This window comes from Oreochromis aureus, linkage group 17 (assembly GCF_013358895.1).
Source record: "Oreochromis aureus strain Israel breed Guangdong linkage group 17, ZZ_aureus, whole genome shotgun sequence".
Lineage (NCBI taxonomy): Eukaryota > Metazoa > Chordata > Actinopteri > Cichliformes > Cichlidae > Oreochromis > Oreochromis aureus.
In genome coordinates, this window is record NC_052958.1 from 6,503,464 (window position 1) to 6,646,197 (window position 142,734).

Sequence of the window (142,734 nt, forward strand, 5' to 3'; positions counted from 1 at the left end):
GCTTGCTGTTAAGGGATCGTTTGATTGATGGTTTTCTGTGTATTATTTTAGGGTCTTTACCTTACAATATAGAGCACCTTGAAGAGACTACTGTTGTGATTTGATGCTATGTGACTAAAACTGAATTGAACTGAATCCCTGTCAGCCAGAGGCTCAGGCAGAGTGCTCTTAACACTTGGTTTCAGTTTTCTTTGTTGGCCAGCCCTCTGTGTCAGTTTAAGCAGATATCCACAATAAGCCCCACCCACCCGCTATTTAACCTTCTGTTTACAGGGGCAGCCAATCAAAAAACTGGGTTTCAAAAGTGGATGAACTAGTAAGGTCAAATAAAGGGGGTTCCAAACGGCTAGCCCCTAAAAATAATTTTCCCACAGCTCCCTAAACACTGTTTCACAGTTCAAACATTGAGTTCAAGCACTACGCGAATTTCAAAGCATGCATCAGTCAGATGTGTTTAAAACTCACTCCCCTTATTTTTTGCCAACTTGTGCATAATTCTTCCCATGGAACTGAGGACAGCCTGCTCTTCACAGCACACATTCTGATTTGCCACAATAGGAAATGTCGAAGTGTGTTGATGACAGCTGCACTTGAAGGTTGTCCTGCTTTAGCGAATGATACTCTTTTCCTATCCTCTAAGTTTACTATGTAGCCTACTTAATTAAATTATTTTTTTGGCAATTATAAAAGAAAATACCTCAAATGCACACTACATGATTAAATATGCAACTATTTTGCTGGTAATACCTGAAATGAGTAAAGAAAATCAACAGCGTATTTATGCAAGATAATTCATAATTTTATTGGGGGGGTTATATTGGTTGGGTCTGATTATTGGGGGGGTTACAACCCCCCTAACCCCCCTGGAAATTACGCCCCTGGCACACTATGAAAAATTTTTGCGTTGACTGTCACATCCATTTTATTTAGGGCCTACACAGAAGCTGGCCCACAGTGCTTTAGAGACAGGCACCTTTTACATTCCCGGTTTAAACAACAACAACAACAAAAAAACAGTTTTAAAATACATGAAGAGCAGAAATACATTTTATTTGAGGGCGCCTTTCTAAAACCCAAGGTCACCTTACAAAGAGAAGAAAGATATAAAACAGTAGATTAAAATACAAAAAACAAACAATTTTTTTTTGAAAAAGTAATTTTTCTGTATTAAAGCGAGCAAGCCAGTTTAAACAAGTATGCTTTGAGCTGTGACTTAAATAAGGGAGGGGAATCTGTATTTCTTATGACTGGAGGAAGTGAGTTCCAGAGTCGAGGAGCAGAGCGACTGAAAGCTCTGTTCCCCATAGTGACAAGACGAGCAGAAGGAACAAGATGAATGGCAGATGAAGATCTGAGAGAGTGGGAAGCAGTGGTAATATGAAGCAGATCACACAGATAAGGAGGGCCAAGGTTATGGATGCATTTAAATATGAGAACTAAAATTTTAAAGCTTATACTAGCTTCTATGGGCAACCAGTGAAACTGCTGAAGAATTGGGGTTATTGGTATCTTAAGGGAGTACGAGTATCAGCACTGGTAGCGGCAAAATTGGCCCCATATGTACGTTGTATTGGCGCTATAACAAAATTTATAATATAGTACAGCACTAGGTTACCATAAAGGCTTGCTGAGACACTTAATGGGACAGGGATCATTAATTCCATCTGTGCTTTAACACCCCATCCCCGTGAAAAATAAGAATGTCTAAGCAGAACATTAATTATAACAAGATTTGGAAACAGATATACACAAATGCACGTGATGCAAGCTTTGGAAAAAATACTTTATTTCAAGAAATTGTAACATTTATATCCACACAAGTATTTGAATTTTCTTGAAAACATGCGAAGGGGTTTTATTCCGTCACTTCTTTTTCTGAACGATGAAAAGTGAGGCTTTTATGTCGATCCGGTTGGCTCCCTCGTTGCAAGTCACCAGCGCCGGCAAGGCAGTAGATTGCGCAGTCATCTCCACAAGGGGTAATATGACAACCCGACCAACAGCACAAACTACTACCTCAGCCAGAACTTGGCACCAGGGATGCTTAATCGCGCTTTTCTTGGGAAAATCTCTTGGTTCTAGATTTAATCAGACTATCAGTTTTATTGGCGTCCCCGTGCGTAAAAGCGCACGGAAAATGGCGCACGCCTAAAACGGGGCCGCAATAAAGCGAGACAAAACCCCACCCATGGTAGGAAAGGAGGGGGAAAAAAACACCTCCCGTACATTTCCCATATCTCCTGCACACACCGCTCTCCTCGGTTGACCTCGGTGGGAAGAAAAAGAGCAAAGAGAGGGAAAAAAATGTGGCAGGTAAGGGCGGCGAGGCGCGTGGAGTGGCACGGTGCCATTCATGTAAAAAAAAAAAAAAGAGAGAGAGAGAGAGAGAGAGAGAGAAACACGGAATCCTGCTTTTAATGCTTTTAAATCTTGTTGTAATTAGAACAATATTGATGATTGCACTCTACATAAAACATATTCAGGCACAAATCACCACAAACCACGATACTAACCATTTTTTACACAAAAAAATATTTTTAGCTCTGAAAGCAACACATTTTTTTTGGGGGGGGGGGGTTGTTAGTTGAAACAAAAAGATTACTTAAAAGTGAAAACACTTCCTGTAATTCTGTTTAAATTGTTACCTTGCCGGACTCGTTGGATCTGAGAAAACGCAAACGATCCACGGGCTGTTCACGCGGTCCTTCACCTTGCAGCTGAACTGCATCAGGCTGCTTCAGAGCCTATTGTTGTCTGCTTCGGTCTCCGCGCCGTGAGCACAAAGTTGTCCAGCCATCACATCCGTGCGGTTTAAAGGGCAGAAAGGCGTACGAATCCAAACAGGAGACCCGCTTTGCTCTAACCTTTCTGCCTCCGACAGCACGTCAGGTAGTGTGTGCGCCCCCTCCCCCCAACTAAAAAAAATCAAATAAAATGAGTGGATGTGGCGGAGCGCCGTGGATAAAATTCGCGGGGAACGTCAGGACGGGTGTAGCCACGACCAGATATTGGAGAAAACGCAGAGGTCCACCTCTGACTGCTTTCCCAAACACCAGCAGGAGAGGGAACGCTGGCAGAGGGCGCCACCAGCTGGTAAAACACAGACGAAGGTGTTTTTAAAGATGTGCCAGACTGTAGCCGTCGTCTGTTAAAAATTGTGAAGTGCCAGAACAATGAAACCTTTATGCTCATGAGAGAGATTTCAGACCATCCATCCCTGTCATTCATAGCCTCCTTATAATGTCAGCGCGTTCTAACGTCCAATCTTAACAGGCAAAGCACGTTTCTCTATGGGTTTCAGTTTTCTCTGACGGAGTGAGGCGCTTTGCGCACAGCCGATCCTCGTTTTCCTCTCTCCTATTGGTCAGAAGGACGAGCCTCTTCTCGGTGGAACCGCCTTGACTGTAAGCGGCCGGATAACCCGGAGGAACCGGGGAGAGAACACCGTGTTCCTGCTCACAAATCATGCTGGGAGATGGAGAGCAGAGGATAAAACAAAGGAAAGCATGACAGCCTTCCTTTATATGGCTCATAGCGATGTTCACCTTTTTTAGGGAATGCCAGTGATATCACTTACTGCTGGGATGAACTGAGCATGCTTTCCTGACCATAGATGTTAAAGGCGACCTGTTGTGCTAATATTCAGATTCATATTTTTATTCTACCAGAGCAGCTTTGAATGCTGTACATTTTTAAAATGACATTTTTTATCCAACGGGTAGCAGCATTGCATTAATTATAATTTCAAAATGTATTTATAGAGAGCCCAAAGTAGGAAAAAGCGATGTGTTTAGAGGAATTGGATCGTGTTTCTGATACACATTTACATAGAGATGTAAATATCTATAAAAATGTAAATTCTAAACAGAATGTGTACCAATCATAGTATTAAATAAATAAACCTGTTATTTCATATATTTCAGCCCAGAATCTGAAGTATCTGGTAATTTGACAACTATGTTACGCAAAGGACACAAACAGATTTATATTTTATCATTTCTCTTATTTATAAAAAAATAATAATAATACAGTCAAAGATGTGGGACAGCTATGGAAGTTTGTCAAGAAAATGAACCACCAGGCAGAAGCACAGGAAGCTTTACACAACTTTATTGAAGATTGTGTATAAATACACATGCACATTTCAAATGTAAACCCAAGTGAACTCAAGTGCAGCCAAACCTGGTAACTCCCCACCCCCCACCCCATACATCATCATGCAAGGATGTCTGGATTATCTTTACAAAAAAAGTCCCAAAACAGAATCATCCTTTGTTAAAAAATATTCCCTCCCTGACGAGAGCACAGGCAAGACTCTGCAAACTAGTGTGTATGTGTGGACTCAAGCCACGTTACCCCCGACATTTCACGCCTTGCCAAGGTTTTAAATATATTGTTTATTATTAAATGCTTACATATAAATAAATAAATTTTATCAAATGTGCACTCACAGAGTGAACTCTTATGTACAGTATTGTATAAGCCTATAGTAGCAATCACATCTCACTCAGGATGGGGTGAGTTGCCCAAAAAGCAAGGCAGCACTGAGGCGGTAAAGCCACCTGAAGTCAAAGCAGAGAGATGCTCTTAAAGGCATGTTACACATCTAATATTCTGAGGCAACAACAGATCCGCTAATGCTGTTTACAATGGAAAGAGCAGGTAGAAAAGAAAACATCGCACTCCACCATGGAGAATAGAGTTTTACCGCGAGTTACGTCGATGGAGGAATATCCTGCCAACGATCTGCCACAAAATATTTTCACTGTATCATGATCCCGAGAAGCTGAAAGGCCTTTTAGGCACACTCACCCCAAAATGTTTTTTGTTTTTTGTTTTTCTAAGTTTTGTCTCCCTTCTCTCCTCCTCAAAGCTCAGGACCACAAAGAAGGGACGCATTCAGCTAATACCCATGAAATTCATACAGGTAATATAAAATGCAAAGAACACCCATTTCCATCACCTTTCAAACTCGAAAGGGCCATGGGGAGAAGTGAAAGAAAGAAAGGATGACTTAAAAGGCATCAGTCACATACATGTGGTCTGGTTCATTCAGCATACATTCTGGCCCTCTTGTGGGTTAAAAGAAACTGGTGTGACGTGGCTGGGAGATATCAAGCAAGTAACATGGACATTCATAGACGAGTGCTCGCGTAACATTGAGAGATGGTGTGACGGCCGTGTGCAAAGAAAAGGCGACTGGTCTGAGATTAAGAGTTAAGGCCGAGGCGATTCAAACAAGAGACAATGAAATCACCGATGTTCCTAATCTCAAAGTGCCTAAAATCTTAAGAACGTAGCCACAATAAAGCTTTAAATACCATCTAATGAAGTACAACTTCAGGAGCAGGTGAAGAGGAGTAAAGAATCTCTGCTAACTCCTTAAACACCACTTCACTACATATAGGTTTGACTTCCGGATATAAACTTCTAAAAGAGCATTTCCTAATAATTAAAATATGGAGAGATACAGTGTGGTTTCTTTGCAAAGTTAGCCACGCAACATCTCAGTCCTGCTTTACTGAAGACTTATAAACAGAGAGGACTATAGAGAGAGCACAAGCAGGATCTTAAGTTCGCCAAGGCTCATGCCCGTATGCTAATCATGTGTAAAAATCTAAGATCGCAGCAGCATGACAAAGCTAGCTCGGCTGCATGGCTATTTTAAAAACAAAAACAAAACAAAAAACCCCACACAGCAACGCCTGTCAGTTCTCTACATTATGTCTTAGTGTAGTGGCGTCTCAGCGCTGGCTTACTAAAGGCAGCTTCCTAAGCTCTGTATGTGAGAAAACCCTCTGAGACAAAGTTGCAGTATGTCTGGCATTGATACATTTAAAATTTAAAAAAAAGAAAAGGGGGGCGGATGGTTGGTGATTGTGCAAGTTCAAAAATGTTTCAGCGCATCATGAAAACTCGGTACAATTCAGTGTTTAAAATATTTACAAAATCTAAACGATGATGCTAAAATGATATGCCAAAAATGCATTCCTCTCAAAGATATGTACTTTAAAAAAAAAAATAAAACTGAGATTCAAAGCTGTGAAAAAAAAAAAAAAAAAAAGATCCCGGCTGTTTAGTGACTCTTCTCAGAGAGCAAGTGAGCAAATTCTAAACAAACGAACGTGGTCACACACGTAGACGCACGCACGCACGCACACACACACACAGTGATCCAACCACAGAGGAGGGCCCTGATTTCTTAGAGTTGCGTACCCCTGTAGCCCCCTGACCCAACAGCTGATGTCCCGCAGCGGTTCTTCCTGTCGAGCAGCTAAGTCCGAGCCGCTGGGTGGGACCAGTGGCGCCCGCTGTCACGCCTTGTGTCCGTATGGCTTTGGATGGAAAGATCCCATTCTCTCTCTCTCTCTATATATATATATTCATGTCCTCGTTTTCCTCAGTTGGTTTTCATGGCGACGTCTCGATTGGGCGCCTGTTCCGCCGCCTCCTCTTCCTCCTCGTCTTCCTGCTCTTCTTCCTGCTCGTCGTCGTTCTTCCTGCACCGGTTCTCATTCGGGTCCTCTTCGTCGCTTTGAACGGTGGCGGCAGCAGACAAGGCTCCCTGAGCAGACGAGGTGGTTTTTCTCTCCCTCCTCTCTACTTCGACCTCATTCTCCTCATCCTCCCCTTCCTCTTCCTCCTCTTCATCTTCCTCCTCCTCCTCCTCTCGGTCGAGAGCAAAGTAGCCGGTGCCTTTCACAGTGTCCTGGCGCTGGTAGAACAGCACATAGGCTGCTTTGGACTACAGAGAGAGATGGAAACAAAACAGGAAAGGACATCACTCAGCTACACTGACATGATGGAGTCAGGCTCACCTTAGAAAACTGACTTTTACCAACTTTTCCTTTTTGTTTTCCTTTGAGAAACAACAAGAAACGCAGTCATTAAAGATTTTTATGAAATGGAGAAGCTGGCTGTATAAATATTCACTAGACCACCAAATATCTTTTAAATGGAAGCATCCAGGTCTGAAAAATGAAGATAATGCTTAGTGCAAATAAATGCAGTTCCCTTTAATGACCACTTGAGGCTTACTTGAACAGCAGGTCACAGTCCTTACAGACAAAACTGCTTTTGTCTCTGCATTATCACAACTGTACAGGGTCTGGATTTTTTTTCCTTAAAGGAACTCACCATTTTACATTATATTAAGGGATATAGTTTGTATTATTAGGTGTGTGCTTTGAATACATTTAACCATCTGATGTGCCACATTTTTATCAGTGTGGCTGTGTTTTACGTGTTCAATATTTTTAATTTAATAATATGGCCAACAACGTGGCATGCACATGCACTTAGCAGCACTAACAGATTGCCTGAGAAGAAATTTTATTCTGTGGCTGTCGCATGTAGCTGTGTCTGTGTGAACACCCATCAGGGCTCTAGACTAACTTTTTGGCACAAAAGTTAGGCGCACTCAAATTTTTCAACCGCATCGCTTAACACCGCAGTTTTACATGTGCACTTTTTGGGGGGGGGGGAATTGCAGTCCATACAGACAATATTCATTTCTAAATTATTAACTAACAATCTTGTGCTTTAAGTGCTTTGTCAATATTGTAGAAAATGTTAAACTTAATCATCATCCCGGCCTCCTCTTACGTCCTGTTTGGTGTTGCATGCTGCTGAAAGGCAGTGGGGAGAGGGGACACTTGGGCAGTGCATTTATCGCTGCATATAATGTGTTTTCTGGATACACTGCTGTTTTTTCAGCATTCAAAGATTGATGGCACCGTGTTAGAGCTGGCTATGAATTTCAGATGGATCAGGCCTTAACATAACACAAAAGTTATCAATAGTTCTTTTCATCTTTTCTTATTACCCACAGCTACATCCACTTCTGTCGGGCCTAGGCTGCTCACTAGGGCTGGGTATCATCACTGATTTCTATAATCCATTCGATTCCAGTTCTCAAAGTCCTGATTCCAATCCAATCCAATCCAACTTTATTTATATAGCACTTTTAAAAACAACAAAGTTGACCAAAGTGCTTTCCAAAACATGAGTAAAATAAACAATAAGATATACAATAAATAAGATTAAGAAAGTAAAAGATTAAGAATGACCAACAGCTGACTAAAACTGACTACAAACTGACTCTGATAATACTCCTAAAAAGCCTTTGAAAAAAAAATGTGTTTTTAAAAATGATTTAAACCTTTCAAGTGTTGGGGCTGACCTAATATGGAGGGGCAGTTTGTTCCAAAGTTTGGGGGCCACAACAGCGAAAGCTCGGTCCCCTCGGTGTTTCAGTCTCGACATGGGGACAGCAAGGAGTGACTGGTCAGATGATCTGAGAGACCTTTGTGGAGTGTATCGGTGTAGAAGGTCTGACAGGTAAGAAGGAGCCAGGCCATTTAAGACTTTAAAAGCAAGCAGTAAAATTTTAAAATGAATTCTAAAATGGACAGGCAACCAGTGTAAGGAGGCAAGAACAGGGGTAATGTGCTCACATTTACGTGTCCCTGTCAACAGGCGAGCAGCGGCATTCTGGACCATCTGCAAGCGTGATAGTGAGGCCTGATCAATACCAATATAAAGTCCATTACAATAATCAAGTCGAGTAGTCACAAATGCGTGCAGAACTCTCTCCAAGTCACAAAAAGAAATAAAAGGTTTTACTTTAGAGAGCTGCCTCAACTGAAAAAAAGCTTTTTCTCACCACTGTATTTACCTGTTTGTCCATTTTAAGAGCTGTGTCAAATTTTACTCCGAGGTTGGTGACAATTGATTTGACACACGATGCAAGAGGACCCAAGTCAGATGGAGGGACACCAGGTCCATTCGCCCAAATATAATGACTTCAGTCTTCTTTTCATTGAAGTTTAAAAATTCAGAGCCAGCCATGCTCTGATATCCTTAAGACATTCTAAAATAGGCCTGAAGGGGTTAAGGTCATTGTGTTTCAGCGGTAGATAAATTTGACAATCATCTGCATAAAAATGAAATGAAACTTTATGTTTTTAATAATATGGCCAAGGGAAGTAAATAAATACTAAAAGAAGGGGCCCAAGGATGGATCCTTGAGGTACACCACATGGGAGAAGGGCAGAAGATGAATGAAATTCACCAAGTGAAACGGAAAAACTTCTATCAGAGAGGTATGACCTAAACCACTCCAAGGCAGTGCCTCTAATTCCAACATGATGTTCTAGACGGTAAATCAAAATATTGTGATCTACTGTGTCAAAAGCTGCTGTAAGATCCAAAAGCACAAGTAAGACAGACTTCCCAGAGTCAGCAGTTAGTAAGATATCATTAAAGACTCTCAAAAGTGCAGTCTCTGTGCTGTGAAGTGCTTTAAAACCAGATTGAAATATCTCAAAAATGTTTTGACTCTGTAAAAAGTCTGCAGCTGTGAGCACACTTCTTTTCTAAGATTTTAGAGACAAAAGGAAGCTTTGAAATAGGTCTAAAATTACTGAGCAAAGAGGCATCCAAGCCAGGGCGTTTCAGCAGAGGCTGGACCACTGCCTGCTTAAAATTGCAGGTACATGGCCTAAAGTCAGGCTGCTGTTTATAAGCCTTTGAATATAAGGTCCAATAGTGCCCCAAACTTCTTTAAAAAGCGAGGGGAAGGACATCACTGGGAGAGCCAGACTTGATTTGGGTGACAATTTTACCCAGTTTAGATAGAGACACAGGTCCAAAATGGCTAAAAATTGCTAAAGGCGTAAAAGTAACAGAAGGGTCATAAGAAGGGGGTAAAATATGTGCTCTAATAGATAAAATCTTCTCCACAAAAAATTTAAAAAAGCTTCACAAGTTTCAGCAGAAGCTTCTGTACAGTTGGATTGGGGAGGGTTAAGAACAGAGCTTAAAATACTAAATAAGACACGGGGCTTATGATTCGATTCAATTTAGCCTCAGACAGTCAGAAATATTATAATTCTGATCATTTATCAGTACTGATACATGTGAGACTTCATCAGAATTGTGAACATCACAGCAGATGCCTTTGTGTCAAAGTAACTGAGAATAAAACACAGAAAAACATGAAGGAGATTTTCCTGGTCTGGCTTTTTATAGCAGATAACCTTACAAATATTCTGCAATTTTGCATAATTTTAAAAAGTTTAAATTTCTTCAGTACTGAACAGCAGAAATTAGGCTTTCTTGTCCGAGGTCATTTAAGTGAAAAAAAAGAAAAAGAAAAGAAAAAGACAGCGGCCGACAGCGCTGTAAACAACGGTAGACTGGTGGGTAATAAGCGAATAAATAATGCCGAAAACAGAGATTTGAGACGGGAAACTGTTCTTGAAGTACAGAGAGAGAGAGAGAGAGAGAGAGGGAGCTGTGCATGAAGTGTGATTTTTATCATGGTGGAAGCAAAACAGCAAAAGTCAGAGGGAATTCATGACGACATTGATCAAATGTGAAGCGCAGTTTGCTCCTTCTTTTGCTGCTGGCTCGGTGAATTTTGGTTGGAGAGAGACAAAACCTGCAGCTCAGAATCTAGCGCAAAAAAGACGTAAACACAGCGCGGACCCGACGCATCAGAAACGGTGAGCTCCGACAGCGTGTCCGTCTACGTGCCATCGGGTGAGAAAGCCGAGAAAGAGAAAGCTGATTCTGATGCGTCGGGTCCGCTCTGTGTTTACGTCTTTTTTGCGCTAGATTCTGAGCTGCAGGTTTTGTCTCTCTCCAACCAAAATTCACCGAGCCAGCAGGTACACGGATTCTTTGTGTGGAATTCGTGTACCTGCTCTCATTTGCTGTTTGGTGGTTGTTGAAATAGTTATGTGAGCTTTAATCTGAGAATCTGGCGTTTCTGGCAAAACACAGTTATATTTAAAAGTCAATTCAGGATTTAATGAATCGATATCGCTTTATTCAAGCTACTCACCTCCCTCTTCCAACTGCACTTTCAACTGGACCACGGCCAATCAGAGAGGTCACGCCCCTGACTATCTCTGATTGGTTCAGTCCACGATAGGGGCATAATGATTGTTGACCACACGGAGAGTTGCAGAGATTTTTCTCTTCTTTTTTTTTTTTTGTTACCCGAACAGTTGGTCGCACTGGTGCGACCAAATATTTTTTTTAGTCGCACCATTGAACTAATACACTGTTAATCTGTACAAAAATCAAAACTATTTCTCATCTCTTTAAATCCCATAAACTCAGATTAGGATACATACAGTATTCATGCTTGCAACATCATCACTACTTGAGATGTTATTTCCTGGAACATAACATCTCCAACAGTTGCCCATTAAACATGAATTTAAAAGCAAAATGAGGTCCTACTATAATGAAATCCTTTGTTAAAATGTATGAAGCCATTACCCATTTTCAAAAATGGTTTACAGAAAGAGCTGGTCTCCTCTGAGGTGGCTTGCTAAATCTCTTCCAGAACATCTAAAGTTCAGTTTGCCTCCAAGGTGTGAAAGCCTTGATAAACGCTCTCAATGGAAACATCTCCGTGATGGTTTACCTGCCTGGCTTCAATCATCCTCCCCACCACAGAACAGAGAGCTCTCTGTACCACACACCCACACTTTCTTTTTGGGGAATCTCAGCACAGTTGTCATGATGCATGCTCAATCATCCAGGTAAGTAAATCCCAAAATGTTGATTCTGTTCATCTGGACGTAGCATTTTCAGTGGTTTCTCCCATGGAAAACGCTACGTCCAGATGAACAGAATCAACCTTTTGGGGTCTCGACACAGTTGGATGCCTTGGAGAACTCAGACTGTTTGGCAACTACATAACTCATCCTCATTAGTTGAATCATTACAGTGCACGTACGTGCATTACTCTGATGACATAATTCACTTTCTTTTGCCCAGCAAGTCTGCCTTTAATAAAAATGCAGTAGGACTTGCTGCCTGTGGCTTTTACAAATGAGGACACTCACCACTATTTGATCTTCGCTGGCAGGAGACACGCTGCTGTCATCAAAGTTGTACCACTTTCCATCGTCTTTGTTTTTAGCGTAACCAGTATCTGAAAAGACGAAACAAAAACAAGATCAAAAGACAGGAAAACACAGCAATTAGAGCAGAAATTACTCACTGATTAATCAACTAGTCATTCAAAAGGAAATTTGTAAGAGTTTATGCACCAAATCGAAGCTTTGATTAGAAGAGTAGAAACGTGGCAATGCCAAAAACTGTGGGAGACGTATCGATTTTAGCAAAGAGAGCCCAGATACACAAGAAGTTACCGCTCTGATTACATTTATTTTTCTGTTGGAAATCCTTTAGTCATGAAAATTTCCATTAGTTAGAGCCACGTTTCACCATTTTTCCCTTTCTGTGTGTCATTTTATATACTCCCACTGCTTGGCCCTTATGTTATAAAGCAATTTGCGACTTCTAACAGCATTAGTAGCTAATATAAGAGATTCTACAGTTTACAGATTCACAACAAGCCAGATTTAAACTGTCTGGTTACTCAGGGGGCACAAGAACGTTCCTCTTTCTACCAGTGACCTTTGATGGGGTTAAAACTAAATCAGGAACATTATAAATCCTAATTTAAAAAAAAAACAAAACAAACAACAGCTACATGGTTGCGTGAGTTTGAGTCTTACAGTGGCCTCCTCCCATCCCACCATAGTGGTTGGACACAGCAATGAGGTCATAGCGACAGGGTCCGGCATTGGGGTTGATCAGGAATTCAGACATGTCCAGATCTCTGGGAACAAACACGAAACAAGCCGTCATTGCACACGTTCAGTGAGGTGTGTTTGTGATGAAGGTAGAAACATGTAGCATGTACAGTGTAGTAAAACAGGATCAGACCCTTCATTTCTTCTTACCTTTTTTCCCCATATTTATCACACCTACATGTTTCAGACCAAACTCATGTAGGTAACCCTTACTCTGTTATCTTTGTCTAACATTAAAATCTGATTGATTTAATTATGCAAAAAAAAAAAAAAAAAAAAAAAAGCATCTAAACACAAAATAATGATAATAATTTGAAGGTTTTTCTGAAAGATTATAAAAATATGACTTGTTTATATTTTCAGATACTAATATTTCACATCTTGTGTATTATAGCAATCACAATATAATACTCACACAAATCAAAGTGTAACAATATTTATTCAGAAAAGCAACAAATTAAACATTTAAAATATGCACTTTAATATAACGTAAAGCTGAAGCGTCAAAAGACAGACTCACAATTCACCTGTTTGCCTTACAGCAGAAATACACACAGCTTGTGTCAACACTGATGTCCTTGAGCACGTGCCACGTTTGTCCTACCTTTTTGGGAAACAATCATTTGTTGTTGGGTTTTTTACTCCCTCAAAAAAGTACTTTGAGTTGACTACAAAACATTGCATTAAGAAAATAAAAAATAAAAATACAAAATTATGCAGCAACCCCAATCATCTATCACACAACAACAAAGCAGCTTGTCATTACCTCATCAGGGGTATATTTGTGAGTGTGCACATACACACACTGTGGATTTTGAAAAGAATGAGGAGGATATACAGTGGATAAACTGCTAAAAAGGCAGTGCCCTGTGAATGTGTGTACGTGTGCCTACCTGAGCGGGAAGTCAACAAGCGAGTCCAGTTTATCCCTCATGTAGCGACTGTAGGAGAAGCGTTTAAGATGGACCACCAGCACTGGTGGCAGAGACCACAGGTCCAGCTTCTTTGTGGCCTGCTGGTGCTGCTTACAGTTGGGACAGTACCTGTGAGAAGATACATACATCACCTTTTAGGTGCTGTAACCAGCCATACTTCAACAACTCGTGTTTTGAATTGTGTTTTCACTGTTTCTCACCAAGGGTCCTCTGCCCCCAGTTTTTCCTTTGTGGTGAACAGTTCGATGCAGTCCTTCAGCTTGAAGAAAGCCTTTTTTTGAGGTTTGTACTCCATGCTCTCGTGCTTGTCAAAGTCCTGCTCCCAGAAACACAAGTGTATAGTTGTTAGAGTAAAACACTTTTGAATTAGTTGTCTGAAATGACATGAATTAAAATCTGTGGCAAAAGAGAACATTTAACTTTGAAAGAAGCCATTTAAAAGTACAGTTAGAGATAAGTGTTGTCAAGACCTCAACTATTATTCTCAACAGTACTGCTTAAGGTACTTCAACTATAATATTAATTAATATTTTAATAGGTTTTTAGAGAAAAACGAAAAAGAAATAATTAATGTACATGTGGTATATATAAATTAAACAGCTATAAACACTGTTTCAGACCATTATCTAATAATCCTAATCATCATAATCCTAAAACACATTACAGTTACATAGTACAATTACAACAACATAAAAAACAACAACTTGTAAATCTGTAGACTCTTGGATGCAACACATATGTGGAACAACTAGAGATGAACTGCAAGCTAGGCAGTCAAAAGCTGTGCAAACTGTACAAATTTAAGACACATTAGTTATGTTTGAACCCTGAAAGTGCCATCACAGACTGGTGAAGTGTCCTTTCTACTATCATTACTAGTAGTATAGGCTAACTCCATATAGACAATAAGACTCTTTCTGGCAGTGAAAACAGTTTGGTTTCAGTTTGTAGTCCAAGTTCTTTAGATAGGAGAATGTACCCAAATGTAACCTGAAAAGCAAATAAAAAGTAAATAAAACCTGCATTTAAAAACATTAACTAGTGAACAGAAGAGAATGGTTTGGACCAGGTGTTCACCAGTTACACTGGGAGCCCCAAAACACTAGCCAATGGGTTTCCAGATTGATTTTGGAGTAACAAGTAAAAAAAATAGGCCATTTCAATTTCTCCAATAACAAGAGCAGAAATGATGGCACTGGAGCTTGTCCATACCATTACATAATTACTGTTAAATACATTTAGCCCTGGCACTGTTTAACACAAAGTTATCGTAGCCATCCCTACTCATCCTTTCCCTCAGATTAAAATGTGTGGAGGCAATATTTACAGATTACTTTAACACTTGGATGAGCTTATTCACTGCATCATCTAGTGAGTAGAACTAGAGTTTCAAACCTGTGGGCTCTTGATTAGAAGACATTTGGAATAGTCACCTAGGTTTCCTGCGGCTCTTCTCTGTGCAGTTATCACTACATGATTATGTTCCACACTGCTCAGCGTCCTGCTAAAAATGTGATAGAGCTGCACTACAACAGTTACACCGTGAAAACAGACAATGTCGCAGCTCCCGACATTAGTTTTACCTCAACAACAGTCTCGTCAAAATACTTCTTCTTGATTTCTGGTTCCCAGTCCAAGGAGAGATAAGAGCGGTCTGTAAAAAGATGGACAGGATGTAAATATGCTGTAATTTGTTGCCTGGCTATTTATAATATGGGTCATTATTTTGTCACACAGTTAAAATGATTTCATTTATTGATTAATGCTGTGATTACATGATCAAGGAAAAACAACAACAACAAAAAAACAAAATCACTATTCTATTTGCCTTTTCAATGATGCTAAAACAAAAACAGTAAAGTTGAGTACAAAACAGTTATAATCCTTGGATAGTGAATTCCCGTTTCAGCCCGCTTCCTACCACTAAGTCGGAGGTGTCCCTCGTCAAAGCGGATCTGCCTGGTGTCCTCCTTGATGAGTGAGAAGTCAGTTTTCCCCATGTTATTGAACTGGAATGTAAAAAGTCTCTTTCTGTTGTGCCCGGACGTTTGCTGGCCTTTGGTGGAATTCTGTGGGCCGACCACGCCGTTCTCAAGCTCATTGTCCCCGCCGACAGAGTCCTCTGACTGGCTGTTGTCGTTTTCAGAGGGCAGCTCCTGATCCTGGCTGGACTCGTCGTCCTGCTCATCGGTCTCCATCTCACCTGAAAGACGGCAGTAGAGCTTTTAACAGCAAACACTAAGCAGCACACTTTTTTTTCCTCTCTCTTTTTTTTTTTTTTAAAGGCATTTCAAAAGGTCAGAACTTTACAAGAAAACTGTGTTGGTGCACTTACTCGGTGACCCCTCCTCCAACAGTCCATTAGTGGCATTACCATTAACAGTGTGTTGTTTAGACGGCTGTGTCTCTTCACAGTCATCCTCTTCTTCCTCTACAGAAGATCGCACAAACCGACTGCAAACACAAAAACACTTTTTATTCCAAGCACAGATTTTTGTTTTTATTTTCTATTTTTAAATGACACAGCGTTGATTATCTGCAAAAAGAGCCTGTAGATTTTTGCTGACTTACCAGAGGCGCTGGAGCAGCATGTTGTAGAGCTTGTCTTCACTGAGGGTTCTGGGGACGGCGATGAGGAAGGGTTGTCCAAACAGCGGCGTGCTCGTGTGGTTATATCCTGACTGCTTGTACTTTTCTCTCAAGTGCACTGGGATCACTACGTGGTCTGTGTCCTCCACTCTGTTCACCGCCACCTCAAAGCTGCAGAGAGACATGTGGTGAATCCTTTAGAGTCACGCTGGTTAAGCAAAATGTCGACAAACCAATGAAAAGTGAAACTCAGCATCCTAGTTAAAAAAACAAAAACAAAAAAAAAACTACGTTTTTGAAAATGGCACATGCCTGCAGTTTGTTATATCTACATAATCTGCAGACGTGTTGTCTGTCAGCTGCTCATATCTGACACTCACACATAAATATCATCTCTCTCCATAATACTGCTGAGGTTTTCGTTGGTGGCGAAGATCCGGTGGAAACGGTGGTTATAGATGTCAGTTACAATCATCTGAAGGATAAGAGATGGGAGAGTCAGTGCTGAGAATCCTAATTATGGCCAGCAATTAAATTAATCTGCCAACACATCTTAAAAAGCCATTTAGTAGATTGGTAAGACGAGCTTGAGATAACGGGCAATACAACTTCAATTCATGAGAAAAAACTTTTTTGAACTTAATTAACCAGCCTGTGTTTGAAATGATCTTTTTCATAGTTTAAATTCTTTCACAGTCCTCTCAACCTCTACAAAATTAAAAAAAAAAAAAAAAAAAAAAAAAAAAAAAAAAAAAATCCACCTTCTTTCTTTTGTATCTCCACTGCAGGAACTAGGGATAGTTCCAAAGCCCCGTTTCTGGGGTTTGTTTTAGCTAGTACTTCAGGATGGCGCAGGCTTTGAGTGACAGTAGGATACACTGCTGTAAACGCAACCAGGATCTGGAAGTCCAGGCTTAATTAAGCCTATATGGAGGAAATACAATGTGATTTTTGACTCATTAAAAGGAAAACATTTCCCTTGTGTGTCATCTCACTTTGTGACCTTGACCAACCACAAACAGAGAAGTCATGTAGGGAAAAAAAGAAAAATGTAAAACAGACCTACAAGAAAATAAATGACCACACTGATCAGTGTGGCAGCTTTGCTATTCAGTCTGTGCAACATGTAGTGTAACAGCATAATAGCAGGTTCATACATATTGAATTCCAGTTCCCTTGGTCTCTAGTTATCCTTTGTGTCCCTGCTCCTCATCTCTCCCTTTATCTGAAAAATATGCAACATTTCCCCTCACTAGCTTCTGTAGCTCAGAGGACAACGGCTATTAAAAAGTAGATGTCAGCATTAAAACATGATAACAGAGGCAGGATTCCTGCACAGGCCGATGTTAAATATTCTACCTTTTCAGCAGGCACGCCTGACAGGTTGGACAGGGAGGTACACAGGTCAGAAATGTAGCCCACTTTTGGCACAGTTAGTTTGTACTGAGGGGAAAAAAACAAAAACATGATTACTGCCTGCTGTTCATACATGAAATGGCACGATACTGCTTACAGTAGTAGATGGTTTTTTTTTTTCACCTCTGTGCTCAGCTTGTTACCTGTGTGGGTTTGGCCAGAGGGTCCAGTCTGACTAAATAAACTTCTAGTGTCCGTTCCTTCTTCATGGGCAGTGGCAGGGTCAAGTAGCAGAAAGGATCAAAGGTCACAGAGACCTTCGAGCACACAGGACACACCAGAGTCGACTTGAAAAGACCGTGGAAGATGTCCACAATAATGGAGTCATTTCTCTTAATGTGGTTCTCCCACGCCTCCTCTGCCACAACCTGGTAAAATAAATAAATAAAAACACATATATACAAAATTTAATAAAATGTAGCTAAATAAATCTTGCTTCTCTTGCTCTCTCTGGTTTTTTTTTTTGTTTTGTTTTTTTAACTTTTATCAATCGATTCATCAGCCGCTGGTCTCACCTTATCAGGCCGACCATTAGCATCCTTGAGCTGAATGTAGGGCTTCTTTCTGATCCGGTTCAAGTCCTCGTGTAGGCCATCCAAAAGGAAAGCCAGAAGCTCATGAGAGTCCTGCTGCTGGTAGCCCGAGAACTGGGGAGCAAAGCGGCCCACCTGGGTCTGGATGATTTGGGGGGGGGGAATAAATAATTAATTTTTTTTTTTAAAAAGCATACTTTTTGGGGGGGGGGGGGGGGGGAGACAGATAAAATGACATGGGTACAGGAGCAAAATCAAGTCGGTCTCATCATAATACATCACACTGGATAACCGGTTTCTTACAAAATAATTTAAGATGTCCATGTTCTCTATTCTGTAGCCCATAGGTCTTAAACTGAAATGGTTTCAACCTTTATATGCTCAGCAGTAAGATTAAGACTAACTGTTGCAATTAGCTAATGAAAATATGAAAAAGGCATAGTTAAAAACATTTTATCACTATTAAATCAACATTCCCAGAAACAATTTCAAAAATCTTTAACTTCATACAAAGTGCTGTTCCTATTTTGCTTGTAGATTAAGGACTTCATCTGAGTGAGAAAAATCTAGTCTGTTTTGGGCCTGAACAACAGCATTAAAGTCAGAGTTAGGGTATATGAGGTCTTAATGTGACAGTCATTAACTGAGGATCTGTACCTGGATTCGTTAAACTTCGTCAAACTTCGATTCACAAACACAATAACTCGGTTGTGTCACAGACAGCTCTTATCTAGTTCACAGTTCACCTGGAGACGGGCACATTCTCAAATACTTCTTTTTCTCAGAGGGTACATCAACTCAGTCCTTCAAATGTTTGTTCCCACTCTGCATTACTCAAATTCTTGAATTTCTCAATCCAAATTGCAGTAAATAAATGAACGTGTTGTTTAAAATTCTTCACTCTGGATCAATTCTTTTAATTGTTAGTTGACAGCTTCCAGGCTAGCAAACTCAAATCTCTCATAGACATTGATGGACATTCACATTTGCTTACTTGCACTATCAAAATATCAGGATAAACACACTCACCTTAATAAAACACTCAAATTAAAGTGTAAGTGACAAGTTTTCATTTCCTACAAACTACAAAAACAAAAAACAACAACAAACACACAAAATAAGCTATTCTCTTATGGGGAATATTTGATGGCTAAAAGAGAGAAAGTGCATGGTTTATAACTATGTTTTAATGTCCCATCGACCTCACAGGGCCTACCAATGGACTGGATGTGGCCGGCGGCCATACAATGTCCATGTCTGTTTATGTATTTCATTGAAGAGTGCCATCATGAGATTATTAGCTCCCACAGATTGATGCAAGCCTTCATCTGTCCAACATCGATCAAAAATCGTTTTTTAACATATGTGAAGATTCAAACATGAAGGTTCGTTCTCACATTTAATATATTTTTTTCCAAGGAATTACCTTGAAAGGCCTCGGGGTGACGTAGCTGTATTTGCCTGACCACAGCTGTTTAATAAGCTCTGCGTAGGCTCTGGCAATCTCCCCCTTCATGCCCAGTGGATTGTCCTCATTCAGCTCATCTGTGTACTTGTCTTTGAGGAAGTACTCTGTCAGCGGAGGGGTATTGCTTAAACACTAAAACGTAAAAACAGGAGAGAAAAATATCTTTCAAATCAACAGTTTTCTCTGTAGAATTTTGAGTAAACACTGGCGTGCTATTAGCATAGTTCCAGACTCTAAAGAGCTCCGTGAAAAGATTACCTGCACAGCAGAGTTCATGAAACAGGTGTTGCCCAGGTTTGAGAGTCCACACAAGCCTGAGCGCTCGCTCTGCCTGCTCTGGTCCGAGTAGTCATAACTGTTACTGTAAGGGTGGTAGGATGGTAGACTATAGCTCGAATTCTTCACACTATACAATCAACATACAGACATTGAGAGATTAAACAGGGTCGTTTGGGGAAAGTCATGAACACTGATGAACACAGAAATCTAATACTAACAGACAACATCTATACTAAATCAAATTAAAGTTTTTAACAAACAACAAAACTTTACAAAGAAGGCATACAGCTTCACTATTTTCCCCCCTCTCTTTACAGCTTCCTAGAAAATCATTAAGAGCCTTAAGATAGGCCTGCCCAGCTGCAGCAATCAGCAGACCTCTGGGAGCTCGATAAAGCAGCGTTGGCCGTTTCTGGCTCCCACTGGTCAAGGGAAACTGCTGCGATGGCGGTGGAGGCAGTTGCCTCACAGTTCAACACTCGGTGGTCCACCCTCCTGCCATCCAGCTCCACCGCCTCAGGCCTCAGGCACCACCAGCAACACAGGAGCATGACATCTCAGCCCCACCCCAGCCCTTGATGGCCTGCATGTCCGCACAAAACTAGACAGCCAGCAGCTTCGATGGGGTTTTCTTGGGTCCCTTGTATGAAAAGTCTGGGTATCTGAGATCAGAAAGGACGGTCTGGCTCCAGTGTTGACTGTTGAGTCTTAGTCTTAACTCAGGTCAAGCCAATCCAGCTCCAGAAGCAGTTTGAATAGAGTCCAGGTGAAGTTTAGGCCTGAATCTGATTCCAAGTCCAGCACAGGCCAACCTTTAAAACTGTACAATTCAATGCACACGAAAGCACACATTCTGGTCTGTCTTAGAGTTAACTGGGCAGCTCCCCTCTCCTCATTTCTCCCAGTCTTCTTGTTCGGGCTCGATCGCCTGTCATCTTGTTATCCTCTCTGCTTCAATTCGTTTCCCCCCCGTCCTATGCCGTCCTGTCCTCTGCTCCTCCCTCTGGCCTGCCTGCTGCTCTCTGCTGCTCTACGGCTACCAGCAGATATTTATAGCAGCAGCAACAGCAGCAAGGATGCTCAAGACTGCTGCTGCTGGAGGTAGAGGTGCACAGAGAGAGAAAGAGGGAGGGCGGGAGAAGCAAAGAGAATGGGGGGGAGGGGCGGACAGTACAAGGGGGGAGAGGATGACAGAAGAGAAATGAGATGGGGATGGAGGGAGCAGCTGATCCACTGCATCCAGCTGAGGCTGCAGTATTCACAGGACCAACTCACTTTTACATAGAGGAGTCGAGACATACATACAAAGACACATTAACACAATCAACCAGCACGTAATTTATCCCATTTTCTCATACTAGCATGCATATATCACTGTTCTCTCTTTACTCAGCACACTAGCACACAAATTCCTGCTCTTTTTTCCTTCTTTTGCTGGTAAAACAACCTCTGACACTCTGGACTAAGTAAATCACACTTTGACACACCCTTCTTTCATCCTCTTTAATATGTCATGGCTGTCTCCATGAGACGTTTGAAAGGGGATGATCTAAATAAATAAACTCCAACCCAGAGAAAGGAGTGGTTTTTTTTTAATCATCAGGGGCAGTATGTGTGTATAGGCAGGCGATGAGAAGATGAGAAGTGGGAACAGATGAAATGTATTCTGAAGGTCACTCAGACGGCAGAACATGTGCATCGCAATGAGCTCGGAGGAAAGGAGAGGTAAAGGGATCAAAAGACACAGAGGGAGAGAGTGAGTGTGTGAGAGGAGCAGAGACTGGCTGCCAGAATCAGGGGACACTACCTCGCAGGACGGTGACACTTAATGCAGTTGTAGAGCATCACTTGCTGAGGCTAAACCGACCAGGCCAAAACCACAGAATCAAAAAGACAAGGGTTATGTAATATGGGAACACTTCATATGAAAGGGGAAAAATTAATTAAAATACATATATACATATATATGTGTGTGTGTGTGTGTGTGTGTGTGTGTGTGTGTGTGTGTGTGTGTGTGTGTGTGTGTGTGTGTGTGTGTGTGTGTGTGTGTGTGTGTGTGTGTGTATGTATATATATATATATATATATATATATATATATATATATATATATATATATATATATATATACATATACACACATATATATATATATATATATATATATATATAAAACAAAAATGACAGTGCTGCTACCAGAGTGAATCAGGGACAGGAGAGCTACTGAGAGTAAAGATCCAATTTCCCCAAGTCACCCACCCTGTGCATTCAACAATCCATCGACTGTGCAGAAAAAGATGCATCGGCTGTGGCAAAAATATGCAACTATGCTTCAAGTACAAGTCAGACGTATGAGCTGAAAAAATGTCTGAGAAAGTATTTTATTGTGCAACTTTTACGAGTTCAAAGAAAGGCTCCGTTGATTTTAACACCTTCACTCTTTGTCAATATTGATTTTTAAGGTGGCCAAGCCTGTGACTATCATTTCTGCATTTCAACAGTACTGAGAAATGTGATGCACAATGTCTATTATCTACCACGCGCAGGCACGCACACACACGCACGCACGCACACACACACCTCCAGCATGCAGTAAATCACATGCATTACATGAAGGGAGGGAACAGTGAACAGTGTCCACTGGACAGCAAAGGCAGAAAGCTCCACCCACAGAGTGTACGTGCATCTTTTGGACATGGCTGAGAGAGCCTCTGGGTCAAACAATACACAACAAACAATATATTTAGGCAAGAGTTCAATATTCTCAACACGTAGGCTAGCAGTAGAGCTGCATGACTGGGCACTAACTGAATTTCTTTTTGCAGAGTAATTAACCAGTTGCATTTTACACCGGGACACAAAGACACTAAGAAAACGAGACTATAATTTTCCATAGTGTCAAAAGCACAGAAACTGCTTTCGGTTAAACTGGCATCACAGATGGCAGAGCATTACACAAAAAAAGCCTTAAGAGGGCAGTATATACTGGAATTTAAATTTAGGGTACAAGGCTAGTCTAAATGTAAGATACTGCTCAGACTTTGGCTGACATTAGCACTGCTAATCATTCAGTTACAGGTTGGCTTGAATGAGCATGACAAGACAATGCTTCTGGTATATGGAGGGTGGAGTGCGGGTCCAGGGATTTGGGAGGTGTTGTGACTGCAATGTAACACTGATTGAAGGCTTAAGGTAATTATTCTACAGCCACCAGGCAGTAGTATCCTGTAGCTGTAGCATAATCAGCTTAACATAGTAGTGTTTCTGGCACCATTTCCCAGGTTAGCGACAATGGCATTGCAAGCTGACTTATTTTATTTATTTTATTTTTTTTTAACTAAATGCAAAAAGGAAAATCCAAAGTTATGAAAAAGCAGATTCCACCCAAATTCAATTGCCTGATGAGTCAGACAGTCTTTGGCAACTGCGGTCTATGCTTCAGGAAATGAAGAATGATGATATGAGCAGTCATGTCAGTTTTAGCAAACAAATGCAAAGATTCTGTCCCAGTCTCTCTGAAGTTTGTGGATATGGGCATAGTTTTAATAAGAGGCCACATGCAGACTCCCCTCTGGACTATCAGCCACAAAGAGGCTGCAGGTATTAGAAAGACATTTAAAATAGGAAGTCTAGTCTGCATTACAGATTTATGACTCTTATCAATCACTGAACCCTAGAGTCAGTTATTCCTACTGGAAAGTTTATGGTCTTTTACCTTATGTGCGAACAGGAGAAATATCCTCTGACATTACCAGCTAATCTACTAGGAACATGAACTTGAAAGTAACTGACTGACAGCATGCTATATTGTTGTATTTAAACAAATGTTCAAGGTTCAAGTTTTTAAATCTCCTGAAAAACATATTTAAATGTAGTCTAGAGTTAAATCAAATATCATACAGAAATAAAACCTTGTGTAATGTTGTTAGATGAAATATCCACCACATTAGCCCAAATCATGCAACCACAGCTAGCCAGTGCTATCATCAATTGGAAACTAGATTTGCAAATTTGAGTAATATAATCAAAAGCTGAGTAAGGCACCCAGAGGCTTTTTTTTTGTTTTTAGAAAGAGAGTCTACTGTCACTGAAGAAATTCTAAGAGATCAATCCAACGCAAGCGCCCTTCCCCCCTCCCTTCTATCAGCTCTTACAGCTGAAAATGCATCATCAGGAGATTTAGAACACCCAAATCACAACCAGAGATAGACCTGTACAAAACAGAGTTAGATGAATTTCATAGTGAGAAGCTACAAACAGCTTCAGTAATGGAATTATAGAACGAGTCTAAACAAAACTGATAAAAGAGTCAAGAAAAAGTTTACATACTTAAGTTAAAAGCAACAAATTTTTAAGCCAATTCATTCCAGCATTCTGGCGACTTCAGCGTGAAGTTCTGTCCTGAACTCCAGGCTGCACATCAGGCTCCATCTCTGGCTGTTCCCATCCAAACCCACCCCTCTGCTATTCAACCCACAACTATGCCTTACTTCCTGCTGTTGAAGCTGCTGTTATGATTGTTTGTGAGAGATGAAGGCGAGATCTTTGGCAAAGCAGAGAGATTGGAAGCACCAGATGACCTTCAAAAGATAAAGAATAGATCATGAATTAGAGTGGAAAATAAGGAGCCGTTTCAGAAAGCTGAGTGCCGATCAAATTAAAATTAAACAGCGATGAAACAAAATAAACGGAGTGATATGTCAGCAACAAAAGGTCGAGCAAAAAAAGAAGGAAACTCAGGCAAAGTCACAAGGGGAGGAAATCTCTGACGATGATGCAGCGCTGCAGTGATGTAGCAGGGAAACTTTAAAACCAATACACTTTTAATTCTGCAGGTTTTCCAGAGTGGAAGATAATGGCAAAATCGATGGGGGAGATCCCCACAGCAGGAAATCTGACGCGGTGTCTCATCACATTACTGTTTTTCTTCAAACTGACTACATACAAGTCATCTGCCATTCAATAATACTTTGCTTACGTGTATCTTTTAGTAAAGTGACAGTAGTGTTTGAGTACAAAGTAGGAATCTGATTCCATTACTGTGGTACAACTCATTAAAGCCAAAGAAATGTAAGCCAGGCAGTGTGTCATTCACTCACTTGGGTGCCGTGGAGCCTCGGGGCCATGTGCCATCCTCGTTCTTCTGCTCTATTACCAGAACCTGCGGGAGAAGGCAAGAAAAAAAAGAGGGATCCATCTGCTTCCACTACTTTAGACACACCAAACGTTTGAAATTCTACTCTGTGTCCAAGTGTTATTGGCTTGCTTTATCCAAATTTATCTTCCCAACAAGTCAAAGATCCCCGATTTGATCTCACACAAATCCCTTTAGCGTCATTCGGAGTAAAATTCTTCCTAATGGAATACGTGGAGCTACCCCTGTGGTGAATCCTTGTGACAAAGCATCTGCTGAACGTAGCTATTATATTTTATATGTGCCAGCTTTAGAATCCATTTGTGGCAGCAGGGTGGAGTACTGGTGTGTATGCTCATGACTATGCAGAAGAAGGCACACCCGCACTTTAGAAAAAGTAAAAGATATTGTAGACAAGGTGTCTCTAAATATGTAGAGAAATGTCACCAGGTTCGTCCCACAGACGGACTCCAACTCTGGCGTCATGGACCCAAGTTGTCAACGGAGGTCCTTGTTTTGTTCTGCAGCGTTGATGAGTTTACTGTAGCAACAAATAAAGCAGTTCTCCACTTGCTGCAGGTTTTAATTCCAAAACAGCAGAACAGTGACTGCTGTTGCCAGATTCAATCCAGTACAAGGGGACTGGAGGGCATCTGGCCACCCAGCACACTAGATTCTTCAGAGTGGGCAGAATGGTCCACCACACCGAAGGGACATGGTAGAAAAGACTTGAAGGAATGGACTTGGTAGACCGAGTTTTCAAAATAACTGGTGACATGATTGCAGATAACATCATTCTTATATAAAAACTGAAATACTTAAGTCTTCAAACATACTCTTATTATACCCGTCCAGCCTCTCCAAGTCATGCCTATCAGTGGGAAACATTGAATACCGTTACTAGGTTAATGTGATTGAAGCAGCAGCAGGTAAGTGGGACAACCCTGTGATGTGCAGCCTGCTGAGTCACTGCAGCCACATGTTTAAATTAATGAATATGTAAAGTCCGCAGTCAGTTTGATGTCAGGTTCTATGCGCAAAAATTCTGAGTGGCTCATGAGCCGGCCTTAAAGTAGCTTTACTATAAAGTCTTTAAAGTCAAATCTTAATTTCAGCAGTTCAAGTGATCTGACTTACAGGCCTTTTTCTTGCAACAGCTAGAAAAAGGCTAAACAACACAATCTTGGGGTTTTCCAGTATCTGCAATAGCTGTTTATTTTAATTTTAGATAGGAGGAGCAGAGACAAAAAGAAAAAGAACCACCGCCTACAGAGATTTTGATTGATCAACAAAAATAACCTCTTGGATACAGATTCCAAGTAGATCAAGAAAAGACAAGTTTTCTGATATGACCTGAAAAAGTACATCTGCCAAACAATACGAGGGAAACCCATTTCTAACTGAAACTAGAACATCTTTTACTGAGCTCAGGAATGACGGTCTATAGAGCAAGCCATATTCTTACACATCTGACAATTTTCTGAAATATCTTGCCTCTCTTGAGAAAATGAACCCTCCAGAGTTTAAAATTCTTCTCACATAGTGAGAATTTGAGAGAAGAGTGGAAAAGTTCAAACCTGTCCTTGGTAGAGGCCGGCATCTTGGATGGTGCTGTCGGGTTTGTTGAGAGGCTCAAAGGTGTTGCTCATGTACCTGTTCCATAGCCTGGTCTCCTTCTCATCAGGGATGCTGAACAGCTTCCTCATTTCCTTCTCAATCATATCTACAAACATATTAGCAAAAAGATGCAGTTAACACTGTGCTGTTTAAAAAAAAAAAAAAGAAAAAAAAAAAGAAGGCATTACACTCACAGAATAAAGTAAATATTTACTTAAACACAATTACTCAAAAACAACATGAGCAGAGTGTAAAGTTCATGTGTTTGAATGCACGCAGGAGGTGATTCTAATATCTGAAATCCCAATGGTATATTTAGACCCATGTTGTATATCATTTGTACTTCCAAGAATGTTTTCCTGGCTCAGAATGAGAATTTGTGGGGTGACCATGCACATAAACACAAGTCTGTATTTTTAATCTTCGCACTTTACTGTTATCTAACTCGATAAACAAAAATGTCAATCACGCTTGAGTAAATCATTTTGAAAACACGTAAAATTTATTTTATTTCCAATTTATTTTCTTTAGCTCTGGCTGGGGGGCACAGCCTGCTGAATTATAAACAACAACAGAAACAAAACAACAGTTTTTACTTCATGTTTCAATGCAAGGATACAATAGCTAGTATCCATACACTGGCAAACAATATGGCATTTACTAGTGTGTATCTGTTGTGTCACAACTGCATAATACTTACAAAAAACAAACAACAACAAAACAAAAAAAACACTTAGTTTTATGTACAAGATTTCTTTGTTTTCCCTGCAGCAAAAAGGGGAAATAAATCATCATGTGGCAACAGTAGTTGGAAAAACTATTAATTTAAACACAAATACCACAAACAGTAAATGTATTTATATATAATTAGTGTGAAATGTGAACTGAGATCCTATAACCTTGGAATTCTGCTGAAACCAGTGCTTACTACTGCTTAGGCAGTGCCTACCTATTGTGTCAGCTTTACTGAAGCGTTTGGTGATCACATTGTCCATATTGCTGTCTTCACAGAGCTTCAGCTCGGTCAGGTACACCTCTACCTTGCAGTGCTTCACAAACATACCCTGTTCAACCACCTGCAAAAAGAGGGTGATAATCGATTTACTGCTTTAAACCATGATTATCTAATGTTAAATTATTACGCAATGAATGAGGGACACGGGCCTAACTCATGAGTAACCCTTAAGATGGGTGCATACTGTATGATTTTCGGCTGTCCCACACAAAAAGATCAATCAATGTAAAAGAACTGTGTAGATAACTCAGAAATGATTGCCTTAGAGAAGTCTAACATTTGCACTTACAACGGCCTTGCAAGGAAAAATACCCTGGAACATCAATTTAACTGTGTAAAAATCTCACAATCTGACCGTCCACTAATCAGCAAACAGGAATGTAGCACTACATTACACGACAGACAACAGTAACAAGTCAGGCTGAACAGACAGAAGTAAAACATGAAAAACTAAATGTTTAAGATTCCAACATAGACGCAAGTTTGGCTGAGTTGTTCCAGCAGAAGCCTTTGACTGTAAGATGTTTGTCCAATTGTTATCATGGCTGAGCTTAGCTTTGACAGAAGTTTAGGCACCCAAAAAGAAACTGTGACACCAACCTGGCAAAAATAATCATGATGCAACTCTTATCTCCTTTTCATCAAATTCCTGCAAGACTGAAAGCAAACTCCTAAGTTTAACGTGCTAGAAAAAGTTTAACAAAATGGATAACAAAGCACACTAAGCTCTGCTGCGCTGGTCTCTAGTCATCTGGAGTCCTGATACTTCACAGTCAGAGTGAAGTGCCTAAATTAGCAGCACCTCGTGGAAACAGCTGAGGGGTCCCAGCCTATTTATTTCACCCCTGAGCCCCTCCAACACACAGACACTGACGCTACTAAACGGCAAAAGTCCTTCACACACAGCTTAGATTCTCTCAGCACCACAACCCTCCCCTACTCAAGGCTCTTGGTGGGCTAGTACACCTCAGCGCACCACCCATCTGTCTGTGAGCTCAGTCAACGTCCAACTCACCACCAAGCTCTGACACAGTTTCTCAAATCAAAGCCGAGCCAAAACCATTTAGGCCACCCACGCCGCTTCTCCTATACTGGTTTGCCTCTCCTCACACTCCTTTGAAAAGCTTTCGCGCTGCTTCTCTCAGTGTGACCTCAGCTGGCATTCCTCCGCTTGGAAAACAAGGACGCAGGAGCTCTCCACCATTGTTGGCAATCAAACCACAAGTGGAAAGCGGAAGGAGCCACAGTGTCACACCAATGACTACAATCCTACAGTTCCCCCCAGCATACCCCCCACCCTCAAGTTGACAATATAGAAACAATAGGGTAAAAAGAAGAAGAAAACCTCCTTCATGTTGTGTCTCGCAGATCGCTCCATGTAGCTTTTCAGTCATCCAGAACGTTGCCTGAAAATAGAAACCTTGCAGCTACCCGATACGCCGCATGACATACATGGCAAAAGAGGAGGGTCAATGTAGGGGGGGAGACGAGAGACAGACTGATAGATATGGAGAGGGAAGAGGAAGTGCTTCCAGCAGCCATGATGCCATGACTAGCGAGATTTGAAGAGTTGCTTTGATAGCAAAAGTGCCATCACACAGTATTCAACTGTAATCACAAACATATAGGCATTCTTCATTTTTTTTACTCCAGCAAACCTCACATACTCTTATGCTAATATGGAAATAGATAAGCACACATACTGCCTTTCATTCATAAAAGAAATGAATGAAAGGCAGCTTTTTTTTTTTTTTTAATTTCTTTGTGATAAGTAAACACCCAGTCTTTCACTATTATTTCTGAGATTCTGTGTAGTGTACACAGAGTAAATCTGTGTAAATCTACCTGACCAACCAAATTATATCAAAAATGAATGTAATGGTTAACTATTCTTTGCAGTTCTTTTTGTTAAATATCTGTCATCATAGAGCCTTTCACTATCACTGTTCAGCAACAGTGACCCAAGTTCAAGTTTCCTTTTCCAAAAGTGCTGCGTGTCTCATTTTCTCAAACAGCCTTATTAGCACAATGTTCTCCCTTTTACCCCAACACAAGTCACACTGCACATTAAATCTACTGATTCTGTATCTGAGAAAACCATCTGAACTGGCAGCAGAACAACATGTAAAAAAATCCATTCATAATCTTATGCTAATAACTGAACCCTTACCTTGCGAGCGATTGGCTCCTGACCCTCTGTGAGTCCATACCAGCTGACGAGCTTATTCCAGCCTTCTGTTGGGACCAGAATGTAGTCCAGCTCATCAATGAGGTGTTCCTTGATGGCGAGCACATCCCCATCTAGAGGGAGGGATGGTCATTCACATGCAGTTAAACAAGAGAAAGCACATTCTCTTGTGCACATTCTGTGGGTCAACACTTACACTATCGATAACACACAAAGAACAAGGTGAGCTGGAGAGCTTTCTATGACCCCACTCTAAAGAAAGGCTACTCTCTGGTTAGTAGACAATGTTTTTTGTGTGCGTGTATGTCACTTGTCCATGAAGCTAACCTACCAAAAACTGCTTTCCCATACATTTATCATATACTTTTAGAAGGGATAAAATAGAGATCTAAAGAGATGGACTATTACTGGACTTACCTTTGAGAAGACCAGAGTTATCAACCGGTCCTGGGTAGACATTCTGGTCTCCCATCTGGTATTTGTCCCAGCTGTCAAATCCCACATATTTCTTCCACTGTTTGAACCAGTGACTGTCCACTAGGTACCTGCAGAGAAAGCAATCAAGATTACAACATCTCTACTAAAAGCAAGATGTGAAAGTCAAGAGTTAAATAAAAGGGGTGGTGGGTTGCATTAAAGTATTGGGCTATAAACCAGGTTACCTTGGGGCTACCTTGCAGTGAGTACCCGAAACAAATCTGGTTTTGGGAGGCATACATTACACAGACTGACAGTTGTAACAGTAGCTTTTAGCCGCCGTGTTGAGTTCAAATTGCTACAAGCCTAGCCAGCTGGCTCTGTGATTTTGACAGGTGTTTTTTTCCGACTCCGCCCTGCTGAAGTCGGCGGATGAACCCACTGACAGGCAAACCGCTTGGATCATCGGCAAGCTAGCCAATTAGCTGATAGCCTGATAACTATCTGTATCACTCAAACGGCATGTAGCCTTACACATCCACAGAAAATATGTGACACCGTTTTATGGAAGTGAAGGATATAAACACCAAAATACAACATTTAAATTTAGTTTAACTGTTTTGAGTCTTAGCGTGAGCTCAACCAGCGCTAGCCTGCCAAGCTGACACATGAAGCTGACAGGCAGCCGTTAGCTAGCTCGGAGCTCACTGTCAACACGGCCCGGCCGTCTGGATTTCACATCCTCCGTGGGGTTGACAGCCTCAGCAGACCCAGCCCAGAGCCACGCAGTGCCCTTGAAAAGATCACAGTCAATTCTTACCAAGTGTCTCCCTTTCTTAGTTGTGTTTTCAACAGTGTCGCGACCTCTCCTCTTTGGGTATCCAGATCAGCCGCTCCTCCTTCCGCCATCTTTCCTTAGACATTCCCCGGTGCATGGTGGGAAAAAAAGCGGCGCGTCATAGAGGCACGTAGAGAGCGACGCCGCTGCTGCAGCCAATCATCACAGGGGAAGCGTGACACCCAGTGGCAAAATTATTCTAGAAAATGTTTCAAAAGTGCTCCATCATTGTGGATGCACGGGTTTACAGCTGAGAAAGAAACTGTGCCTTTAAAAATAAAGACCAGCAATGAGGGGAAACAATACAAGTGACACTTTTTAACACTCCGTGAACACAGTAAAAGAGAAAATCCCAATATAAAGAATCTGAAAGTTGAACCATCTATAATATTGCAATTTTGGGAAAAGTACTGTGAAAGCAGAGTTTTATGAACTGCCAGTTACCTCACACTATAACATATCATACACCTGGAAAAGGAAAACAATTAACAAGTGACTGTGGCGTGTCCAGCGGGGTGGCCTGGGGGGGCACAGGCCACCCCCACAACCAGACTGGCCACCCCAGGTGCCACCCCGTTACAATAAAATCTCAAATGTACGATTATGTTTTCACAGTGAAGCTCAGATATCCGAGTGTAAGTGAATGCAGCATCGGCTTCTGCGCTATGAGCATCATGTTAGCAAAGGTAGGAGAGCCAAGCACGAAAGACGGCACTGCAGGAAACAGTTTTTCGGCGAAAGATTAACAGTTTAACATAGCTGGACTGGCCATCGAGCATGGCGGAGCTTCCACAGCGGCTAGCAGGTGGATGAGGGAAGGGTAGGCAGGAGGAGAGACCCGAGGCAGCCGCCGGTCCGAGTGTCAGGTGAACTGAACTTCAGGTAAGAAGTTATGACCTGCAGTCTATCTGGGTCAGATATAAACCAAGTTTAGGTGGAGTTTATTTTCGTTGTGCTGACTTTTTACAATCAGTTACAATAACTCGTACTGTGTACTAGCTAGCATGACGGAGTTTCTATACAGCTGGGTGGGTGCTATGATTTTATTGATGTTGAACTTTATTCATAAGTTTAGTTAGTAGAGTTGCAAACGGCTCCTTAAAAATGGAATGGTCCTTTATTCAGAGAAAATATTACAGGTTTTGTATTGAGCTGAGAAGAGACACAGTTTGTCCCGGACTTAAGCTAGAATGAAAAAGACACAAAGCTGGAGTTATTCTGTGTCTTTGCTGCACAGCTGCCTCTTCTCCTCTCATTCTCTCCCCCTCCCTCTCCTGTTTCTACTTCAATCATGAGACTGATCAATGATCAGCTGATCGGCTTTTCTCTTGTTTATTTATCGCCCACTTTGCGCCAGAAAGAGGAAACCAGCAGATGTCGCGTTAAACAACAGCAGCACGTTTGATCAGCTGTTGTTAGAATTTATTTAATATTAATTTCTAGTATCAGCTGATGTTTGCTGGAGCCACAGCTGTAAAGCTGCTGGTCATGATGTCGGTTTGGATATGTGGTGAGAGGGAAACATGAAGATGAAACCAGGAGATGTCCTTACTGAATCATCAGAGCTGAACAGGTGATGGAGAAACAGGTTTACCTTTTAGGTGACATGAATGAGTTGAAGTTATGAACTGTTTCTGAGAGACAAATAACACCAGGATCCTTTTCTGTGTAGCTGACAGCTGGTAACTATGCAGGGGCGGATCTAGCAAAGTTTTGCCAGGGGGGCATGTAGGGCATTAACAGGGAAAGGGGGGCACAAAGAAATACTTTTCTTACTTATTCTCATTTAAAATATCTAGCTTTTATTAAATAACTATCTGAATCTTGCGAACAAAGTTTTTATCTGATGTAAAATTGATAGAAATCATACATAAACCAAAAAGACAGTGTACATCACTGTCACAACAGCATTTGTTTTCATTCAAAGGCTTTATGGCTTTAATACCTGGTGGGCCGGTCTGTAGTCAAAATGCCCGATTTTTTGTCCCAGTCCAGCCCTGCAGGTTAATACTGGCAGTGTCACCATGCCAGCTGACTGTATTTCATCATCAGCCAGTGTTATTCTTTATACATCAATATTACCAAAGTTTACCATAAGGCAGTATAGAAAGTATTTACTTGCTTTCAGGTTTCATTCAAATGTTAGTCTTTTCATTTGTTTCCCACTTTTTCCTGTTTCAAAATCAAACACCAGTTTGTGAGAAGATTATCTTCTTTTTTAATAGGCAGATAAAGTTTTGCATTGGCATTGGCTAATTTGCCAATTGTATGTTAAAAATGTTCGTATTTTAATATTCAAAAATGTTTTTGCCCAAAACATACGTGCACTATATGTCAGTAAAAATACTATGCAAATATTGCTGTCCTTGAATGCTGAATAAACACTGACAAAGCACTGATTGTATCTCTTATACTTCATCAACACAGTATCTAAAAACTTTGCACCGTAGTGGTTAAAACCTCATTCTAATAAGAGTGAAAAGCAAATTCCGTTATTATGTTTATAGGGTTATTGAATGATGGTTAACTGTTGGTAGAATTTTTTTTAACATTATCTGCCAATTACATCTGCCACCCTTCTCCAAATCTGTGCCCCTACCTGGCCCCCCCAACAAAAATTTTCTAGACACGCCACTGACAAGTGAATGCAGTTCCTGGAGAAAATGTGGTCTGAATGCTGAAAGCTCAATGATTTGAGTTTTCAAAGCTCTAAAGTAGTTGAATATCTTTAAAATGTACATTAGAAAAGCTGACAAATGACAAAAGAAAAATCTGAATGAATATTGAAAGCTCATATTCTTTCAGTGTACAATAATAAAAATAATATGATTGTATCCACATGTTTGCATATTTGCACATAGCTGTTTTATTTATTTATATATTTTTCATTTTATTATAAATTAATATTGTTTTGCTGGGCTGTGCCATGTTATGTCTGTGTTTAACTGCCATAGCAATAATTTCCTGCAAAGGACTATAAAATAAAGTATCTCTCGAGCTATTGATCAATCTACAAACCTACTCCTGCAATAGCTACTCGGGTGTACCTTAATAACACACTCAACATCGTGACGCAGTGGTGCACATGTTCACTGAGACTGGGATTTCTACATGACTGCAAGTCAAATAGTTCCACTGTAATAGAAGATTATGAACTTCTGAAATTTTACCTTTGCCAAATACTGCTCATATAATAATAATAAAAACTAAGACAGAAACCAGTCAATATTAATAAAGCAATAACAATGTTTGTTTTTTTTTAAACTAACTGTAAACAATAATCCAACTCTGGAAAGTAACTGAAACTAAACCTGTACCTTTAATAGCATACTTTATACAAGCTAAGCACTTGCAAAGTCCGCAGATGTTATACTTTATCACTTTATAGAACATGATTTTATGAAGAAAAAAAAACATATCAGTAAAATCCTGATGTGATTTGTTGGTGATTTGTTCTTCATTTTCATAAAATTGGAGACTTTTGATTGTTACGGACTGATTTTCTTTTTTTAAAGTTACATTTGTAGCAGCAGGGACATGTTCAAAAGACACAGGAAGCCCAGATGCTCCAGTTTTCCACTAGCACTTGAATGCTGCATGCATTTGTGGATTTGTACAAAGTTAAAGTTTAAGAGTCTCAAAACCCAACATGCACATGTGACATGTCCCTTTGTATCAGCCAAATGTATTCATTTGTATTTATTCATTTTCTAATATAAAGATTGTACACAAGTGTGTGGATTGAAACATACCTTTGGTGTTACTCAACTCCATCAAGTTTTGTTAAACCAGACAACAGACAGTAAAAACTTATTATATAATTATATAATTGAAAATAGCATAATTTTCAAAATGAACTTCAGGGCTCGCAAAATTTCAAAATCCCTGGTAGCCCTTCGGGCAGGCACTCTTCAGTTTTTGGTAGCCCAAAATAATTTTAAGTAGCCCGAATAAAAAAGAGAGCAATTTTTTAATGTTTTGTTTCCTTTACAATATTATACATTAAAGTATAATATTGTAAAGGAAACAAAAATTAATCAGAAAATTGTTAAAATACAAATCACAACAACTGTATAAAAATCACAGTCATCAACTCAAATACTTGGTTCAAATTGAACAGAAATTTCTATGAATTTGTAAGAACTGTGTAGAACATGAATCAGTCTGTGTCAGATCCTGAATCTGAAATTTCCACTGAAGTCAAGGGTAAGAGATAAGTGGAACCAAGATCGAGGCCATTTGCTTTTTGAAGTTTGGAAAGACTGCTAAATTTTGACAATGGTAGTTAACTCTTTGCAACATAGTACGCTTTTGAAAGATTTTTCAGGACTTCTTCTTGTCCTTGGTTTATTTTTAGTATGTTTTTTGCAATTGCTGTTTGTTCTGGGAAAGATATTGCAGACTGGGCAATAATGCATTTCTTGCATTTCTCATGGGTTTTGATGGGGTCTTTCTTAAAATTACTGGTCCCAGTAACAAAGGCGCTTGGTGACTGAGATATCGAGGGAAACTCACGACACACCCAGCAGAACATTGTTATTTAGCTCGTCATATTCCAGCCACATAAATTCTTTTGTCCATGAAACCAAAAAAGCTGAGCTTTCTTTTTGCCTCATAGTCTGATTTGTCATAACTTTTCCGTTTTGTGGTCGGCTTTTCATTGGCTGCCCCTTCTTCACCCTGACCTGTCTTATTTGGCTCAGCAGAACTAAAATACCAGCGTAAATCCTGCTGCTTTTACACACGTACTCACATAACGGTCAGCGATTCTCTGCGCAATCAACCTCTCACATGTTTAAGCTTGCTGTGGGAGATTTCACTTGTCAGGTTTGAATAGTAAGCTAATGAGTGATAAGACGATGTCAGAGGAATTGGTGCGCAATTAATCGTCACTCACCAATCAGTGCTGCCGCTCTCTATACACCGTTCGCGCGATCGCAAATTGAAAGTGAAAGCAAAAACCAAGCGCAAATTCAAACGCGATTTCAATATGTCACATATTGACAGAGGCTCATCGATGCCAATGACATAATTACTCAGCTACATTTGCGAAAGAAAATGCAAAAGCATTGACACATATTTTTCCTTCCTATGATAGCCCGACGGGCAGGGCATATCAGATTTTGGTAGCCCGACTGGAAAAATCGCTAGCCCCGGGACGTCGGGCTAGCGATTTTGCGAGCCCTGAACTTCATGTTGTATTTAGCAGTGACTATTGCTCTCTCTTGCTAGCTATGAAAACCAATGCAGCTGTAAGGCACTTTCACAGTGGCTTCACTTTTTCAGCAGTAACTACATCCTACGTTTATATATAGTCTGTGGTTCAAACCTGACAAAGAGTGGTGTTTTGCTGCAGGTTCCAACTTGAATAACATGTTTTAGAGAAATGAACCCAGCAAGCATTTAGGTGAGCTTTGAAGTAGAAGTTTGCACTCCTTTAGTGCTATTGTCACAAGTGTTCACCTACAAGCACCAACCTGTTTTAAATCCAGTTGTATTACAAGCCAGTGTACACAAGGAATGAGGTACTATAGGTGTAAGCCTGAGTAAGATAATAGTGTGTTTAATCCACCAGAGTTTCCATTTAAATAGCAGGTAAACACAGGCGTTACTGATCACATTAGTTAAAGGTCTGTGCCTAAGCAGAAAAGAACAATGGCTGCTGTGAAAAAGACTATGCGACTCTTCCCCCCCCCTTAAAGCTTCCATGCTTAACATCCACGTCCCCGAATCTGGATTATTTTTTCAGACTTTAGGAAGTTCCCCTCCGAGAGCAAAGAAAAAATGGTTCAGGACAACTTACAAAGTTTATTTTTCAATCCGCACTTACAACAGTAATGTTTCTTTGTACAGTCATTATACGTTACAGTACAAAAAATGAAACTACAGTTTATATACCATATTAGTCCATATCAGTATTCTGCATTTCCATGTATTTATTCTGCATCCTATTATGTCTACTGTTAAGCATAATCTCATTTTCCCTAAATACAAAAGGAAAACCTCTGCAGTTATTTATCACAACATAACAATATGATACAAATATGACAAAACAGCCATGCAGTGTTGTCAGATACATAAAGGAGCATTAAGAAGTTGCTCTCTAAGTGTTATGGAACATCCAATGATTCAGCTGTTCCTCCCATGACTTTGCTTTTCTTGGGTTACTTATAAACTTTACCGATGGATTCCCAGACTCAAGAACAAGTTTGTCTAAATTACTTTTGTCCCTGAAAAACTCTCCTTTCCACTCTGAAAGTTCTTAATTCAAATGGCAGGCTACTTTTTTAATTTCTTCTGCCCTATTTTATCACTCAAAAATCGTCATGCCACTACTTTCGCCTGAGTCCACCGTGTATGTTATGTATTAAAGTCAGTGGATCCCACAGACCACTGAAGCCTCACAAGTTGGAGTCTGCCTCGGAGACGGGGAAGTAGCCATTTGTAGTCTTGGTGGTGTCTACCTCTGGAGCAAAGATGGCCAGTAACCTCTCCTGCTCCCTCTTGGTTTTAGGTAAGTCGTCAGATGGTCTGATGAGCAACTGGATGCGCTGTGAACGAGCAAACAAAGATTAAAATCGGGAGCACACGAGTTGGGCGCATGTTTTCCACTGACAGGATGATCAGCATACCTCTCTGAGTGTCCCCTGGGTGGTGCTGATCTTATACACCATCCACAGTGGGATGCAGACCATGGAGGAGAGAGCAAGCAGCCAGCCGATCACATATCCCCACCACGGGTACACATACTCATTGTTGTACTTCAGAGGAGTGTATTTAATGAGGGAGAATGCAAAGGTGCCCTGCAGAGACAAGGTAACAGGGTACGGCAACTAGTGAGGATCAAAAACCTGCTTTATTTCCTCTTTTTTTTTTTTCGCTAATAGAACATTTATTGTCATTTTGGGAACTTTATCTATTTTACTGAGACTCACAATGCATGTGGCAGGGGAGAAGAACAACCAACAGCACTTGATATACGGTCCTGGCCGGTAACCAATCATATCCTCAATGTTATCGTAAAAGCGATCAGCGCCTGGAAAAACACGATTTAGACACATGTCATCGTGGCACAATGTAACTCCCAGCTGGGTGTCTGCTAGTAACTTGGGTGAACACTCAGAATTACTCGTCAAAGCTTGTGCTGTAATCTTACATGCAGTTCTGTTTGCTTACCATAAACCCACGCAATGCAAACTGTCTCAAAGATGGACATGAAGAGAAGACACATGCCGCTGGCTGCGTAGTAATCAAAGAGCTGAAAGACATACATGCCCCCCTAGACAGATACAAACCAAAGAGGTATAATCATTCAAATATAGTTTACAGTTACAGTTTTAGACAGTTTTTTTCTACTCTTGGCTCCGTATGAAGTCACTGAAAGGAGATATCCCTAATATGGTCATCTTAGGCACATAGCTTTTGCTGCACACACCTGCAAACCCCCTTTGTTTTTGTCTTTTTACGAGGGGCAGCCGATCAGAAGAAAGCTGGTTTAAAGGGTTTAAGGTTAGGATGGCTTATTGCAAAACTATTCTAATAAGGTCCAAAAATAAAAACTGAGACCTGGAAATGGGCATAATAGGTCTCCTTTAACTAAAAATGAATGGTAGCTTGAAAACTGTACAGTAAAATATTGTTATTATACTATAGTACTGTTATTATACAAAGACCTTGAAACCTTGAAGCCCCAAAGTTGACTATTTCAGCCCTCATCCTAAAATTGGGAGCATTGCATACCAATGCTTGTCACTTACCTGAGAAGGGTCGCACAAAACCATTGACGCGCTTGTACTTACAAACTGAGGACTTGTTGACACCTCTACAGAGCATTCATGCTTCCAGCTGTGCAGAGGTGAAACCACGTCAACTACGTTGGATTCTAGTAAGAGTTTATTTAATCAGAACAAAGCATCCCTCCGCCCCAGCAACAGCCCGATTTGTTGAGAGTATGTGTGTGTATGAAGGCAATAGCTTTAACGTCACATGATCAAGCAAACTGCTGCTAAAGGCATTCATTCCTGTTAGGAAACAAGGGATGACACCACAGCTTTTAAAAATGAATGATTTAAAGAAACTCGTATGAAATCATTTACTACACACTGCAGGCCCATTTTACTTCTGTACTTGTTGATCTTTGTTGAGCTGTGTGAATCTGTGTGTTTATAGTTCAAGAGTATGACCCCTACCTCCATAAGCATGATGAGGCCCATGAGGAAGGAGACCAGGACCACGGCTAACAGGAAGAGCTCCCGGCGGTACTTTCGACGGAACACGGCTGGGTACATGTCGACGATGGCCGTCACAAGGCTCTCCACGCACACAAACTGATGTAGGAGAGGGGAAAAAGTCATTAATAGGAATGCAATCATCATTAAAGCAATCATGAAAAAGAAAAACCATCAAAATGGTGGAGCGTGTTATCTGAAAATAGTGCACAGCTTTGTACCTGACTGTCCAGCCCTAGAAAAACAATCATGATGAAGAAGAGGGCCGCCCACAAGGGAGACAAGGGCATCATGGACACAGCGCGAGGGTAAGCTATGAATGCCAGGCCAGGGCCTGTGCAGAGACAAAGCAAACAACTTAAACTGAACAAACACAAACCAGCCTAAGTATCAAAAGAAATTAGTGTCACCATGGGATTACTGCTACTTTGCTTGATATCAGGTCTCACCAGATTCTGCCACTTCAGAAATGGGAACATTTTGCTCATAAGACATGAAACCCAGGATGGAGAAGATCGCAAAGCCTGCCACGAAGCTGGTGCCACTGTTCAGAAAGCACAGCGCCATGCAGTCTCTGCAACAATATGTTAAGTGTCGTTTTACGGTGCAATTAAGCATCAGATTCAGAAAGGCTATTATAAAGTAAGAGGTGATGGTAAATGGTAAAATGGCCTGTATTTGTATAGCGCTTTACTTAGTCCCTAAGGACTCCAAAGCGCTTTACACGTTCAGTCATCCACCCATTCACACATACATTCACACACTGGTGATGGCAAGCTACATTGTAGCCACAGCCACCCTGGGACGCACTGACAGAGGCGAGGCTGCCGGACACTGGTGCCACCGGGCCCTCTGACCACCACCAGTAGGCAACGGGTGAAGTGTCTTGCCCAAGGACACAACGACCGAGACTGTCCGAGCCGGGGCTTAAACCGGCAACCTTCCAATTACAAGACGAACTGCCAACTCTTGAGCCGCAATCGCTCACATCGTGGTGATGATGATGATGCTTGAGTTAGTGATTTTAATCGAGTCTACCCACCTTGGCGACCCCTTGTGAATAAGGGAGCAGCTTCTTCTTCTAAATATTAAGAATTACTTCAAATCTAATCTTAAAAAGAAACTTTAGACTATTTAAAGGGAAAATTCACTCTAAAATTTTTATTATTATATCAATCTTTTGATGAGGTTTGCTATGGTACTTGACTTATCTATTCTGGTGGCAGGGTCCGGGGCTGTAAAACTTTGTGCAGGGAATGTGATATGATTTGAGCCAGCCATGCTCCCTTCTGTCCGATGACAGTGATAGTGAGGTGAGTTGTTGGGGATATCTTGAACTTTTCCGTTAGTAAGCACTGCTGTTTTTGCCACTGTGAGCTGCTGTTAGCCTCTGTTAGCCAGCATGAGTAAAACTTTCGTAGAAGTGAATCTAACATTGTATAAAATAGAAAATAAAATTAAAAAATACTATGTGAAAATGTAATCAAAGTGTTTATTAGAGGCAAAGTGCGATTTTGAGGATGCTGGAACCTAGCATTAGCGGGCATGATGTTAGCTTACAACTAGCTGTTTTTGCTGTTTAGCTGGCTTGTTGTCAGCTGTCTGGAGATAAGAGGGTCACATGTTTAAGCTGCTGACAATAAGTAATTGAGGAAATATCAAGAATAAATATGCATGTTTATACATGTTTTTGTTTGTTAGAGCCCTGACTGCAGAGGAGGTAAAGGATGATTTGTGAATGAGAGAGAGGAGAGACCGTAATGCTGGAGATGATAAACACATACATGTACAAATCTTAAATTGTCATATATAGTTTGAAAGAGCTATTTGGCATGCTGTGTATGTGGCTGTTTTCTAGCCACCTACATAAAATGTGATTTGGATAAACAGAAGTGAATATCTCAGCTATTTAAGTTGACAGGGAAATATGGTGGCTTCCACCAAACAGGGCTCCTATGTGTTTTTAATGGATTAATGAGGATGCATTCATTTTTGGAAGATATAATAAGACACTTGTCTATCTTTATTTTTGAGTACAACAGTCTTTTTTCTACGGAATAAACTCAAAAAATATTTACTTTAGCTTTAAAAATGCCACATAACATGGAAAGTTATTTATCAGTTTCACATGGGAACTTACGTTTTTCACTGCAGATGGAAGTGTGCAACAACTTCAATGTAGCGGTAATGTTTGCTAGTTGTACAATGTTTTGTTTGGCAAATGTATACAGCAGAAAGAAATTAGTTTGTATGTGAAATGGCTCAAACGGTGTTTGAGCGCAACAAAAGTAGGTAATTTTATCGTATTCATAACTTAGACATCTCTAAAACTGGACAACTCGCACTAAAACAATCTAAAAACAAACAAATGTCAAAAATGAGCAACTTATTGGCTTAAATAATTTTGAGAAATGACTTGAATCTATGTAAGCGTGTAATTGAATAAGCACATGGATACTGCATTGTGTACATACCTATAGCAGTTATTATTATATTTATTGTAACTGCCCAGAGCAGTCAGCGACCCCAGACAGATGGCATAGGAGAAGAAGATCTGAGTGCCAGCATCCATCCACACCTAACACAGGAGAGATATGAATATAGAGATATAGAGATTTCAAGTGCAGTGCTGTGCGACCAGGAGGATTCATGTGCTACATCTTTCCATAGACATTCAGCCATCACTGACTAACGCTGGTGGGCAAAAGTGAAATGTCTGTTACTGGATTTGCTCTAGCTGAACATTTATTAACCATGCTTCCATAAATAGCAAACTGAGATGATATTGCACTATTTCAACATGTGATGTAAAACTAACACTTGTCGTGCAACTGTTTTGAAACACCATTGGGCAGTTATTTGGGGAGTTATTTTGGATTTGGTCTGTAAATCTGAAAAAACACAATTAAAAAGTTTGCTTACTTTGCCCCAAAATAAGCTAGATTCTTGTAGAAATCCTTCTTCTCCCATACATTTTAGTCAAAGATTCTTTTGGTAACTTAAAAAGCCACTTCAAAAGGTCTTGTTCCATAAAAAGGGGGAAAAGCCTGATTTTTCTGTCTGCTTTCAGCTCAGTCCTGGTAGATCTTTTGTTTACAGTCCCAGTGGTGTTTTGACCTTGCATTTAATCCCCGCGGTCCCTGTCTCTTTCATGGAGAGCAGATGGACCCAGCAGAAACAAGTTTCCCCCCAACCGAGAGCCATGGGGTACCTGCTCTTGGTTCACATCACTCTTTGAAAATTTTGTGACTGGTCTAAGGGAGTTTTGTGCAAATGATCTTCATACCTGTGGATCTGCCAATCGCCCCAAATCAGGGTAAAGGTAGAACTGGATGCCGATTCCAGCGCCAGGAAGGGTGAGTCCTCTGATCAACAGCACAATGAGCATCACGTAGGGGAAGGTCGCAGTGAAGTAGACCACCTATATCGACACACGCATATGTGCAAACAGGAAACATGCCAAAATAATCACCACATAACATCCATCACGTACCCCAGAGCTGCCTCTGAGTCCCCCTCTCACCCACCTTTCCTGTGGATTTCACCCCCTTCCAGATGCAGAAGTAGCACATGACCCAGGCGATGAACAGACACAGGGCCAGGTCCCCATTGAGCGAGCCCATTTGGTCAATGCCTGGGGAAATCCTTAGTGCTCTTCTCCTGTTGAAACGGGAAAAAAAACACATCAGTGACAAATCATCTAAATCATTCAGTCACTATCTGCTTTTCATCGAGGGTGCAATAACTCACTCCCAGAACTCAATGACAGGAGAGGTGGTGTTCGGGTTGATCATTTGGTCAGTTGAGGTGTTTCTCCTCTGAAACTCCACACAGTTTTCTGTAGGGGAAAAACCACATAATTTTTTTTTATCATTGCACTATAAGAAGGGGAAAAATACATTCTAAGAGGAAACATTCAAGAAGCTTTGTTGTGTTACCTGTATTCCACGTATTATTGCAGGAAGACCAAGGCAGGTCCCAAGAGAAGGAGAAAGACAGATAGAAAATCCCCCAAGCCAGAACGATGATGTAATAGAAGTTCAGCAGAGTCACTATCACTTGGGTGCCATAGCCAAGACCTGCACAAATGATATTTAAATATATGTAACAATATTCACCTTTATAATTAGTATATTCTGAATATCAAAAAATATGTATGCTTGGGGCTGATGTTGATCTTCCAAAACACCACAGTGAGAATAATAATGAAGATGAAGAAGAGAGATCACCCGCTTAAATTTGAGACTGAATTTATAATCCTTCTTTTTCACGTACAAAGTCGTGAAAGATCAGACACCATCATATCATAAAAACCTCATAGTCCCATATTATCCCAGTAAAGCATGCTGGTTTGGACTGGAGGCTTACTTGTGATTGGTAGAGTTTCTAAAAGTAGAATGGGAGGCAGAGTCTCAGGGTTCAGGAAGCAGATATCCTCTCTACTTTTAAGATTAGGCTTAAAACTTTCCTCTTTGATGAAGCTTATATTGTACTTAGGGCTGGATCAGGTGACCCTCAAACATCTATTAGCTATGCCGTTATAGGCTCAGGCTGCTGTGATTCGCTGACAATTTTCATTTTCAGTCCCTATGAAGCTATTTTTTTCCAGATTGCTCTCTTCTGTGTCAAAATCTAAGAATGTATGTCTCTTTTCTCTTCTTATCACATCCCAGCTGTCTGCAACAGCAGACAGTTGCTCCTCCCTGAACCTGGTTCTGCTGAAAGGGAGTTCTTCTTCCTCACAATCACCAAGTGCTTTCTTATAGGAGGTTTGTGCATCAGTGGGGGTTGTCTCTCTCTAATACTGGCAGGTCTTTACTTTACAATACAACGTGCCTTCAGGAGATTCCTATTCTGATACGGCACTATATAGATAAAACCGAATTTACCTGAATCCTCCTTACCTTCAAACAAAGGACTGATTTTCCTCCAGCAGGTAATGCCTCCCTCACTGGTGTACTGGCCCAGTGCTACCTCCAGGAGGAAGACGGGAACACCACAAGTAAACAGGAAGATCAGGTAAGGGATGAGGAATGCACCTGTGTTGAAAATGAGCAAATGATTAAGGGTTAGAGTTTATACTTTCAGCTGGGGTAACTCTGTTCAAATGCGATGTATTTCTACTGTCTGCACCTTCAAGAAATATTGAATGTGATTTGGAACAAAGTACAAAAAAAGGAAAGGAGACCACATAAAACCATGAAAGCCCGCAGAGAGGCCGAGGGCATGTGGCTTGTTCAAGTTTTCTGCTTCTCTGCAGAAACAGCTGCTGTGAGCGAGGAGCAACAACAGCTGTCTGACCCCGCTCATTCCCAAACTCTGACCCCGCCACCCCATGGAGGGCGAGAGAGAGAGAGAAGGTGGTATCTAATTTAGCAGTCAAACAAGCATAACATGCAGCCAATGAAGGAAGAGCTGTTTTTCCAAACAGATTTTCAGAAACTTTGAATGCACCTGTCTTTACTTCTTTCATCAAATCAATTTAAGTATAAATTTTACCTTTGAATAAAGTCTGCAACTCGCAATAACAAGTTTTGTCTCTCATTAAGTCCATTAGTGAACAGAGATCAATTTCAGAATGTGATCAATTTCAGAATAATACTAAGATCTTCAGGTGTTTGCTTAACATACCTTTTGTACAAATTAGTGACGTGCATGAATTAGTTGATGGAAAACTGCAATGAGGATCACTCTTCATCTTCTCTACTTAGCTCATCTTCCTACTCACCTCCCCCGTTCTTGTAGCACAGATAAGGGAACCGCCACATGTTGCCCAGGCCGATGATGGAGCCGGCGACTGACAGAACGAACTCCAGCTTATTGCTCCACTGACCCCTCTCCTCCATCTTCACTTCAGAGGGTGGCAAGTCACTGGCATGGCTGGTGTAATTGGGGAGGCTGGCGTTGACAGAGTCTCCTGTACAACAGATGTACACGAGGATCGTAGCAGGCCATGGAAACTTGATGGCTGATAACAATATCGCCTGAATTGGAAGCCGATGTCTCTGCACACCAAACTGTTCCGGCTGTAGAGCGCACCAAGTTCAAATATATGTGCACTTACCTTTCATTGTGGTGCCACTTTGTTAGCAGTGTGGAACTCTTGTGACGAGCTTGAAGCTGAATCTGGAGGTTTCAGTTAGACTGGGGCCAAGGTTTGACTATTTAACGTGGCTGGACAGAGAGGTGGGGTTTTGTAATGCTAAACCAAGGCCAGCCTCCACTCTTTCCCTGCATGTGGTCCCTTCTGAGCAAAGTACATCATCCACCATGTCTCTACTGTTAAAATAAGGTGCAATGTAATAGTCCAGGGGGATGACATTTGACCTGTCAGCCTTAACTCATGTTCTTGTTGCAATGCACTTTGGCTACATAGGAAAAAAGAAACAAATATACATGTTTGTTTACATCAACAGATGCATTCTCAAAGTCAAACTACTTGATGGAAGAAGGTTTTCCACAAATATGGTGCTAAGGTCTGAAAGAAATACATGTGTTGCTATATAGCAGATAGACCATTGTTTTTCCTTTCATCTATGTTTAGCAATTTGGTCAAAAAGTCTTCTCAGTGGATGGGTCTGAAGACACAACATACAGCAAGTGGTGGAAGATGTGGCTGCACAACAAAACAAAAGTTATGTAATTCTTTGAGTATCCTCGCAGCCCACCGTGGTTGCCCTTTCTTTCTCTCTGATAGAGGTGCCTCACTCAGACGGATGCCAAAAGCAGATGAGGTCAGTTCACACTGGATCTGACCTGTCTGAGTCAGGAGTAGACATCAGCACAACCACCACCCCCACCCTTGCCATAACCCTGTACTCCCCCAACAGACCTGCGTACAGGTAGTGATACGTATAAGCTTGACCAGTTAATTTTTCACCGTGATAATCGAGGCCCTGCTTTGAAAATGAATGTCACATAGCCGATGTGAGGTTTAAACCAGTTTGAAAAATCAATCAACCACTCAGTGACACATCTTGAGGTCACTCCCCTCGCCTTCACAAACAAGGAGTTTAGAAGAGGAGATGGTTGTCGTTTGTGTGCTTCGTCACATGAAGGAGAGAAAAAACAAACCAACATTGCAATTTGTACTTATTTGACTAGGAAGAATTTATTAAAGGTGAGAAACAAAACAAAAAGCCACAATCCATTGGTTTAACTGCCTTAAAAGCTATGTACATTATAAATAATTCCACTACAATACAACCATTTGTTTTTCCTAGTTGAGACCTACTTATTGAGATGTTGCTGTCTCAAGGGCCTGGCAGAGGGACAGAAGGGGAACTAACGTCCTGGAGCTGGGAACAAATTTGTCTGTTTGCCACTGAATACAACAGCTGGAATAAGTGAGTGTTTGCAGGTAAGTTATTAATGCCTTGTTACTGCTGAACTGAGGACCAGGATGAAGACAGCAGGTTTTTCTGGACCTAAACTGCTGTAGGGGGATTATACAGAGAGGCCACAACATTAAATCCATCTGCCTAATATTTTCTGAGTCCCCTTTGTGACATCAAAACAGGTCTGTCCCTTTGAAGCAAGGTCACAGGACCTCCGAGGGTGTATTCCGGTTGCGGGCGCCAAGGTATTGGCAGCAGATGCAGCGTTCGGGCTTATTCTGGTGCATCCTGTGGATGATCCACTGGACTGACATCTGGAGAGGCCATTTCAACACCTCGAGTGTAATGACGAGCCGTTTCTGAACAGGACCTCTGTCATACAGGAGCAAATTAGCCACGTTTGGGTGGATGTTAACAGTATCATCCACATGAATACCGATACCAATGGCTTCCCGGCTGAGTGAAGCACTGCAACGAGATGATCGAGGTCATTCACTTTACTCGCCTGTGGTTTTTAATGTTGTGGCTGACACATGTGAAGTGTTTACAGATCTCAGCACTCGGAAACATGGGAACGTTTTTCTTGTGCTTGACACTCCCAACAGTTACAGGAACTGTTAACTTGTCTCGAGGTTGAAAAACTAGCCTGGATACTGGGCATCTTGTAAGGGTCTCTGTCATTGGCCAATGTGTTTTTTATAAGTGCTAACTGCCCTGCTGAGAATCCTGCTGTTGCTGATGTGATGTCGCTGGGTTTAAGTGAGAAGCCGATGACCAGGAGGCAATCACTGATGACGATGGCACACTCTGCACGCCGCTGCCGCACATTGACGTTGTCAGCACAACGACGCTCTCCTCCGACACCTCCTCGACGGTCATTCCTCCACCTGCAGCCTTCCGGGAGCAGTCCATGCAGATGTAGTCCTCATTCTCAGCCATCTCGCATGACACACCCACACAGACCTGGTGGAACCACTCGTCACAGCCGCCATCACACTGAACCCAGTCAACCTGTGAAATAGGGGAGAAAAGAAAAAAAAAGCCCACGTGATAAATTCAGAAATGTGAGTGAGACAATGTCATAAAAACAGTATGACAACGGTTTAAAAAAAAAAAAACACATGACTGTGCTTTGTCAAGCAAGACACTAAACTCAAAGATAATATTTAACAGCACTCAATCACCACAACAATAAATTTGAAAAGAAGCTGCAGCTTTAATTCAAGAATTTTAATGAAAATACTGCATTAGCGATTAAAGAAGCCTGTTTCACAGCTGCAAGTCGGTCACTGTTCAACTAATGTTTGATCTTATTTACTGGAATACATGACTACAACAGAGTAGATGATCTTGGACACTTCAATTTTTGATTTTCAAAACATTAGAAATAACAAAACAAAAACAAATGTATTTACCAGCACAGCTAGAAAAAAGTGGTTTTTGCTGTAACATGAAGCTAAAAATCTGAATTTAAGTAAATTATTATCATTTTCTTTTATAGGTTACCTTCCTTTCAAAGTAGCAACTAACACAGCACTATGCCATCATTTTGGGCTAAAGTTACGAGTATACCCCGGATAAATCATCAGTTAATCAAAGGACAGAACTGTAGGGCTAATGATTCCTCAGGTTTGATTGGCTGCGCAGAGGACTCAAAGGAGAAGGAGACTAGCTACTGGTTAACTTTGTGCAGTCTGCAGTAGGGTTTCTGATCAAGACGACATCAGGTGGCCTTGTTAATACAAGGAGAGAACAAGGAGGAAAAGGTGATTTAGGTGACTTTGAATGTGACATGGTTGTTGATGGGCTAGGCTGAGTACTTCAGAGACTACTGATCTGGGATTTACCCCACACAACCATCTGTAGGGTGATCAAGAGGATCATCTAAAGAACAGAAAATATCTAGTGAGCAGAAGTTCACTGGGAGAAAATGCCTTGTCGATGCCAGAAGTTAGAGGAGAATGGGCAGACTACTTCAAGCTGAAAGGAAGGCAACAGTAAATAAAACCATGTCCTGACCATGCCACTTAATGACCACCATATACACACACACACTTTCTGATGGCTGCTTCCAGCAGGATTACGCACCATGTCACAATGCTCAAATCATCGCAAACTAGAATCTTGAACATGACAAGGACTCCACAGTCACCAGATCTCAGTGCTCTAGAGCACATTTAGTGCATGGTGGAACGGGAGATATACACCATGGATGTACAGCTGATAAATCTGCAGCCACTCTTTGATGCTGTCAGATCAATATGGACCAAAATCTCTGAGGAATGTTTCCAGCACCTTGTTGAATCTATGCCAAGATTCAACAATATTGAGAGCTGAGGTGCATCCAACCAGGTACTAACAAAATGTATTTGTAGACATAAAATTCTTCATAATAAACTATATTTCAGTCCTATTTCAAGGGAGTAGATGTGGTCTACTACCGTGAATCATGTGAGATGTGAGAGCAGTTTCCTTGCTCCTCAGGTTGAGTCCACATTTAAACCAGGGGAACAGGGAATAACCTCTGAGACCACGATGGATAACAATAAAGTAATGACACAAGATAAGATTAAGAATATTCAACAATTTTTCAACATATTATATAATGTTAAGATTGTGTCCATCAAACATCTATGATTTTCTCCTTGTACCCCTTTCAACACACATCTGGATCTGCAATGGTGAAACTCGGTCACAAGTGCCTTGAGGCGATTGTTGTTGTTGTTGTTGTTATTTGGCACTGTATAAATGAAATTGAATTGAAATGTTAGTTAGTTAGTTAGTTAGTTATGGAGGATAATGACACGTGTGCTCACCTTATCTTTACACGGCCTCTGGCAGTTTTTGGCTGCGCACACTGCATTCTCATCATTAGAGTCCTCTGCCCCCGACCAATCATACTTCGAGGGAATGTCAAGAATCTTCTTCTCCTTCCTCTTCTCCATCCCCTCCCTGATGGCCTCTGCCTTTGCGGCTGCCTTCTCTTTCCTCTTTCTCTCCTTCTCCTCTTTGGCCAACCGTTTGGCCAGTTGCTTCATTTCCCGATTCTTTTCCAGGTTGATTTTAAGTTTTTTCTTTTTGGGTTTACCCCCAAGGCCGAGCTCCAGACCCACCCTCTTTAAGTCTTTGGACTTGGGTGGTCGGATATCTCCCATCGCTGAAGTTCCACTGGCAGCTGCAGCAGCCATCAGCATATGGTGGTGCTCAGCTCTTTCCAATTTGCGTTTCCGCTTCTTCTCGGAATCTTTGAGCTTGATCTTCAGAGGCTTTTCAATCAGAGAGTCGTCAGGCTGGAAAGAAAGGAAGGGGGAGGGGAAAAAAAGAGCAAATGAGAGCGATCACTGCCATTTCTTATTCTGTATTTATTGCAGGCAGCGTGTGCAATTACACCATCAGAACAAACCAAAATGATTAATCTCAGCATTAAGTCCCTATCTAGCTGTGCAATCAGGTTGCATAATGGCTGAACTTCCTACCTCCATGACCTGCAGGAATCTCTCCTCGGAGGGTGGGTGAGTGGCCTGCAGGATTCTCCAGATGTGCTGGGTCTCATCCAGGGACACCTCCAGCAGGTCTCCAAGCATCATCAGGTCCTCCAGCTGGGCTTTAGCCTGCGGGGACAGCTCAAGAACAGGTGGCTCAAGGCTCCGAGGTACCAGCGGGGTCTTCCTGGGCTGCTTTCTGGGTGTACCCAGATCTGAAATGAAAATATTTTGAGTATGAAACGGGAATCTCCCAAGGAGTAGTTAATGTAATTGCTTATTATGCAAATAAATGCCAAGAGGAAACAATGGGTAAACAGACTCAAAGCAAAGGAATTGTATTAAGTAAATGCGGCCTCACTTTGAACACAGGACTTGGAGGCTGAGGAGTAAGCGTGTTCGACACAGAAGGAAGGCGTGGCAGCCAGCCACATGTGACTGACCACCTCCTCTGACTTCACGGGAATCTCCTCATCACAGAACAGGTAGGGCTTCACCTCACCAGGGTCCTGGAGCCAAACAGTCATACAGCAACAACACAAGAAGTCAAAATAAGGTCCTATGACACCCCAATTTAAATCACACCATTGATGTCTCTCATACCTTCATGTCATATCCATAAGTCTCCCTGATGTCTTCGTCTGAATCCGTCTCCTCGTCGTCGTAGTCCACAGAGGGACGCGGTGACGTGGCTCTGCTGAAACCAGACTGCTGGAAAGTTTGGATATGACCCTGGGAAACACACACAAACTCTTTAAAATTTCTTCTCAAGGGAAAGGTTTTATCCACTGAACTTATCAAAGAAATAAAAACAAAACAGCAATGATTCTTCAGCTTGTTGTTGAATAAGAACCGTTTTGCCTGATAACTTCCCTAGAGGGTAGATTTAATTTCAGGTTTCAGATCACCAGTCTGAAATGTGAACTTTCAGATTGCTAAGCCAATCCACTGGCCTCTTTATCTTTTTACATATTCCTGCCCTCTGCTGGTGAAGTGCACATTTACATCCAAAGCAACAATCTGTGTCTCAAAAGAGAATTTCTAACAATGCAAAATTATTAATGATCAAAGTACCTGTAAGTCAGGATTGGCAGCGGCTTTCTGCAGCTCAGCGTTGATGATCTTCTCCGTTTTCTCCCTCGCAGCCTGCTCAACCATACGCTGGCTCAGCACAGACAGCTTCGCCAGGGCCGAGGACAACTCCTCTGTGGCCAGAGCTTGGCGTGCTCGGTCCTGTTAAGAAAGTTTAACCAACATAAGCGCAGGTAATAAGAAGAGACCAAAAGAAAAAACACTGAGAAGCTTGGACGCTACCAGTTAGGCATTGTGATTTATATGCGTACCTGCCAGCTCATTGCCCTCTCAGTCAAACACTGCAATGCTTCTCCTTCTGGCAGACGCACTGGCAGCTTCTGCAGTGAAACTAACAATGACAGAATGGTCTCTAATCTCGGCCTCCGTGATCGCTGGCACAGCGGACACAGGAATTTGGAGTCTTTACTATTGCTCTGCCAATTCACACCAATCTTCTTCTGAGATCCAGTCTTAGGCAGAGGGACGCAAGCTCCGTGAAACCAGTCTTTACAAAGTTCGCACTGCAACATGAAGCCGCTGGCAGTCTTTCGACACAAACAGAACTTGACCTCCTCGATGCGATCTGCCATGGCCATCTTAGCTAAATTTGCAGCTCGGAGTGAGTGAATGGACTCCACTTCTTTCTGCTCTTTTGCTTTGAAAGCTGCTACAACAGTAGAAGGGTCCCGCACCTCCTCGTGGTTCTCCTCCAGATCACTCAGGGTGTCTGGGTCAAAGCCGCCCCTCTCCTTTTCCATGAGCTCCTTAACACGCTTTCGCTTGCTCTTGCTGTTGCCGTATACTCCAATGTCCACACGAGGACTGAGGACCTAAGAGATATTTGTTATAATTATCATACAGACTTTATATTAAAGACATTTAAAGATTTCTGCATCTCAGCCACAAGTAACATCAAATGTTTCCATGACAGCCCACCTGGAGCAGTGTGTACGTGGAGTTCTTCTTGAGGAACGTACGAGCAGTCCTCTCCCTCCAGGCTCGAGCTGCAGCTACCTGAGACTCCACCTGAGCTAGCGGATCGAGCCGCACAGGGATGGAGCGGCCCCTGGCCAGCAGGCTCTCCAGCTGATCCAGGTAAGCATAGCTGCTGCCGTTTTGGATGGCCTCCACCTTGGAAGTCCACTCCTTGGCCTTTTGCAGGGCCTCTCGGAGGGCCAAAATATTTGGCAGGTATGCTGGGATGTTACGAGCTTCCAGCACAATGCTCTCAAGCGTCGCCATGCTGTGACGAGGTCTAAGATTAAAAGAGCACAAACAAACATGTGAACCCTCCGATTTTAAAAGGTAGACTTTTATGGGAAATTTAGATCTCCATTCACATATGAAACCTTACCTAGCCTGCAGGCAGGCACGAGCCTTATCCTCCCATCTCTCTGACACGGTGAGGATTTCTTGGAGTTCAGCCATGGCCTTCTCCACGGCATGGTGCGGAGCCAAACCCACCCCAGAGTCGATCAGCCTCTTCATGAGCTCCAAAGTGACGCGGTGGGGCTCAGCAAGGGTGGCACGCACCTGAAATTTGATGATGTTCTCAGTCTCTGTTTTGCTCAATCTTTTGATGTTTATGATTTTAACTCATATCTGTCACTGCAAATATTTAGCTTCCTTTACACTGGTACAGAACTACTTAGAAATATAAACAGTGCTAACAATATTCTACAGAAACAGAGAGCAATACGGTGTTCCCATTTTAGAAATGGTAAAAAACCTCATTGACTTAGTCTTAAGTTGACTCCTTTTCATTTCCGCTTGGTAACAAAAGTGGAAAACCTTCTGTTTTTACAAGGACAACAACTCATATCGCCTGATGTGGACTCACCTCATCAAGCCACCGGGCCTGCTGGAGCTCCTGTTTGAGTCTGGGCAGCTCTGGCAGCTCCACATCCAGGCCACTGCCCAGATCCAACAGCGCCTGCAGCTTGGAGGAATCGGGCATCTCATCTGACAGCGCCACCTGGGCCCGTTCATGAAAGTCCTCCACATTCTCCAGTAACTCCTGGCAATACGGGCAGTGACAGACACATTTAGAGGTAAAGGAAAAGTAGGAAATGTCAGGGAGTATTGGTTGAATGAGTGTGTGAGTGAGTGTGTGTGTGTGTGTGTGTGTGTGTGTGTGGGTGTGTGTGTGTGTGTGTGTGTGTGTGGGGGGGGAGAAAATTACACAAGACAGGCAAAAACAAAATTTAAAAACCCCCAAAACAAAACAAAACAAAAAAACCCAACTATAATTAGGATCTATGTATCGACATATGGAACTAACTTTGACTTGTCGCGCCTGGCTGATGATGCAGGGTAGCCTGTACAGCTGCTCTACGAACGCTTTCAGCTCATCCACAGTCAATTTGGTCCGATTGCGATTGCTCTCAGAACGCAGGCGGCTGCTAGAGATGCACACAGAAAAAGAGGGGAGAAAAAAAAAGATTTAGTTCAAAACCACCTACAAAATTAATACTGAAAAGACTTTTTAAAAATCTGATATCAGGCCCAGTAACTTGCGAGTGGTAAATCAGCACAAATCATTGTCCTGACCTGTGCCTCTGCTTGCGGCTGAGCAGCAGCTGGGCTACAGAGGAGCACGTCTCTGCCTCTTTGACCATCTCCCTCAGACGACGGAACAAAGCGTTCTCAGGATACTTTCTGTCCTCTGCGTCCTCGAGCAAAACTTTGAGTTCAATGAGATCTGTGAGAGAGCGACAGAAAGAAAGAGCAGGAGAAAACAAAGATGAGAAAGGATTTAGATATAATAAAGACATAAATAGCTAAATTTAGGGAACAAAATGCTTGTAGTTTATAATGCAATAAAACAGAGACCTTTTTTGTTTTTCTGGTCTGCAGCCAAGGCTTCTGTGACCCTCTTTGCCCAGGTATCATAAGACTGAGCCCGAGTCTTCACGCCATACAGCATGGAGGGGAACTCCTCCAGATCATAGCGATACCTGGAATGGATTGGAAAAAAACTGCATGTGAAAATTTGTTTTAAGAATTTACTACCAACACAAGCTTGTGCAACTCTTAACATGATGAAAGTTTACGCCATGAATTAAAAAAAAGAAAGAAAAAAAAATCCCACCTAAGACACTTGTCGCCAAGAGGACAGTCACAGAGATCTTTCGCGTGGTGGAGACAAACCAGTCGGTCAGGGCTGCAGGAACAGGTCAGCGCAGACAGGAAACAGGTGGTCTTACACTTGTAGCACTGACGCTCATCGTCCGGAACGAGTTCAAAAACCTCCAGCTCGGACGACAGTACCCCCTGTTGGCAATGAGGAAAGCGATGCCCAAATGATCAGAATGGGTTACATTACACATATAACATCCACAAAACAAAAAAGAAAAACATTCACCATTTCCTGGACAGCCTGTCTGAGTTTTGTTTCTTCATCCATCATCTCTTGCATTTCTTTAAAGACGGCAGCAGCCAGCTCCACGTCGAGGCTCTCGGGATCTGCAGCCATCTTGCAAAGCAGCTCCTCGTGGGAGAAAACGCAGTACCGGTGGAGACGCCGGTAATGGGCGACACACTGACGGCCCATTGGCAACTGAAGAATGGGTGAAAAACGAGAAAAGTTTTGGCAAAAACATATATATATAAAAAATTCAATATTTAAAATAAAAGAGGAGTTTATATTTTTGCTCCCTCACCCAATCAGCTGTGCAGAAATTAACAGCCTCTGCAAAGTTGTAGCCCTGGTTGAAGCCGCTGTGGTAGGCCCGGGGAAAGGTAACCACAAACTCCCCGGCACACTGATTGGTCCTGTACACCTGAGGAATATATATATGTAATAAATAAAGCTCTCCACATGAATATTTAACGAGATCAAATTCTAACCCAGAGTACGGGCTACATACAGGGACACCATGCTCCATGAGGACATTGGGATTCATGATGGTGACGAGCTGATGAAGGAGGTCAGGCTGGGAGTCAAAAAGCTCTGGAGCTAACTTTTTCATGACAGCCTCTAATTTCTCTGCTGCAGAGGCCGGGACTCCATACCAAGTCTTGGGTTCTCCCCTGAAGAACAGAAGAAGATATTATCAGAATGTTGTTTTATATTTAAGGCTTCTATTGTACCATAACTCCACAGAGCAGACATAAACATAAGATCAACTATAAAAGCCCTACTGAAGCAAAGGATTACCACTGACATGCAGAATTTTGTTTTCATCAACACTACTACTTATCTGCTGCTTCCAAAACTATACTTCATAAACTTGCCAGTGAAGAAAATTGATGGAGTAGCTCCAGTGGTCTTCGATATGCCAGCAGAAGGAGGAGAAACACATGCCCACGTAGAGCCAGGGTACCTTCATGCCTGAGATGTCCACGTTGATGTGGGTGAGCACAGATTGCTCCAGCACAGGCATGTTGTTCAAGTTCCAGCCTGAGTTTGCATAATCCTAACAGGAAAGGAAAAGGGTGCTTCTATTCAGAGCAAATTTGAAAGTATTAAATAAATAGACTGGAGGCTGGAGTTGGTCAGATGGAACTGAATAAGATGATGTGTGTGCAATTAAAAATCTTTAGCAGAATATATGAGAAAATGAGCTGACAAATGTGCCTCCCCATCAGTGATGCCATTTGGGGGGAAAAAAATAAAAAGAGCAGAAAAATATTACTTTTATTCGTTTTTTTAAACTTGACTGTCCACTGTACAAGTGTTTGACACACTCGAGGTAACCCCTGTATTGCTTTTTAATTGGATTACATACACAGTTTGCTTGAACAATACTGTCTCTTTGTGTTACTTTTCAACTTTTGTCAAGGTAACACATCACCACGTTACAATATATACACTGTGTAACCACCTTCTCACCTCCTCATCTCCCATCAGCCTCCTCTTTCCATCCCTGACAGGGAATCCGCTGCCGACATCCTTGGAGCTGATGTCTGCTCCATACTCTACGATGACGTCCTCCTCAATGCTGCTGACCAGACGCCAGAACTCCTTCTCCACCAACTCTGTGGGGACCATCTGAGGAGTGTAAGATGGATCTTATGACATATCCTGTTTTAGATCTTTGCTGAAAGGCTTGAGAGCAGCATCCGTTTACTCATTCTAGCTCTACTGAGTAGATTTCACATACATGAACAGGCATGTTGAAGTAGTCAGACTTGAAGTGGTCGGCCATCTCTCCAAAGCTTTGCAGGCTGTACTCTCTCACAGCTTGCTCGAAGCCAAATGCCTCCCTAGGCTTACTGCATTCCTGTGTAGGAGCATGAACAATTGATTAGAGTTACTGCTGTTGAAGCCACGCCCATTTGAGTAATTAAACTTTAGGTTGGTTGCTAGAAACAGACTTTTGTCTCTCTGTTCTATATATTTCTTTCAGTCTTCACCAGTATACTTGGTATGATGAGGACTATAGTAACTGTAAAGGCACCAATCTTTGACATGAGAAACATTTGTGGTATACCACAGAGGGCACAGGGAGAATAAAAGCACATTCAGTGCCTACCTCAGCAACACACTTAGGGCATCGCCAGTCTCCTTTGGGTACGTCCTGCAGAGGTGGGACCAAGCAGAATGTGTGGTAGCTGTCGTCACAGCCATCACACAGCAGGAGCCGGTCCTCTTCGTCCCCTCGTCCACACACAAGGCAGAGATAAAGGTCGATCTGAGGGTTAGCGCCACATTTTTATTTATTTTTTTTAAGGGAAAACAAAACAAGATGCAAAAATTGTTGTGGTATTTAATAACATGGTGAATTTCAACACTGATCACAATGAAATAATGAAATCACACTCACAAAGTTGACCTCCAGGGTTTCCTTGCGTGGTCTCATCTTGATGGCGAAGGCCTGGGCTTTGAGGTGCCGCTGCTTCTTGTTGAATCCATCATCTAAGTGAATTGGAAAACTACAGTAAGAGGAGTGGCTCTTGGTTTTTGTGTTTAAAAACAAAACAAAACAAAAACAAAGCCCACACAAGTCAATCAAAATTTTTGTTTACCAGCTGATACGATCTCCAAGCCGACCATCTTGGGACTCGCTCCAAAAATTTTAAGGGTTTTTGGCTCCTTGTTTTCCCGCTAGAGAACAACAACAACAATAACAGCATTAGACTGTGAAACAAAGTGATCCTGCTAAATGTTAAGACATCCTCGAGGGGGGGCATTCCTGACACAGTTAGAAATCTGGATGTGCAGAGGGAATCCCAAAAGTTAACGTGTCAAGCACTTTTTTCAACTTTTATTTGGGGGGACTAATTGTTCTGCTACAAATGATAACTTCATGACCCACTTGCAACAATGTTATCAAATGTTAGACTCAATGGAACGCATTAGTAGACAAAAGATAACCAAGAGCTCATGGCATTTTTAATTTTAGGTCAGCGTGGGTTACAAATTCAACTCCGAGTTAATGTCTGAGCAGCTTCACTTTACCTCTGACTTCAGGCGCCTGGATCGTCTCTCTGGCAGTAGCCGCTCTTTGGTTTGCAATCCATCACCTTCTCCATCTTTATTCTTCTCATCTTCCTCATCGTGCTCCTCTTCCTCTACAGCCTCCTCGCCAACTCCCTCATCTACCTCATCTCCATCATTTCCCTCATCATACAACCTTTGGAGGCCCTAATCGGAGGCAAAATGATCACTGAATAGGTTACCGAAGAAAACCAGGATGTTATTTGGCCCAAAGGTTATTACAAGCTATTAGTAATAGGACATTTATATACAGTATGAAGTGTTTTGGGAGAAACTTCCGTAAGTACAATACATATACATGCAATTTAGACAAGAAACCTCAGAATCTACTTATGATGGTCTAAAACGCATTAGCTGTAGTTTTCCTCCCAATTATGATATAAAATGCAGTTAAACAGCATTCAGCACCACTCACAGTTAGTGTGGCTCCAGTCTGGAAGAGCTCATAGGGGTAAAGGATCCTCTCATAGTGAGAACGTAGAAGAGACCCAGTGCCTTTTCCAGGAGGGTAGCCCATTCGGCTGGCCACCTTGGACCATAATTTTTCTTTACACACCGTCTCAAAGCCGCCCTCGGATGACACAATCTTTAATGCACACAAGGAAAACATTTTTTTTAGCTCTTACCACTTTATCTATCTAATCATCCAAAATATTTTTTAACATCGTAAGGTAAAAAAAAAAAAAAAACATTTTTTGTGCTGCCAAAGGATCCTTATTTACAAAAGTTCACTAAAAATCAATTTTTAGGCTAAAAAACAAAACTCTGAACAAACAACAACAAACAAACAAACAAAAAAGAAAAACATCCATGCTGACTGGTTCCACCTTGCTGAGCTGGTAGAGGTCCAAGAGTTTCCTCTCCACATGAGGGAATCGAATCTTAGATCCTTGCAGCTCCCAAAACTTTGCGATTTGATCCAGAAAATTGAGCTTTATGCGAGTGAGCGCCTGGAAAAGCAGCAGAGAAAGAGCAAAAGGACAGATTAGAAAAATCAGAGGCTGGTATTCATTTTGTTTCCACATTTTGGTACCAGGAAAACCAAGAAATTTTCATGGGACACACACACAAAACAAAAAAAAACAGTATATCCAGACACCAGATCTATTTGGCTAACTTTCATACATAAATACTGTTTGAGATCAATGAAAAATAGGGAATGCAGTCTGGTAATGATCATCTGTGCATTTCTAATATATATTAAAAAAACAACAACATTGCAGCTGTCCTGGTGCCCTGAACTGAAACGACACATATCCAAAAATTGACTTTAAGAAAGGGCATCCATGACATCAAACGTTGGACACAATTAAAACTAAACTGAAAAAAATAATAATGCAGCTTTTTGTTTTGATTTAATAACCTTTTCCTAGTCAAAATAAAAACTGCAGTGTTTTTTCCCCCTGAGTGAGACTTTTCTTTCTTGGTGTCCACATCTCCTCAGACCCGACATGGTCTGCCCCCATTCAGGTCCAGTCCAAAAAGGCTACATAGTGCCGCCTGTACCACCTACAACAACTGAGGAAGTTCGGGGTCTCTCCAGTGAGCCTCAGGACTTTCTATGCAGGCGCTGTGGAGAGCATCCTCAAACAGAACATTGCATCCTGGTATGGGAACAGCTGTGTTAAGGATCAAAAAGCTCTTCAGAGAGTGATCCATACAGCAGAACGCTGCTGCACGACTGCTCTCCCCTCCCTACAGGACATCTACACCAGGAGATGTTGGTTTAGAGAAGCTCAGATATTGAAGGACCTGTCCCAACCAACTGTTTCATCAGGCAGAAGGTTCCGCACCATCCGGGCAAGAACAGAGAGATTCAAGATAAGCTTCTATCCCCAGGCCATCCGTGTCCTAAACCAGAACATGCCGCCCTACTCCCCACCCACAGCATCCATAACTGACTTTAACACCCACTCACACAATGCACTTTTAAAGCACTTTTAAGAAAGTTAATGTTCAATTTTAGAGAACGACTGGATGGTTCGAGTAACAGCATAATTTTAGCACTTAGAGATCCGACAGTGAGTGGTTCCCGTTACTCATCCAGTCTGAGAAAGCACTGGTTGAAGTGTTTGTGTATTTATTGATTTCTTTTAAGTAATTGTGTTTTATGTAAATTATGGTTTTATATTTTTACTAATGCTTTTATATGTATATGTGTGTGTGTATATATATATGTATATATATATATATATATATATATATATATATATATATATATATATATATATATGTGTGTGTATATATATATATGTGTGTGTGTGTGTGTGTATATATATATCTAAGGTTTATACCTTGTGTTTGGGGGGGGTGTGTGTGTGTGTGTGTTTCTGTCTTGTTTTTATGGACATGAAGTCTGCCAATAAAGATTGAATTGAATTGAATTGAATGCACATTTTTAGATTTTCAATTTAAACATTTCCAGATTGTTTTATTTTATTTAATTAACTTAATGTACATAATTCACTTACTTACTGCATATAATGATACTTAATGCATATAATGTGGTCTTTTGTGTAATTCACTTAATGTATATAATTTTCTCTCTTTTTGCACAGTCAAGGGTGTCAGGACACATTCCACTGCGTGTTGTACTCATAACTATGCATTTTACAAATAAAGGATCTTGAATCTTAATTATCTATCATACACACAGCTAAAGCAGTAACAATAATGGCTTTAGTCTCATTATAAACAATGACTGGAGTTATTTTATCTATTCATTCATTTGTGGCAAACTCACTTCAAGTTCATTCAGCCTTTGCACCCGAGGAGTGAACCGGAAGTTGCGTACATCACAGGCAAACGGAGGCTGCCAGTCCTGATTGACAACAGAAAAGAAATATTACATTCACCAAAACAACCTGAGCAATGAGGAAATCATTGTGACAACACGTGACTAGTTTAAAATTAAAATCTAAATGTATCTGTTGTATGTGGACGCCATTAGGCCCAATGTCTACCATCGTTCCACTTTAAAACCAAAACACCAGGTGGGAGTGAGGAAAACAGCTACATTTTCTTCGCACTTTCGCCCACAATTTTTCTGAACAACAAACGGAAATCCGTGTCACAAATATTTAATTAAAAACTGAAAAGAAACTGAGCCTCGTTTGACCTCTATTTAGACTAATGGCAACTAGTAGCGTCGCTGCGTTTCGTAAAATCCACGCAGGCCCAAAGTAAGCCAGCCCAGGATCACAAAGAGACAACAAACCAAAAACCTCTGCAGACTTTCAGTGTTATAAAAAAAATACCTGAGGGGGTCGGATTTTGCAGATGCCCGTCTTCTCTGCAATAGGTCGGATCTTGTTGATGAATCCCAAAGGATCCGAGAAATCCTCCCAACTCGGCTCAAACACCGGGCATTCAGGAGGGGGCACGAACTCCGCAAACGCAGACATATCGGCGTCCTTCCAGTGACACAGTCTTTAAAAAAAAATTAAATCAGGGATAAAAGTGCGCAAAGTTGAGCCTCAGGAGTCCATAATTGTGTTAGCTGCAATTGTTTCTTCCTTCTTCTTCTTTAGTGTCCATCGTGATTCTTCCAATCTCCCCAAATAACAAATCACGTCAGTGACAGGAGCATCCCAGGGGCGAAACCTAATGTGGTGTGAAAAGTGAAGGCAGAAAATACAACAAGAACCGAGTCAATGATGCATGTCACTCCTGTATCCGTAAACAGAGGGCCAAACCAGGCCGGGGTATCGCCACCAAATTCTCCCCCTACCTGGGACGGAGGGCAGGGTCAGTCCAAAAACACCACCATTGCTCCTCTCAAACCAAAGCTTCAGGAGGAAAAAAAAATCTGCGGTGAAGACTTGGCCGCAGGCGATTTGGAAAAGAAGTTTCACAATACCCAACACACAAAAACACTCCGTCTATTATGTTAAAGAAGCTAGCATCGCTTCTGCACTACTTGGGCAGTGCATGATTATTTTTTTCGTGAGGATGCATTTCCAACAAACTTATCTAAGGTTAGCTGTAATGTTCACTAGCTAACGTAATCACGCTAGTGAACTCGTCGATGTCGTCCAAAATAAACACCAGCCTCTTCGTTCTCCTACTCCTGTGGCACCAGTCAAGCTTGAAAACAACACGGATAAGCCTAGTACCAAGCGTACACTGTTGACTGTTTCCTTCTCTCCGCACATCAGCCCCCATTCATTGAAGCATTTGAGGCAACGGAGAACTAGCACACAGCTAATTTGGTAAGCTAAAAGAAGCTTAGCTACCGCTTCCCGTTGCGCAGCTAACATTGGCGTTAGCTGGCACAGTCGGCTGAGAAGAACGGTCCTCCATGGTTTAAGCAGGTTAAATGAAATCGCATATACAAAAGCAATACTCTCTTTGCTTTGTTTTACCGGAGGCAGCTTTCTGTATATTTAAACGTCGTCTATACCTATTGTAGTCGGATTAGCAAACGTGCTAGCTACAACTAGCAAGGAAAGGGAAGAGCTCTTATGGTGCTTTCATGGACACTCGGAAAAAGTTTCACTCTTTTGAATTCATTGCTGTTTTTTCATCTAACTTTGATGTAAGCGTGAAGAAAATATGTTTCGTAACAAGCGCTAATAAATTCATATTAGTTGCAAAAATCTGCTGGATTGATTGCTGTCACAATCAGCAGTACGAATGCGGTTGGCAGTGTCAGTTAGAGGGGATCTCCTTAATGTGGCACACACTCAGGCTATCAGCAGCCCCATACGCCTGTTGATCACATATTTTGTTTATACATGCAACGTGTCAGAAGAAATTTAGTTGGAAGGCAGCTTAATTCAAGCCGTGGGTAAACTGGGTGTATAAAAGCTCAGCAAAAGAAAAAGAATGATTATTTTTAATTGTGCACCTAGTTGATATCAACAATCCAAATGTCTGTAAATGAGCATGTCTCTTTATTGTGTTAGACACTTTGTTGCTGAAGTTGAACATATCTGCCACTAGTTTACATAGGCCGAGACAGGTTAATTTCTAATACAGCATAATTTACTAGAATACAGTAACTGTGTAAATCCTGAGCCACCCCTCATGACTTTATATTGTGCTAAGTGAATAAGGTGCAACAGTTTATAAAAGTATGCATGGCAAAAACAGAGTTTGTATAATTCTTATGAATTTGAAAGTTGATATTTGGTTTGACCACCATTATACTTCTACACAGGCTGAACTCTCTTATGCAATCTTTATTCTAATCTCTAGTGCTCAGGAATAGTTCTCCGGGCTTCTTGAAGAACAATCCAAAGCTTCGGATGTTGGCTGCCTTTTGTTTTGTTCTCTGTTCAGATGATCCTGTTTCAATAATGTTGAGGTGTGGGCTCTGCAGTTACAGTGTGTGTTTTTCTATCTATCCATCTATCCATCCATCCATTATTTTTCAACACTGTCATGTTGAAAAATAAAACCGTTATCATTTGGCTTCATTCCAGATGCTATTGCATGGTTGATCAAAATCTGATGGTCCTTTTATGTGCTCCCCTGAAAATGGTCAGGTTTAAGAAGTGGATTGTATATGTGTGAAAAACAGCCCATGTCAGAGGAAAACTTTGAAAGCCTGGAGAACTATTGTTCAAGGCCACTTTAAATTAAATTACAAGAAACTCTGGCTCATCAGAAGTAAAATATAAAGAAGTGAAGGCTGTCTCAAGTACATAAGAATCCAAATATTATAACATAACATGATCCATGTCAATTCTAAACTACTAAATAAATAACAGCTGCAGTAGGATGCACTTTACATAGCATACGGAGTGTTACGTCATCTTCTGAACCAAAAGCTACGTAAAAATCTAAGTTTTAGAATTAGAGTTTGATTTTATCTGTTGGTAAAAGTGGCTGACGTGACTGTATTTGACTTAATACAATATTTTATTGTGTTTTTATTTTAAGAAGGATGAACTACTTAGGCTGGCACAGTTGCTGCTGTGGGCTGTATCGTCCCCTCATAGCATCAGGTCCTGGCTTTAAAACCAGGATTTATGGTTAGCTTTATAGTTTTCTGATAGCAGTTTTCTCAACACACATGCCAAACCCTCTGCACAGTATGGCCCAGTCACCAGCTTGCTGTCAATGACAGATTTAAGCAGGAGGGATGACAGGTAGGTAAATGATGCCAAAATGTGTGACTGTATTGTAGCAAACACCTACTTAAGTTTCAAATCTGTGAAACTGACAGTAGGCTACATCACTGGCAGCCTCTGGCTTTTCCTCACAGGAGGCTAGACTGGCAATCGAACAACTTTCTAACCAACTCCAGGCAAAAACTCATCAGCTAACTTAACAACATAGGTATTTACCTCTGTTTGGTCAGGACTTTTTTTCGTTTTTACAAGCGGTTAGTCTTGACCAACAATTAAAAAGTGTCGTCTGTCCGCAGGTGTGGAGGCAGTGTGCTGCGCTATGTGCATGTGGGGAGTGGGCTAACTAATTATTACATTTTAATGTGAAGTATGTTTTAAGGTTTGTTTTTAAAACTTTACATTGTAAAGAAAAGACCAACACAGTAATCTAGTAGCACTTAGAGACATTGGCATGAAAAAATTCTTACTCGTCTGTGGTTCCCCTCAGGCCTGTGGTCAGGTTTCCTCAGCAGGTCAACAAACATTATGGAGAAGAAGCTTTGGTTGGTCAGTTTTTTAAGCTAAACAACATAATAATAAATAGAAGGATACCTTCAAAATCAACGTGGTCAACCTCAATATAGTCAATGTGAAGGTTCACAGGTTTCCACAACAAATATCAATTCAACAAATATTTCAGAAACACTCTGACATGCTAGCAGTAGTATCTAAACTGTATAATAATAATAACTAGAACTCATCTTTTCTGATACCAAAGCCCATTTTAATGTATTTAAACACAATTTTTTTTTCTTTTTGTAGAACCTGTGCATCGAGAATATCTGTATCATTGCGCATGACAAGGTTCACAGTGGACAAAGTCCTCACTCCACCAATGGGGAAACATCATGGATGTCTTGAAGGCCGATGACCGCTTCATGTGAGGATCTTTACCATCTGAATCATGTTTCTCTGATGGAAAAGTACAGCAAAAACACTCCCTGTCAACTATTGGCAGCTTTAATGACTCTACAGTGCACTTCAGAGGCACAGAGCAGCAACTGAACCAACTAGGATCAGGGAAACGTTTTTTGTTTTTTTTTGTAGTTTGAAGCTCCTAAAAAGTGAGTCATCTGTTAGCCTAGATTATCATGAAGCTGTTAGTTTGGTGTAGCATAATGACTGAAAGCAAACAGAGGTGTTAGTGTGTTGTTGTGTAGTTGCCATTCGATCTAACATCATTTATTGCTGTTTTCAGCATGCTAGTCAATGCCATCCAGAGAGCAGGTATGACTGAGCTTCTGAACCAGCAGGTGGTGTTCACCTTCTTCGCTCTCACCAATGATGCCTTCAATGCACTGCCGCAGGATGAAGGCAACAGGCTGATGCATGAGTTTTATTCAACCACACAGCTTCTCTTTATTCACATTCTTAATTTATCCACATGGACAGTTTCCAGACACGTGTGTAAAGCATCTCTCTTCTTTACAGCAGCTTATACTGAGAGGTGGCTTGTAGAGATTTCTTAGTGGGGCTATTTTCCTGCTATTTATTTGGACTGTGTGGGGTTTTTTTTATTTGGGGGGGGGCTGTAAAATAAAGCAGAACAGTGAAACCACACAGCCTCTCATTTGATACCATGTCTCCTTCAGCCTCACCTCACGTCTGTCTTGACTAACATCTCGGTTTGAAAATGAAATTGAAGAACAATCAAATCATTATGTCTTAGTCTTTCTTACATTTTTACAACAAAAGTTGCTCTGTAATGTTCTCAGATTCTACCTATAACAGTGGTTGTGACTCCATCATTCTAACATTTGGGAATCCTGCATCAACCCCGATGTGATCCAGGTTTGAAACTGAGCTGCTTTCTGCACAGTTTAATGTGAAGGAGTGAACGTGCTGTTAAAATGATCTTGTTTCAAGACTGAACTTCAACATCAGCCGTGAGCTGTTCAATGAGTGTTTCCCATCAAAATCTAATTTCAGACATAAGCACAAAACAAACTCATAGTCTAAATCAAATCAATAATAAGTCACCAATATCATTAGTTTAACTTTTATCAGCTTCCGTTCATCTGAATCTTTGGAAACGGTGAGGACAACCTGTTCTTCTACAAACATGCTCTCCCTGCTTCATGACTTCATTAAATTACCAGCATTTATTTAGTTAGTATGAGTGGACTCTGGAACTTCATGTCAGGGTTAGGGTTGCTCTCTGTGTTTGGCTTCTTTTAAAGCAGAGCAGGTCTGAAGCTGCGGCTCGGGTGTGAGCTGTGGAGGTGAGTGACAGCAGCAGGTAATACAGGACAGGTGCTGCTCACAGCAAGGCACCATGCAGCGCGCGCATGGGAAACCAACCGAACGAAGGTGGAAAAGGTCTATAACTCAAACCTTTCAGCACCGTGCAGAAACGGGAGCATCTGACCCAAGGTAACCGATTCACATGACGCTCAGGCGATGGGGAAATTCAGCAATCACAGCATGAACTTGTTTGTTTCAGACTTATAAGTTCATAAGTTGAACTTAAGTTCCAAGGTGCTCCCTGGTCCGCCGAGAAATATAATCTCTTCACAGATTTCTAGTTCTTTCCCTGAATTCCCTCACAGTTGGATGCACCTGGAAAACCTACAAAAAGATGCCTGAAACACTTCAACTTTTCCCTTTTGACACAAAGTGGCTCTGCTCCACATTTCTTTGTCCAAGCTCATGAGCCCTTCTCCAAGTCTGAGTACTACGACAAGAGACGTGGAAACCTAATTTCAAAATAAAGACCAACTTTGAGTGAATTTACCTTCAACATTAACAGACATGTTAAGTACATAATAACAAATATCATTTAGTCTTGTTCCACACTTTAGATCCAAATGACACACCCTTGTACTCTAGTAAGACCCTGACAATATCAAGGCCAACTTCTTTTGGATTTCAAAGTAAAAGACCATTTCTAATATGTGTGTATGTAAATGATGGCGTGAGTGTGTGTACATCTATGGACATCAACTTGATGTTTGCTAAAATGATAACTTATTAATTCATATAGAAAACAAGTTTTTTCTGTGAAAAACTAAAATCAACACCAGAGAGGGTTAAAATAATTTTATGAAAAAGTTAATTCCACACCAGCTACAGGACTAAAATATTAATAGTAAGACAGCAGGAATAAATAACAAACAGGAGAAATATTGTCAAAGGAAAAAACCTTAGAGAAGCAAGAAACACAAACTCAAGTTATGGCATGTACATGGAAGAGGCTTACTGCGTGGCAAGACACAGGCAAGTCGCGCAGAGCCTCAGTCCGTTCTTTATTTTATAGCAGAGAATAGATTACACAGCATCCTAGGTGGCGCATATGTAATAGAAAAACATCTCTAGATATGGTTATCGCATGAGTGGCCGTTATCCAAAAGACAAGAGGAACTAGTATCTTTTGTCATATCAGCTTCAGGTTGGAACTGTCTCTGCCTGAGCGTGTGTGACTTTGTAACTTCCTTACGCATGCTTCTGTTCCTTAATCTGTAGGTTACAGGCACATCATGTTCACACAAGAAATTATACTTATTATTATTATTATCTTGTCTCAAAACAGAAAATGAAATTGTAGTTGTTCTTGGCTGAGAAACACAAAACCTCTCTTTTTTTTTTTCAAAACAAGAAACTAAGTTTTAATTTTTCTGCCTTGTCACCTAAAACAAAACAGACAACCCAGCTCTCAGCTGGCTCTGGACTTATCATCAAGGACGCATGGTGAGAGCTACTTCAGAAGTTACAGTGCTCATCACTCAAGCAACATTTTAAAAAAAAAAGGAACAAAAAACAAAACTCAGCACACTACACAGAGAACAACAACAAGACACAACTGAAGGTGTTGTTCTTGTTTGTTCTCCTTGAATTTTAGAATAAAGTTATTACATCTCCATTAGTAAATCATATGTCTAATCATTATGTGCCACTGTGATCCACAAGTATGATCACAAATTTATTTATTTTTCAAACCAACAAAACAGACAAACCAAAACAAAAAACAAATTGCCGGCATGAAGGCTTTACACACATGAGTCAGGACACAAAAAGAAAAAGAAAAAGCTGCTGCCAGAAACAAAGCAGAAGTGTGAGGAAAAAAAACTGAGCTCACAAACAGCTGCATGTGTGAGCTTTAATATGCAGCTTCTGCTCTAAAAAACAAATAAAAATAAAAAATGTGTAACTTGCTCATCAGCTTGGTAGTGTCCACATATTTAATTCATTTTATTCAGCTTCTCAAACCTGTAGCTTTAGCTGTTGTGTACAGGGTTTGGCTTATTAGTTGTTAGTATAGGTTTGCTCTTCATCTCAACAAAGTCTCATCTAGGATGACAGGTTTACAACCAGGTCAAGTGTCTCTATGCACTTGATTAGTTTAGGTATTTTCCTTATTTTCTTGATCTCATATATCATTATACTGAGTTTGAGCAAACTTTAAGCTTGAATCAGACTACTTTTAACAATTATCCACCTCACATCATGACTGACTGAGGTGCCTCTTCTTATTAATATTATGTCACTATTAATGTTATTATTGTTTTGTTTTTCCTTTTTTATAACAGCAATAGTATATTACAATACACTACTTTACTACTAATATACAATAGTTTATTATTTTATATTTCATTATGTATCCATCAAAGACCGATGTGACCTGCAGTTTCACACCTTCCCAAGCTGGAGACATTTGCTTTTTCCTCTTGGAAAAACTCTTTTTCCTCTTGGAAAACACTCTTTCCTTGGCTGAACAATGACACAGCCTTAATATACCTTATGCATTTCTCTATTTTATTTAATATGTTTTGTGTGAATTGTCTGCTTTCATTTATTCTATTCGTTCAGCTTGGTTGTCTTCCCAATTTTGTTTCATTTGTTAGTACCAATTTACAGGTTGTTATCCTTCCTATTATTAGTTTGAATACATAAGCTCTAATTTAATTTAACCCTTTGTTTATTCCACTATGCATTCCTCTTGTATTTATGTATATTCAGTTGGGTCTGTATCCAGCCCTTTTTAAACTTTGATCTCTAATCTTTTACTTGATGAGGGATTATTATGTTCTTCCTGATATGGGTGAATGTATAGTGGGACGTTTTGTTTTCTTAGGCTTTCTCTATCTACAAGCACTAATTTGTCCGGCGCCTGGACATTTTTTTTTCTAACCACTGCTCGTCAGCAGTGAGTTTTGGTGGGCTGATTACCCATTGTTACAACACAACTGCAGAGCTTTCTCTGGTATGAGACTCAGGAGTGGTTGCTGACACGCCCTTCTAGTCCGGGCTACTCCGCGGAGCGGTGTCAGTTTTACGGGACGGAGCCCAACCTACTTCTCCTTTGTCACCAGTACTTCAGCGTCTTACAGCAAATAAAATAACAATAACAACTGGAAGCAACTCAGCAGCTTATTGTGCTGTAAAATTAGTTTACTTCCAACAGACAGAAAATGACATACACAAAACACATATATTCACTCTTGTTTCTTTACACGCGCGGCTCCTTGCGGCGGACCAGGCCTAGTTTAACTTTTCCAAGTTAAGTTTTAGACGTCTCAAATCCTTACAGCAGATTACTCTATTTATGCATCCGTGCAGTGGGTCAGCCTAATGCGCTATTAATCCTTGCAGCGGATAAGACCTATGCGCTTTTTTTTGTGCACGCAACCGTTCAAAGGGTTTTCTTAAGTATATCATTTAAAACTAGCCAATTTAAAGTTTCCAATTCGTTTTCCAGAAACGTTTTCAGTTGATATCACGATTTTTTTTACATTACATCAGCCTTGTTTTGTTTCCTGGTGAAACAAAACAGTCGGCCTATAGATGAGAAAAACCGATGTATGCAACTTGGTTTCTTCGATAGTTTGGCTGCCTCCTTTATGAAAATTTCAGCAATCATATTTTCGATTGCTGGCTGATTTAATTCCAAGGCTAGCAAAACTAATCCTGCATTTTTAAACTCTTTACACAGGGCTTTGAAAATCACCTTATGGAAGTTTTCGAACTTCTCTAAGGGGATTTTATCAATTTCATCCTTGATTTTAGCCCAGATGTTGTTGGTATGCCGGTTGTAGATGTCTGAAACTCTTTCCAGACTGATGACTTTGCCTGACTTTTTTACAGCACGCTTAACGAGTTCTGCCATACAGTTTTCCACCAAAGATCTGTATTTTTCTTTGTTATCTACAGCCTGTCGGTGGCATGGCAAATATCTGTTGGTGTGCTCCAGACATTTTCATTCCGGTAAGTTCTAAATATGTTCATATCACTCTTTATAGCCTATTAGTTTTATTTTCAATGCACTCTGAGGTCATAGCAAATTAGAACAAACATCCTACTGAGTGATTTTGCAGAACTACCTTCTATTTATAGAGTTGCTAATTATTTGGCATTATTGCAGGCAAACCAGCCTATGAAATGGATGAAACACATCGTGACCAGTGTTGGGTAAGTTACTTTAAATTAGTAACTTAGTTACATTACTTAGTTACTTCTCTAAAAAAGTAACTCAGTTACTTCAAGTTACTCGTTACTTTCAAAGTAACTAGTTACTAGGGAAAGTAACTTTGGTTTAACTCAGAATTCTCTTGTTAATGTGTTGCTTCCGTAACTGGATACCCAGCCAGACTGCCAGTCTTCTAGCTTGCTTACTTGCCACAAGTGCACTGTGCCACCTACCAATAGAAAGGAAAAATAATGTGCACATTTCCACGAGAGAAATCCCACGCCTGGACCGCCGTTGACCGCCGCCATGATTCTAGCCTGCTTTTACATCCAACACAAAACTGCAGTCGTGGTGCTTTTGATTGTACTCAGAACTTGGAAATTCTGCCTTCTGAATAGGAAGATGTAGGTAACACCAGACTGCAGATGAGCTGCATACAGAGCTGGACTGGGACAAAACAATCGTCCCGGCATTTTGACTAGAGACCGCCCGCCATTATAGGAAAAATCATAAAGCCTTTGAATGAAAACAAACACTGTTGTGACAGTGATGTACACTGTTCTGATGGTATATATGTATCAATCTATCAATTGTTTGTTTTAAGACTCAGATAATTATTTTTTTTAAAAGCGAGACATTTTAAATGAGAATAACAAAGAAAACTATTTCCTTGTCCCCCCCTTTCCCTGTTAATGCCCTACATGGACCCCTGGCAAAAATTTGCTAGACCCGCCCCTGCACAGTTACCAGCTGTCAGCTACGTGAAAAGGATCCTGGTGTTATTTGTCTCTCAGAAACAGCTCATAACTTCCCTTCAACTCATTCATGTCACCTAAAAGGTAAACCTGTTTCTCCATCACCTGTTCAGCTCTGATGATTCAGTAAGGACATCTCCTGGTTTCATCTGCATGTTTCCCTCTCACCAGATAACCAAACCGATATCATGACCAGCAGCTTTACAGCTGTGGCTCCAGCAAACATCAGCTGATACTAGAAATTAATATTAAATAAATTTTAACAACAGCTGATCAAGCTTAAACGTGCTGCTGTTGTTTAACGCGACATCCGCTGGTTTCCTCTTTCTGGTGCAAAGTGGGCGATAAATACAGGGAGTGCAGAATTATTAGGCAAGTTGTATTTTTGAGGAATAATTTTATTATTGAACAACAACCATGTTCTCAATGAACCCAAAAAACTCATTAATATCAAAGCTGAATGTTTTTGGAAGTAGTTTTTAGTTTGTTTTTAGTTTGAGCTATTTTAGGGGGATATCTGTGTGTGCAGGTGACTATTACTGTGCATAATTATTAGGCAACCTAACAAAAAACAAATATATACCCATTTCAATTATTTATTTTTACCAGTGAAACCAATATAACATCTCCACATTCACAAATATACATTTCTGACATTCAAAACCAAAACAAAAACAAATCAGCGACCAATATAGCCACCTTTCTTTGCAAGGACACTCAAAAGCCTGCCATCCATGGATTCTGTCAGTGTTTTGATCTGTTCAGCATCAACATTGCGTGCAGCAGCAACCACAGCCTCCCAGACACTGTTCAGAGAGGTGTACTGTTTTCCCTCCTTGTAAATCTCACATTTGATGATGGACCACAGGTTCTCAATGGGGTTCAGATCAGGTGAACAAGGAGGCCATGTCATTAGTTTTTCTTCTTTTATACCCTTTCTTGCCAGCCACGCTGTGAGTACTTGGACGCGTGTGATGGAGCATTGTCCTGCATGAAAATCATGTTTTTCTTGAAGGATGCAGACTTCTTCCTGTACCACTGCTTGAAGAAGGTGTCTTCCAGAAACTGGCAGTAGGACTGGGAGTTGAGCTTGACTCCATCCTCAACCCGAAAAGGCCCCACAAGCTCATCTTTGATGATACCAGCCCAAACCAGTACTCCACCTCCACCTTGCTGGCGTCTGAGTGGGACTGGAGCTCTCTGCCCTTTACCAATCCAGCCACGGGCCCATCCATCTGGCCCATCAAGACTCACTCTCATTTCATCAGTCCATAAAACCTTAGAAAAATCAGTCTTGAGATATTTCTTGGCCCAGTCTTGACGTTTCAGCTTGTGTGTCTTGTTCAGTGGTGGTCGCCTTTCAGCCTTTCTTACCTTGGCCATGTCTCTGAGTATTGCACACCTTGTGCTTTTGGGCACTCCAGTGATGTTGCAGCTCTGAAATATGGCCAAACTGGTGGCAAGTGGCATCTTGGCAGCTGCACGCTTGACTTTTCTCAGTTCATGGGCAGTTATTTTGCGCCTTGGTTTTTCCACATGCTTCTTGCGACCCTGTTGACCATTTTGAATGAAACGCTTGATTGTTCGATGATCACGCTTCAGAAGCTTTGCAATTTTAAGACTGCTGCATCCCTCTGCAAGATATCTCACTATTTTTGACTTTTCTGAGCCTGTCAAGTCCTTCTTTTGACCCATTTTGCCAAAGGAAAGGAAGTTGCCTAATAATTCTGCACTCCTGATATAGGGTGTTGATGTCATTAGACCACACCCCTTCTCATTACAGAGATGCACATCACCTAATATGCTTAATTGGTAGTAGGCTTTCGAGCCTATACAGCTTGGAGTAAGACAACATGCATGAAGAGGATGATGTGGACAAATTTGCCTAATAATTCTGCACTCCCTGTAAATAACTGCTACTTGCATCTTTGACCCAGAGTTCAAGCTCATAAAAAAAAAAAACAAACACCCAGCACGCCCCTGCGGGCAGTTTATCCTTCAAGCTCGGGTCCTCTACCAGAGGCCTGGGAGCTTGAGGGTCCTGCGCAGTATCTTAGCTGTTCCCAGGACTGCGCTCTTCTGGACAGAGATCTCCGATGTTGTTCCCGGGATCTGCTGGAGCCACTCGCCTAGCTTGGGAGTCACCGCACCTAGTGCTCCGATTACCACGGGGACCACCGTCACCTTCATCCTCCACATCCTCTCGAGCTCTTCTCTGAGCCCTTGGTATTTCTCCAGCTTCTCGTGTTCCTTCTTCCTGATATTGCTGTCATTCGGAACCGCTACATCGATCACTACAGCCGTCTTCTTCTGTTTGTCTACCACCACTATGTCCGGTTGGTTAGCCACCACCATTTTGTCCGTCTGCATCTGGAAGTCCCACAGGATCTTAGCTCGGTCATTCTCCACCACCCTTGGGGCATCTCCCATTTTGACCTCGGGACTTCCAGGTTATACTCGGCACAGATGTTCCTGTACACTATGCCGGCCACTTGGTTATGGCGCTCCATGTATGCCTTGCCTGCTAGCATCTTGCACCCTGCTGTTATGTGCTGGATTGTCTCTGGGGCATCTTTACACAGCCTGCACCTGGGGTCTTGCCTGGTGTGATAGACCCCAGCCTCTATGGATCTTGTACTCAGAGCTTGTTCTTGTGCTGCCATGATTAGTGCCTCTGTGCTGTCTTTCAGTCCAGCTTTGTCCAGCCACTGGTAGGTATACATATATATATATATATATATATATATATATATTATCTGACAATACATATAATATTGTCCATATTATATTAACATTACCACAGTGAGATGACTTTAGTCTCATGAATAACATTAGCTAATTATTATTTACTAACTAATATTGAAATGACTGTTCAGTACAGAAATGAAGCCCAACTATCATGTTTTACAGTCCCGTGGTCTCAACTAATCAAAGTGATGTCATGACAAAAATGAATGACCAACAAAACATTTTTTCTTCTTCATTTCTGTCACACAAAGCTGTATGAAACATTTCTCGCGGTTAGTATCATGGTTGCTAGGCAACCTGAACGGCGCGACGAAGGCTAGACCGTCCCATTTCACAAGCCTCTCACTTCCACACTTCCCGTACTTGTAGTACGCACCGTACGTAGTACGCGTAGTGTGCGTACTTCAAGCGTGCATACCCTGAATTGGGACACAGCCAAGTTCTCCAGAAGCCTGGTAAAGAAACTAATCATTTGATTCAGGTGTGTTGACCCAGGGTGATATCTGAAACCTGCAGGACACCGGCCCTCGAGGCCTGGAGTTCGACACCCCTGGTGTAATTCATTAGTGCAGTATTACTGGATCACCTCTGTTTGAAGTGATATGGTATGATATATGACTATCACTGAAACGGCAAACTTTGTGCTGGATTATTGTGCAGTTTTCTCGAAGGACCCGGATGTATGACCCCAAAAACTGAATTTAAAAACTAAAACTGAATGATGAGAAGTGAAACTGAAAGCATTCAATTGCTAAATTTAATTCAAATTCAGTTTTAAAAGCTGTTATTCAGGTTGAGCAATTCAGAAGCTTTCTATACTTAGTTAACAGTCTTGCTTTGATTTAGCCACACCTTATCTTTATTCTGTAGTTTGCAAACATTTACTATCCCAAGTTTGTTTGTTTTGTCACTCAAAACTTATCAGTAAGACTTTTACAAAACGAAAGACATCTGTGAGAGCAGACCTTCATTAGCACAGCTCAGCAGTTGAACCCTTTACCCAAGGAAGTGTATTATATTGTGTGCTGTAAATTTAAGTTTTTTAATTAGCTAATAGCAATTAAATATTATTTTTAGCAAAGTAAAGATGCCAAGTTTAATCACTCTAGAACAGGGGTGCCCAATCCCAGTCCTCGAGAGCTACTGCCCTGCAGCTTTTAGATGCGTCCTTGTTCCAGCACACCTGAATCAAATGAATGGCTCGTTATCAGGCCTTTGCCAGACTTGATGGCATGCCGAATTGGTAATCCATCTATTTGATTCAGCTGTGTTGGAGTAGGGATGCATCTAAAAGCTGCAGGACAGTAGCTCTCGAGGACTGGGATTGGGCACCCCTGCTCTAGAACAATGTGTTGCTGTCTGTGGTGTCTAGAAGTCATCATGAAATGGATACTCTGGATGGTCAGACCACCTGTTGAGCCAGAAAAGAGAAATATTAATTGGAGCCGTTTGTTCAAGGAGCAAAACTTGACACAAGCTGCACTATACTCACATGAGAAGCTCCACAAAGCGGATGCTTTTGTTCAACCCTTCAACTGCCTTCATATCAGCGTCAGAGAGAGAGAAATCGAATATCTGGAACGTTGGCAAATAAGTCTGATTATATTCCATGCATCTGGTTTTCAGAATGCACTTTTTGCTACCTACACACCTAAAATTATAAACAAACCTCAAAGTTTTCCTTTATGCGAGCAGGGCTGAAGCTCTTTGGGATGACCACCACGCCTCTCTGTACATTGAACCGCAGACACACCTGAGCCGTGGTCTTGTTGTACTTTTTGGCAATCGATACCAGCAGCTCATCTTCCAGCATTGGGGGGCATTTTAGGTTTACCCTTTATTGAAACAGTGATATTTTAATATCAATCAAGAGAAGCTGAGAACTTGACTAGCTACTCATAAAATGAGTGTGACCCATACCAAGACGGATCTCTGGATGTTCCCAGCGGGCTGTAACCAACAATGACGATACCATTCTGCCGGCAGTATTCAAGCAACTTTGGCTGGGTGAAATAGGGGTGGCATTCAACCTGTGATAGAGCACAAATGTATACACACACATATATATATTTGTTTCTGATGAAGACAGCTTGACTTATTCCTTGCGAGTGTTATAAGATAAGATAAGATGGCCTTTATTAGTCCCACAGGTGGGAAATTTGTTTTGTTACAGCAAAAGTGCAAAGTTATGTAGCAGAAATTAGAATGAACCAACACTCCCAAGTGCATCTTGATTGTTCATGTTACTTAAATAATAACTTCCTATCTCTGTTATGCTTTCATTGATTCAAAGTTCAGTCCTTTCATACTGATAATATTTCAGGCAGTAAACTTACTTTTTAAATAAAGTTGAAGTTTTCCCCATATTTCTGGGCAGTATACATTGCCTGCATTTTGTTCCTATACCTCTGCAACATATCCATGTCCTATCCATACAATGTTCACATATCTGTCAAAACACAGCTGTGTGTGTGTGTGATTTAGTTAAAACATATTGGGCATATGTTTAAAATCTGAGTCTTTCTGTTGAATTGTTCATTAGCTGTATGCGCAAATATTCAAAGACTGAAACTAAAGCCTGTATTGTTGTCTTCAGCTGGTTGTGCCTCAGATTCTTTCTTCTGACTTTAATAAATTGCCGCTGCACAATAGAGTAACAAAGCATTGACTCTTGAAACACTACTTTTTAAAATGAAGAATGGTTTGCACATTTAGCTGCTGATCTTATGGTAAATACAGTACTGTACATTTCCCGAGTCTCAAGTATTTCATTATATTTCTAATAAGACACTTTCTTGTAAGTGGTCCTGAGCAAGTTCTCCAGGCTTTCTGAAGACAAAATTTTACCTTGGGCACTAGCTGTTTTTTCACTCTTTTATCACGATTATTAAAACACCTAACACTGATCTATGAATCATTCAATCACAAAAAGGCAGCTAATTCAAATGACTCATCGAGTCTACACATTACAGAAAAGTTAGGAAAGAACCAGTTTCTTTAGGGACTTATTAGCATCCTGTAGTAAAAGAAAATTTCTTCCCACATCTTTTATCTAAATCTCTGCCATGAATAACACGGTTTGATGAGCAAAGAGCTTTTAGCTGGAAACTTGGCATATCTCAGTATGGTGTGAGGAAACTGGACAAGTGGAAGAAAGAAAGAAAAAAGCTTGAAGAAGAAAAAAAACATTACAGCAGATGAACAGCATCTGAAAGCTATGTCCTTAAGAAAACAGAAAAACTATCAAAGATCTGATATGGGACCTGAGTGGTGTATCTCATCCTTCAACTAATCCATCAACAGTTTGTTGAAGACTCACCAGAAATGGTCTCAGTGGAAGGGTGGCTGTCAAGAAGCCATTCTTAAGGAAAAGAAGCAAGAAGAAAAGGCTGAATAGTGCCAAATTACACAAGAACTGTGTCAATACTGCGCCGTGCTACCTCACTGAACTCCTTAGTCCAGGGGTCTGCAACCTTTTACACCCAAAGAGCCACTTGGACCCGGTTTCCACACAAAAGAAAACACTGGGAGCCGCAAATACTTTTTGACATCTAAAATGAAGATAACACTGTAAATATTGTTTTTTACCTTTATGCTTTGTTTGAACAACTAAGGTGTGCTGCTTATGAAATCCATGAAGTGCTACAGAGAAAATTACATTTTATTTATGTAATCAACACATTTTGAACTCTTAAAGAAATATAACAAAAGGAAAGACACCAACCTGAACTAAAATGATCCATGTAGCAAACAAAAATTGTTGTCAGCCGCCACCCTTATATCGCCTTTGGGCTGTTGGAGCCTTGACCTGACTCTTAAAAAATAATTGGAAAAAAGCACTATGCTGCTGAAAAATGAAAAATAGATTTTTGCAAAATTCTGCCTAAATATGTATTTTACCTGGTTAATGCGTGCGGCGGGGCGTGGTCTGCAGCACCGCTGCAGGGAAGGCGGACGCACCTGAGCGACACCCGCAATCACGCCTCTGCGCTATCCTTGCTGTTGTGTTGTTGGTGGTGTATGTCGGGCTGTGAGCTGAAAAGCTACAGCCGGCTGTATGCGTACAGCAACCATGTGTGAAAAGTGGAAAATAAAGAGATGCTGAAAAGCGTGTTCATGCAAACATCGTCGGGTCTGCCGTGGTATGTTTACAATGGGACTTCTGCTCCTGAACCTCTGCTCACAGCGTCTGCAAATTGGGGCTGTACAAAGTCAGTTTACGCAGGACTGTAAGCTGTCATCTGTCAGGCGTGAACGGTGTTTGTCTTTTAACATAGTTCACGGTGGAGAACAGCTGCTGACATAATGTGGATCCGAAGATCCATAATTGGCCTACTTGAGGTTGAAAGTCTCGATAAATGCACGGCGTTTCGGCGGGTATACCGGCTTCCGCGAGTGTGACTCTTATTTTGAGCGATGAAGAAATAATACAATATAATTTTATTTTTATATTTCAATATCACAATAATCTTCCAATTTAGAACTACAAGTTAAAAAGAACTAACATAAATAAAATACACTTCAGCTAAATACTTCTAATTTATTTTCCCAAACCACGCGGAGCCGCAGTATAAGGACTAAAGAGCCGCAGGTTGCTGACCCTTGCCTTAGTCCATATACCCCTGGGAAAGCCCTAAGATCATCAAGACAATTACTCTTAGTGCAGCCTAGAACCCGGCTAAAGACCAGAGGTGACCGTGCTTTTGCCCTGGCAGCCCCGAGCCTCTGGAACAATCTTCCTGCTGCTATTCACGCCTCTGATTCCATCTATTCATTTAAATCTCAGTTAAAAACTTACCGAGTGTTTTCAGTTAGTTAGTTCACATCCCCTATAGTTTTACCCTTATTTTATTTATCTTCTACACTGTAAAATCTAATTAGTTCCCAGAACTCAAAAAAACTAAGAAAACTTGTTGCCTCAAAAAAATTGAGTAAAGCTTAGCTAAAAATGACTAAATTAGGACAACTTATTTATTTTGAGTACTCTGTACAAGCTCATTTGTTCCCAGAACTCAAAAAAATTGGATCAAGCTTACTTAAGATGACCAAGTTAGGGCAACTTACTCATTTTGAGTACACTGTAAAGCCTTGTTAGTTCCCAGAACTCAAAAAAACTAAGTAAAGCTTACTTAAGATGACTGTTAGGACAACTTATACATTGCAAGTCTGCAGTATTAAGAATAACTTTTTATCTGCGGTTTATCTGCAGCTGAGAGGAAGAGGTTGGATAAACTCATCAGGAATGCCAGCTCTGTTCTGGGATGCACCCTGGACCCAGTGCAGGTGGTGGGAGACAGAAGGACTCTGGCCAAAATAACATCTCTGATGGACAGAGTCTCCCACCCCATGCATGTAAATGTTGCTGAACCGCAGAGCTCCTTCAGTGACAGACTGCTGCATCCTAGATGCATGAAGGAGCGTTTCCACAGGTCCTTCCTCCCTGCAGCTGTCAGACTGTACAATCAGAACTGCTCCCAACAAACATAGATGTTTACATCAGCGCTGTAACTGCAATAAGTTAATCAACCGATTCACACTACAACCTGGTTCGCCTCTTATCTGTAGTTATTTTTATTTAATTTAATAACTGTACAGTACTCTCTGTATATAGTAACCATTGTCCTTAATGTAAATATGTAAGAAAAATTGTGTATGTTTCTGTTCTGTGTCCTGTCTACTGTTTGTTTGTATATGTGTCTTTTTGGCTGCTGTTACAACCAAATTTCCCCTTGTGGGACAATTAAAGGATTATTCTATTCTATTCTATTCTAACTTGATATTTCTGACTGTACAATACTAATTGTTTACCTACTGACAAACATTTCAAGTTCAACTAAATGAAAAAACAATTTGTGGTACCATGAATATGATTAAAAATAATTAACAACACTTTTTGTAATGATGTTAAAATCAGCCCAACTTTTATTTTTAAACACAACAAAGTATAACAGCCAACATACTGGACACTGTTCTGCTGAACAACAAACAATTATATTGCCATCACTGTTATAATCTTACAATGAAACAAAGTCTCAGATGTAATTATTCTGAAAATAAGTTTAGGCCTACCACAAGTTTGTTTTGTACTTACATTACTTATATAATCAAAATAAAATATTTGTTGTTCTGTCACAAGTGCAGTCTCTAATTTAAACAACACATTTGTTTTTCATTCCAACACAGGAGCTGGAATGTTGTATTATTTTAAGGATGGCTTGTTTCCAGTCCAGGCATTACTGCCTGAACGACTATCATGGATCGAGGTGATCCAAATGTAAGTGCAGAAGAAAGTCTTTAACTTCCCTTAAGTGCAGTGGCAGTGGATGTGGGTTGGAGATGCAATGGACTTGAACCTGCAGGCGACCATCTTCACTGACCACACCATCTGTGACGGAGGACTCATCTCTCCTGGTGTCCTACAAGCAATCATATTTTTTGGAACATGAACTTAATTGCTTTCTTAAAACATTTTTTTCTGCATTTGGTATAGAACAGACTCCAATTTAGACAATCTCAGGCTCCCTCCCCACCGGAGAGGTGACATTCAATGTCCCAATTGTCAGTCTGGATAGCCCTGACCACCACCCAACATACAATAATGTCATGAAAGCATCATTTTAAAAAGGGCTATGCAAACATAGCCAATAAGTTTCATTCTAATGATGTGCAAAATGATTTGGGCACAAAACAAATTTTGCTGTTAGAAAACTTGCAGACTTCACTATATACAGTGTAGACCCTCTAAACTAAGTTTGGGGGATGTGATCTTTCAAGAAATGCAGACCAAACTGTTGTTGTTTGTTTACTTACACAGCATGTCTTGTAGAATTAACTGGAGTCACCAGCAACAGCATAGTGCAGTCATATCTCAAGTCTAATAACAGAAGACAGGAAAAGATCAGTAAAGAAACAACTTCCCCAAACCAAAGCACAAATAAAACAATTAAGTAAAACAGGCTGATCTAAAGTATGATTAAAGTTCAGCCCGATTAATATAAATGTCACTGACAGTTGCTAATATATTGGAAAACCAAAATACTTACCACTGAGTTGATGTCTTTCTGTCCAACAGCAGGAGTGCTGGTCCCGAGCCTCAAAGACAGTAATAAGCAAGCAGAGGGAGAAAAAACAGAACATTTTTCAGAAACTGATTTGATCCTTAATGGCTGTGCAATCATTGTAACATAGAGTTTCCTTATGTTGTTAAATAAAGGCTAGATTTGACATTAATATATGCCACAGATGTTCAAAAGCTGCCACAAAGCATGAAAAAAAAAAAAAAATAGACGTCTCCGAAAACGTCAGAGCATTTTTGCAAATATGTGATGTCTTGATAAGTCGAGCAGATATTTGAACTTTGCACAGATACATTCTCGCCTGAAAATATCTTAAAAGTTTATTTTGTGACCCAGAAAAAGTAATAAGTTTTTTAGCCGCGCTCCTCCGCCATTGGCCATCCTCCTTTTCCCCAGACTACCCTTTTTGGGTCACAAAATAACCTTTTAAGATATTTTCAGGCGAGAATGTAGCTGTGTAATGCTCAAATATCTACTTAATTTATCAAAATATTACATATTTGCAAAAGTGCTTCCACGTTTTCGGAGAGCTCTGTTATCCACCAGCGCGATAGCTGACCGGGAGGTCAAGGCTTGATAGAGTCCGGGAGCACAGCCAACTGCTGGCATATTGTTTTCAACCCCCCTGCGGTCTTTTGCTACTCAGGTTAAACATGATATATATAGTTAGTTAGTTATGGCTATGGATTGAAAATACCCCCCACACCCCACCCCACCCCACCCCACCCCCAACGGCTGCACCTCCCGAAGAATTTTGTCTGGGCTCTTAGCTCACTTTTTTATTTCAAACAATCAACAGAAAATTTCACAGACATAGTTTCATATGAGGTTTTTAAGGCTGTGGTGTTAATTTTTAAGTAACATGAGCCCAGCGGCAGCAGCAACGCTAGGCTAACACTAACTAGCTAGCAAGATTATAAACCTGGTGCTAAACTAAGAGAAGCCACAAAATCAGTTTGAATAAGAGTAAACATTTACTCACCAAGTCAGTGTATCAGGTAAAGATCCATAGCAATGACAACAATAATATCTTGAGCTGACGCTTCTGCAGGTTTGCTCAACATATTCCATAACAAATGCTGGTACCATGAACATTCGGACTGATCCGCGAGGGAGGAGGACGGTAGTGACGTGGCATTTTCAAAACACATCTTTCATCCTTCCGCACTGAGAAGCAAAACTTCCAGCTTACTTAGTTTTTCTAAGTTAAGACAACTACTCAAATAAATTGAGTTTATCAGCGTTTTTGCATAAAAAGTACTGGTAACTTATTTAAATCGAGTTCTAATAACAAATTGATAAAAATTGAGTTCAGCCTACTTAATATTTTTAATTAAACACAATATTACATTTTACAGTGTACTAATGTTCCACTGTATAAATACCCCCACCTTATATTCATGATTACCCAGTAATTTTATCTTCTAAACTATGCTCTAATGTTTTATTTCTTATTTTGTCTGTACTTTTGGGGAGGGTTTGTACTCTGTTATAGCCTTTTATCTTATATTTAACCTTTTTGTGAACCACTTTGGTATACCTTCGGTTTTAAATGTGCTATATAAATAAAGTTGTATTGTATTGTATTGTAAGAACTGGGATGAAAATCAGTGGCTACAGGCCTTATGGAGTGATGAATCCAAATGTGAAATTTTATGTTCAATTTGTAGTCAGCACTCTTTGTATTGAGGAGGTCAGAAAAGAGGTACAACAGTGAGTGTTTACACTCATCTATAAAACACAGTGGAAGCTTTCATGCTCCATTTCAGCCAGAGGTGTTAGGATTTTGCATAAAGCACAGCAATAAAGGCTCCTTTTCCAGGAACTGGAGGTGATAACTTGGGGTTATTTTTGGCGTCAATATCTTGCCAAACCAGATGACAAAAATAGTAGTCAGAGGTGACTGTTCAGCAAATGCAATATGCACTAAACAAATCTAGCTACCTAACCTGAAGCACTGGTTATACTTGGCTTATTTCTGTTGTTTTTCTGCCACCACTTTATGCATGCATACAAAATGACCTTACTCTGATGAGCACAAACTGGTCTATGTGAGGCATGGGATAGCTATCTATCCTAAAGCTCTGCCTGCGACTATAGGTGTTGCTGGGCAACATGATGACATCAAAATATTTGTTTAGATAACAATCTTCCGGCATCTAAAATTTAGTTCTGTGCCAAGTTCTATTGCACAACTTGAGGACTTGGAGTACAAAAAACACATGCACACACAGAGAGAGTACACAAGTACTTCCTGACACCTCTAGATGCATAACTCCATTCAGAAAGCTTTAAATGTATCTAACTGAACAATGGTTTCTAAAATGTCCTTATGGCTATGCAACAGAAGTTAATTATTAATTAGACTGACTTTCTAACTAAAACATGATGAACATTGATAACTGCAAGCACAGCTCCCCTCCTGCAAAGCGCAAAGATTTTTGAACTTAGTATTCTGAAAATAAGTACTTAGTAACTTATTTCCAGACAACCGCTAGCTCAATAATGTACCACTTACCTGGTTTGACACAGGTTTGTGTTTCAGCCCCGGCTTGTTAAGGATTAGCTCTAGTTGTCGCTTGTTGAAGTTTGAAACCCCAAGAGATTTTATAAGGCCAGCGTCTTTACAAGCTTCTAAAGCCTGAGAGACATAGGAAAGCACAATAATAAAACAATATAGTCAACGTTGAACTTTGTGAGCTTTTAAATTGTGTCAAAAACAGTAAAACTGAGACACTGTAAAAGCTGTCACTGATTTTTACCACATATCTTTTTGCATTTAACTATAAGTTACAGGACGCGTGTACCCAATACTGTTGTTCTGTAGCAGTTATGTTGTCTTCACACATGTTAGGAAATCACTGAAACTAAATTTTCTTGAATAAGCAGGTCACCAAGTCTCACCTCCCATGTGGCACAGAGGTCCGTTTCATGATAAAGCCACTTCCCACTCTCATCTTTGGGGTAAAATCCATCTCCTGGCTTCAGAAAATTATAGTGTTCAGTATAGTACAGTATTTCATTTGGTGCAGTAAAACCTCATGAAATTCAAATGTAAAAATTTAAAACTTGTTATTAAGTTTTCCAGTATTATTTGAATATATGCATACCTTGAAAGCCATGGGCAGTTCTATAATATAGAGGTCAACATAATCCAGCTGTAATGTCGTCAGGGTTTTCTCCAAAGTAGGTCGTACTAGCTCGGGTGGATGAAATGTGTTCCACAACTTCAAAAGAAAAGAAGAAAAGTTAACAAATGTAGAAAAAAGCTACAGAATTCAGCATTTGTTTTTTAAAGGTTCAAAGGTAAGTCATAAAAATGAATATGTTATCTAGTTGTATGTTATCCATACCTCTTAAGTTTCTCACAGGCAAAAAGCATTTTAGACTCGTTTTTGGTTAACTTTTGCCATGAAGGACTTTGTAATGTTTGTCTAGAAAGGTGTTGTATAAATCAAAATGTACTTACTTTATCTTCCTTATTTATTTTGTGGTTCAGGGAAATAATATTGGTGTAATATTCAGATTGGCTTTTTTTCTTATTTGCATTATTAGTTATTTACTTTAAAATAACTAAAGGATTTGTACTTTTTTGTCACTTTGGCCACCATTTTTGACAGGAAAAAACACATTTTTAAACTTTTAATTTTTTGTTGGCATCAACAATTACACCCAGAGAAATCCTGCTAAACGCATTTTTCATGTATTCTCGATATAGATGTTAAACCTCATCTAGAAACATGCATGCTAGGAATGGTGCAACCAAAACCTGTGCCTGCCATCATAGTGCTGGATTTATTTCAATGAATTAGAAGAAAAATAAAACAACCTGTTTCACCCTGAATAACCTACATAAGGATTTTGTGGAATTGTTATTAATGGAACTTGTTGTTCCAGTTCTAAAAGTCATGATGATCTTCATGCATCACTGAACTTTATCAAGTGTTGTCTCTTGAGGTTGGAAGTAACAAAGCACAAATATTTGTTACAATTTTATACAATTTTCTATACTGCACTTCAGTAGTGAAACAGGCTCGTTACTTTTGCCTTAACGGATTTGCTTTAACGGATTTTTGTCAGTGAGCCGACATTGTGTTTTTACATATTATGATACATGCAAATCAAACTGAGGCTATTTAAAGACTACATGAAAATACTCTGGAGATTAGTTTGGTGTACTGTGATTTTAGCTGATGATGCTTAGATCCATTGACTGATATATATTTTTTATTTTACTTCTTTTTCTTCAGATTCAAGCTGAGTATACTTAGATTGGAAAAAAACTTAGACTAAAGTTTGTATTCCCATCTACTAATATTATTTTATCATTATGTTAACATAGCCCAAGGTTAGCTTTGAACAGAAATAGAAATGTCCTCCAAACAGCTACTAAACAGCGTGCACGTTTTTACTTTTACTTGAGTAAAGAAGTTGAATCAGTACTTCATCTTTTACTGGAGTAGTTTTGAACAGTAATAGATGTACTTCTACTTAAGTATAGAATGTGTGTACTTTTGCCAACTCTGGTTGTTTTTTGTAGATGCACTGTTCAACTTCCATATCCGTTTTTGAAAAAAAGGAGGAAAAATGTTTGTGTCCTATTGAACCCCCTACATATGTTATCTAAAAAAAACACAAAGAAAAAAAAAGTTCAACGGTCAAGGCGCACAGTAGAGACTCACACGAACAAGTCTGCTTTGCAAACCTTTCCACAATAGAAGATGTCCTCTCTTTTCACAGTTCCATCTGCTATTTTGTCCCTTATTGCTTGCCCCACTTCGTGTTCATTGTAATAGACCAAAGCTCCGTCAATGTGTCTGTAGCCCGTTTCGATCGCAATTTTGACAGATTCATATGTAGTTCCTTTAGGAGTCTGTCAAAAAAAAGAAGTACTGCAGGTAATGTATAGTATAAAATAAAATAACAACAACAACCATAATAATAATAAGCACTCAAAAGTCACAGCAAAAAAAAAAAAAAAAATCCTACCACTATTGTTTATTTATTAATTTAGTTTTTGTTTCGCGACACATGCGCAACAATATATAATATACAATTAAATCATGAATCTTACCTCGCGGGGATTTGCATAAGTTCCCAGTCCTATCAAGGGTATGCTGTTTCCGTCAGATAGGGGAATGGAGTGACTTTCTGCTGTCAATTCCATGTTTAACAAAAATGTTGTTACAAAGGTCAAACGATCTGGAAGTCTGGCACTGTGCACTCACTCGAACTTTTGAATACTGTCAAAGAGGCTGGCTCCTCTGCTTTCTACTCGGCCAGAAACCCCTCCCAAAGGCAAAGTGCCTCAACTGTTGCTCAACCGGTTGCTCATGAAAACATGAGCAACCGGACACCAAGACAGACAATTATAAAACGAATCTGAATCGTCATCATAAATGAGACTAAAATGCTATACTATATGCTATATTATATGTTGGATTAAGCTTTCAGATACTGGTGAAAGCTGGCAGTGACAATGGGATTACGCTGAATTTATCTACCCCCAGCTGATCAGGTGACATGGTGTTGAAAGCCAAAAGGTGAGAGGGAAATTAAAGGTATTATCAACGAGGACTATTCCACTCCACCCTCATAGTGATACATCTCATCTGCCTAGTATTGAAAGTCTTTCAAGATTCAGGAGCTTTATTGTCAATACATGAGTATACACAGCAAGGGCGTAGATTTGGCATGGACGGAAGGGACATGTCCCCACCAATATCCAGCGATTATTGAATTGTCCCCACCACTAATTTGATCTCTGCGAGTAAAGAAAAACAAACCCGATAGAAAGAAACCCTCCCCCGATCTGTCAACGTCTCATTCACCCAGCGGTGCAGAAAGAGTTAAATTACGTTCGCTCCTACGTCATGTGACAACTATAGCCAATGTGATTGGCTGTGCCTTTCAGGGAGCTCTGTTTAGAGCGTTTATCAATATGCGTACTTGTGCGTACTTGCGATCTCGTGTACTCGTGATACGTCATCAGTCGGAGACCAAGTACTGTTCCAATTCGAAGTACGCATCAAGCCGAGAACGCGAAAAAGTCCCGGATGTGTTCTCGATCCGCCCGTTTTATCGAGCATGCATCGGTGTGGACTTGGGACAGCTATATGTCCCAGAATGCATTTCGTCCAAAACTCAACAGCGGACTCCCGGCACATCGTTTTCACCCCCCTCGCGGTCTTCTCACTACTCAGGTTAAAGAAACTCCAGCAGCTGTCTATAGTATTGAGTGTCCACTAGAATAGAAATAAAAGCGTTCTAACATCTCACCTGCTTGTTTTTATTAAGGTATGTACACGTATGTACATGTACACTATTTTTATTATTAGAGGTTTCACTAGTGCGGTTAAAAATGATATATAAGTCACTTAGATCACTTCTAAATGTTAATGTTTGGTTTATTTCAGTGTTTTATTTGTTCCTGAGTAAACCGGTTTGGCTGTGATTACAGTTAAGCTTCATAACATGTTACTCACAATTAAATTAGGAGGGGACGGCAGTAAAAACTCCGGACCTGTGACATCATCACGTACGCAGGTGTTCCGACTGTACAAATCACGAGTCCGTGCTCGCGTACTTGAGAATTGAGAAACGGCCCACGAGTCCGTGCTCGTATGGAAGAAATATAGTGGAAGAAATATAGTATCATCAGAATCCAACTTTTTTTAGACATTGAATTTATAACACTGAATTTTTATCCTCCAAATTTCCCTGCAAAAATATTCACCTGCAAAATTCACCTGCAAAAATTCACCTGAAAAAATTCACCTGCAAAATTCACCTGCAAAAATTCACCTGCAAAAATTCACCTGCAAAAATTCACCTGCAAAATTCACCTGCAAAATTCACCTGAAAAAAATTCACCATCAAATATTCACCTGCAAAAATTCACCTGCAAAAATTCACCATCAAATATTCACCTGCAAAAATTCACCTGCAAAATTCGCCTGCAAAATTCAACTGCAAAAGTGTTGAACTTAAATGACCCAAGCCAGAGCAATCAGCACTAGATCGAGTCGAGCGGCTCTCAGCCAATTAAATTACGCTGTTTGATCACATGACACCGTTAGCCAGCAGTGTGTCTCCTGAAAAGAGAGCTGTTTAGAGGTGAGTGATTAAGGCTGTATCCCAATTCAGGGCTGTATCCCAATTCAGGGTCTGCAGCATTAAAGTACGCAGCCTCAACGATCCTCAAGGGCCGCGTACTCAAAGACCGCTAAGGCCGGAAGTGCGAGGCTCGTGAAATGGGACGGTCTAGCCTCCGTCGCGCTTCCCAGGTTGCCTAGCAACCATAACACCAACCGCTGGAAACGTTTCGTACAGCTTTGTTTGACAGAAATGAAGGAGAACATATTTTTGTTCGTGTGTTTGTTTCTACACGAGCTTTGTGTGATTTAATAAGTATCTGATGCTGAGACCACAGGACTGTAAAACATGATTGTTGGCCTTCATATCTGTACTGAACAGTCATTTAAGATTAGCTAGTAAATAACAATTAGCTAATGTTGTTCATGAGACTAAAGTCAGTGTAAATATGATATGGCCAATATCATAGTTATTATATTAATCATAAGTTATTGCAGCAGTGAGTTTGAACTCTCAAATCAAATCACTTCTATTGTCACATCGCATGTGCAGGTACACTGGTACAGCACATGTGATGTGACAATCATGTGAATGAACTCTGAGTCAAATACTGAGCTTCAGTAAAGATTCAAGTTCCAGTTATTTATAAGTCCTGTCACCTTAAATCTTCACTCAAAGACAAATATCTTTGACAGTGTATATGTAGATGTATTATATATAAGAGACAAATGTTTGTTTAATATGTTGGCATTATTACATTTGGCTCAATGCTTGCATATATGTGTAAAAAGAAAACGTACGAGCTGTGAAAACTGTTTCTGATACAATGAAGAGTAGACTGATATATTAAATATTCCTTTATTGGGTGAGAAAATCAGACCATGTCATAACTGCTTTAAGTCATACAGAATAGATATCAGAGCCTTAAACAGGCTGACTTCTGCAAAATGGGTCAAACTGGGCAGAAAGTCTACAAACACATAACATCCTTATAGAATATGATGTAACACTATAGATCAACTTACCTCAGAATATATAAAGCATATAAACAATTACAGCACTATGATGCAACAAACACAGCAGTGCTACTAATCCAAAATACTCAAAGCTTCATAGAACTGAAACAAACATTTATTTTTGCTCCATTCTGCTGCTGATACATACTTTAGGTTTCTGAACATTAAACTTGTTGCTGCCTTTCATAGTGTGTAACTTGAAGGCCCTGAGTACTTTCTCCCACACTGAAAACACTGGAACGATAACATTATTTGAACATTACCTAATAAGACTGATTCAGGACAGACAATTAGTTATGTTAAACTTTTCTAGCAGTCCTTCACAAACAGGGAACAGTCTGTCTATTCTCTCCATCTGTCAGCTGCTGCTGGCTCTTCCTCCTCCTCTTCCTCACACACTGCTGAGTTTGTCCTGGTGGATCATCAGGGGTGCAAAGCCTCACAGGTGATGTGCAGCAGTGGGTCCCTCAGTCTGTCCTCACTCTGGACACTTGCAGTCGTCACACATGGAAATCAAATGTGTGATAAGCTGCAGGATTCAAACACAAGTGTAACTTATAAATACATGTTCATACTTTTATTCCACAATCAGAGAGAAAGAAACAGAGAGAGTGTGCAGGACAGACAGACAGGTGACAGTCTCAGGTGTATACACTGCTACAAAACAGCACAAGAGAAGGAGGATTTAGTGTTTGTGTTATTACGAGTGCTAAACAAGAAGAGTTCCCAGATGCTACAGTGGACACATGCGTGACTCCTGTGATTAAAGCATCTTTCTTTCAGCTTAACGAGTGAACCGTCAGCTTGTTCAAACACACGTTAAAGTCCGTTTGGCTCGACACCACCGAACAGAGGCAGCAATATAACATAGCTAACATTAACAGTGCAGTGAATCCTGCTTGTGCCGTGATATTCAGGACTGCAAACCGAGCAGCATCACTGACTTTCAGCTTGTTGTGTTTGTGGATTTATGACTGACTTTAATTATCCATAAAATCATCACATTCTCTGTAAGAAAATCAATGAGTACTAAAATGTGCACCTTTACCTGTGTGTTTTCTGGAACAGGAACAGGGTGATATCTGTGACCCAACTCCCACAGCTGGTTGGGACTCATGTTGTTTTCTGTTCGCAGTGGATGGTTGTCCCATCCACTGCAAAATGTATTAAAATCATCCTCCAGTCGAGGAAGAAAGACGTAATGGCAGCAAAAGAGGTGTGCAGCATTTGAAATGTCAAGAAGGTCTTCTTCCTCAAGGTTGTGAAGAACATCGTAGTAAAGCATGTAATGGCCACCCAGAGGTCTCTCCACAGTCGCTCTATTCTGAAATAATATATAAAAATATTTAATTAGGTATGGCCTTTCTTTGGTGTGTATGAGAAATTCCTGCTTGTTTCTAACCCTACATGAAATGTGTGCATGACAACAGTAATAATACATTATCAGGGCATGTAGGAAGGACCCAGGCATATCACTTAAAAGGTGCCAAAAGGGTTGTAATGATCAGTGGCAACAAATGAGATGACAACCAGACCATTAACACAGAATGAACATTCAGGGAAGGAAGTAACAGACTGGAAAAGGTGTGTGAATAACTAAAAATAGGGCAGAGTCCTGAAGGCTCTTTGGGGTTTGTAGGACCTGTTCAATATTTTCTTCCTTGAGGGGTAAATAATGGAAATTGAAAGAAACAACAACAACAACAACAACAACAAAAAACACCTGACACATATCAGACAATATATCCTGCTGGATAGGGCACTGTTCTCTAAAGACATTTTACTATAAAACTTTTTTCATAAAGCTATACCCTTTAAATGTTTATGTATTTTTAAATAATGGAAATAAAGCTGCAACACCTTCCATCTTATGTCAGAAACATTGGAGGTTGACAGTATTTTATGAGAACAAACCTTTGATTGTGCTCACTCATTCCTGAAATAAAACTGCCTCTTCCTGTGCCATGAACAGTAAACATCAGCCGTGCAACCTCCACATTTTCCCCATCCGTGGTTGCCACGAACCCTGAAAACAAAGAAAAGTACCCCAAAACATTCGAAGCTTTAAACAAACTTAGATCTGACAATAAAGAACAACATATGCCTTAATCAAAGTGTTTAAAAAATGTAAAAGAATCCTTAAAATCTTTGATTGCTACTGCTCTAGAAGGCATAAAAAAGTCTCATGAATGCGCTTTCCAGCATGTGTCAGTATGAAGTTTAACACAGCTGTTAAAACATTTTTCAGGATTTAACAGGATAGTAACAATTATTTAGATTTATTGAATTTGTAGGAAATTACACAAGTGCCATCTTGTATCATTATGATCTGTGTAAAGAGACAATTTTAAGAATATATTTGCAAAAATACGTTAAAGTTGGAAGTAACTGGCCAATGTTCCACTCTTGAAGATCAGCTGTGCCCATTTGTTGCACATTGTGGGAATGGAGAAGTTGAGGCCCTTGCAGGCTACCCACAATTTTCCCCAAACTGAGCGACCCAGCTAATTCAACACCTTTACCAAGCAGTGCTGTTATGTAATTGGATACAAGGGGTGAGATAGTAATATTTTCCTCCTTGGTTGTAGCTCCCTGACATTACAAGGGTAATCATTTTATGATGTCGGGTTCAGTGTTACACCAGGATTTCAAATACAATATCATCATCAATAAGAATTAGTATTATTATTTCAGAATTGTAGGTAACCACTTTTAAATGCCATAGACTACTTATTTGTTTAATTTGATGTATTCTCTCTAGGAGAATGCAGAGGAATATCCTGTTTAACTTATGCTATCTGTTTAAGTTTAGATAGTATTTGTAAAGATATTGACCATATCCTTTTCTGAAAGTGTGGATATAATGGAAGGGGTAAGGTACTGGCATGCCACAACTTTATAGTTGTTAAATTCTGGGTACAAGTATACATGCCCATCTTGTACATGTTTTTTAATATTATTATTATCATCATCATCATCATCATCATCATCACCATCCTACCCAATTACATGTTTCTTTTAATCAGGTTATGCTGTTTTAATGACTTTACAGTATAATTTACACTGTATTCCTTCAATTTTCCCTAATTGTATGTTATATTAATCCTATATTTCCGTTTTAATATTTCTAATGTTTGCCTTGTTTTCTTCACTGCCTGGTCTGCCTCTGTCTCGCCTGTATGGATGCATTTACACCTAAATTTCCCCAACAAAGGATGTTTTAATTCACCACTATTTCAGTGAAACACGAGTCACCCATCTTCCTGATACCGGTCTCGAGTTTTTGTTCACCAAAGCACACACCAACTTCATACTGACGGACATATCACTGCCCTATTCCCGCCTTGTCTGACCGTGTTTTGTGGCTTTGGTTCACTTCACCTCACTCTTCCCCATTCTTGTCATTAAATCAGGCCGTTCTGCAACCATGGCAGCCATTCACTCTATGGCTTTATTCATGGTGTATTTTACCCCTTCACCAAATGCCGTTCTCGTTTCCCACATTATATTTGCAGTGTTCGTCTATCTATCAATATCTGCGGAGTATGGTTTTGTACCGAGTATCCTATTTTGTAGAGCACAGCATGTAAAGGTTAGCTCGGTTAGCAGGATGCTAGCATGTAGCGCTTAGTGAGACACGCCTCAGACGAGTTGAGCAAAGACCCCGTCTGTGTACTTTATACGTGACCAACGGATTTAAATAAAATTAACGTTTCAAAAGACAAACTTGAAGATAAAACACAATATACTTACCGGAGAACCGCCAGGGTTTGCCGCTGCCATCTTGCCACTCCTAAATTCAAAACTGCCTCTGCAGACAGGCAGGGGGCGCGCGGAAATGTTCGTTGAGTTAGTCAAATGTTTTCCTCAGTTCGAGTAGATGATAAAATAAAAGAAAAATGAATGGGATTTTAAGTAGGACTAGGCTTTCTGTAATGATCTCTATTTAGGAGAAAAACTTAATCACTCACCTCTAATCAGCTCTCTTTTCAGGAGACACACTGCTGGCTAACGGTGTCATGTGATCAAACAGCGTAATTTAATTGGCTGAGAGCCGCTCGACTCGATCTAGTGCTGATTGCTCTGGCTTGGGTCATTTAAGTTCAACACTTTTGCAGTTGAATTTTTGCAGGCGAATTTTGCAGGTGAATTTTTGCAGGTGAATATTTGATGGTGAATTTTTGCAGGTGAATTTTTGCAGGTGAATATTTGATGGTGAATTTTTTCAGGTGAATTTTGCAGGTGAATTTTGCAGGTAAATTTTTGCAGGTGAATTTTTGCAGGTGAATTTTTCAGGTGAATTTTTGCAGGTGAATTTTGCAGGTGAATATTTTGCAGGAAATTTGGAGGATAAAAATTCAGTGTTATAAATTCAATGTCTAAAAAAAGTTGGATTCTGATGATACTATATGGGCGTTTATCAATATGCGTACTTGTGCGTACTTGCGTTCTCGTGTACTCGTGATACGTCATCAGTCGGAGACCAAGTACTGTTCCAATTGGCACGCATCACGCCGAGAACGCGAAAAAGTCCCGGATGTGTTCTCGATCCGCCCATTTTATCGAGCATGCATCGGTGTAGACTTGGGACAGCTATATATCCCAGAATGCATTTCGTCCAAAACTCAACAGCGGACTCCCGGCACATCGTCCCCCCCCCCTCCCCGCCCGCTCGCGGTCTTCTCACTACTCAGGTTAAAGAAACCCCAGCAGCTGTCTATAGTATTGAGTGTCCACTAGAATAGAAATAAAAGCGTTCTAACATCTCACCTGCTTGTTTTTATTAAGGTATGTACACATATGTACATGTACACTATTTTTATTAATAGAGGTTTCACTACTGAGGTTAAAAATGATATATAAGTCACTTAGATCACTTCTAAATGTTAATGTTTGGTTTATTTCAGTGTTTTATTTGTTCCTGAGTAAACCGGTTTGGCTGTGATTAAAGTTAAGCTTCATAACATGTTACTCACAGTTAAATTAGGAGGGGCCGGCAGTAAAAAACTCCGGACCTGTGACATCATCACGTGCGCTGGTACAAATCACGAGTCCGTGCTCGCGTGCCCGAGAGAATTGAGAGACGGCCCACGAGTCCGTGCTCGCGTTCTCGGCGGTGCGTACTCCGTGCCTTCTCGGCGAGTGCGTACTCACCGAGAACGCGAGTACGTACTCGCGTACTTGGGCATTGATAAACGGCCTTAGTTTTTCGGCGTTGGTTTTGTGCGCATGCGCGGCGTCTGCGCAGAAACATTGGCTGTGTCCCAATTCAGTGGCTGTGTCCGAATTCAGGGGAAGGATGCTCATAAGGACACTACCTACCTATGTCACAAGGTAGTGTCCTTAGACGGACGGGTAGTCAGGAAGTGAGAAGGCCTGGACAGCCCCCTTTTTTTCTCCATAGAAACTTTATTGAACAAACAATGAGTATCCAACATAACAGATGGGCTGTGGACAGCCTCCTGGCCTTCAACTCCGCCCTTACTTGCGTGTTTTTCCGGACGCTAGCGCCACAGCGCGAAAACTTTAAAATGGACCCAGAAATGTCGCTCCGTTGTTTGGACAATTTTATTTCTCGAGGAGCTAGAAAAACCTTATCGTCGTCGCCCGCACGTTTTGTACATTGGGCTCATCAGAGACAATCATATCCAGGTAAAATAATTTCCTTTAATCTACACGCATTTAGGAATTACTTAGCTAAGTGTTCGCCTGCCAAAACTGATTTCCAATGTTTCCGTGTGTAATATGTGTAATATCTTTATGTATGTTGGTAAATAGATTTCGGTGAACATGGTTTACTAAGGGGTTTTATATATACAATAATTACCTGTTCTTCAAGTATCTTTATAACTCTGGTTATAATGTAGGTACAATTGATATATTTGTTGCGCTGTCTGCTGTCCTCTTGGCCAGATTACTCTTAAAAAATAAATTTCTAATGTCAATAAGATTTTTTTTTAACTGGATAAATAAAGGATATATAAACGTCACTGCCAAAAACTGATTGCAGCTTCTACCTTGTTACTGGAATGTTGCTGGTGGCTCAAAGTGACTTGATATCATTAATGAGGGACACATTTGACATGTTTCACGTATTATAGACCAACAAGTTATTCATAGCAGGTTAAATACGAGCAATCAGTTTAGGGCAAAAAACGGAAATCAGTTTTTGGCAGACGATCATTTTTTGGCACAACATCGGTCATTCTCACACATGTACTGTATCATATAAAATATATAAACTAAATATCTTTGAAACGTATAGAATCTAATCTTTTGTTTGTTTGTTTTTTTTACATAGCACTTTATCAAACTGTTGTCTGCTACAGAGTTACAAGTATTATACTAATAATATAGCATCCACCATCTCCTGCTTGCATATTTCTGAAAACATCTTAGTGGTGTGGCAGCCACGAGGGAGCCCTGCAAACCCTGTGGATGGACGATGCAGTGGACAGTGGGAGGAAGCATCCTAAAGCTCTTTGCAGACCACCCTGTGTGATTCTCCACTCGCCGACCAGAAAAGACAAACCGCAGGTCTCAGTTGCAGCAGCCCATCCATGTCTGATCGTGCTCCGGCAGATTCAGCAACACTGCCAGAGACTTCCTGTAATCTATTACAGTTGTTAAAGAAACGGTCCAGGAACAGGTCACTCAGGTTAATTCTGTGTGAACAACTGTAAATATTGTTTTTCCATCTTTACATACTGTGTATTTGAAATATTCTTGTTTAATTGTTATTGTTATTTACTTTATTGCTATCAAATAAATATCCAAGTAATATTGTTCAAAGTTAGCGTTATGTTCATACATGTTACAAATGCCTGTAAATCAAATTGAGTTCAGTGACAATTACTGTCTGTTTGAATCAATTTATTAATAACATAAAACCTTTAAACTAATGCAACACATATAACAATGTAACAAATATATTCAATAAATAAATTTCTCAATACATAACTCATTTGGGAACTAATCTTTCTAGAAGTGAAAACAGTCTGTCCGTCCTCTCCCTGCTCTCCTCTCCTCAGCCCTCTCTTTGCTGCCTCATGTCCTCTCTGATGAGGTCTAGCAGCTCATCATCCCCGCCTCTTTTCCTCTTTCTCCCTGTCGTGGGTGGCTGAGCCGCTCGTCATCGCTGTCGTTTTGGTCACCCACTGCTGCGCTTGGCCCTGGAGTGTCCTCAGGGAGAGAGGAAATTAGGACAGGAGGCTTAATGGAAGGCATCTGTCCTATCACCTCATCCATGAGGGCAAACCAGGGCCAAGTAGCAGCAGTGGGCTTCCCACTGACCCCCTCTCCTGAGCCTGGATACTTGCAATCCTAAAGGCAGAGGAAATCAAAAATGCTGTAAACAGCAGGCAAATAAAAACACCACAACAACTCTTAGTAATTGCACATTTATTAACTTGTGTTCTTGAGAATTATCATCTTGATAACACACATACGTACTTTGTATTCTTTAAAGTTATCTCATGTCTTCTGGCCTGCAAGGGGGTGACTTTCCCCTGCAGGCCCATCTTCTCCAGAATTGTCCTGATCACACACAACAAATAAGAGAAGAAAGGACACCATGGCAACTATGTTAATCCCTAAGCCCAAAGGTTTTCACAGCAGAACACCAGAGGAACACCGTCTGGACATCACAGGTTCTGTACAGCAGCGGTCCGTGAGTCGTTTGGTACCGGGCCACGAGAGTTAAGGCTCCGGTGTGAAATTTATGGTTTTCAGGGGTTTTATCGTTAACTCGGTTTCCCTGAGTCTTTCCCTTGTTGTAGTTGTGTGTCTTATTTTGAAAGAAATATTTACACGTTACCAGGGGTGGCTGTAGCTCAGGTGGCAGAGCAGGTCAGCCACTAACCAGAAGGTCGGTGGTTCGATCCCAGGCTGCTCCAGTCTGCATGCCAAATATCCTTGGGCAAGATACTAACCCCACATTGCTCTCCGATGCGTCCATCGGAGTGTGAATGTGTATGAATGTTAGATAGTTACTTAGCACTTAACCTTAGAAGTGATTGGGTGAATGAATTAGTTGTGTAAAGCGCTTTGAGTGCTCGGACAGAGTAGAAAAGCGCTATATAAGAACCAGTCCATTTACCATAGAGAGCATTAAGTGGCAGAGAGGAGGATGTTACTGTCAATATTGGCACATTTTCTGGAGGACGCTTCTAATAAAGTTACACAGTACATTCACGTTTATTATTATATTTACAAAATACCACAGTTTTTGTCTTGGTCGGATCATTTTATGTGGTTGTATTTATCCGCGATACCTTAAAGGCTCCGTGTCTGACATAAACCGGTCTGTGGCGCAAAAAGGTTGGGGCTGTTCTGTACTGAACAGTCATTTCAAGATTAGTTAGTAAATAATAATTAGCTAATGTTATTCATGAGACTAAAGTCATCTCACTGTGGTAATGTAAATATAATATGGCCAATATTATATGTATTTGTAACGTAGCGAAGGTGATTTTTGCACAGTGTTATTAAAGGAGGGAAACCTTCCTCAAAACGGACAGAGCAGTGGAGCAGCCAAGGGAATGCACACGAATTAAAAACTGTATGTCTAAAATATAATTTATTATATTTAAACAGTTAAAAATGTAAAATGAATTAAAACAACCCTGGCCAGGGAACAACACAATAGAAATCAATAAAACACAACATTAAAAATCCAGTGGCGTCCGCCACAGTATAAAAGTCACTAAAAATTAAAAATCCAGGCAAGCGGTGCAGAAGGGGGAAACCCGGCGGCGTCCTCGCCTTCCTGTCCGTGTTCTCCGCTCCGGCGCGCTAAACACACACACACACACACACACACACACACACAAAAAGGGCAGCGACAGTAACTACTCTTTTAGCGGCTACCGTTCATTAAAGTGGGATAAGTCAGAAGACTTACCCCGGGTGGGTAGAGCTCTCAACTCTCTCTCTCTCTCTCTCGCTCACTCTCTCTCTCTCTTTCTCTCTCTCTCTCTATATATATACAAACATCACTAATGTCACATAACTTTGCCGACATGTGGCCAACAGTAATGTTTTAATGTTCTTCGTTATTAAACATTCGCACATAAATAAGTGACATCATATTCAGTACTTACTTTTGACAGTTCACTCTTCGGCCGCTCCCTTCTGCCGTATTTTGCGGCAAAATTATCCACACCCACCGCCGCGCTATGGATTGTGGGATATATGGGACCACGCTTGATATTTGGGGAAATCGACGGCGCATTTGGAGTATACTTCGAATTGGGACAGCCGTCGTTGCGTGGCGGTGACATAATCGCACTTAAAATGCGTACTTCAAGCGTGCAGACCCTGAATTGGGACACAGCCATTGGGTAGGATGTTTTGTCGGGTAGGATGGATTCCCAGAACACCTGTTCACACCTGCGCTGCAAGGCCCTGCAAGGAGGAGAGGAGGATGGCAGCACAAAGGAAGAACCTGGATATAAGAAAGTATTTTTCAAAGAAACCTGTAAGTCACTTAAAGACAAGTTAACTCATAAAATGTGTCTGTCATAATAACGTTACAGGCTATGCTAGGCTTTGGCCCACATCGGTCTAAAATTGTATGTAACCATGAATAACGTGTTTTGGGAACTAACTGCACAACAGGCAGCACTATTAGTTATCTCAGTTTCTAATTTTGATTGAAACTGTCAGAGAAAACGGCAGCCTCGAGCAAGCCAGGATATTAGTTTACAGAGGCTGTTAGAATTATATGTCTAACGTTAAAATGTTGGTGACACAATAATTTCATCTTAATGGTACTGACATATTCATAGGGTTAATTTTTGAGACAAAATATCATGAGGTAGTCATGATTTTGCAAATATTCCACCTTGTAGTGCAGTTTGCACAAATTGTTTTAAAAATGCACTCACCCTACAAACATTACTGATGAGTCAAGATCTGCACAAAGTGACAGAAACACTGAAGCAGCTACACATTTTATTCTTATTGTCATGTATGTCCTATTTGTCAGGTGACAGAAGAACCAACACAAAGCTCAGAGAGTAATGGTGATACAAGATCACAGGTGAAATTGGATGATGACCTAGTGGTTCATGACTGTATTTGAAGCACATGTGTGACTGCATGTATTTGGAGTGTCTCACTGTTATTTATCAGGTGACAGAGGAAGCTCTGCCATGTTGTAGCTCGGACAGAGGTGAAGAGGCGAGGTCACAGGTGACTGACTGATGATTTGGTGCTATAGATTAACTAGTATTCCCATTATGATTTTAACACTAGCCAATCTAAAGTCTCTAATTAGTTTTATGTTTTCCCTACATGATGGAAACTTTGGCTGCCTGCCATTAAATCTTCACTGATAGAGAAAAGCTGGAGGGAATCCGAAGGGAAGAACGTGGACTTGCACATCATTAAGAAAGGCAACATTAATATATACGTTCTTCACATTGGCAGTGTTTCTTTTTCCAATTTGTGTAGCATTTGTTCGAAAGTATTTTCCAATCTTTGATTTTCTGGAGATTGATCTTTTTTAGTTTTGTTATTTTTTGTGGCTTTTCCTGTGAATTGACAGAATCAGATTCATCTACAAGGCTAACAGTACGAGACTGGTCCAGGTCAGAATCATCATCAGACTCACTCAGGCTTTGGCTAAGTGGAGAATCCATTGGGGAAACCACATTTGGTCTGCTGGTGAAACCAAACATTTGGCCAACGAATGCGAAAAAATCGATGTACTTTGGATTTTTGCATGCCTTTTTATGAAAAAGTTTATAATTTCTTTGTTGATGACATCCTGATTTGACACCATTAATAGCAGAATTGTTTTTGTATTTTTGCACCTTTGACATAGGAATTTGAAAATCGCCTTGTGTAAGTTTTCAAACTTCTTCAAGGGGATTTTATGATATACATGCCTGATTTTAGGCCAGACTTTGGTAGACAGCCAGTTGGTGATAGCTGAAATTTTTTCCAGACTGATGACAGCCTGTTTTTTTTTTTTTTTTTTTTTACAACGTGGATAACAAGTTCCATAATACAGATTTTCACTAAAAATCTGTAGATTTGTTCCTTTCTCATTCCATATATAGTCTGTGAGGTGTCAGTTTTTGTTTTTTGTTTTTGTCCTCTGGAAAACGGGTGACAATTGTTAAAGCGGTAAAACATTTGCATATTTTGCTTTTTTGGTACTTTTCCACTGGAAAAATGTGAACGCTCCAATTGTTAAAGCAAGAAAATTTGATAATGACCTGAGGTTTTTGGGCCATTTGTTTCTTGCACCGACCAGTTTTTGTCCTGGGCTGTGAATTGACAACATCAGATTCTTTCAAATTGCTATCAGAGGTGGACTCATCCGGGTCAGATTTAGCATTAGATTCCTCCTTGAGGCTTTGTCTCCTGGTGCAGCAAAACATTCTGCTAACAAATGCGAAAAATCGACGTACCTTGGATTTTTTGGCTGCCTGGTCTATGAAAATTTTAACAATTTCGTTGAGGCCTGGATCAAATCTCCTATTTTCCAGAATATATTTTGCAGGCCACCTTTTTTCACAGGGCCTTGAAAATCACCTTGTTGAAGTTTTTGAATTTTGCTAGGGGTATTTTATAAAAGTCGTCCATTATTGCATCCCAGATTTTCACAGTAAGTCGGTTGGAGATAGCTAAAAGTAATTCCTCACCGATGACGTGCCCTGATTTTTTTTTTTTACACCTGCAAAACAAGTTCATACACACAGATTTTCACCAAAATTGGAATTTTTCTTTCTGTTGAAACAATTCTAACGGATGGATATAATTTGCTGCCAAAACAATTTTTTTGAATACTAATGCAACTGTTTTGTCAGGTTTTTGTGAATTAATTAAATTGAGTAAATCAACTCCCGGTTTGCGTTCGCTAAGACTAGTGCAAATTGCCTCAGCAATGCTGGCAAAATGTTCCTGTCCTTCTAGGCCTGAAGGTAAATCATTTCCCTCGAGTTGAGGCCCAACTAAATCTAAAAGATGTTTTTGGAGAGAACAGGAAGGCTTGTACTCTGATATCTTCATGAAGCTGCGAAATAAAAGCCTGAATAAGTCTTTTCAGCCATGCCTCATCCTTTTTCTTTTTTTTTTTTTTTTTTTTTTGTATCCCACTGGTTTTTCAGTGGCAAGCAGGCTTCAAGTTTAATAAAGGATTTATTTGGGAGATTCATATTATACGTGGATCTGTTATCTTCCATTGTGTTTAAATTTGTGTCTCTTTGTTGAGAATTTAGATTCGCTTTGTTGAAGCCAGGGTTTGAACTTCTGTTCATAGCTTTCGATATCCAAAGGTGCCAAGTAAATGCTTGAACCATACAACTTTCTTGCCTATTTAAAGATTTTTTAAGCTGAAAGGGGCCCGGTGGTTAGCACTGTTGCCGCAGCAGCAAGAAGGTCCACCATCAGGCCGGGGTCTTTCTGTGTGGAGTTTGCATGTTCTCCCCGTGTTTGCGTGTGTGTGTACCCCGCCTCTCGCCCTATGACAGCTGGGATAGGCTCCAGCGCCCCCCGCGACCCTGAAAAGGATAAGCGGTAGCGGATGGATGGATGGATGGATGGAAAGGGGCCACCCTCTGACATCACGGTGTCTTTTCATCTGTGTCAGCCGAACGTCAAATTACTGGGGAGAATAATAAATGATGCTCCTAGTGAGTAAAAAGTAAACTGAGTGCATTTTTGGACAGAGATTCACTTTAATGTGTTTGTGTAATATAATACAGATACATCAAAATACACTCCAAAAATAGAAGAGTCCTTGAAATGTACAAATGTACAAAATATTAATAAAAATTAATAATAATTCATGTTTCCATGAGGCAGTTTTGTGCAGCACTGAGTGTAAAAAAAACAAACAAACTATGTAGATTTTGAATCAAAATTCCATTTCACAAATTTGTCATGTCTTCCTCTGCGCTGTAGTTTAGTAAAGCTTGCTTCAGATTAGATCAGTTTCTTATTATAACCATCTAAGCCACACCACATTTTTCAGTGATTGGTATCACAAAACTCATGCCTCACTGTGTCCTCAGCCATCACAAAGGGGCCAAATGGAAGAAAAACTTTGTTTTTTTTACCTTGGGTGCCAAACCTAAGCATTTAACCTTACATACTTGCCTGTCCCAACTGGGAAATATTAAAAAATAAAAATATATATTTTTAATATTTTAAAATTGTTCCCCAGTCAACCCAACACAATGCATCAGTGCTTTGTACCCTCAAAGCTACTCTTATTTTAACGCGTTTACGGTGTCCTGGTGAGGACAAACTACAAATGGAACGACTTGATATTATGACGAGATATGTGGCTTATGTTAACATGGCATGACATAGCAAGTTACATTTAAAGGTAATCTATTACTGTTATTGTTATTTTTTATTGAAAAAAAAGTAATAGTATAAAACAATATAATTTCCAGGTCAACCATAAATCAAAGACTTTTTTGTACAGTTATCATTATAGTATTGTATAGTTAGTAATTAGTACCCTTTTATCCCTAAATTTAGCATATTATTTGTTGTAAATCCTAGTTTTATATCTCTTGGAGATATATCTTTTATATACTTATATAAATGCACCATAGGGGGCTTGGGGTGTAACAGCATTTCGGTACGCTGTAAACTGTGTATCAAGGGCGTAGATTTGGTTTTTGCTATGCTAGGCTTTGGCCCACATCGGTCTAAAATTGTATGTAACCATGAATAACGTGTTTTGGGAACTAACTGCACAACAGGCAGCACTATTAGTTATCTCAGTTTCTAATTTTGATTGAAACTGTCAGAGAAAACGGCAGCCTCGAGCAAGCCAGGATATTAGTTTACAGAGGCTGTTAGAATTATATGTCTAACGTTAAAATGTTGGTGACACAATAATTTCATCTTAATGGTACTGACATATTCATAGGGTTAATTTTTGAGACAAAATATCATGAGGTAGTCATGATTTTGCAAATATTCCACCTTGTAGTGCAGTTTGCACAAATTGTTTTAAAAATGCACTCACCCTACAAACATTACTGATGAGTCAAGATCTGCACAAAGTGACAGAAACACTGAAGCAGCTACACATTTTATTCTTATTGTCATGTATGTCCTATTTGTCAGGTGACAGAAGAACCAACACAAAGCTCAGAGAGTAATGGTGATACAAGATCACAGGTGAAATTGGATGATGACCTAGTGGTTCATGACTGTATTTGAAGCACATGTGTGACTGCATGTATTTGGAGTGTCTCACTGTTATTTATCAGGTGACAGAGGAAGCTCTGCCATGTTGTAGCTCGGACAGAGGTGAAGAGGCGAGGTCACAGGTGACTGACTGATGATTTGGTGCTATAGATTAACTAGTATTCCCATTATGATTTTAACACTAGCCAATCTAAAGTCTCTAATTAGTTTTATGTTTTCCCTACATGATGGAAACTTTGGCTGCCTGCCATTAAATCTTCACTGATAGAGAAAAGCTGGAGGGAATCCGAAGGGGAAGAACGTGGACTTGCACATCATTAAGAAAGGCAACATTAATATATACGTTCTTCACATTGGCAGTGTTTTTTTTTCCAATTTGTGTAGCATTTGTTCGAAAGTATTTTCCAATCTTTGATTTTCTGGAGATTGATCTTTTTTAGTTTTGTTATTTTTTTGTGGCTTTTCCTGTGAATTGACAGAATCAGATTCATCTACAAGGCTAACAGTACGAGACTGGTCCAGGTCAGAATCATCATCAGACTCACTCAGGCTTTGGCTAAGTGGAGAATCCATTGGGGAAACCACATTTGGTCTGCTGGTGAAACCAAACATTTGGCCAACGAATGCGAAAAATCGATGTACTTTGGATTTTTGCATGCCTTTTTATGAAAAAGTTTACAATTTCTTTGTTGATGACATCCTGATTTGACACCATTAATAGCAGAATTGTTTTGTATTTTTGCACCTTTGACATAGGAATTTGAAAATCGCCTTGTGTAAGTTTTCAAACTTCTTCAAGGGGATTTTATGATATACATGCCTGATTTTAGGCCAGACTTTGGTAGACAGCCAGTTGGTGATAGCTGAATTTTTTTCCAGACTGATGACACAGCCTGTTTTTTTTTTTTTTGTTTGTTTGTTTTTTACAACATGGATAACAAGTTCCATAATACAGATTTTCACTAAAAATCTGTAGATTTGTTCCTTTCTCATTCCATATATAGTCTGTGAGGTGTCAGTTTTTGTTTTTTTTTTGTCCTCTGGAAAACGGGTGACAATTGTTAAAGCGGTAAAACATTTGCATATTTTGCTTTTTGGTACTTTTCCACTGGAAAAATGTGAACGCCCAATTGTTAAAGCAAGAAAATTTGATAATGACCTGAGGTTTTTGGGCCATTTGTTTCTTGCACCGACCAGTTTTGTCCTGGGCTGTGAATTGACAACATCAGATTCTTTCAAATTGCTATCAGAGGTGGACTCATCCGGGTCAGATTTAGCATTAGATTCCTCCTTGAGGCTTTGTCTCCTGGTGCAGCAAAACATTCTGCTAACAAATGCGAAAAATCGACGTACCTTGGATTTTTTGGCTGCCTGGTCTATGAAAATTTTAACAATTTCGTTGAGGCCTGGATCAAATCTCCTATTTTCCAGAATATATTTTGCAGGCCACCTTTTTTCACAGGGCCTTGAAAATCACCTTGTTGAAGTTTTTGAATTTTGCTAGGGGTATTTTATAAAAGTCGTCCATTATTGCATCCCAGATTTTCACAGTAAGCCGGTTGGAGATAGCTAAAAGTAATTCCTCACCGATGACGTGCCCTGATTTTTTTTTTACAACCTGCAAAACAAGTTCATACACACAGATTTTCACCAAAAATTGGAATTTTTCTTTCTGTTGAAACAATTCTAACGGATGGATATAATTTGCTGCCAAAACAATTTTTTTGAATACTAATGCAACTGTTTTGTCAGGTTTTTGTGAATTAATTAAATTGAGTAAATCAACTCCCGGTTTGCGTTCGCTAAGACTAGTGCAAATTGCCTCAGCAATGCTGGCAAAATGTTCCTGTCCTTCTAGGTCTGAAGGTAAATCATTTCCCTCGAGTTGAGGCCCAACTAAATCTAAAAGATGTTTTTGGAGCGAACAGGAAGGCTCGTACTCTGATATCTTCGCAAGCTGCGAAATAAAAGCCTGAATAAGTCTTTTCAGCCATGCCTCATCCTTTTTTCTTTTTTCTTTTTTTCTTTTTTTCTATCCCACTGGTTTTTCAGTGGCAAGCAGGCTTCAAGTTTAATAAAGGATTTATTTGGGAGATTCATATTATACGTGGATCTGTTATCTTCCATTGTGTTTAAATTTGTGTCTCTTTGTTGAGAATTTAGATTCGCTTTGTTGAAGCCAGGGTTTGAACTTCTGTTCATAGCTTTCGATATCCAAAGGTGCCAAGTAAATGCTTGAACCATACAACTTTCTTGCCTATTTAAAGATTTTTAAGCTGAAAGGGGCCCGTGGTTAGCACTGTTGCCGCACAGCAAGAAGGTCCACCATCAGGCCGGGGTCTTTCTGTGTGGAGTTTGCATGTTCTCCCGTGTTTGCGTGTGTGTGTGTACCGCCTCTCCCCCATGACAGCTGGGATAGGCTCCAGCGCCCCCCGCGACCCTGAAAAGGATAAGCGGTAGCGGATGGATGGATGGATGGATGGATGGATGGAAAGGGGCCACCCTCTGACATCACGGTGTCTTTTCATCTGTGTCAGCCGAACGTCAAATTACTGGGGGAGAATAATAAATGATGCTCCTAGTGAGTAAAAAGTAAACTGAGTGCATTTTTTGGACAGAGATTCACTTTTAATGTGTTTGTGTAATATAATACAGATACATCAAAATACACTCCAAAAATAGAAGAGTCCTTGAAATGTACAAATGTACAAAATATTAATAAAAATTAATAATAATTCATGTTTCCATGAGGCAGTTTTGTGCAGCACTGAGTGTAAAAAAAAAACTATGTAGATTTTGAATCAAAATTCCATTTCACAAATTTGTCATGTCTTCCTCTGCGCTGTAGTTTAGTAAAGCTTGCTTCAGATTAGATCAGTTTCTTATTATAACCATCTAAGCCACACCACATTTTTCAGTGATTGGTATCACAAAACTCATGCCTCACTGTGTCCTCAGCCATCACAAAGGGGCCAAATGGAAGAAACTTTTTTGTTTTTTTTACCTTGGGTGCCAAACCTAAGCATTTAACCTTACATACTTGCCTGTCCCAACTGGGAAATATTAAAAAATAAAAATATATATTTTTAATATTTTAAAATTGTTCCCCAGTCAACCCAACACAATGCATCAGTGCTTTGTACCCTCAAAGCTACTCTTATTTTAACGCGTTTACGGTGTCCTGGTGAGGACAAACTACAAATGGAACGACTTGATATTATGACGAGATATGTGGCTTATGTTAACATGGCATGACATAGCAAGTTACATTTAAAGGTAATCTATTACTGTTATTGTTATTTTTATTGAAAAAAAAAAGTAATAGTATAAAACAATATAATTTCCAGGTCAACCATAAATCAAAGACTTTTTGTACAGTTATCATTATAGTATTGTATAGTTAGTAATTAGTACCCTTTTATCCCTAAATTTAGCATATTATTTGTTGTAAATCCTAGTTTTATATCTCTTGGAGATATATCTTTTATATACTTATATAAATGCACCATAGGGGCTTGGGGTGTAACAGCATTTCGCACGCTGTAAACTGTGTATCAAGGGCGAGATTTGGTTTTTGCTATGCTAGGCTTTGGCCCACATCGGTCTAAAATTGTATGTAACCATGAATAACGTGTTTTGGGAACTAACTGCACAACAGGCAGCACTATTAGTTATCTCAGTTTCTAATTTTGATTGAAACTGTCAGAGAAAACGGCAGCCTCGAGCAAGCCAGGATATTAGTTTACAGAGGCTGTTAGAATTATATGTCTAACGTTAAAATGTTGGTGACACAATAATTTCATCTTAATGGTACTGACATATTCATAGGGTTAATTTTTGAGACAAAATATCATGAGGTAGTCATGATTTTGCAAATATTCCACCTTGTAGTGCAGTTTGCACAAATTGTTTTAAAAATGCACTCACCCTACAAACATTACTGATGAGTCAAGATCTGCACAAAGTGACAGAAACACTGAAGCAGCTACACATTTTATTCTTATTGTCATGTATGTCCTATTTGTCAGGTGACAGAAGAACCAACACAAAGCTCAGAGAGTAATGGTGATACAAGATCACAGGTGAAATTGGATGATGACCTAGTGGTTCATGACTGTATTTGAAGCACATGTGTGACTGCATGTATTTGGAGTGTCTCACTGTTATTTATCAGGTGACAGAGGAAGCTCTGCCATGTTGTAGCTCGGACAGAGGTGAAGAGGCGAGGTCACAGGTGACTGACTGATGATTTGGTGCTATAGATTAACTAGTATTCCCATTATGATTTTAACACTAGCCAATCTAAAGTCTCTAATTAGTTTTATGTTTTCCCTACATGATGGAAACTTTGGCTGCCTGCCATTAAATCTTCACTGATAGAGAAAAGCTGGAGGGAATCCGAAGGGGAAGAACGTGGACTTGCACATCATTAAGAAAGGCAACATTAATATATACGTTCTTCACATTGGCAGTGTTTCTTTTTCCAATTTGTGTAGCATTTGTTCGAAAGTATTTTCCAATCTTTGATTTTCTGGAGATTGATCTTTTTTTAGTTTTGTTATTTTTTTTGTGGCTTTTCCTGTGAATTGACAGAATCAGATTCATCTACAAGGCTAACAGTACGAGACTGGTCCAGGTCAGAATCATCATCAGACTCACTCAGGCTTTGGCTAAGTGGAGAATCCATTGGGGAAACCACATTTGGTCTGCTGGTGAAACCAAACATTTGGCCAACGAATGCGAAAAATCGATGTACTTTGGATTTTTTGCATGCCTTTTTTATGAAAAAGTTTACAATTTCTTTGTTGATGACATCCTGATTTGACACCATTAATAGCAGAATTGTTTTTGTATTTTTGCACCTTTGACATAGGAATTTGAAAATCGCCTTGTGTAAGTTTTCAAACTTCTTCAAGGGATTTTATGATATACATGCCTGATTTTAGGCCAGACTTTGGTAGACAGCCAGTTGGTGATAGCTGAATTTTTTTCCAGACTGATGACACAGCCTGTTTTTTTTTTTTTTTGTTTGTTTTTTTAACATGGATAACAAGTTCCATAATACAGATTTTCACTAAAAATCTGTAGATTTGTTCCTTTCTCATTCCATATATAGTCTGTGAGGTGTCAGTTTTTGTTTTTGTTTTGTCCTCTGGAAAACGGGTGACAATTGTTAAAGCGGTAAAACATTTGCATATTTTGCTTTTTTGGTACTTTTCCACTGGAAAAATGTGAACGCTCCAATTGTTAAAGCAAGAAAATTTGATAATGACCTGAGGTTTTTGGGCCATTTGTTTCTTGCACCGACCAGTTTTTGTCCTGGGCTGTGAATTGACAACATCAGATTCTTTCAAATTGCTATCAGAGGTGGACTCATCCGGGTCAGATTTAGCATTAGATTCCTCCTTGAGGCTTTGTCTCCTGGTGCAGCAAAACATTCTGCTAACAAATGCGAAAAATCGACGTACCTTGGATTTTTTGGCTGCCTGGTCTATGAAAATTTTAACAATTTCGTTGAGGCCTGGATCAAATCTCATATTTTCCAGAATATATTTTGCAGGCCACCTTTTTTCACAGGGCCTTGAAAATCACCTTGTTGAAGTTTTTGAATTTTGCTAAGGGTATTTTATAAAAGTCGTCCATTATTGCATCCCAGATTTTCACAGTAAGCCGGTTGGAGATAGCTAAAAGTAATTCCTCACCGATGACGTGCCCTGATTTTTTTTTTTTACAACCTGCAAAACAAGTTCATACACACAGATTTTCACCAAAAATTGGAATTTTTCTTTCTGTTGAAACAATTCTAACGGATGGATATAATTTGCTGCCAAAACAATTTTTTTTTGAATACTAATGCAACTGTTTTGTCAGTCAGGTTTTTGTGAATTAATTAAATTGAGTAAATCAACTCCCGGTTTGCGTTCGCTAAGACTAGTGCAAATTGCCTCAGCAATGCTGGCAAAATGTTCCTGTCCTTCTAGGCCTGAAGGTAAATCATTTCCCTCGAGTTGAGGCCCAACTAAATCTAAAAGATGTTTTTGGAGAGAACAGGAAGGCTCGTACTCTGATATCTTCGCAAGCTGCGAAATAAAAGCCTGAATAAGTCTTTTCAGCCATGCCTCATCCTTTTTTCTTTTTTTTTTTTTTTTGTATCCCACTGGTTTTTCAGTGGCAAGCAGGCTTCAAGTTTAATAAAGGATTTATTTGGGAGATTCATATTATACGTGGATCTGTTATCTTCCATTGTGTTTAAATTTGTGTCTCTTTGTTGAGAATTTAGATTCGCTTTGTTGAAGCCAGGGTTTGAACTTCTGTTCATAGCTTTCGATATCCAAAGGTGCCAAGTAAATGCTTGAACCATACAACTTTCTTGCCTATTTAAAGATTTTTTAAGCTGAAAGGGGCCCGGTGGTTAGCACTGTTGCCGCACAGCAAGAAGGTCCACCATCAGGCCGGGGTCTTTCTGTGTGGAGTTTGCATGTTCTCCCCGTGTTTGCGTGTGTGTGTACCCCGCCTCTCGCCCTATGACAGCTGGGATAGGCTCCAGCGCCCCCCGCGACCCTGAAAAGGATAAGCGGTAGCGGATGGATGGATGGATGGATGGAAAGGGGCCACCCTCTGACATCACGGTGTCTTTTCATCTGTGTCAGCCGAACGTCAAATTACTGGGGGAGAATAATAAATGATGCTCCTAGTGAGTAAAAAGTAAACTGAGTGCATTTTTTGGACAGAGATTCACTTTTAATGTGTTTGTGTAATATAATACAGATACATCAAAATACACTCCAAAAATAGAAGAGTCCTTGAAATGTACAAATGTACAAAATATTAATAAAAAATTAATAATAATTCATGTTTCCATGAGGCAGTTTTGTGCAGCACTGAGTGTAAAAAAAACAAACTATGTAGATTTTGAATCAAAATTCCATTTCACAAATTTGTCATGTCTTCCTCTGCGCTGTAGTTTAGTAAAGCTTGCTTCAGATTAGATCAGTTTCTTATTATAACCACCTAAGCCACACCACATTTTTCAGTGATTGGTATCACAAAACTCATGCCTCACTGTGTCCTCAGCCATCACAAAGGGGCCAAATGGAAGAAACGTTTTTGTTTTTTTTACCTTGGGTGCCAAACCTAAGCATTTAACCTTACATACTTGCCTGTCCCAACTGGGAAATATTAAAAAATAAAAATATATATTTTTAATATTTTAAAATTGTTCCCCAGTCAACCCAACACAATGCATCAGTGCTTTGTACCCTCAAAGCTACTCTTATTTTAACGCGTTTTACGGTGTCCTGGTGAGGACAAACTACAAATGGAACGACTTGATATTATGACGAGATATGTGGCTTATGTTAACATGGCATGACATAGCAAGTTACATTTAAAGGTAATCTATTACTGTTATTGTTATTTTTTATTGAAAAAAAAGTAATAGTATAAAACAATATAATTTCCAGGTCAACCATAAATCAAAGACTTTTTTGTACAGTTATCATTATAGTATTGTATAGTTAGTAATTAGTACCCTTTTATCCCTAAATTTAGCATATTATTTGTTGTAAATCCTAGTTTTATATCTCAGGAGATATATCTTTTATATACTTATATAAATGCACCATAGGGGGCTTGGGGTGTAACAGCATTTCGGTACGCTGTAAACTGTGTATCAAGGGCGTAGATTTGGTTTTTGCTATGCTAGGCTTTGGCCCACATCGGTCTAAAATTGTATGTAACCATGAATAACGTGTTTTGGAAACTAACTGCACAACAGGCAGCACTATTAGTTATCTCAGTTTCTAATTTTGATTGAAACTGTCAGAGAAAACGGCAGCCTCGAGCAAGCCAGGATATTAGTTTACAGAGGCTGTTAGAATTATATGTCTAACGTTAAAATGTTGGTGACACAATAATTTCATCCTAATGGTACTGACATATTCACAGGGTTAATTTTTGAGAGACAAAATATCATGAGGTAGTCATGATTTTGCAAATATTCCACCTTGTAGTGCAGTTTGCACAAATTGTTTTAAAATGCACTCACCCTACAAACATTACTGATGAGTCAAGATCTGCACAAAGTGACAGAAACACTGAAGCAGCTACACATTTTATTCTTATTGTCATGTATGTCCTATTTGTCAGGTGACAGAAGAACCAACACAAAGCTCAGAGAGTAATGGTGATACAAGATCACAGGTGAAATTGGATGATGACCTAGTGGTTCATGACTGTATTTGAAGCACATGTGTGACTGCATGTATTTGGAGTGTCTCACTGTTATTTATCAGGTGACAGAGGAAGCTCTGCCATGTTGTAGCTCGGACAGAGGTGAAGAGGCGAGGTCACAGGGGACTGACTGATGATTTGGTGCTATAGATTAACAAGTATTCCCATTATGATTTTAACACTAGCCAATCTAAAGTCTCTAATTAGTTTTATGTTTTCCCTACATGATGGAAACTTTGGCTGCCTGCCATTAAATCTTCACTGATAGAGAAAAGCTGGAGGGAATCCGAGGGAAGAACGTGGACTTGCACATCATTAAGAAAGGCAACATTAATATATACGTTCTTCACATTGGCAGTGTTTCTTTTTCCAATTTGTGTAGCATTTGTTCAAAAGTATTTTCCAATCTTTGATTTTCTGGAGATTGATCTTTTTTTAGTTTTGTTATTTTTTTGTGGCTTTTCCTGTGAATTGACAGAATCAGATTCATCTACAAGGCTAACAGTACGAGACTGGTCCAGGTCAGAATCATCATCAGACTCACTCAGGCTTTGGCTAAGTGGAGAATCCATTGGGGAAACCACATTTGGTCTGCTGGTGAAACCAAACATTTGGCCAACGAATGCGAAAAATCGATGTACTTTGGATTTTTTGCATGCCTTTTTTATGAAAAAGTTTACAATTTCTTTGTTGATGACATCCTGATTTGACACCATTAATAGCAGAATTGTTTTTGTATTTTTGCACCTTTGACATAGGAATTTGAAAATCGCCTTGTGTAAGTTTTCAAACTTCTTCAAGGGATTTTATGATATACATGCCTGATTTTAGGCCAGACTTTGGTAGACAGCCAGTTGGTGATAGCTGAATTTTTTCCAGACTGATGACACAGCCTGTTTTTTTTTTTTTTTTTGTTTGTTTGTTTTTTACAACATGGATAACAAGTTCCATAATACAGATTTTCACTAAAAATCTGTAGATTTGTTCCTTTCTCATTCCATATATAGTCTGTGAGGTGTCAGTTTTTGTTTTTTGTTTTTGTCCTCTGGAAAACGGGTGACAATTGTTAAAGCGGTAAAACATTTGCATATTTTGCTTTTTTTTGGTACTTTTCCACTGGAAAAATGTGAACGCTCAATTGTTAAAGCAAGAAAATTTGATAATGACCTGAGGTTTTTGGGCCATTTGTTTCTTGCACCGACCAGTTTTTGTCCTGGGCTGTGAATTGACAACATCAGATTCTTTCAAATTGCTATCAGAGGTGGACTCATCCGGGTCAGATTTAGCATTAGATTCCTCCTTGAGGCTTTGTCTCCTGGTGCAGCAAAACATTCTGCTAACAAATGCGAAAAATCGACGTACCTTGGATTTTTTGGCTGCCTGGTCTATGAAAATTTTAACAATTTCGTTGAGGCCTGGATCAAATCTCCTATTTTCCAGAATATATTTTGCAGGCCACCTTTTTCACAGGGCCTTGAAAATCACCTTGTTGAAGTTTTTGAATTTTGCTAGGGTATTTTATAAAAGTCGTCCATTATTGCATCCCAGATTTTCACAGTAAGTCGGTTGGAGATAGCTAAAAGTAATTCCTCACCGATGACGTGCCCTGATTTTTTTTTTTTTACAACCTGCAAAACAAGTTCATACACACAGATTTTCACCAAAAATTGGAATTTTTCTTTCTGTTGAAACAATTCTAACGGATGGATATAATTTGCTGCCAAAACAATTTTTTTGAATACTAATGCAACTGTTTTGTCAGGTTTTTGTGAATTAATTAAATTGAGTAAATCAACTCCCGGTTTATGCGTTCGCTAAGACTAGTGCAAATTGCCTCAGCAATGCTGGCAAAATGTTCCTGTCCTTCTAGGTCTGAAGGTAAATCATTTCCCTCGAGTTGAGGCCCAACTAAATCTAAAAGATGTTTTTGAGCGAACAGGAAGGCTCGTACTCTGATATCTTCGCAAGCTGCGAAATAAAAGCCTGAATAAGTCTTTTCAGCCATGCCTCATCCTTTTTCTTTTTTTTTTTTTTTTTTTTCTATCCCACTGGTTTTTCAGTGGCAAGCAGGCTTCAAGTTTAATAAAGGATTTATTTGGGAGATTCATATTATACGTGGATCTGTTATCTTCCATTGTGTTTAAATTTGTGTCTCTTTGTTGAGAATTTAGATTCGCTTTGTTGAAGCCAGGGTTTGAACTTCTGTTCATAGCTTTCGATATCCAAAGGTGCCAAGTAAATGCTTGAACCATACAACTTTCTTGCCTATTTAAAGATTTTTTTAAGCTGAAAGGGGCCCGTGGTTAGCACTGTTGCCGCACAGCAAGAAGGTCCACCATCAGGCCGGGGTCTTTCTGTGTGGAGTTTGCATGTTCTCCCGTGTTTGCGTGTGTGTACCCCCGCCTCTCGCCCCTATGACAGCTGGGATAGGCTCCAGCGCCCCCGCGACCCTGAAAAGGATAAGCGGTAGCGGATGGATGGATGGATGGATGGATGGATGGATGGAAAGGGCCACCCTCTGACATCACGGTGTCTTTTCATCTGTGTCAGCCGAACGTCAAATTACTGGGGAGAATAATAAATGATGCTCCTAGTGAGTAAAAAGTAAACTGAGTGCATTTTTGGACAGAGATTCACTTTTAATGTGTTTGTGTAATATAATACAGATACATCAAAATACACTCAAAAATAGAAGAGTCCTTGAAATGTACAAATGTACAAAATATTAATAAAAATTAATAATAATTCATGTTTCCATGAGGCAGTTTTGTGCAGCACTGAGTGTAAAAAAAAACAAACTATGTAGATTTTGAATCAAAATTCCATTTCACAAATTTGTCATGTCTTCCTCTGCGCTGTAGTTTAGTAAAGCTTGCTTCAGATTAGATCAGTTTCTTATTATAACCATCTAAGCCACACCACATTTTTCAGTGATTGGTATCACAAAACTCATGCCTCACTGTGTCCTCGGCCATCACAAAGGGGCCAAATGGAAGAAACTTTTTGTTTTTTTTACCTTGGGTGCCAAACCTAAGCATTTAACCTTACATACTTGCCTGTCCCAACTGGGAAATATTAAAAATAAAAATATATATTTTAATATTTTAAAATTGTTCCCAGTCAACCCAACACAATGCATCAGTGCTTTGTACCCTCAAAGCTACTCTTATTTTAACGCTTACGGTGTCCTGGTGAGGACAAACTACAAATGGAACGACTTGATATTATGACGAGATATGTGGCTTATGTTAACATGGCATGACATAGCAAGTTACATTTAAAGGTAATCTATTACTGTTATTGTTATTTTTATTGAAAAAAAAGTAATAGTATAAAACAATATAATTTCCAGGTCAACCATAAATCAAAGACTTTTTGTACAGTTATCATTATAGTATTGTATAGTTAGTAATTAGTACCCTTTTATCCCTAAATTTAGCATATTATTTGTTGTAAATCCTAGTTTTATATCTCTTGGAGATATATCTTTTATATACTTATATAAATGCACCATAGGGGGCTTGGGGTGTAACAGCATTTCGCACGCTGTAAACTGTGTATCAAGGGCGTGATTTGGTTTTTGCTATGCTAGGCTTTGGCCCACATCGGTCTAAAATTGTATGTAACCATGAATAACGTGTTTTGGGAACTAACTGCACAACAGGCAGCACTATTAGTTATCTCAGTTTCTAATTTTGATTGAAACTGTCAGAGAAAACGGCAGCCCTCGAGCAAGCCAGGATATTAGTTTACAGAGGCTGTTAGAATTATATGTCTAACGTTAAAATGTTGGTGACACAATAATTTCATCTTAATGGTACTGACATATTCATAGGGTTAATTTTTGAGACAAAATATCATGAGGTAGTCATGATTTTGCAAATATTCCACCTTGTAGTGCAGTTTGCACAAATTGTTTTAAAATGCACTCACCCTACAAACATTACTGATGAGTCAAGATCTGCACAAAGTGACAGAAACACTGAAGCAGCTACACATTTTATTCTTATTGTCATGTATGTCCTATTTGTCAGGTGACAGAAGAACCAACACAAAGCTCAGAGAGTAATGGTGATACAAGATCACAGGTGAAATTGGATGATGACCTAGTGGTTCATGACTGTATTTGAAGCACATGTGTGACTGCATGTATTTGGAGTGTCTCACTGTTATTTATCAGGTGACAGAGGAAGCTCTGCCATGTTGTAGCTCGGACAGAGGTGAAGAGGCGAGGTCACAGGTGACTGACTGATGATTTGGTGCTATAGATTAACTAGTATTCCCATTATGATTTTAACACTAGCCAATCTAAAGTCTCTAATTAGTTTTATGTTTTCCCTACATGATGGAAACTTTGGCTGCCTGCCATTAAATCTTCACTGATAGAGAAAAGCTGGAGGGAATCCGAAGGGGAAGAACGTGGACTTGCACATCATTAAGAAAGGCAACATTAATATATACGTTCTTCACATTGGCAGTGTTTCTTTTTCCAATTTGTGTAGCATTTGTTCGAAAGTATTTTCCAATCTTTGATTTTCTGGAGATTGATCTTTTTTTTAGTTTTGTTATTTTTTTTGTGGCTTTTCCTGTGAATTGACAGAATCAGATTCATCTACAAGGCTAACAGTACGAGACTGGTCCAGGTCAGAATCATCATCAGACTCACTCAGGCTTTGGCTAAGTGGAGAATCCATTGGGGAAACCACATTTGGTCTGCTGGTGAAACCAAACATTTGGCCAACGAATGCGAAAAATCGATGTACTTTGGATTTTTTGCATGCCTTTTTTATGAAAAAGTTTACAATTTCTTTGTTGATGACATCCTGATTTGACACCATTAATAGCAGAATTGTTTTTGTATTTTTGCACCTTTGACATAGGAATTTGAAAATCGCCTTGTGTAAGTTTTCAAACTTCTTCAAGGGGATTTTATGATATACATGCCTGATTTTAGGCCAGACTTTGGTAGACAGCCAGTTGGTGATAGCTGAATTTTTTTCCAGACTGATGACACAGCCTGTTTTTTTGTTTGTTTGTTTTTTACAACATGGATAACAAGTTCCATAATACAGATTTTCACTAAAAATCTGTAGATTTGTTCCTTTCTCATTCCATATATAGTCTGTGAGGTGTCAGTTTTTGTTTTTTGTTTTTTTTCCTCTGGAAAACGGGTGACAATTGTTAAAGCGGTAAAACATAAGAGTGGCCTTACGTTTTTTCTTCTTTCGTTGCTTGCAGCCACAAGTTTTAGCAGGGAGGAAATCGCTGTCTGAGGAATCTGTCAGAAGTGCATTGCACTGTTTTCGTTTTTGCATATTTTGCTTTTTGGTACTTTTCCACTGGAAAAATGTGAACGCTCAATTGTTAAAGCAAGAAAATTTGATAATGACCTGAGGTTTTGGGCCATTTGTTTCTTGCACCGACCAGTTTTTGTCCTGGGCTGTGAATTGACAACATCAGATTCTTTCAAATTGCTATCAGAGGTGGACTCATCCGGGTCAGATTTAGCATTAGATTCCTCCTTGAGGCTTTGTCTCCTGGTGCAGCAAAACATTCTGCTAACAAATGCGAAAAATCGACGTACCTTGGATTTTTTGGCTGCCTGGTCTATGAAAATTTTAACAATTTCGTTGAGGCCTGGATCAAATCTCCTATTTTCCAGAATATATTTTGCAGGCCACCTTTTACACAGGGCCTTGAAAATCACCTTGTTGAAGTTTTTGAATTTGGCTAAGGGTATTTTATAAAAGTCGTCCATTATTGCATCCCAGATTTTCACAGTAAGCCGGTTGGAGATAGCTAAAAGTAATTCCTCACCGATGACGTGCCCTGATTTTTTTTTTACAACTTGCAAAACAAGTTCATACACACAGATTTTCACCAAAAATTGGAATTTTTCTTTCTGTTGAAACAATTCTAACGGATGGATATAATTTGCTGCCAAAACAATTTTTTTGAATACTAATGCAACTGTTTTGGCAGGTTTTTGTTGTAAGGAGTTTTCCTGTAATTCAACTCAGATTGGAATAAATGACACTCAGACAGGTTTTACAAATTAACGTGCACGGGAGAGAACTGGACAGGCGCCGTTCCTTCGCTTGACCTCAGTTGCTCTCGTCCGCTCCCCCGTAACACTGCTCTTTTATTGTGGTTACATGAATATGCATAGGTTCATTAACATATAACGTATACCTTGGTATGCGTGTGAGTGTGTGTGTGTATATGTGTATCTGTGTGTGGGGGTCTTCCTGGGACCTCAGGAAGACTCCCCAAAGCTGGTGCCAGGAGTCTAACGGTACATCTAAACAAAAGGCTCTTAGACTCAAACAGATATACGTGTGTTTGTTATACCATATATCACCAAGAGAAGATACGACCTCTCCTAGGAGACGTGTGATCTATGCCAGAACACTCTGAGGAGGAGTGAACGCACTCCCCTCTTCATGCTACACAGAGTTGTCACAGACCTCCTAGGATGAGACATTCTTTCAATCTACAAATGATTATATACTTCTAAGCATATATGAGTAAATATTTCTAAGCATAAATGGCAATAAACAATAAGACAAGGTGTGACCTCTCCCATGCTCCCAGGATGTGGGTGTGAAAGTCAGGGAGCTCTGGAATGCACACAAAGCTTGCACAACATAACTTCTCTAGTAAAAAGAGCAAACACATCTAGAAAACCTTAAATGAAATGTACTTCTAAACATAAACATAATAAAATCTTTCAACATTTGTGAATTAATTAAATTGAGTAAATCAACTCCCGGTTTGCGTTCGCTAAGACTAGTGCAAATTGCCTCAGCAATGCTGGCAAAATGTTCCTGTCCTTCTAGGCCTGAAAGTAAATCATTTCCCTCGAGTTGAGGCCCAACTAAATCTAAAAGCTGTTTTTGGAGAGAACAGGAAGGCTCGTACTCTGATATCTTCGCAAGCTGCGAAATAAAAGCCTGAATAAGTCTTTTCAGCCATGCCTCATCCTCTTTTTTTTTTTTTTTTTTTTTTTTTCAGTATCCCACTGGTTTTTCAGTGGCAAGCAGGCTTCAAGTTTAATAAAGGATTTATTTGGGAGATTCGTATTATACGTGGATCTGTTATCTTCCATTGTGTTTAAATTTGTGTCTCTTTGTTGAGAATTTAGATTTGCTTTGTTGAAGCCAGGGTTTGAACTTCTGTTCATAGCTTTCGATATCCAAAGGTGCCAAGTAAATGCTTGAACCATACAACTTTCTTGCCTATTTAAAGATTTTTTAAGATGAAAGGGGCCACCTAGGCAGCACGGTGGTTAGCACTGTTGCCGCACAGCAAGAAGGTCCTGAGTTCAATTCCACCATCAGGCCGGGGTCTTTCTGTGTGGAGTTTGCATGTTCTCTCCGTGTTTGGGTGTGTGTGTACCCCGCCTCTCGCCCTATGACAGCTGGGATAGGCTCCAGCGCCCCCCGCGACCCTGAAAAGGATAAGCGGTAGCGAATGGATGGATGGATGGAAAGGGGCCACCCTCTGACATCACGGTGTCCTTTCATCTGTGTCAGCCGAACGTCAGATTGCCACCGCCCACTTCAATAAAATCAACTAAACTGTTGCTTATCAACCCCTTCGCGGCCACCTGCTTGAATGTGTGCGGCACTATCAGTAGTTCTCATCACGCTGATTTGTGTTTAGTGGGTGTTCTTTCTCATAAGTATGTTTTTCTATTTTTTATCATTCTTCTTTATCTACGGCACCATTAACCCGGCGTCTAGAGCTTGCTGTACACGGACTTATTCAAAGGACGGACACATGAAACGGAAGCAACGTCATCGGGTTTCCGGCATGCTCCCAGATGAATAGCAGCAAAGCGCCCGACTGCGAGTTCTTCACGATGTCTGTTAGAGTACACGCGCTGATGTAAGCGATTCTTACATTGACATTAGAAAATAGAGAGACCAATAGTGATGGTGAGATGAAGCCTCGTGGTGAACTGAAGCTTTCCATCCAACTGGTCGACTCATGGTTTGAAGCATTGTGATGATCCATTTGCTCTACTGCGCCATCAAGTGGACGACTCAAGTGAAACAGGCTCAGTGATTATAATGATGTGATGTGTAAACCTCTAAACTGAATAAATAGTTTTCATGGTTATTTATCCCGAATATTGTCTCAGTATGTCTGATACGAAAGAGAAAGTGGGAACTATCAGGACAGAGTTTTGGTACGATTGTGTAACTGTGTAATCATGCTTATGTACATCTGGATAATGCAGACCGTTGTCACTCCCGAGGCGTAACATCTCGACGTTTTGTCACGTCCCGCGGCGTTCCCGAGGAACACGAAAGGTGACCTTCCGCGTTCTTATGGTACGCGGTGGGTTATGGATGAAATCCAGTGGAATGAATGTCCTGCGGTAACAGACGTTCCAGCAAGGTATTCCAGCCCTAAACCTAACCTGATCCCTAACCATAACCTTATTCCGAGCCTGCCATTAAATCTTCACTGATAGAGAAAAGCTGGAGGGAATCCGAAGGGGAAGAACGTGGACTTGCACATCATTAAGAAAGGCAACATTAATATATACGTTCTTCACATTGGCAGTGTTTCTTTTTCCAATTTGTGTAGCATTTGTTCGAAAGTATTTTCCAATCTTTGATTTTCTGGAGATTGATCTTTTTTAGTTTTGTTATTTTTTTGTGGCTTTTCCTGTGAATTGACAGAATCAGATTCATCTACAAGGCTAACAGTACGAGACTGGTCCAGGTCAGAATCATCATCAGACTCACTCAGGCTTTGGCTAAGTGGAGAATCCATTGGGGAAACCACATTTGGTCTGCTGGTGAAACCAAACATTTGGCCAACGAATGCGAAAAATCGATGTACTTTGGATTTTTGCATGCCTTTTATGAAAAAGTTTACAATTTCTTTGTTGATGACATCCGGATTTGACACCATTAATAGCAGAATTGTTTTGTATTTTGCACCTTTGACATAGGAATTTGAAAATCGCCTTGTGTAAGTTTTCAAACTTCTTCAAGGGGATTTTATGATATACATGCCTGATTTTAGGCCAGACTTTGGTAGACAGCCAGTTGGTGATAGCTGAAATTTTTTCCAGACTGATGACACAGCCTGTTTTTTTTTTTTTGTTTGTTTGTTTTTTACAACATGGATAACAAGTTCCATAATACAGATTTTCACTAAAAATCTGTAGATTTGTTCCTTTCTCATTCCATATATAGTCTGTGAGGTGTCAGTTTTTGTTTTTTGTTTTTTTCCTCTGGAAAACGGGTGACAATTGTTAAAGCGGTAAAACATAAGAGTGGCCTTACGTTTTTTCTTCTTTCGTTGCTTGCAGCCACAAGTTTTAGCAGGGAGGAAATCGCTGTCTGAGGAATCTGTCAGAAGTGCATTGCACTGTTTTCGTTTTTTGCATATTTTGCTTTTTTGGTACTTTTCCACTGGAAAAATGTGAACGCTCCAATTGTTAAAGCAAGAAAATTTGATAATGACCTGAGGTTTTTGGGCCATTTGTTTCTTGCACCGACCAGTTTTTGTCCTGGGCTGTGAATTGACAACATCAGATTCTTTCAAATTGCTATCAGAGGTGGACTCATCCGGGTCAGATTTAGCATTAGATTCCTCCTTGAGGCTTTGTCTCCTGGTGCAGCAAAACATTCTGCTAACAAATGCGAAAAATCGACGTACCTTGGATTTTTTGGCTGCCTGGTCTATGAAAATTTTAACAATTTCGTTGAGGCCTGGATCAAATCTCATATTTTCCAGAATATATTTTGCAGGCCACCTTTTACACAGGGCCTTGAAAATCACCTTGTTGAAGTTTTTGAATTTTGCTAAGGGTATTTTATAAAAGTCGTCCATTATTGCATCCCAGATTTTCACAGTAAGCCGGTTGGAGATAGCTAAAAGTAATTCCTCACTGATGACGTGCCCTGATTTTTTTTTTTTTTTACAACCTGCAAAACAAGTTCATACACACAGATTTTCTTTTTTTTTTTTTAAGCTTTATTTTTCATTTTTAAATTGGAAAACAAACAAAAACAAACAAACAAACAAAGCAAACAAACAAACAGAAAGCTCACAACTATGGGACAGAGCAAGTATCAACAAATAACCACAACATGACCGGCCATTTTGACCACAGAAGCACTCCCAGGTGCACACTCTTGTATCTGTGTCTTTCAAGGATAACCTCAGACATCTGAAAACCAAACACAGAAAATACAAGCATAATAATAATAATAATAATGATAATAATAATAATGATGATAATGATAATAATGATGATGATGATGATGATAACAATAATAATAATAATAACAATAACATACCAACATTAATAATTACAGAAATTGTTTTTTAAAAACAAACGAACAAAGAACTCAAAAAAAATAAAAAAATAAAAGTGAATAAAACAGAAACACAGAACACATCATGTGAACCCCTCCCACCATCCCCCCACCCCTTTACCCCTGTTTGGCTCTCAACCTCATCACATTCGTGTATCCAGACAGCCCATATTTACACCTCTCATGCACAGGAATCAACATCCCCCACGATAAAACTGCATGAAACTGCAGCTAACACCTCTATGATCTGTTAGGTCCAGAGATGGTAGTACTGCCAGGAAGGGGCCCCAGATTTTTTCAAAGGTTCCATATTTCCCTTTTACACTATGCGATATCTTCTCAGATGTGCAGTAGGACGCTAGCTCATTAATCCAGTGTCTCAATGTTGGGGAATTTTCAGATTTCCATTGTAGCAGAATACATTTTTTCACTGCAGTACTCGCAAGTAAAATAAAATATTTCTTATGGTAATTTACATTAATAGAACCTGTGTCACCTAGAATCCATAGTTTTGGGTCCAATTCAATTTGGATCCCCATTACCCTTGAGATTATTTCAATAGCCCGTCTCCAAAACTCTTCTATCACTGGGCAATTCCACAGCATGTGCAGGAGATCACCATCTCTCACCTTACATCTCCAGCGTTTGGGGGAATAATTATTATCAATTTTATGTAACCTATAAGGGGTATAATATATCCTATGAAGTATATTAAATTGCATTTGCTTGTGTTTTGTAGAAATTAACATGGTCTGTGCCTGTTCCAATAAATGGTGCCATTCTACCTCTTCATAGATATGACCCAGGTCTGTTTCCCATTTTCTTTTTATAGACATTTTGTTATAGTCAGGTAACTTTTCATTGATAATAGCATATATAGAAGATGCTATTCCTTTTATTGACTTCCATGGTTTAGTGCAGAGATGGGTTTCAAGAGGAGTTTCTTTTGGTATCTCGGGGAATAACCCTTTGGATTTCTCTTTGACCCAATCTCTTATTTGTAGGAATTTGAAGAAACTTTGTCCTGGGAGTTTGAATTTTTCCTTTAGTTGTTGAAAGTCAATAAATGTATCATTATTATATAAGTTGGCAACAGTTCGAATATTTCTGTCCTTCCATCCCCGCAATATTGGGTCAGCGATATGATAAGAGAGATCAGGATTGCCCCATAGGGGTGTCCTTCTAAGAAAAGAGAGATTTATTTTCAGAAGTGAGTGGGCTTCCTGCCAGGCGCAGAAGGTGTTTAATATTATCAAATTATTTGTGAGCTTGGATAGACATTTTTTTGTACCTAAAAATGGAACTTCTTTTAATAGTATGGGGTTCACCTCATGATGTTCTATTGGAACCCATCTAACCTCACTCCTCTCTGCATGTAGCCAGATCCAAATTGATCGATACTGAAAGGCAAGATAATAGTTCCTAAAGTTTGGTAAATTAAGTCCTTCCCTTGAATATGGGGCCTGTAGAGAGGAGAGTTTGAGTCTTGGATTTTTCTTTTGCCATATGAAAGAAGTTATATGTTTATTAAGCTCTTTGAAAAAACTTTTAGGAACATTTGTAGGGAGACATTGAAATAAGTAAATGAACTTAGGCAAAGTGTTCATTTTAATAACATTAATTCTCCCTATGAGAGATAATGGAAAATCCATCCATCTCTGAATATTAAGTTTGGTTTGCTCCAACAGTTTGATATAATTTAGTTTGAATATTTGATCCTAGGATTTGCCCTTCTGTATACCCAAATGGGTGAGTAAGAGCTCTAATACGGCTATCTTGTATATTTAATGGCATAATCTCACTTTTGGTATAGTTTATCTTAAATCCTGAGGCTGCACTGTATTCACACACAGATTTTCACCAAAAATTTAAATTTTTCTTTCTGTTGAAACAATTCTAACGGATGGATATAATTTGCTGCCAAAACAATTTTTTTGAATACTAATGCAACTGTTTTGTCAGGTTTTTGTGAATTAATTAAATTGAGTAAATCAACTCCCGGTTTGCGTTCGCTAAGACTAGTGCAAATTGCCTCAGCAATGCTGGCAAAATGTTCCTGTCCTTCTAGGCCTGAAGGTAAATCATTTCCCTCGAGTTGAGGCCCAACTAAATCTAAAAGATGTTTTTGGAGCGAACAGGAAGGCTCGTACTCTGATATCTTCGCAAGCTGCGAAATAAAAGCCTGAATAAGTCTTTTCAGCCATGCCTCATCCTTTTTTCTTTTTTTTGTATCCCACTGGTTTTTCAGTGGCAAGCAGGCTTCAAGTTTAATAAAGGATTTATTTGGGAGATTCATATTATACGTGGATCTGTTATCTTCCATTGTGTTTAAATTTGTGTCTCTTCTATATATATAATTCTAACAGCCTCTGTAAACTAATATCCTGGCTTGCTCGAGGCTGCCGTTTTCTCTGACAGTTTCAATCAAAATTAGAAACTGAGATAACTAATAGTGCTGCCTGTTGTGCAGTTAGTTTCCAAAACACGTTATTCATGGTTACATACAATTTTAGACCGATGTGGGCCAAAGCCTAGCATAGCAAAAACCAAATCTACGCCCTTGATACACAGTTTACAGCGTACCGAAATGCTGTTACACCCCAAGCCCCCTATGGTGCATTTATATAAGTATATAAAAGATATATCTCCAAGAGATATAAAACTAGGATTTACAACAAATAATATGCTAAATTTAGGGATAAAAGGGTACTAATTACTAACTATACAATACTATAATGATAACTGTACAAAAAAGACTTTGATTTATGGTTGACCTGGAAATTATATTGTTTTATACTATTACTTTTTTTTCAATAAAAATAACAATAACAGTAATAGATTACCTTTAAATGTAACTTGCTATGTCATGCCATGTTAACATAAGCCACATATCTCGTCATAATATCAAGTCGTTCCATTTGTAGTTTGTCCTCACCAGGACACCGTAAACGCGTTAAAATAACGCAGTGCTGTGTGGGTATTATATGGTATGTGTTTTTAGCTGCGGATACACAGACAGTCGACAATCCCTGCTAATATCTGAGCTTTAGAACACATTATGTGTAGCTTTGTTTAAATCATTAATTTACTGTGTACGTTTATATTTCTGTTGTTTTGATAAGACCCGCCACAGACCATGGATTATGTTTTCTTTTACGCGTTTAGCATATGCACAGTAAAACTAGGCTACGATGCTAACGTAGCTTCCCTAAAGGACAGAAATGCACTTTAGTTAACTAAAGCTGCTGTACGGTTAAGCAATACTGCCTGAAGCATGAATGAGCCTTGGCTTTAATGCAGTAATAAGCACCTTTCATTTAATATTTACCTTCTTTAAGTCAGGGAAATTAGAAGCTGTTCTTTGTTTTCGACTGTAACGCTAAGTGTGTTGATTAGCTGATTGAAAAGCTCGTGTAGCTGTAGCGACTGAGACAATGGACGAAAGTGCCGAAACTGTTGAAAACGACGACATTGTCATCATCGTGGAAAACGAGGCAGAAAGTTTACCAGCGGAAGAAGAGAGACTGAAACAAGCCACATTCGGGCTCATGGATACGTGTCCTGTCTGCAAGTTGAGCTTTCACAACAGGGAGCCCAAACTCCTGCCGTGTCTCCACTCCTTCTGCAAGAGGTGCCTACCTGCCCCCTTCATGAGTGCCGAACCAAGACGCGACACCCAGGGCCAAGTTGACAACAGCAAGCCATGTGAGGAAAATTGTCTGAACTGTTGTGAAATTGGGTTACAGATAAAGTTTGTCTGTGATAAGCAAACCATGACGTTTTGATTATGTGTGGGGTATTCCACATCAATTCCCCCAAATTACTGTGTAGTCATGTAATGTTAGATTTCTCAGGAGGAGCAAAGCGGGTTAGGAGGAAGGTTACTGCGTGGAGTTAAAAGGGGTCTAGTCTAAATGGGGCATCAGTAATGGAGAGCAGTTGGGTCTGTGATCTTTTGTCCCTTATTGACTCACGACAGAAGTTATTGACTCAACTCCTGCCGTCTCTCCACTCCAGCCTCTAGACTGGCCAATGATGTTAAAAGGTTTGTTGGTCCTGCTGTTATCTCTAGGACTTAAAACTGTCCCCGCGCCCCCAAATACGCACACACACACACCGAAATGGATAACAGCTACTACAGATTGATAGATAATCTCCAGTATTATGCTAGATATGAGAGTTTGAAATGGCAACAAAAAAAGTTCCAAGTTTATCGTGATACTCCAAAAAATAAATAACTACAACAAATAAGTGATAGAAAAATATGAATATTTTCAAAATTCATTTTAGGAAAGTGGGGAAGAACATTATCACAAGTTTTGGATATGTTACTACTAGTAACAAAGTCTTTTTAGAAAAGTCTAATTGAAATTTTAATTTTTTTGTAAGTATCACAATAAACTTCATGGTATAAATACACCTCATATGTTTTAACATATCTGATTTTTAAATTTCAGCCCCCTATATTTGAAATGGTTCTTTCTACAAACCTTAAAAGCTACAAATGCAATTAGTACTATTAAATTTTTAATATATATATATATTAGTGCTTAACTAATTTATTAGACTATCACCCAATGTAAAGTTTATGCCACAGCTGCCATAAATTAACAGTAGTGATAATTACCAAAATCCTTTTTATCTTTCTGTAATGGTTAATCCACCAGTATGCGTACACTCTTTAATCAAAATTATATTGTTATTCAATTTAATTTCTCTGCAGCAGTTTCAAACTGTTCTTCCTCCCTTTCTGTTTTTGAAACAGTCTAAATTAGCTCTGATAATACGACCTTTACAATCAGTGAATTTAAAAGAGTCTTCATTACACTAAAATACTGAGTATTATTTAGACATCATTTAGAAATCTTCCGCAGTTCTGCATTATCCTGTAAATAAAGTCCTCCTTAAAGGGAGAGAATCAAGAGTAGAACCAGACTGTCTGAAATGGAGTGTTTAGAGCAATCTGAGGGATGAACTTTGTTTTAAGTGGCCGTGTTTCGTATGATGTTTTTTGAGCTAATGTCTTTAGTAATGTCTGTGTTCACTCCAGTGGTGGGCATTCGATGTCCAGTATGCAGACAAGAGTGCTGGGAGATGGATGTGCTGGACAATTTCTTTGTAAAGGATTCTGCCGAGGTGCCAAGCAGCACGGTGGAGAAAACCACGCAGGTTAGTCGTTGAGCTTATAACCTGAGCTGTTCCTTTCCCTGAGCTTTGATTTTATTGTGATACCACATTCCTGTAACTACACAACTGATTTTATTTTATTTTTACCCCTCCATTGGTTTTTTGTCTTTAAAGGTGTGCATGAGCTGTGATGACAACACGGAGGCAACAGGTTACTGTGTGGAGTGCGTGGAGTTTCTGTGTGTCACGTGCATTGAGGCACACCAGAGGGTTAAGTTTACCAGGGACCACACCATACGCCAGAAGGAGGAGATGTCTCCAGGTATTTTCTTTCCAGGAAAGCGACCTGTTTTTCCTGTAATTATTAACATGGTGATTCTTGTCTGTGACATTCCTGATCCGTGACGTCACGCTTCCCTCCTTGTTTATATACCAGATGCTGTCAGCCTATCCACACAGAGGCCCGTCTTTTGTGACATCCACAAGCAGGAACCGCTGAAGCTGTTTTGTGAGACTTGTGACCGACTTACCTGCCGAGACTGTCAGCTCCTTAAGCACAAGGATCACAAGTATGGAGAATGTATTTCTCTATTCACAGTAGGTTTATAGCTGTTTAAGAAAATGGTTTTGCAGCACAGTTATGTGCATTGTGGGTAAGCCTGCCATAGGTTTTAAACACACAATTTTTCCATGTTGTGATGTTTGATAACAGGTGTGTGGTTTGATGAGGTGCCACAGTGCTTTCAAAAATAAAATTATATTGGTTATGTCATGGTGCTGTTGTCTCTGACCAGGAATAATGGCAATACATGAATTCACATGATGGAACAAAAATGAGAGTTTTTATTTGTACCATGTTTGTGTCTAGCTACCAGTTTTTAGAGGATGCATACAGAAACCACAGGCAGTGTCTCGAGACCATGACGCAGCAGCTGCAAGAGAAAAGAAAAGCCATCGAGGAAGTATCCAGCTGCATCAACGGCGGGTAAAGTTACCTTGCATAGTTGGAGCTTGATCAGAGAACCTGTGTTAGCTCCACTGCAGATATAACGCGTTTTGCTATAAAAATATTGAAGTGGAAAATAGAGCTGTATCCATTTAGGATTTTGGTTTTATTTAAATTAAAAGGGATTTCCACTTGATTTATATTATTGGATTCCACTCTAGTAGCTTTACGTGACTTGCTGTTTCAAGTCATCTTTATTTAACTTTTCCTGGGCCTCGATGCGGACTCTCAGTTGATCTGCTTTCTGAAATTAACGGTTTCAGCTTCTCCTTTTAAACCATCCTTCCTTTGATTGGCTGCGTTTTGTAAACAGCAGTTGGGTGGGGCCGCTGTGCTCACAGCCAGTTCTGTGTGCTTGAGATGGCCATATTAACAACATCCACCTGCGTAGAGTCAAGAGTAGAAAACACTGTTTAAATCTGGAGCTTATGGCTACAGGGAATTCTGGCATACATGATGACCTGATTATTTAAAATTAACATGGGGAAAAGAAAAAGCATAATAAAGTCCCTTAAAAACTAGACTGAAATAAAATCCAAATTAATGTGAGCATTATATGAATTTCACTTCAGACTGCAGCAAGTTGAGGAAAATCGGAAAGCTGTAACTAATGAAATAAAGAAGTCCATCTGTAACTTGATAATGGAGATCAACAGGAAGGGAAAGATTCTGGTTAACCAGCTTGAGGTACGTGTGACCTGATTTCTTTAGGTGTAGTGATGTTTGGGTTTCTTTTAATTTTTATTTTATTTTTTTAAAATAAGCTCACACATTTCCCCCCAGGCTTTAACTAAGGACCATGAGTTGGGTTTGAAAAAGCAGCAGGAAGAAGTCAACTCTCTAGGCAGGCACCTAGACCACGTCATTAGCTTCACCAAATGGGCCACAGCTAGCCACAGCGGGACAGCTCTGCTCTACTGCAAGAGACTGGTGTGTAACTTTTAGCATCATTACTTATACTGTACAGTATAAATTACATTGTAGCTATTACTTGTTTTAGTAATTTTTCTAATATGTAATATTATCTGCAAAACTTGATAATCTCAGTGACTTTAAAATGTCCCTGTCTTTTTCTCCCTCTCCTAGATTCTTTACCAGATCCATTACCTGATGAGAGCACACTGCAGTCCCTCCACCGTCCCTCAGAGCTCAGTTCGATTCCAGTGTCGCTCCGGTTTCTGGGCTACAAATGTAGACCTCGGTAAGGCTGTCAACTGCTCACATGTATAAGCAGCAATGTGTACTCATGGTAGCAAGAACAAAAGCTAGCTTCCTGCAGAACAGCACATTTGAAAGGATCATGTGAGCACTAAAAATGCCCGATCTCCACACTTTATAACATGAGCCAAAGACCTTACAGTAGAATGGTTATGACTGGGTTGTTCTCTGGTCAAGCATTTGATAACAGAAATGACTCCAAATTTTGTGTGTACCTTTGCTCATTAGTGTTATTTATTCAACAAATTTACTGATGCTTTTTTTGTATGTTTTGAAAAGTTTAAATTCAATTATGCTTATCAGTGCTGAGAATGATTGTTATAAATTTTATGCATTTACTTACATGAAAGTAACAAAAAACAGCTGTGGTCTATAATAGTTTAAAAAATGTTGGTCAGAGAACCTTCGTCTCACATTTATTTTCATATTTCATATTTGATGATGATGACCATGAATGAATGGTCCTAATTCTTGATAATCATTGGACTCCCTTTCTTTAAAAACCAGATAACGTGCCAAATAAATTAAGATAGTCAGTTATAGTATGTCGTATTTAATTACTGTCAGCTGCCTGACAACAACAGAGCAACTGGTGTACAGATTCAGCCTTTTGGGATTTGCTTAACTGGATGATTGAGCATGCATCAAGACAACTAGTTAAAAAAATAAATGTGGAGACGTGGCTGTAAATATATTTTATAAAAGTCTCTGCACAGCTTAAGCATGAGAGGACAAAAACACAAATGTAATAACTGCAACCCCCACACCCAAAACTGGAGAATTTTTAGGTTGGGTACATGTTGCATAAGATTAACATTGTTGTATTGAGCCATTTGTTATCTTGCTGATGCATGAACCTACATCAGTTGTGGTCAGAAGTTAACATTGACTCACTATGGGTTTTGGTTTTGATGATTTCTTTGAACTGTTCTTTTTGCAGGGTGCGATGATTTGCACAGCATTCATCTTTAATGATTTAGGGAAAAAAAGAATTGGGCGCACAAGTTTGAATTTATTCTGGAGTTTCTCTAATCTACACTGGGTCAAAAGCATAGATACAGACTTAAATACATATAAACACCCCCCACTAACATTTGGTTAAATGTCCCTTAAGAGGTTGCACCTAAACCAGAAGCTTGAACAAATTTCTGGCATAATTCTGGCTGGATATTTGACAACTTTGGAATGGATTGTTTGGGATCATTGTCCTGTTGGAGCACCCAGCTATTTCAAACGCTTAGCTGATGATCAGAGTTGAAGTTGATGAATTTGTAGGAAAGTCCTACTCCTTTGTTATTCTACCCAATCTGTACAATGAACAAGTACCACTGACAGCAAAACAGCCCCAGAGCATCATGCTGCAACCACCATGCTTTGTTATGCAGTGCTGCAGTGTTCTTTGTTATGAAAGCCTTATCTTTACTAGTCCAAATATACACCTTGTTTTTGAGGCCAATTAGATAAAACTTTGTCTCGCCTGACCATAAAACGTCTCTCCAGAAAGCGTCTAAGTTGTCCACATGGACAGCTGCAAGTTTCAGTTGAGCCTGAAGGTGTCGATTTTGAAGCAGAGGCTTCTTTCTTGGTCATCAGTCCATGGCAATGTTAAACTCATTTCACTGTGGACAGTGATGCTTGTATTCCAGCAGTTTCCAGTTTATGACAGTCCTAAGCTTTGGTGGGTCATAATGACCATATGTAAACTTCTGACCACTACTGTAACTCCCACACCCACTTTCTCACAGGAATGTGACTGATTAAATATTTTTTAAACTACAACTTTTCAGTTTATCTGACCATCAGCACATAAGAGCTGCCTCAGTCACTCCATGATCCAATCAGAGAAATGGTGACATTAGTCTGAACTGATGTTCAGGCTATTTTGGACTTCTTTTTTTTTTTTTGGGTAGGTCAAGGTTGCCTAATGTCAGTGTTGTCATATTGAGTCATTTGGTATCCTACTGATTAACATGCAACTCTAGTTCTGCGTCTTCAGTTAATGTAGTAGTTTGTGTTTTTCGGGGCAGGTTCCCTGGTAGTAGAAAGAGGCCCCAGTAGGCCACCGATCACCAACCACCAGACAGGTCCCAGAGCAGAAGCACCCACTGGAGCTCTTTCACTCTCAACTCAGCAGCGACAGAGCACACTCGCTCAGCTCCAGATGCAGGTAAAGAGATCTTTCAAGCTGTCCTTGGCTACCTAAGAATGAAATGTAGTCGTAGATATTCTCAAATATTGTGAACTTTTCTACATACTGTAGGTTAACATTTAAGCCTCTTAATCTTGCCGACTACTCCTCTGATCAAGGTTGACAAGCTTTCCCAACAGCACCCCAGGGGGCCCCCTCCTAACCCGTGGTCCTGGCACCAAAATGTCAGGCTACCAGGACCGCCTGGCCCCCCACCACCAACCAGACCTATCCATGGAGGTTCCTCCCCCTCTCAAGGTGTCCCCAACATGGTACAGCAAGGACGCAGGTATGGAAGTTCCCACCCCAACCCTCGAAGCCCCACATCATCTCTGCTTAACAACATGAGCTTCCCAGCTGCTCAGGTACGTCAGGTTCCGAGGTTTTGTTGAATTTAAGTACATCAGTGTTTGTTTTTCCTTTACTTAATGAAACAGTGGGACAAATTGATGCCTTTTTTTTCTTTCTTTCTTTCTTTCTTTCTTTCTTTCTTTCTTTCTTTCTTTCTTTCTTTCTTTCTTTCTTTCTTTCTTTCTTTCTTTCTTTCTTTCTGTCTTTCTTTCTTTCTTTCTTTCTTTTTTTAATCTAAAGTGTTCTTTGAACTTGTCTTTTTTACATATAGTCTTTGAGAGATCTGATCCATACCTCCAGCTTCCCCCCTAAACCTACAGATGGGTCACAGGGTGCTTCCCGCTTTCCACAGCCTCTCACGTCTGGAGCAACTACACAAATGTCACTGCACCAGGTTTGTAGGATTCTTATAAAGATTTTAAGCCTGGCACAACATGAGTCCAGAGAGTGAAGGCATTCGCTGATAACTGAACTTGGTTTGGTGTTGTTTCCTCTAGAGATGTCTGCCAGAGTCATCTTTCCTCAAGAGGAGTGAACCTGGTGGATCGGTCCCCTCCATCACTGTCTCTGTACCCAAACCCAACTTCCCTCCTATTCTAGCTTCAGCAACTGCTGACAAAACAACCATGCTTAACCACATGGCAGGTCATTATCTGTACATTGATCTTTTCATTTACAAAAAATGGCTTTTAAGGTCTGAAGTTGAATTAAAAGCTCCATTTTGAGATTGATTTTCAAATTTAAAAAAAAAATTGCCTCCTTTTAAAGGTCGAGGGAGGCAGAATTCCCCCATGGCAAAACCATCATCTTCAGACAGAAGCATGGGGTAAGAAGTGAGCAGAGTATCTGTCACAGTGCTACTTAATCCTGTAGTTTATTATTGTGATCATGGATTAACCGTGAAATGTATAGCAGCCTTTTTTTTTTTTCTTTAAAAAAAAAAAAAATCAATTCTGTGGCAATCTGTATTGAAGGACGACTTCTTGGAAGCAGACTGCCGAGCCACCATCAGCTCCTGCATCAAAGCGACGAAGGAGAACATCTCCGGGTCCTGTTATTGTCATAAAGGACGAACCTGAGGACGACGACGAAGTCCGTTTCGTAAGAGTCGCATTTATAAACTTAGAATATTTACAGATTTGCCATTTTGATCTAATTTTGATCCAAATGTATCATTCTTAAAACTTATTCAAAATTGATCTTTGACATATTACCACCCCATTTTCAAAAAAGGTGGTTATTCTTTTTGAAATATAAACCGCCTGTGGATAAGAGACAAAGCTGAGAATCAACACCGAATGCTTGTTACTACACAGTATTATAAATATGCAAATCTGTGGTGAAAATCACTGCATGTGATTGACAGCTCACTGAAAACTATTGTCGGCATCCAAACAATGTAAATGATAAGTTGCATGGAAAGAAAATATAAGTAAATAATAATAATAAATAATATAGCAGTCAGGCTATAATACATCAAGCCTAACTGCTCAACACTGCTTTTACCTTTTGAAGTTTAGGCTCTGGCTGCCGGGCTGGGTTCCACATATACTCAGATTTAACATAGCTTTCTGTTAGCATGCCATTTGTGGAGCTGCTTGTAGAGACTGAGTTTTGTTAGCAGTATTAAAGAGTTGTATCTGTTCTGCATGCAGCTTGCATTTCACCTTTCATACAGTAAAAAGAAAAGTAATGCCCATATCCCCGTTCCTCAAAAGCTGCACTTCATCTGACTTTAGTGTGAATGGGCAGGAAGGAAAAAGCTTTTTATCTGCCCAGAGTGCAGATAACTGGAGAACCTTTTGAAATGACAGTAAGAAAATAATTGTAAATTGAGCATAATTACTGAATCTAATAAATGATTGCATTCAAGTGATTACAGTAACATGTTAATTTGGTATCTGCAACACTGAACTCAAATGAGCAGTAACCTCGATCTCCTTGATGCCAGCCTTCAAATTCCAGCTTATTCTGACAAAACTGATATACAGTTGCGTTTTAGCTGCCAGTTTAAGCACACATCGCTGCTTGGAAAGCTGTCATGTTTTGAAAGATCAAGAATTAAAATTCTTTTCCAGAAGTCTTCTGTCCTGAATAGAGAAAGCATTCAGCTCACCATTAGATAAAAGTTCAAAATCCAGAATGTGTGACAGTATAGAGAAGCATTAATGCTCAGACATGTGAATGAACCAATAATACTGAATGATGAATTATAGATTTTTGGAGCACATATTGGGTCATCCAGACAGTGGGGTTTTTATTTTTTTCGGACTTTATAATTTTAGCAAGACAATTTCAAAATGCATTGTGCTCATATTACAACAGCATAGCTCCAAAGTAAAAGTTGGTGGCGCTAAACTGGCCTATCAGCAGTCCAGACCTATCATCCATTGGAAAACCTTTGGCAAAAATGGCCTGAACCTGCTGAGCATCTATCAAATAACTATGAGAGAACATTACTGCTCTCAAAAACACAGCTGGTGGTCTCACTTCCCAAACACAAAGGAGCAGTGATGCAGTATTAGTAGTAGTAGTGGTGATTTTGGCAGCATGTTGCTTGCATCAAATTTAAAATGTATTCATTTTTAACCCTTATCTGTAAAAGACTGATGGGGTATTGTGAGCATCCAAGTCTGTGAATACCAGAACTTGAGAAAAAGGCGACATAGGATTGGTGCATCTGTTAGGAGGCTGAGGGATACCACTGGCTGCTGCCATTATTTTACATTAGTTCAGCCTCAAAATCATTGCTCTGTTTTCACTCTCTCTCACCTACAGGTGCAGTCCAGCGTCGGCTCTAGCCTGCCAGATAGCAGCACTGGAGCACAGTCTAAGCCCCGGCAGCAGCAGAAGGGCTCCCCACCAGCACCACCCCCTGGATCAGACTCCAAAGACAGGCGTCCTCAGCCCCAATCGCAGCCAGAGTCTGAAAAGAGAGCCGAGCCAGAAGAAGATCCTAATGAGGACTGGTGCGCCGTCTGTCAGAACGGAGGAGAACTGCTCTGCTGCGACAAGTGTCCCAAAGTTTTTCATCTGGCCTGTCACATTCCCACTCTGAATGAATCCCCCAGGTGAGAGATGCCTTTTTGGGATCATGCATAGACACACATGAATAAACAAGAGGTGGACAAGGGTGCATGAGGAGGAGCGTTTTTCATCCCTAAAACGTCTGTTAGACTATTTCAGCTGGTCTGAACATTGTGTAGTTGAAATGGTTATTGCCTGTAATAGTTGTTGTGTATAAAGCATATTGGATCATAATAAAATACAGATTTTTAAACCATTCTGAAATTAAAAAAATGTCTGTACCTTCCATCTTTTCTTTTATTTCAGAATATATGTAGAAATTGGTCTTAAATCCCTTCTCTGTTTGGCGTTGATGAAGTCTGAAATCTCTCTGTTAAGCGCCTGGTTATTATTCTTGCCCATAGTTAGCTTGTTAGTCTGTGCAGGCTGCTCTATGCAGTTAAAGTGTTAATCTTATTCAGCAGCAGGTGGCCAATCATTGTGCGTTTCCTAACTGCTTTTCTTCACCGTACGTCTTTCCTCAGTGGCGAGTGGTTCTGTTCATTCTGCCGAGACCTCGTCTCTCCCGAGATGGAGTACGACTGTGACAGCAAGGATGCCCCGATCTCTGAAAAGTTTCCACCTGTTGATAGAAGGGTATGCTAATCAAGCTGCCATTTGCATTTCTGTCCACGAATTAGTTTCAGTCCTTCAGCCTGCACGTTCTGTTTTACAACTGAAAAGATTTAAGTATGAGTTTCTAGTGTATTTTATCATAGTTTCCTTTCTTTTTAGTACATGCTGGAAAAACTAAAGGTCTGACTTGCCATGAAAAACATGTGTCTTACAACAGCGGTCCCCAACCTTTTTTGCGCCACGGACCGGTTTATGTCCGACAGTATTTTCACGGACCGGCCTTTAAGGTGTCGCGGATAAATAAAATGAAATAAAACCACTACTGGTACCAAAAAAACAGAAAATAAATTCATAGCACACAGGAAAAGACCCAGGGAAATGGAGTTAACGATAAAAACGATTTAAAAAATAACGATAAAAACCCTGAAAACCATAAATTTCACACCCGAGCCTAAACTCTCTCGGCCCACTACCAAACGACTCACAGACCGGTACCAGTCCATGGCCCGGGGATGGGGAGCGGTCTCTTACAACTATAATTTGGTTATTTAACAGCAGGAGGTCAGGTTGGATTTAAAAAGAGCATCAAAAAAGTCTGAGCCTGTTAAAAGTCCCATTGGGGATAGATTTCCTGCTCTGTGGGGGGAAAATGGTTAAAAGACTTCAGAATAGCATTTCATAATGTTCTCATGTCCCTGAAGCATCAAGAGGATGGGTGGATTTGTTAATGTAAAATAACGAAGAATTTACGGATGTGTCATCTATTGTAAATATTAAGAGATTGAGTGATTCTTGGCAAATATCTGTAAGTAAGAGAGAAGAAATGCTGAAAAATCCTTGAGTGAAAATCACTGAATGGGCTCCCAAAAACGACTGTGAGTGAACTCCACTGTGAACAGCAACAATGTCCCTTCTGAACCCAAAGTTATGTAAGATCTGTCCTCTGGTCTCTATCATTTAAAATCAATGAAAGTGCATTCTCTGGGCTAAAGAGGAGAGGGGACAGGCGAGCGCACTGTTCGTGCAGCAGCTAGTATCTGCAATGGTATTGTGGTATATTAGTGCTAATGGCTCAGGTTAAAATCACAGACGTGAAAGCTGAACAACTTTATCAGGCAAACATCTCCAAACACAGTTAACCTAAATGGGTATCACTGTCAACATTGCCTACTTTATTCATAAAACACTTTGGTCAGTGCTACCTGTTTTTTAAAGTGTGAACATAAAATAAAAAATATAAATACGAAGAATAGTAAACGATATAGAACATCTACATCAGAAAAACAATAAAATCCAAATAAAAATGTGAAGAAAGGCTTTATAGCAGGAATATGGAACAGTGTTAAAGAAGAAGCAATGCAACTAAGTGACAAACAAGCTTTATTTAAACTGTGATGTGATGAAGATTTTTTTTTTTTTTTAAATCAGAATTTGATGTGTTGTCTTTGTACTTACAAATTTTCACCGTTTTGTTTTCTAAACTTTACACAAAGTTTTTAAAAAAAAATTTTTTTCTAGAAATGTGAGAGGCTGCTGCTTCGTCTTTTCTGTAACGACTTCAGCACCGACTTCCAGCAGCCGGCTTCTCCTTCGGTGAGATGCATTCAATGTTCAGTCAAAACTTCTGTAGAGCGCTCTTTAGTTGAATGCTTATTGTGCAGATATGTTATTTTACTGTGCAATTATTTCAAGTAAAATGAGGCAAAGAAAGAAAATGTGTATTGATTTTCATTTACTATAATAACTGGGTTTTTATTCCCACTTTTGGCAATGTGTGTGTTACTTTTTTCTTGTGTACTTTTTAATTTTACTCATTCCACGCTCAGTAACTTTATATAAATCCTGTTTTAACTATCTTTTCATATGAAAGTGATTCATAACTTTTGAGAGAGTTTCACACAACACTTGGATTAGGTGCTTAACTTTTATTGTTCTTCTTCTAAACGTAGGAGACGAGACGGTACAAAGAACTTATAAAGACCCCGATGGATTTGTCAATAGTAAAGAGGAAGCTGGAGTCAAAGTCAAAAGACGGTGAAAGTTATGTCAGTCCTGAGAGCTTTGTTGCAGATGTCAGGCTCATATTTTTCAACTGTGCCAAGTATTACAAGGTTGGTCTGATTTTTATTTATTTTTTTTAATGCCAGTCATGCTTTATTTAATTGATATTTCCTTTATTTTGCTTTAACTGAAATTTTGCTTTTTACCAGCCAACCTCAGAGGTTGGCAGTGCGGGTTTGTACCTGGAGGACTATTTCGAGGAGCAGCTGAAGTTCATCTACCCGGACAGGGTCTTCCCCGGTGGGAGGGAAGAACAGATGATCCCCCCTTTAGAGGACGAGATAGACGAGGAAGAGGAGATGATGGAGGACGGTGCGGCTGCCGTTAAAGATAAGCCACAGAGCCCCGCAGGAAAAGGGATCCCCCCAGTAGAGGAAGACACAGCTCCTCTAGAAGACAGAACAACACCAGCAGCAAAGGAAAAGTCAGAAGCTGAAACGAGTGAGAAGAAGACGGGCAAAGCGGTAGCTGCCACAGAGGGAGGCGCACCTCCTGCAGACGAAGTAAAGCAGGAAAATGTTGCTGCTGTAAAACGGGCGGAAAACTCTCCAGCAACTCCGAGCGATACGAAAGACGGAGTAGCTTCCAGCTCCACAAAAGAGGTGAAACCTCGGATTACTACGGACACAACAACAGAGCCACCTGAAGCTCCGCAGGAGAAGTCTGCTTCTGCGGACACAGTCAAGGAGAAGCGATAGATGGATGTACAGCAGATAGGAAGAGGAACTGTTGATGAAGATGATGGATGAGTCCAGTCTTCCATTGAAGTGGCCCCAGTGGGGACCCACATTTGCTGCAATCATGCCTTTGTTTGTTTGTGTTTTGTAGGATGAATGTTGTTTTTAAGATTTTATTTTTATTTATCTTTTATTTGATGGGAATGGTGCAGATTAGCATAGTTTATAGAGATTGCTCAGCTATTATTTATAGTTGGGCTTTTAATAGGAAAAGAACTGCTGTACTAAATGGGCTTTAGTAGCAGTTATGCTTTAGATCCACAGCAAAGATCTAAAAAGCTCTTTGTGTTCTTCTCTGAATGGACATATTATACCTTGTAACAGATTATTTTCAGTGATGATGCCACTGAAAAGCACATAAATGACATTCTTTGTTCAGTATGTACAGGTTATCAGTCATCACCTTGTTCGTCACTTGTATATAATAATTATGTATTTTGAAAGCAGCCAAAAATAAAAGTTTAAATTGGTAATGCATGTAGAATGTGTTAATGCTAACATTTCTGTTTAGGCTTTTACCTTCATGATCAAATAATGTTAAAATGCAATAGCTTTGTTTTAGTATGGTATTAATGCTACGTATGCAACAAGTAAGTACTGTAGTTTCTGTACAGAAGGAAGTCCTACATTGATTGCAGTCGAACCATCTCTTGTGTTTCCACTTTCCACAGAGCAGCATTCTGTTGTTGGCATTGAGAGAAAACGCTCCAGATTTGAGTGGGTTCACTTCAGATAATGCAGAGACGTCAGAAGCTGTCGTCATTGTCGTGTTTTACAAATTGTGCTCTACAAGATGAGAATGGCTCAAAAACTGACACAACATCATTAGCATTAATATTCTCTCCTATATTGTTACTTTATTACTAATCAAGCATACTGTAAATAACTTAACAATGGCTGAGCATAAAAATACCTGAATTTACAGTATTTGTAATAAACGGGGACTACATGAAGATCTGGCTTGTGCTTGCGTCCCTCTGTGATAATCTGTTGGTTGTGATTTTAGGATTCATGTTTTGGAGCTATGAACTTACTAGCCATTTGTCTACCAGTCTGGCAGTGTATGCAGAAGAGCATCTCTAAATCTACAAAAGGGGCAAATGGGCTGCAGCAGCAGAAGACCATGCTGGGTGCAACTCTAAAATGCATGTGTTGTAGATTGTAATCGAATCTTTTATAAACCACCGTCTCCATGCCAAGAAAATTGTTGTATCAGTGGTTTAGATTGGTGATGGTGGTTTAATGGTGTGTTATTTATTTATTTATTTTATTATTATTATTATTACTATTATTATTATTATTTTCTTGGCACACTTTGGATCCCTTGTTAATCCTTTAGTGTCATTTAAACACAGCCTACCTGAGTGTTGTTGCTGCCCATGTCCATCTGATTAGACACCATGTTTCTGAGGTTTTTAGGGCCGAGTACAGTGGGGTCAGTTTTATCTGAATTTATAAGCAAGAAGAGGATCGTCCAGTCTTTAACAGAAACTTTGTATGTAATTTCCAAACTTGACCCATTCAATCACAAAGTAAAAGCAGACTGACTCTGTGTTATTCCCATCTTATTACATCAAAGTTGCTCTGAAAGTAGCAACTGCAGATCTGGTCACAGTCATTGAAGTAACCATTTCAAAGGCATAGCCAGATTGTAAGTTATTATACACTGGGTCAATAGACTCTTCCAGATTAGCTTAATCTTTCAGTTCTTCAGGTTACTCCACAAAATAGCACAGCTGGTATATAGGACAGGTTGGACCGTCTATACAGGGGTGTCGAACTCCAGGCCTCGAGTGCCGGTGTCCTGCAGGTTTTAGATGTGTCCTTGATCTAACACAGCTGATTCAAATGGCTAAATTACCTCCTCAACATTTTGAAGATCTCCAGAGGCCTGGACATGAACTAATCATTTGAGGTGTGTTGACCCAGGGTGAGATCTAAAACCTGCAGGACGCCGGCACTCGAGCCCTGGTCTATACAGAGGATGGGCTATCTATACACCTGCTAGTGGTTTACCTTGGAAAACATGGCAGATAGTTACCCCCAAAAAGGAGAAAGACGGGTCGTAGAACGAACTGACAAAAAAAAAAAGCAAGCACCAAAATAAAACATGGTAATTGTAACAGAAAGACACAGGACCAAAACTGACGGTCACATGAACCCTCCATAAGTCAACAATTTGTTATTTAACTGAAAAATCTATGAGGATTGCAAGCATATTTGTTACAGTTTAGACAGAGTGGCTAGTTTTAGTTTGGACACACTGGAATTGTATCCATTTCCCCCCCTACTCTTGGTGAGAAAGCAAATCAGATTTTTAAATTATTTGTAATCTTGATATTTGTTCTGAGATTTCTTGTAACATGTAATTTAGAATATTAGGAGACCCCATAGACCACTAGATGGGGCTTTTAAGTTGCCCTTCACCATGTGAATACTGTTTATATATTCATAAAGTAGTGATGGCATCTCTCACACACAAAGTTTCCTTTTAATACATTTATACACCCTACTCTTTGTGTTGGAAATTAAAGCTGCGAGATTAAAGTCACTTTTTTGCTCTTCAACATTTAAAGCACACAGATACACATTGGCTTTAATTCCTCTCAGTACTCATTCTTCCTCAGCTGTGGTCATTTTGAACCCTGAAACCAATTTTTCCAATGATCACTTCCAAGTGGCCAAAGGATCAAAGAGGCCTCGCCTTAGAGGAATGCAAGAAAAATAAGCGTGGCTCTTATTTATAGGCACCTGGGGCCCAGCCAAAATGGTGGGCTCAATTAGTGGTAGAGCAGCATTTTAACTCATTTGATGGATGATGCTTTTAGTGTTGGTATTGGGTGGCTATCACTTAATTCGCTGTAATTGATACCAAAAGCCCAGTAGCTGCATTGGTCAGCTGAATAAATGCAACCAGACAAATTTTCCCCTCTTCCACTTTCCTCCCGCTGGTTTTCGAGGTTTGGTGCATGTGAAGCTGATTGAAAGTGCCAAGGTATGAAATATATGTCAGTGTAATTCTGCAATATCTTTGGATGATATAACAATTTCCAAAAATGGAAATAAATGGAAAATATAGTTTTCTGCATGGCAAAAGTAATATTACCTGCTTGTGGTGGCCTTAATTCCTTAATGCTGATTCAGTTGCTGATTTTGAATCGGTTTCCTTTCCTTCCTCAGAAATGCGAATGTGCCATTGGATCACAACAAATGACATTCCCTCTTACATACCCTCTTCTGGATTTTTCTCCGCCTGTTTTTCCTTGGTGGCACTGCAGTGGTGTGGAATACCACACAATCATTTCTGTGGCTTGGCCCCGTTTCTCAACGAACAACTTGGACTCACCTGCTTGTTTCTAATTACATGGCTCAGCTCCCTCTACAGTTTTTGAGGTCGTGTTGTAAAAGCACCACTGTCTTCACGTTAGGGGAACCCTCACCCACTTGATTCTAGGGTTTGGAATCAGGGTTTGGCCTCTTTTTAAGGCGCCCATTGCTCGGTTTACCATAGAGGTCTATGGGACTATTCAGGTGTTGCCAGGTTCCTCTTGCTCAAGGCGGCTGTGGGGCTTTAGTTAAAGTCTTTTTATATGATGACTTTTGAATTCTGTATCAGTCACACATCTCCCTCAGATTGCATTACAGATCCCACTTTTTCCTCGCATATTGTCTCTTACTGATGGCTCCTCTCTGTCACACTTAGGTCCGACAGTATCACAGCCACTCAGTCGCTGTGATGTCCTAAGGCCTGCCAGCCATGTGACACCAACTGTGTTTTTAACCTCATCAGCCCAACCGCCATCTCTCTGCCAACCTTCAGAGACTGTGCTGAAGTGGAGGGTAAGGCAAAGTGGAGCAAAAATCAATTTCATCTATGTTTGAAACCGTGTGTGTCTCTGGTGTCTGGTATCATATTATTAAAGAAGTAGGAACTTTAATCCAGGAAATTATTTGCAAGCATTATGACTCTGTTAAAGATAACATTTGTCTCAACCTGCAGAACAGTTATTAAATCATAATGTAAAAATGTGTGTGAAACACTGAATGCACATTGTGGTTTGCTTTTTTAGTCTATTAAAAACCTTAAACCATCTTTTTGCATTACAAATAGTTATACTCAGGACAGCTTTAGAGGTTAACCCTAAAGGTGCCACTGGTGTTTCTTTGAGAACCTGGAAGCAGATGACCACTTCTCTTTCGATGTGGTGAAGTACTTACAGGAAAGAGAGTTATGGTTACAAATGGCAGTCAGTTTTCTATAATATAGTTTTTTTTAATCAACTGTGGATTTATGGTCTATTTTTACATTTAGATACTATATAAACTGAAAACTTACTCATTCAAATCTGTCACTAATCACTCAGGTAAAATCCAGCAGATGAATCTTATAACTGGTCCCAAGGACTTTGTGTTGAAGGTGGCTTTGAAACCATCCATGCCTTCATCTCTGAATTCTGCTTCTGAGGTGAGATAAAAAAAAAAGCAAAAAGCAAAAAAAAAGCTGTTGACCACAAGATTAAAAGCGCTAGCAGGTTACTATAGTAATGGGTCCTGGTATTGTTGACACAAACCACCTAAACACTGTTGCGTACCAAGCATTCACCTCCATTGCAAAAACATTCCCCAACAGGAAAATGTGGTCCACTGAGCCTTGAAAAATACTTGCAAATGGCTTGATAACATACTGAATTAACACTTTACAGTCTCTGAACATGAGCTATTATGAGCTCTTCCATTTTTTAAAGTGGTCTTGAGCAACAGTTTTCCCTTGGCTCAGCACGGTGTGCAGTGGGTCCTTAGAGCAGAGAGTGGAGTACGTTGTCAACTA

General features: G+C 40.0%; 5 protein-coding genes and 2 long non-coding RNA genes across 20 annotated transcripts; 2 read left to right on the forward strand and 5 right to left on the reverse strand.

The window, feature by feature from the left end:
- Positions 1 to 4,136: 4,136 nt before the first annotated feature.
- LOC116328710 (ubiquitin carboxyl-terminal hydrolase 15) lies at positions 4,137 to 31,140 on the reverse strand. Of its 7 annotated transcripts, XM_031750561.2 has the most exons (22): positions 31,031 to 31,140; positions 30,211 to 30,338; positions 29,776 to 29,906; positions 27,540 to 27,666; positions 26,551 to 26,696; positions 24,939 to 25,000; positions 24,330 to 24,419; positions 19,820 to 19,967; positions 19,520 to 19,693; positions 18,076 to 18,234; positions 17,704 to 17,928; positions 17,504 to 17,587; positions 16,525 to 16,619; positions 16,127 to 16,315; positions 15,891 to 16,009; positions 15,477 to 15,758; positions 15,139 to 15,209; positions 13,756 to 13,871; positions 13,514 to 13,663; positions 12,543 to 12,646; positions 11,865 to 11,953; positions 4,137 to 6,745 (listed from the first exon to the last, which is right to left on the reverse strand). In XM_031750561.2, exons 1-22 carry the CDS (start codon positions 31,117 to 31,119, stop codon positions 6,401 to 6,403), a joined length of 3,123 nt encoding a protein of 1,040 aa, XP_031606421.1. In that variant the 5' UTR covers positions 31,120 to 31,140; the 3' UTR covers positions 4,137 to 6,400. The 7 variants fall into 7 exon arrangements, 5 of the variants coding, with proteins under 5 accessions (XP_031606421.1, XP_031606422.1, XP_039457004.1 ...); XM_031750562.2 differs by lacking the exon at positions 24,330 to 24,419; XR_005608853.1 differs by lacking the exons at positions 4,137 to 6,745; positions 11,865 to 11,953 and adding an exon at positions 13,148 to 13,224 and having other exon boundaries at positions 12,582 to 12,646.
- A 5,706-nt stretch (positions 31,141 to 36,846) lies between these two features.
- Positions 36,847 to 45,600, reverse strand: LOC116328742 (sodium- and chloride-dependent GABA transporter 2-like). The gene is made up of 15 exons (XM_031750605.2): positions 45,341 to 45,600; positions 45,005 to 45,193; positions 44,181 to 44,315; positions 43,215 to 43,355; positions 43,027 to 43,114; positions 42,804 to 42,936; positions 42,563 to 42,697; positions 41,751 to 41,854; positions 39,726 to 39,850; positions 39,498 to 39,610; positions 39,238 to 39,375; positions 38,225 to 38,327; positions 37,984 to 38,084; positions 37,681 to 37,851; positions 36,847 to 37,599 (listed from the first exon to the last, which is right to left on the reverse strand). The coding sequence occupies exons 1-15, from the start codon at positions 45,345 to 45,347 to the stop codon at positions 37,450 to 37,452; spliced, it is 1,833 nt and encodes a 610-aa protein (XP_031606465.1). The 5' UTR covers positions 45,348 to 45,600; the 3' UTR covers positions 36,847 to 37,449.
- Positions 45,601 to 46,355: 755 nt separating this feature from the next.
- Positions 46,356 to 63,097, reverse strand: kdm5a (lysine (K)-specific demethylase 5A). Of its 3 annotated transcripts, XM_039600897.1 has the most exons (29): positions 61,342 to 63,097; positions 60,869 to 61,214; positions 60,355 to 60,432; positions 58,439 to 58,561; positions 58,027 to 58,197; positions 57,573 to 57,758; positions 57,140 to 57,218; positions 56,938 to 57,029; positions 56,647 to 56,805; positions 56,275 to 56,394; positions 56,004 to 56,162; positions 55,406 to 55,587; positions 55,039 to 55,201; positions 54,832 to 54,951; positions 54,534 to 54,728; positions 54,261 to 54,442; positions 54,002 to 54,126; positions 53,720 to 53,870; positions 53,451 to 53,571; positions 53,010 to 53,186; positions 52,524 to 52,702; positions 52,106 to 52,424; positions 51,439 to 51,999; positions 51,170 to 51,328; positions 50,699 to 50,827; positions 50,457 to 50,604; positions 50,090 to 50,310; positions 49,430 to 49,903; positions 46,356 to 47,624 (listed from the first exon to the last, which is right to left on the reverse strand). In XM_039600897.1, exons 2-29 carry the CDS (start codon positions 61,013 to 61,015, stop codon positions 47,319 to 47,321), a joined length of 5,226 nt encoding a protein of 1,741 aa, XP_039456831.1. In that variant the 5' UTR covers positions 61,016 to 61,214; positions 61,342 to 63,097; the 3' UTR covers positions 46,356 to 47,318. The 3 variants fall into 3 exon arrangements, with proteins under 3 accessions (XP_039456831.1, XP_031606472.1, XP_031606471.1); XM_031750612.2 differs by having other exon boundaries at positions 53,451 to 53,568; positions 60,869 to 63,097; XM_031750611.2 differs by having other exon boundaries at positions 60,869 to 63,097.
- LOC116328749 lies at positions 61,686 to 65,285 on the forward strand. Of its 4 annotated transcripts, none has more exons than XR_004200106.2 (3): positions 61,686 to 61,822; positions 64,490 to 64,607; positions 64,926 to 65,285. It is a non-coding gene; the product is annotated as an uncharacterized LOC116328749 (long non-coding RNA). The 4 variants fall into 4 exon arrangements; XR_005608831.1 differs by having other exon boundaries at positions 61,797 to 61,924; XR_005608829.1 differs by having other exon boundaries at positions 64,490 to 65,285.
- Positions 65,286 to 74,376: 9,091 nt separating this feature from the next.
- Positions 74,377 to 86,479, reverse strand: LOC116328738 (aldo-keto reductase family 1 member D1-like). The gene is made up of 10 exons (XM_039601439.1): positions 85,784 to 86,479; positions 85,415 to 85,582; positions 83,820 to 83,936; positions 83,614 to 83,691; positions 83,228 to 83,350; positions 75,554 to 75,663; positions 75,303 to 75,468; positions 75,126 to 75,208; positions 74,983 to 75,044; positions 74,377 to 74,749 (listed from the first exon to the last, which is right to left on the reverse strand). Exons 1-9 carry the CDS (start codon positions 85,874 to 85,876, stop codon positions 75,002 to 75,004), a joined length of 981 nt encoding a protein of 326 aa, XP_039457373.1. The 5' UTR covers positions 85,877 to 86,479; the 3' UTR covers positions 74,377 to 74,749; positions 74,983 to 75,001.
- A 2,810-nt stretch (positions 86,480 to 89,289) lies between these two features.
- LOC120433812 lies at positions 89,290 to 92,841 on the reverse strand. The gene is made up of 5 exons (XR_005608777.1): positions 92,792 to 92,841; positions 92,574 to 92,631; positions 90,735 to 90,846; positions 89,869 to 90,144; positions 89,290 to 89,349 (listed from the first exon to the last, which is right to left on the reverse strand). It is a non-coding gene; the product is annotated as an uncharacterized LOC120433812 (long non-coding RNA).
- Positions 92,842 to 124,458: 31,617 nt separating this feature from the next.
- Positions 124,459 to 138,859, forward strand: trim24 (tripartite motif containing 24). 3 transcript variants are annotated; one of them, XM_039601200.1, is made up of 19 exons: positions 124,459 to 125,281; positions 126,627 to 126,745; positions 126,878 to 127,025; positions 127,140 to 127,272; positions 127,572 to 127,688; positions 128,282 to 128,396; positions 128,493 to 128,639; positions 128,796 to 128,910; positions 130,955 to 131,094; positions 131,235 to 131,480; positions 131,738 to 131,860; positions 131,964 to 132,111; positions 132,235 to 132,292; positions 132,441 to 132,558; positions 134,245 to 134,537; positions 135,018 to 135,129; positions 136,627 to 136,701; positions 137,058 to 137,219; positions 137,319 to 138,859. In XM_039601200.1, the coding sequence occupies exons 1-19, from the start codon at positions 125,011 to 125,013 to the stop codon at positions 137,865 to 137,867; spliced, it is 3,189 nt and encodes a 1,062-aa protein (XP_039457134.1). In that variant the 5' UTR covers positions 124,459 to 125,010; the 3' UTR covers positions 137,868 to 138,859. The 3 variants fall into 3 exon arrangements, with proteins under 3 accessions (XP_039457134.1, XP_031606420.1, XP_031606419.1); XM_031750560.2 differs by having other exon boundaries at positions 124,460 to 125,281; positions 131,256 to 131,480; positions 132,441 to 132,567; XM_031750559.2 differs by having other exon boundaries at positions 124,461 to 125,281; positions 132,441 to 132,567.
- Positions 138,860 to 142,734: the final 3,875 nt, after the last annotated feature.

Bases quoted from the DNA above. Each gene is read 5' to 3' on its own strand.
- LOC116328710 (XM_031750561.2), bottom strand. From the start codon at position 31,119: ATGGCGGAAGGAGGAGCGGCTGATCTGGATACCCAAAGAGGAGAGGTC. The intron at 29,907-30,210 runs GTAAGTCCAGTA...CCCTCCCTCTAG, and splicing joins TAACTCTGGTCTTCTCAAAG to ATGGGGATGTGCTCGCCATC. The intron at 13,664-13,755 runs GTGAGAAACAGT...ATCTTCTCACAG, and splicing joins CTGGGGGCAGAGGACCCTTG to GTACTGTCCCAACTGTAAGC.
- LOC116328742 (XM_031750605.2), bottom strand. The intron at 39,611-39,725 runs GTGAGACCTGAT...GTCTCTGCACAG, and splicing joins TTCTGAAGTGGCAGAATCTG to GCCCTGGCCTGGCATTCATA. The intron at 37,600-37,680 runs GTATGCTGATCA...GCTCGTTCACAG, and splicing joins CCCAGGGGACACTCAGAGAG to CGCATCCAGTTGCTCATCAG.
- kdm5a (XM_039600897.1), bottom strand. From the start codon at position 61,015: ATGTCTGCGTTTGCGGAGTTCGTGCCCCCTCCTGAATGCCCGGTGTTT. The intron at 55,202-55,405 runs GCAAGTTTATGA...TCTGTTCTTCAG, and splicing joins TCCATCAATTTTCTTCACTG to GGGAGAACCCAAGACTTGGT. The intron at 54,952-55,038 runs GTATGTAGCCCG...TATATTCCTCAG, and splicing joins TCATGGAGCATGGTGTCCCT to GTGTACAGGACCAATCAGTG.
- LOC116328738 (XM_039601439.1), bottom strand. From the start codon at position 85,876: ATGGAATTGACAGCAGAAAGTCACTCCATTCCCCTATCTGACGGAAAC. The intron at 83,351-83,613 runs GTGAGACTTGGT...TATGTCTCTCAG, and splicing joins ACCTCTGTGCCACATGGGAG to GCTTTAGAAGCTTGTAAAGA. The intron at 75,469-75,553 runs GTATGGGTCACA...GTTTCAATAAAG, and splicing joins ACATCCAGAGATCCGTCTTG to GGTAAACCTAAAATGCCCCC.
- trim24 (XM_031750559.2), top strand. From the start codon at position 125,011: ATGGACGAAAGTGCCGAAACTGTTGAAAACGACGACATTGTCATCATC. The intron at 125,282-126,626 runs GTGAGGAAAATT...TGTTCACTCCAG, and splicing joins AGTTGACAACAGCAAGCCAT to TGGTGGGCATTCGATGTCCA. The intron at 128,911-130,954 runs GTAAGGCTGTCA...TTTTCGGGGCAG, and splicing joins GGCTACAAATGTAGACCTCG to GTTCCCTGGTAGTAGAAAGA.